Source organism: Mobula hypostoma, unplaced genomic scaffold, assembly GCF_963921235.1.
Source record: "Mobula hypostoma unplaced genomic scaffold, sMobHyp1.1 scaffold_64, whole genome shotgun sequence".
In the NCBI taxonomy this organism is placed as follows: domain Eukaryota; kingdom Metazoa; phylum Chordata; class Chondrichthyes; order Myliobatiformes; family Myliobatidae; genus Mobula; species Mobula hypostoma.
The window spans coordinates 379,823-494,897 of NW_026948239.1; the positions used below are offsets into that span (position 1 = coordinate 379,823).

Here is a 115,075-nt window from a genome sequence, read left to right on the forward strand (position 1 = left end):
GACAGAGTGTCTGTGTACACAGCGGGTATGTTTTATATCTGATGGAGAACCGGACAGAGTGTCTGTGTACACAGCGGGTATGTTTTATATCTGATGGAGAACCGGACAGAGTGTCTGTGTACACAGCGGGTATGTTTTATATCTGATGGAGAACCGGACAGAGTGTCTGTGTACACAGCGGGTATGTTTTATATCTGATGGAGAACCGGACAGAGTGTCTGTGTACACAGCGGGTATGTTTTATATCTGATGGAGAACCGGACAGAGTGTCTGTGTACACAGCGGGTATGTTTTATATCTGATGGAGAACCGGACAGAGTGTCTTATATCTGATGGGGAACCAGGACAGAGTGTCTGTGTACACAGCGGGTATGTTTTATATCTGATGGAGATCCGGACAGAGTGTCTGTGTACACAGCGGGTATGTTTTATATCTGATGGAGAACCGGACAGAGTGTCTGTGTACACAGCGGGTATGTTTTATATCTGATGGAGAACCGCACAGAGTGTCTGTGTACACAGCGGGTATGTTTTATATCTAATGGAGAACCGGACAGAGTGTCTGTGTACACAGCGGGTATGTTTTATATCTGATGGAGAACCGGACAGAGTGTCTGTGTACACAGCGGGTATGTTTTATATCTGATGGAGAACCGGACAGAGTGTCTGTGTACACAGCGGGTATGTTTTATATCTGATGGAGAACCGGACAGAGTGTCTGTGTACACAGCGGGTATGTTTTATATCTGATGGAGAACCGGACAGAGTGTCTGTGTACACAGCGGGTATGTTTTATATCTGATGGAGAACCGGACAGAGTGTCTGTGTACACAGCGGGTATGTTTTATATCTGATGGAGAACCGGACAGAGTGTCTGTGTACACAGCGGGTATGTTTTATATCTGATGGAGAACCGGACAGAGTGTCTGTGTACACAGCGGGTATGTTTTATATCTGATGGGGAACCGGACAGAGTGTCTGTGTACACAGCGGGTATGTTTTATATCTGATGGAGAACCGGACAGAGTGTCTGTGTACACAGCGGGTATGTTTTATATCTGATGGAGAACCGGACAGAGTGTCTGTGTACACAGCGGGTATGTTTTATATCTGATGGAGAACCGGACAGAGTGTCTGTGTACACAGCGGGTATGTTTTATATCTGATGGAGAACCGGACAGAGTGTCTGTGTACACAGCGGGTATGTTTTATATCTGATGGAGAACCGGACAGAGTGTCTGTGTACACAGCGGGTATGTTTTATATCTGATGGAGAACCGGACAGAGTGTCTGTGTACACAGCGGGTATGTTTTATATCTGATGGAGAACCGGACAGAGTGTCTGTGTACACAGCGGGTATGTTTTATATCTGATGGAGAACCGGACAGAGTGTCTGTGTACACAGCGGGTATGTTTTATATCTGATGGAGAACCGGACAGAGTGTCTGTGTACACAGCGGGTATGTTTTATATCTGATGGAGAACCGGACAGAGTGTCTGTGTACACAGCGGGTATGTTTTATATCTGATGGAGAACCGGACAGAGTGTCTGTGTACACAGCGGGTATGTTTTATATCTGATGGAGAACCGGACAGAGTGTCTGTGTACACAGCGGGTATGTTTTATATCTGATGGAGAACCGGACAGAGTGTCTGTGTACACAGCGGGTATGTTTTATATCTGATGGAGAACCGGACAGAGTGTCTGTGTACACAGCGGGTATGTTTTATATCTGATGGAGAACCGGACAGAGTGTCTGTGTACACAGCGGGTATGTTTTATATCTGATGGGGAACCGGACAGAGTGTCTGTGTACACAGCGGGTATGTTTTATATCTGATGGAGAACCGGACAGAGTGTCTGTGTACACAGCGGGTATGTTTTATATCTGATGGAGACCGGACAGAGTGTCTGTGTACACAGCGGGTATGTTTTATATCTGATGGAGAACCGGACAGAGTGTCTGTGTACACAGCGGGTATGTTTTATATCTGATGGAGAACCGGACAGAGTGTCTGTGTACACAGCGGGTATGTTTTATATCTGATGGAGAACCGGACAGAGTGTCTGTGTACACAGCGGGTATGTTTTATATCTGATGGAGAACCGTACAGAGTGTCTGTGTACACAGCGGGTATGTTTTATATCTGATGGAGAAACGGACAGAGTGTCTGTGTACACAGCGGGTATGTTTTATATCTGATGGAGAACTCGGACAGAGTGTCCGTGTACACAGCGGGTATGTTTTATATCTGATGGAGAACCGGACAGAGTGTCTGTGTACACAGCGGGTATGTTTTATATCTGATGGAGAACCGGACAGAGTGTCTGTGTACACAGCGGGTATGTTTTATATCTGATGGAGAACCGGACAGAGTGTCTGTGTACACAGCGGGTATGTTTTATATCTGATGGAGAACCGGACAGAGTGTCTGTGTACACAGCGGGTATGTTTTATATCTGATGGAGAACCGGACAGAGTGTCTGTGTACACAGCGGGTATGTTTTATATCTGATGGAGAACCGGACAGAGTGTCTGTGTACACAGCGGGTATGTTTTATATCTGATGGAGAACCGGACAGAGTGTCTGTGTACACAGCGGGTATGTTTTATATCTGATGGAGAACCGGACAGAGTGTCTGTGTACACAGCGGGTATGTTTTATATCTGATGGGGAACCAGACAGAGTGTCTGTGTACACAGCGGGTATGTTTTATATCTGATGGAGAACCGGACAGAGTGTCTGTGTACACAGCGGGTATGTTTTATATCTGATGGAGAAACGGACAGAGTGTCTGTGTACACAGCGGGTATGTTTTATATCTGATGGAGAACCGGACAGAGTGTCTGTGTACACAGCGGGTATGTTTTATATCTGATGGAGAACCGGACAGAGTGTCTGTGTACACAGCGGGTATGTTTTATATCTGATGGAGAACCGGACAGAGTGTCTGTGTACACAGCGGGTATGTTTTATATCTGATGGAGAACCGGACAGAGTGTTTGTGTACACAGCGGGTATGTTTTATATCTGATGGAGAACTGGACAGAGTGTCTGTGTACACAGCGGGTATGTTTTATATCTGATGGAGAACCGGACAGAGTGTCTGTGTACACAGCGGGTATGTTTTATATCTGATGGTGAACCGGACAGAGTGTCTGTGTACACAGCGGGTATGTTTTATATCTGATGGAGAACCGGACAGAGTGTCTGTGTACACAGCGGGTATGTTTTATATCTGATGGAGAACCGGACAGAGTGTCTGTGTCACAGCGGGTATGTTTTATATCTGATGGAGAACCGTACAGAGTGTCTGTGTACACAGCGGGTATGTTTTATATCTGATGGTGAACCGGACAGAGTGTCTGTGTACACAGCGGGTATGTTTTATATCTGATGGAGAACCGGACAGAGTGTCTGTGTACACAGCGGGTATGTTTTATATCTGATGGAGAACCGGACAGAGTGTCTGTGTACACAGCGGGTATGTTTTATATCTGATGGAGAACCGGACAGAGTGTCTGTGTACACAGCGGGTATGTTTTATATCTGATGGGGAACCGGACAGAGTGTCTGTGTACACAGCGGGTATGTTTTATATCTGATGGAGAACCGGACAGAGTGTCTGTGTACACAGCGGGTATGTTTTATATCTGATGGAGAACCGGACAGAGTGTCTGTGTACACAGCGGGTATGTTTTATATCTGATGGAGAACTCGGACAGAGTGTCCGTGTACACAGCGGGTATGTTTTATATCTAATGGAGAACCGGACAGAGTGTCTGTGTACACAGCGGGTATGTTTTATATCTGATGGAGAACCGGACAGAGTGTCTGTGTACACAGCGGGTATGTTTTATATCTGATGGAGAACCGGACAGAGTGTCTGTGTTCACAGCGGGTATGTTTTATATCTGATGGAGAACTGGACAGAGTGTCTGTGTACACAGCGGGTATGTTTTATATCTGATGGAGAACCGGACAGAGTGTCTGTGTACACAGCGGGTATGTTTTATATCTGATGGAGAACCGGACAGAGTGTCTGTGTACACAGCGGGTATGTTTTATATCTGATGGAGAACCGGACAGAGTGTCTGTGTACACAGCGGGTATGTTTTATATCTGATGGAGAACTGGACAGAGTGTCTGTGTACACAGCGGGTATGTTTTATATCTGATGGAGAACCGTACAGAGTGTCTGTGTACACAGCGGGTATGTTTTATATCTGATGGAGAACCGGACAGAGTGTCTGTGTACACAGCGGGTATGTTTTATATCTGATGGAGAACCGGACAGAGTGTCTGTGTACACAGCGGGTATGTTTTATATCTGATGGAGAACCGGACAGAGTGTCTGTGTACACAGCGGGTATGTTTTATATCTGATGGATAACCGGACAGAGTGTCTGTGTACACAGCGGGTATGTTTTATATCTGATGGAGAACCGGACAGAGTGTCCGTGTACACAGCGGGCATGTTTTATATCTGATGGGGAACCGGACAGAGTGTCTGTGAACACAGCGGGTATGTTTTATATCTGATGGAGAACTGGACAGAGTGTCTGTGTACACAGCGGGTATGTTTTATATCTGATGGAGAACCGGACAGAGTGTCTGTGAACACAGCGGGTATGTTTTATATCTGATGGAGATCCGGACAGAGTGTCTGTGTACACAGCGGGTATGTTTTATATCTGATATAGAACTGGACAGAGTGTCTGTGTACACAGCGGGTATGTTTTATATCTGATGGAGAACCGGACAGAGTGTCTGTGTACACAGGGGGTATGTTTTATATCTGATGGAGAACCGGACAGAGTGTCTGTGTACAGAGCGGGTATGTTTTATATCTGATAATGAACTGGACAGAGTGTCTGTGTACACAGCGGGTATGTTTTATATCTGATGGAGAACCGCACAGAGTGTCTGTGTACACAGAGGGTATATTTTATATCTGATGGAGAACCGGACAGAGTGTCTGTGTACACAGCGGGTATGTTTTATATCTGATGGAGACCGGACAGAGTGTCTGTGTACACAGCGGGTATGTTTTATATCTGATGGAGAACCGGACAGAGTGTCTGTGTACACAGCGGGTATGTTTTATATCTGATGGCGACCGGACAGAGTGTCTGTGTACACAGCGGGTATGTTTTATATCTGATGGAGAACCGGACAGAGTGTCTGTGTACACAGCGGGTATGTTTTATATCTGATGGAGAACCGGACAGAGTGTCTGTGTACACAGCGGGTATGTTTTATATCTGATGGAGAACCGGACAGAGTGTCTGTGTACACAGCGGGTATGTTTTATATCTGATGGTGATCCGGACAGAGTGTCTGTGTACACAGCGGGTATGTTTTATATCTGATGGAGAACCGGACAGAGTGTCTGTGTACACAGCGGGTATGTTTTATATCTGATGGAGAACCGGACAGAGTGTCTGTGTACACAGCGGGTATGTTTTATATCTGATGGGGAACCGGACAGAGTGTCTGTGTACACAGCGGGTATGTTTTATATCTGATGGAGAACCGGACAGAGTGTCTGTGTACACAGCGGGTATGTTTTATATCTGATGGAGAACCGGACAGAGTGTCTGTGTACACAGCGGGTATGTTTTATATCTGATGGAGAACCGCACAGAGTGTCTGTGTACACAGCGGGTATATTTTATATCTGATGGAGAACCGGACAGAGTGTCTGTGTACACAGCGGGTATGTTTTATATCTGATGGAGAACCGGACAGAGTGTCTGTGTACACAGCGGGTATGTTTTATATCTGATGGGGAACCGGACAGAGTGTCTGTGTACACAGCGGGTATGTTTTATATCTGATGGAGAACCGGACAGAGTGTCTGTGTACACAGCGGGTATGTTTTATATCTGATGGAGAACCGGACAGAGTGTCTGTGTACACAGCGGGTATGTTTTATATCTGATGGAGAACCGGACAGAGTGTCTGTGTACACAGCGGGTATGTTTTATATCTGATGGAGAACTGGACAGAGTGTCTGTGTACACAGCGGGTATGTTTTATATCTGATGGGGAACCGGACAGAGTGTCTGTGTACACAGCGGGTATGTTTTATATCTGATGATGGAGAACCGCACAGAGTGTCTGTGTACACAGCGGGTATGTTTTATATCTGATGGAGAAACGGACAGAGTGTCTGTGTACACAGCGGTTATGTTTTATACCTGATGGAAAACTCGACAGAGTGTCCGTGTACACAGCGGGTATGTTTTATATCTAATGGAGAACCGGACAGAGTGTCTGTGTACACAGCGGGTACGTTTTATATCTGATGGAGAACCGGACAGAGTGTCTGTGTACACAGCGGGTATGTTTTATATCTGATGGAGAACCGGACAGTGTGTTTGTGTTCACAGCGGGTATGTTTTATATCTGATGGAGAACTGGACAGAGAGTCCTGTGTACACAGCGGGTATGTTTTATATCTGATGGAGAACCGGACAGAGTGTCTGTGTACACAGCGGGTATGTTTTATATCTGATGGTGAACCGGACAGAGTGTCTGTGTACACAGCGGGTATGTTTTATATCTGATGGAGAACCGGACAGAGTGTCTGTGTACACAGCGGGTATGTTTTATATCTGATGGAGAACCGGACGGAGTGTCTGTGTACACAGCGGTTATGTTTTATATCTGATGGGGAACCGGACAGAGTGTCTGTGTACACAGCGGGTATGTTTTATATCTGATGGGGAACCGGACAGAGTGTCTGTGTACACAGCGGGTATGTTTTATATCTGATGGAGAACCGGACAGAGTGTCTGTGTACACAGCGGGTATGTTTTATATCTAATGGAGAACCGGACAGAGTGTCTGTGTACACAGCGGGTATGTATTATATCTGATGGAGAACCGGACAGAGTGTCTGTGTACGGAGCGGGTATGTTTTATATCTGATGGAGAACCGCACAGAGTGTCTGTGTACACAGCGGGTATGTTTTATATCTGATGGAGACCCGGACAGAGTGTCTGTGTACGGAGCGGGTATGTTTTATCTCTGATGGAGAACCGCACAGAGTGTCTCTGTACACAGCGGGTATGTTTTATATCTGATGGGGAACCAGACAGAGTGTCTGTGTACACAGCGGGTATGTTTTATATCTGATGGAGAACCGCACAGAGTGTCTGTGTACACAGCGGGTATGTTTTATATCTGATGGAGAAACGGACAGAGTGTCTGTGTACACAGCGGTTATGTTTTATACCTGATGGAAAACTCGACAGAGTGTCCGTGTACACAGCGGGTATGTTTTATATCTAATGGAGAACCGGACAGAGTGTCTGTGTACACAGCGGGTACGTTTTATATCTGATGGAGAACCGGACAGAGTGTCTGTGTACACAGCGGGTATGTTTTATATCTGATGGAGAACCGGACAGAGTGTCTGTGTACACAGCGGGTATGTTTTATATCTGATGGAGAACCGGACAGAGTGTCTGTGTACACAGCGGGTATGTTTTATATCTGATGGAGAACCGGACAGAGTGTCTGTGTACACAGCGGGTATGTTTTATATCTGATGGAGAACCGGACAGAGTCTCTGTGTACACAGCGGGTATGTTTTATATCTGATGGAGAACCGGACAGAGTGTCTGTGTACACAGCGGGTATGTTTTATATCTGATGGAGAACCGGACGGAGTGTCTGTGTACACAGCGGTTATGTTTTATATCTGATGGGGAACCGGACAGAGTGTCTGTGTACACAGCGGGTATGTTTTATATCTGATGGGGAACCGGACAGAGTGTCTGTGTACACAGCGGGTATGTTTTATATCTGATGGAGAACCGGACAGAGTGTCTGTGTACACAGCGGGTATGTTTTATATCTAATGGAGAACCGGACAGAGTGTCTGTGTACACAGCGGGTATGTATTATATCTGATGGAGAACCGGACAGAGTGTCTGTGTACGGAGCGGGTATGTTTTATATCTGATGGAGAACCGCACAGAGTGTCTGTGTACACAGCGGGTATGTTTTATATCTGATGGAGACCCGGACAGAGTGTCTGTGTACACAGCGGGTATGTTTTATATCTGATGGAGAACCGGACAGAGTGTCTGTGTACACAGCGGGTATGTTTTATATCTGATGGAGAACCGGACAGAGTGTCTGTGTACACAGCGGGTATGTTTTATATCTGATGGAGAACCGGACAGAGTGTCTGTGTACACAGCGGGTATGTTTTATATCTGATGGAGAACCGGACAGAGTGTCTGTGTACACAGCGGGTATGTTTTATATCTGATGGAGAACCGGACAGAGTGTCTGTGTACACAGCGGGTATGTTTTATATCTGATGGGGAACCGGACAGAGTGTCTGTGTACACAGCGGGTATGTTTTATATCTGATGGAGAACTGGACAGAGTGTCTGTGTACACAGCGGGTATGTTTTATATCTGATGGAGAACCGGACAGAGTGTCTGTGTACACAGCGGGTATGTTTTATATCTGATGGAGAACCGGACAGAGTGTCTGTGTACACAGCGGGTATGTTTTATATCTGATGGGGAACCGGACAGAGTGTCTGTGTACACAGCGGGTATGTTTTATATCTGATGGAGAACTGGACAGAGTGTCTGTGTACACAGCGGGTATGTTTTATATCTGATGGAGAACCGGACAGAGTGTCTGTGTACACAGCGGGTATGTTTTATATCTGATGGCGAACCGGACAGAGTGTCTGTGTACACAGCGGGTATGTTTTATATCTGATATAGAACTGGACAGAGTGTCTGTGTACACAGCGGGTATGTTTTATATCTGATGGAGAACCGGACAGAGTGTCTGTGTACACAGGGGGTATGTTTTATATCTGATGGAGAACCGGACAGAGTGTCTGTGTACAGAGCGGGTATGTTTTATATCTGATGGTGAACCGGACAGAGTGTCTGTGTACACAGCGGGTATGTTTTATATCTGATGGAGAACCGCACAGAGTGTCTGTGTACACAGCGGGTATATTTTATATCTGATGGAGAACCGGACAGAGTGTCTGTGTACACAGCGGGTATGTTTTATATCTGATGGAGACCGGACAGAGTGTCTGTGTACACAGCGGGTATGTTTTATATCTGATGGAGAACCGGACAGAGTGTCTGTGTACACAGCGGGTATGTTTTATATCTGATGGCGACCGGACAGAGTGTCTGTGTACACAGCGGGTATGTTTTATATCTGATGGAGAACCGGACAGAGTGTCTGTGTACACAGCGGGTATGTTTTATATCTGATGGAGAACCGGACAGAGTGTCTGTGTACACAGCGGGTATGTTTTATATCTGATGGAGAACCGGACAGAGTGTCTGTGTACACAGCGGGTATGTTTTATATCTGATGGAGAACCGGACAGAGTGTCTGTGTACACAGCGGGTATGTTTTATATCTGATGGAGAACCGGACAGAGTGTCTGTGTACACAGCGGGTATGTTTTATATCTGATGGAGAACCGGACAGAGTGTCTGTGTACACAGCGGGTATGTTTTATATCTGATGGAGAACCGGACAGAGTGTCTGTGTACACAGCGGGTATGTTTTATATCTGATGGAGAACCGGACAGAGTGTCTGTGTACACAGCGGGTATGTTTTATATCTGATGGAGAACCGGACAGAGTGTCTGTGTACACAGCGGGTATGTTTTATATCTGATGGGGAACCGGACAGAGTGTCTGTGTACACAGCGGGTATGTTTTATATCTGATGGAGAACCGGACAGAGTGTCTGTGAACACAGCGGGTATGTTTTATATCTGATGGAGAACCGGACAGAGTGTCTGTGTACACAGCGGGTATGTTTTATATCTGATGGTGATCCGGACAGAGTGTCTGTGTACACAGCGGGTATGTTTTATATCTGATGGAGAACCGGACAGAGTGTCTGTGTACACAGCGGGTATGTTTTATATCTGATGGAGAACCGGACAGAGTGTCTGTGTACACAGCGGGTATGTTTTATATCTGATGGAGAACCGGACAGAGTGTCTGTGTACACAGCGGGTATGTTTTATATCTGATGGAGAACCGGACAGAGTGTCCGTGTACACAGCGGGCATGTTTTATATCTGATGGGGAACCGGACAGAGTGTCTGTGAACACAGCGGGTATGTTTTATATCTGATGGAGATCCGGCCAGAGTGTCTGTGTACACAGCGGGTATGTTTTATATCTGATGGAGAACCGGACAGAGTGTCTGTGTACACAGCGGGTATGTTTTAAATCTGATGGAGAACCGCACAGAGTGTCTGCGTACACAGCGGGTATATTTTATATCTCATGGAGAACCGGACAGAGTGTCTGTGTACACAGCGGGTATGTTTTATATCTGATGGATAACCGGACAGAGTGTCTGTGTACACAGGGGGTATGTTTTATATCTGATGGAGAACGGGACAGAGTGTCTGTGTACACAGCGGGTATGTTTTATATCTAATGGGGAACCGGACAGAGTGTCTGTGTACACAGCGGGTATGTTTTATAGCTGATGGAGAACCGGACAGAGTGTCTGTGTACACAGCGGGTATGTGTTATATCTGATGGAGACCGGACAGAGTGTCTGTGTACACAGCGGGTATGTTTTATATCTGTAGGAGAACCGGACAGAGTGTCTGTGTACACAGCGGGTATGTTTTATATCTGATGGAGAACTGGACAGAGTGTCTGTGTACACAGCGGGTATGTTTTATATCTGATGGAGAACCGGACAGAGTGTCTGTGTACACAGCGGGTATGTTTTATATCTGATGGAGAACACACAGAGTGTCTGTGTACACACCGCGTATGTTTTATATCTGATGGAGAACCGGACAGAGTGTCTGTGTACACAGCGGTTATGTTTTATACCTGATGGAGAACTCGACAGAGTGTCCGTGTACACAGCGGGTATGTTTTATATCTAATGGAGAACCGGACACAGTGTCTGTGTACACAGCGGGTGCGTTTTATATCTGATGGAAAACCGGACAGAGTGTCTGTGTACACAGCGGGTATGTTTTATATCTGATGGAGAACCGGACAGAGTGTCTGTGTTCACAGCGGGTATGTTTTATATCTGATGGAGAACTGGACAGAGTGTCTGTGTACACAGCGGGTATGTTTTATATCTGATGGAGAACCGGACAGAGTGTCTGTGTACACAGCGGGTATGTTTTATATCTGATGGTGAACCGGACAGAGTCTCTGTGTACACAGCGGGTATGTTTTATATCTGATGGAGAACCGGACAGAGTGTCCGTGTACACAGCGGACATGTTTTATATCTGATGGAGAACCGGACGGAGTGTCTGTGTACACAGCGGGTATGTTTTATATCTGATGGGGAACCGGACAGAGTGTCTGTGTACACAGCGGGTATGTTTTATATCTGATGGGGAACCGGACAGAGTGTCTGTGTACACAGCGGGTATGTTTTATATCTGATGGAGAACCGGACAGAGTGTCTGTGTACACAGCGGGTATGTTTTATATCTAATGGAGAACCGGACAGAGTGTCTGTGTACACAGCGGGTATGTATTATATCTGATGGAGAACCGGACAGAGTGTCTGTGTACGGAGCGGGTATGTTTTATATCTGATGGAGAACCGCACAGAGTGTCTGTGTACACAGCGGGTATGTTTTATATCTGATGGAGACCCGGAAAGAGTGTCTGTGTACGGAGCGGGTATGTTTTATCTCTGATGGAGAACCGCACAGAGTGTCTGTGTACACAGCGGGTATGTTTTATATCTGATGGAGAACCGGACAGAGTGTCTGTGTACACAGCGGGTATGTTTTATATCTGATGGGGAACCGGACAGAGTGTCTGTGTACACAGCGGGTATGTTTTATATCTGATGGAGAACCGGACAGAGTGTCTGTGTACACAGCGGGTATGTTTTATATCTGATGGAGAACCGGACAGAGTGTCTGTGTACACAGCGGGTATGTTTTATATCTGATGGAGAACCGGACAGAGTGTCTGTGTACACAGCGGGTATGTTTTATATATAACGGAGAACTGGACAGAGTGTCTGTGTACACAGCGGGTATGTTTTATATCTGATGGAGAACCGGACAGAGTGTCTGTGTACACAGCGGGTATGTTTTATATCTGATGGAGAACCGGACAGAGTGTCTGTGTACACAGCGGGTATGTTTTATATCTAACGGAGAACTGGACAGAGTGTCTGTGTACACAGCGGGTATGTTTTATATCTGATAGGGAACTGGACAGTGTGTCTGTGTACACAGCGGGTAAGTTTATTTCTGATGGAGAACCGGACAGAGTGTCTGTGTACACAGCGGGTATGTTTTATCTCTGATGGAGTACCGGACAGAGTGTCTGTGTACACAGCGGGTATGTTTTATATCTGATGAAGAACCGGACAGAGTGTCTGTGTACACAGCGGGTATGTTTTATATCTGATGGAGAACCGGACAGGGTGTCTGTGTACACAGCGGGTACGTTTTATATCTGATGGTGAACCGGACAGAGTGTCTGTGTACACAGCGGGTATGTTTTATATCTGATGGAGAACCGGACAGAGTGTCTGAGTACACAGCGGGTATGTTTTATATCTGATGGAGAACCGGACAGAGTGTCTGTGTACACAGCGGGTATGTTTTATATCTGATGGGGAACTGGACGCAGTGTCTGTGTACAGAGCGGGTATGTTTTATATCTGATGGGGAACCGCACAGAGTGTCTGTGTACACAGCGGGTATATTTTATATCTGATGGAGAACCGGACAGAGTGTCTGTGTACACAGCGGGTATGTTTTATATCTGATGGAGACCGGACAGAGTGTCTGTGTACACAGCGGGTATGTTTTATATCTGATGGAGAACCGGACAGAGTGTCTGTGTACACAGCGGGTATGTTTTATATCTGATGGCGACCGGACAGAGTGTCTGTGTACACAGCGGGTATGTTTTATATCTGATGGAGAACCGGACAGAGTGTCTGTGTACACAGCGGGTATGTTTTATATCTGATGGAGAACCGGACAGAGTGTCTGTGAACACAGCGGGTATGTTTTATATCTGATGGAGAACCGTACAGAGTGTCTGTGTACACAGCGGGTATGTTTTATATCTGATGGTGATCCGGACAGAGTGTCTGTGTACACAGCGGGTATGTTTTATATCTGATGGAGAACCGGACTAAGTGTCTGTGTACACAGCGGGTATGTTTTATATCTGATGGAGAACCGGACAGAGTGTCTGTGTACACAGCGGGCATGTTTTATATCTGATGGGGAACCGGACAGAGTGTCTGTGAACACAGCGGGTATGTTTTATATCTGATGGAGATCCGGACAGAGTGTCTGTGTACACAGCGGGTATGTTTTATATCTGATGGAGAACCGGACAGAGTGTCTGTGTACACAGCGGGTATGTTTTAAATCTGATGGAGAACCGCACAGAGTGTCTGCGTACACAGCGGGTATATTTTATATCTGATGGAGAACCGGACAGAGTGTCTGTGTACACAGCGGGTATGTTTTATATCTGATGGAGAACCGGACAGAGTGTCTCTGTACACAGCGGGTATGTTTTATATCTGATGGGGAACCGGACAGAGTGTCTGTGTACACAGCGGGTATGTTTTATATCTGATGGAGAACCGGACAGAGTGTCTGTGTACAGAGCGGGTATGTGTTATATCTGATGGAGACCGGACAGAGTGTCTGTGTACACAGCGGGTATGTTTTATATCTGATGGAGAACCGGACAGAGTGCCTGTGTACACAGCGGGTATGTTTTATATCTTATGGAGAACTGGACAGAGTGTCTGTGTACACAGCGGGTATGTTTTATATCTGATGGGGAACCAGACAGAGTGTCTGTGTACACAGCGGGTATGTTTTATATCTGATGGAGAACCGCACAGAGTGTCTGTGTACACAGCGGGTATGTTTTATATCTGATGGAGAAACCGGACAGAGTGTCTGTGTACACAGCGGTTATGTTTTATACCTGATGGAAAACTCGACAGAGTGTCCGTGTACACAGCGGGTATGTTTTATATCTAATGGAGAACCGGACAGAGTGTCTGTGTACACAGCGGGTACGTTTTATATCTGATGGAGAACCGGACACAGTGTCTGTGTACACAGCGGGTATGTTTTATATCTGATGGAGAACCGGACAGAGTGTTTGTGTTCACAGCGGGTATGTTTTATATCTGATGGAGAACTGGACAGAGAGTCTGTGTACACAGCGGGTATGTTTTATATCTGATGGAGAACCGGACAGAGTGTCTGTGTACACAGCGGGTATGTTTTATATCTGATGGTGAACCGGACAGAGTCTCTGTGTACACAGCGGGTATGTTTTATATCTGATGGAGAACCGGACAGAGTGTCTCTGTACACAGCGGGTATGTTTTATATCTGATGGAGAACCGGACGGAGTGTCTGTGTACACAGCGGGTATGTTTTATATCTGATGGGGAACCGGACAGAGTGTCTGTGTACACAGCGGGTATGTTTTATATCTGATGGGGAACCGGACAGAGTGTCTGTGTACACAGCGGGTATGTTTTATATCTGATGGAGAACCGGACAGAGTGTCTGTGTACACAGCGGGTATGTTTTATATCTAATGGAGAACCGGACAGAGTGTCTGTGTACACAGCGGGTATGTATTATATCTGATGGAGAACCGGACAGAGTGTCTGTGTACGGAGCGGGTATGTTTTATATCTGATGGAGAACCGCACAGAGTGTCTGTGTACACAGCGGGTATGTTTTATATCTGATGGAGACCCGGACAGAGTGTCTGTGTACGGAGCGGGTATGTTTTATCTCTGATGGAGAACCGCACAGAGTGTCTGTGTACACAGCGGGTATGTTTTATATCTGATGGAGAACGGGACAGAGTGTCTGTGAACACAGCGGGTATGTTTTATATCTGATGAGGAACCGGACAGAGTGTCTGTGTACACAGCGGGTATGTTTTATATCTGATGGAGAACCGGACAGAGTGTCTGTGTACACAGCGGGTATGTTTTATATCTGATGGAGAACCGGACAGAGTGTCTGTGTACACAGCGGGTATGTTTTATATCTGATGGAGAACCGGACAGAGTGTCTGTGTACACAGCGGGTATGTTTTATATCTGATGGAGAACCGGACAGAGTGTCTGTGTACACAGCGGGTATGTTTTATATCTGATGGAGAACCGGACAGAGTGTCTGTGTACACAGCGGGTATGTTTTATATCTGATGGCGAACCGGACAGAGTGTCTGTGTACACAGCGAGTATGTTTTATATCTGATATAGAACTGGACAGAGTGTCTGTGTACACAGCGGGTATGTTTTATATCTGATGGAGAACCGGACAGAGTGTCTGTGTACACAGCGGGTATGTTTTATATCTGATGGAGAACCGGACAGAGTGTCTGTGTACACAGCGGGTATGTTTTATATCTGATGGAGAACCGGACAGAGTGTCTGTGTACACAGCGGGTATGTTTTATATCTGATGGAGAACCGGACAGAGTGTCTGTGTACACAGCGGGTATGTTTTATATCTCATGGAGAACCGGACAGAGTGTCTGTGTACACAGCGGGTATGTTTTATATCTGATGGAGACCGGACAGAGTGTCTGTGTACACAGCGGGTATGTTTTATATCTGATGGAGAACAGGACAGAGTGTCTGTGTACACAGCGGGTATGTTTTATATCTGATGGTCGACCGGACAGAGTGTCTGTGTACACAGCGGGTATGTTTTATATCTGATGGAGAACCGGACAGAGTGTCTGTGTACACAGCGGGTATGTTTTATATCTGATGGAGAACCGGACAGAGTGTCTGTGTACACAGCGGGTATGTTTTATATCTGATGGAGACCGGACAGAGTGTCTGTGTACACAGCGGGTATGTTTTATATCTGATGGAGAACCGGACAGAGTGTCTGTGTACACAGCGGGTATGTTTTATATCTGATGGCGAACCGGACAGAGTGTCTGTGTACACAGCGGGTATGTTTTATATCTGATGGAGAACCGGACAGAGTGTCTGTGTACACAGCGGGTATGTTTTATATCTGATGGAGAACCGGACAGAGTGTCTGTGTACACAGCGGGTATGTTTTATATCTGATGGAGAACCGGACAGAGTGTCTGTGTACACAGCGGGTATGTTTTATATCTGATGGGGAACCGGACAGAGTGTCTGTGTACACAGCGGGTATGTTTTATATCTGATGGAGAACCGGACAGAGTGTCTGTGTACACAGCGGGTATGTTTTATATCTGATGGAGAACCGGACAGAGTGTCTGTGTACACAGCGGGTATGTTTTATATCTGATGGAGAACCGGACAGAGTGTCTGTGTACACAGCGGGTATGTTTTATATCTGATGGAGAACCGGACAGAGTGTCTGTGTACACAGCGGGTATGTTTTATATCTGATGGAGAACCGGACAGAGTGTCTGTGTACACAGCGGGTATGTTTTATATCTGATGGAGAACCGGACAGAGTGTCTGTGTACACAGCGGGTATGTTTTATATCTGATGGAGAACCGGACAGAGTGTCTGTGTACACAGCGGGTATGTTTTATATCTGATGGAGAACCGGACAGAGTGTCTGTGTACACAGCGGGTATGTTTTATATCTGATGGAGAACCGGACAGAGTGTCTGTGTACACAGCGGGTATGTTTTATATCTGATGGAGAACCGGACAGAGTGTCTGTGTACACAGCGGGTATGTTTTATATCTGATGGAGAACCGGACAGAGTGTCTGTGTACACAGCGGGTATGTTTTATATCTGATGGAGAACTGGACAGAGTGTCTGTGTACACAGCGGGTATGTTTTATATCTGATGGAGAACCGGACAGAGTGTCTGTGTACACAGCGGGTATGTTTTATATCTGATGGAGAACCGGACAGAGTGTCTGTGTACACAGCGGGTATGTTTTATATCTGATGGAGAACCGGACAGAGTGTCTGTGTACACAGCGGGTATGTTTTATATCTGATGGAGAACCGGACAGAGTGTCTGTGTACACAGCGGGTATGTTTTATATCTGATGGAGAACCGGACAGAGTGTCTGTGTACACAGCGGGTATGTTTTATATCTGATGGAGAACCGGACAGAGTGTCTGTGTACACAGCGGGTATGTTTTATATCTGATGGAGAACCGGACAGAGTGTCTGTGTACACAGCGGGTATGTTTTATATCTGATGGAGAACCGGACAGAGTGTCTGTGTACACAGCGGGTATGTTTTATATCTGATGGAGAACCGGACAGAGTGTCTGTGTACACAGCGGGTATGTTTTATATCTGATGGAGAACCGGACAGAGTGTCTGTGTACACAGCGGGTATGTTTTATATCTGATGGAGAACCGGACAGAGTGTCTGTGTACACAGCGGGTATGTTTTATATCTGATGGAGAACCGGACAGAGTGTCTGTGTACACAGCGGGTATGTTTTATATCTGATGGAGAACCGGACAGAGTGTCTGTGTACACAGCGGGTATGTTTTATATCTGATGGAGAACCGGACAGAGTGTCTGTGTACACAGCGGGTATGTTTTATATCTGATGGAGAACCGGACAGAGTGTCTGTGTACACAGCGGGTATGTTTTATATCTGATGGAGAACCGGACAGAGTGTCTGTGTACACAGCGGGTATGTTTTATATCTGATGGAGAACCGGACAGAGTGTCTGTGTACACAGCGGGTATGTTTTATATCTGATGGAGAACCGGACAGAGTGTCTGTGTACACAGCGGGTATGTTTTATATCTGATGGGGAACCGGACAGAGTGTCTGTGTACACAGCGGGTATGTTTTATATCTGATGGAGAACCGGACAGAGTGTCTGTGTACACAGCGGGTATGTTTTATATCTGATGGAGAACCGGACAGAGTGTCTGTGTACACAGCGGGTATGTTTTATATCTGATGGAGAACCGGACAGAGTGTCTGTGTACACAGCGGGTATGTTTTATATCTGATGGAGAACCGGACAGAGTGTCTGTGTACACAGCGGGTATGTTTTATATCTGATGGAGAACCGGACAGAGTGTCTGTGTACACAGCGGGTATGTTTTATATCTGATGGAGAACCGGACAGAGTGTCTGTGTACACAGCGGGTATGTTTTATATCTGATGGAGAACCGGACAGAGTGTCTGTGTACACAGCGGGTATGTTTTATATCTGATGGAGAACCGGACAGAGTGTCTGTGTACACAGCGGGTATGTTTTATATCTGATGGAGAACCGGACAGAGTGTCTGTGTACACAGCGGGTATGTTTTATATCTGATGGAGAACCGGACAGAGTGTCTGTGTACACAGCGGGTATGTTTTATATCTGATGGAGAACCGGACAGAGTGTCTGTGTACACAGCGGGTATGTTTTATATCTGATGGAGAACCGGACAGAGTGTCTGTGTACACAGCGGGTATGTTTTATATCTGATGGGAACCGGACAGAGTGTCTGTGTACACAGCGGGTATGTTTTATATCTGATGGAGAACCGGACAGAGTGTCTGTGTACACAGCGGGTATGTTTTATATCTGATGGAGAACCGGACAGAGTGTCTGTGTACACAGCGGGTATGTTTTATATCTGATGGAGAACCGGACAGAGTGTCTGTGTACACAGCGGGTATGTTTTATATCTGATGGAGAACCGGACAGAGTGTCTGTGTACACAGCGGGTATGTTTTATATCTGATGGGGAACCGGACAGAGTGTCTGTGTACACAGCGGGTATGTTTTATATCTGATGGGGAACCGGACAGAGTGTCTGTGTACACAGCGGGTATGTTTTATATCTGATGGAGAACCGGACAGAGTGTCTGTGTACACAGCGGGTATGTTTTATATCTGATGGAGAACCGGACAGAGTGTCTGTGTACACAGCGGGTATGTTTTATATCTGATGGAGAACCGGACAGAGTGTCTGTGTACACAGCGGGTATGTTTTATATCTGATGGAGAACCGGACAGAGTGTCTGTGTACACAGCGGGTATGTTTTATATCTGATGGAGAACCGGACAGAGTGTCTGTGTACACAGCGGGTATGTTTTATATCTGATGGAGAACCGGACAGAGTGTCTGTGTACACAGCGGGTATGTTTTATATCTGATGGAGAACCGGACAGAGTGTCTGTGTACACAGCGGGTATGTTTTATATCTGATGGAGAACCGGACAGAGTGTCTGTGTACACAGCGGGTATGTTTTATATCTGATGGAGAACCGGACAGAGTGTCTGTGTACACAGCGGGTATGTTTTATATCTGATGGAGAACCGGACAGAGTGTCTGTGTACACAGCGGGTATGTTTTATATCTGATGGAGAACCGGACAGAGTGTCTGTGTACACAGCGGGTATGTTTTATATCTGATGGAGAACCGGACAGAGTGTCTGTGTACACAGCGGGTATGTTTTATATCTGATGGGAACCGGACAGAGTGTCTGTGTACACAGCGGGTATGTTTTATATCTGATGGAGAACCGGACAGAGTGTCTGTGTACACAGCGGGTATGTTTTATATCTGATGGAGAACCGGACAGAGTGTCTGTGTACACAGCGGGTATGTTTTATATCTGATAGGAGAACCGGACAGAGTGTCTGTGTACACAGCGGGTATGTTTTATATCTGATGGAGAACCGGACAGAGTGTCTGTGTACACAGCGGGTATGTTTTATATCTGATGGAGAACCGGACAGAGTGTCTGTGTACACAGCGGGTATGTTTTATATCTGATGGAGAACCGGACAGAGTGTCTGTGTACACAGCGGGTATGTTTTATATCTGATGGAGAACCGGACAGAGTGTCTGTGTACACAGCGGGTATGTTTTATATCTGATGGAGAACCGGACAGAGTGTCTGTGTACACAGCGGGTATGTTTTATATCTGATGGAGAACCGGACAGAGTGTCTGTGTACACAGCGGGTATGTTTTATATCTGATGGAAACCGGACAGAGTGTCTGTGTACACAGCGGGTATGTTTTATATCTGATGGAGAACCGGACAGAGTGTCTGTGTTGTGTCACAGCGGGTATGTTTTATATCTGATGGAGAACTGGACAGAGTGTCTGTGTACACAGCGGGTATGTTTTATATCTGATGGAGAACCGGACAGAGTGTCTGTGTACACAGCGGGTATGTTTTATATCTGATGGTGAACCGGACAGAGTGTCTGTGTACACAGCGGGTATGTTTTATATCTGATGGAGAACCGGACAGAGTGTCCGTGTACACACCGGGCATGTTTTATATCTGATGGAGAACCGGACGGAGTGTCTGTGTACACAGCGGGTATGTTTTATATCTGATGGGGAACCGGACAGAGTGTCTGTGTACACAGCGGGTATGTTTTATATCTGATGGGGAACCGGACAGAGTGTCTGTGTACACAGCGGGTATGTTTTATATCTGATGGAGAACCGGACAGAGTGTCTGTGTACACAGCGGGTATGTTTTATATCTAATGGAGAACCGGACAGAGTGTCTGTGTACACAGCGGGTATGTATTATATCTGATGGAGAACCGGACAGAGTGTCTGTGTACGGAGCGGGTATGTTTTATATCTGATGGAGAACCGCACAGAGTGTCTGTGTACACAGCGGGTATGTTTTATATCTGATGGAGACCCGGAAAGAGTGTCTGTGTACGGAGCGGGTATGTTTTATCTCTGATGGAGAACCGCACAGAGTGTCTGTGTACACAGCGGGTATGTTTTATATCTGATGGAGAACCGGACAGAGTGTCTGTGTACACAGCGGTTATGTTTTATATCTGATGGGGAACCGGGCAGAGTGTCTGTGTACACAGCGGGTATGTTTTATATCTGATGGTGAACCGGACAGAGTGTCTTTGTACACAGCGGGTATGTTTTATATCTGATGGAGAACCGGACAGAGTGTCTGTGTACACAGCGGGTATGTTTTATATCTGATCGGGAACCGGACAGAGTGTCTGTGTACACAGCGGGTATGTTTTATATATAACGGAGAACCGGACAGAGTGTCTGTGTACATAGCGGGTATGTTTTATATCTGATAGGGAACTGTACAGAGTGTCTGTGAACACAGCGGGTATGTTTTATATCTGATGGAGAACCGGACAGAGTGTCTGTGTACACAGCGGGTATGTTTTATATCTGATGGTGAACCGGACAGAGTGTCTGTGTACACAGCGGGTATGTTTTATATCTGATGGAGAACCGGACAGAGTGTCTGTGTACACAGCGGGTATGTTTTATATCTGATGGAGAACCGGACAGAGTGTCTGTGTACACAGCGGGTATGTTTTATATCTGATGGGGAACCGGACAGAGTGTCTGTGTACACAGCGGGTATGTTTTATATCTGATGGGGAACCGGACAGAGTGTCTGTGTACACAGCGGGTATGTTTTATATCTGATGGAGAACCGGACAGAGTGTCTGTGTACACAGCGGGTATGTTTTATATCTGATGGAGAACCGGACAGAGTGTCTGTGTACACAGCGGGTATGTTTTATATCTGATGGAGAACCGGACAGAGTGTCTGTGTACACAGCGGGTATGTTTTATATCTGATGGAGAACCGGACAGAGTGTCTGTGTACACAGCGGGTATGTTTTATATCTGATGGAGAACCGGACAGAGTGTCTGTGTACACAGCGGGTATGTTTTATATCTGATGGAGAACCGGACAGAGTGTCTGTGTACACAGCGGGTATGTTTTATATCTGATGGAGAACCGGACAGAGTGTCTGTGTACACAGCGGGTATGTTTTATATCTGATGGGGAACCGGACAGAGTGTCTGTGTACACAGCGGGTATGTTTTATATCTGATGGAGAACCGGACAGAGTGTCTGTGTACACAGCGGGTATGTTTTATATCTGATGGAGAACCGGACAGAGTGTCTGTGTACACAGCGGGTATGTTTTATATCTGATGGGAACCGGACAGAGTGTCTGTGTACACAGCGGGTATGTTTTATATCTGATGGAGAACTGGACAGAGTGTCTGTGTACACAGCGGGTATGTTTTATATCTGATGGGAACCGGACAGAGTGTCTGTGTACACAGCGGGTATGTTTTATATCTGATGGAGAACCGGACAGAGTGTCTGTGTACACAGCGGGTATGTTTTATATCTGATGGAGAACCGGACAGAGTGTCTGTGTACACAGCGGGTATGTTTTATATCTGATGGGAACCGGACAGAGTGTCTGTGTACACAGCGGGTATGTTTTATATCTGATGGAGAACCGGACAGAGTGTCTGTGTACACAGCGGGTATGTTTTATATCTGATGGAGAACCGGACAGAGTGTCTGTGTACACAGCGGGTATGTTTTATATCTGATGGAGAACCGGACAGAGTGTCTGTGTACACAGCGGGTATGTTTTATATCTGATGGAGAACCGGACAGAGTGTCTGTGTACACAGCGGGTATGTTTTATATCTGATGGAGAACCGGACAGAGTGTCTGTGTACACAGCGGGTATGTTTTATATCTGATGGAGAACCGGACAGAGTGTCTGTGTACACAGCGGGTATGTTTTATATCTGATGGAAACCGGACAGAGTGTCTGTGTACACAGCGGGTATGTTTTATATCTGATGGAGAACCGGACAGAGTGTCTGTGTACACAGCGGGTATGTTTTATATCTGATGGAGAACCGGACAGAGTGTCTGTGTACACAGCGGGTATGTTTTATATCTGATGGAGAACCGGACAGAGTGTCTGTGTACACAGCGGGTATGTTTTATATCTGATGGAGAACCGGACAGAGTGTCTGTGTACACAGCGGGTATGTTTTATATCTGATGGAGAACCGGACAGAGTGTCTGTGTACACAGCGGGTATGTTTTATATCTGATGGAGAACCGGACAGAGTGTCTGTGTACACAGCGGGTATGTTTTATATCTGATGGAGAACCGGACAGAGTGTCTGTGTACACAGCGGGTATGTTTTATATCTGATGGAGGAACCGGACAGAGTGTCTGTGTACACAGCGGGTATGTTTTATATCTGATGGAGAACCGGACAGAGTGTCTGTGTACACAGCGGGTATGTTTTATATCTGATGGAGAACCGGACAGAGTGTCTGTGTACACAGCGGGTATGTTTTATATCTGATGGAGAACCGGACAGAGTGTCTGTGTACACAGCGGGTATGTTTTATATCTGATGGGGACCGGACAGAGTGTCTGTGTACACAGCGGGTATGTTTTATATCTGATGGAGAACCGGACAGAGTGTCTGTGTACACAGCGGGTATGTTTTATATCTGATGGAGAACCGGACAGAGTGTCTGTGTACACAGCGGGTATGTTTTATATCTGATGGAGAACCGGACAGAGTGTCTGTGTACACAGCGGGTATGTTTTATATCTGATGGAGAACCGGACAGAGTGTCTGTGTACACAGCGGGTATGTTTTATATCTGATGGAGAACCGGACAGAGTGTCTGTGTACACAGCGGGTATGTTTTATATCTGATGGAGAACCGGACAGAGTGTCTGTGTACACAGCGGGTATGTTTTATATCTGATGGAGAACCGGACAGAGTGTCTGTGTACACAGCGGGTATGTTTTATATCTGATGGAGAACCGGACAGAGTGTCTGTGTACACAGCGGGTATGTTTTATATCTGATGGATGAACCGGACAGAGTGTCTGTGTACACAGCGGGTATGTTTTATATCTGATGGAGAACCGGACAGAGTGTCTGTGTACACAGCGGGTATGTTTTATATCTGATGGAGAACCGGACAGAGTGTCTGTGTACACAGCGGGTATGTTTTATATCTGATGGAGAACCGGACAGAGTGTCTGTGTACACAGCGGGTATGTTTTATATCTGATGGAGAACCGGACAGAGTGTCTGTGTACACAGCGGGTATGTTTTATATCTGATGGAGAACCGGACAGAGTGTCTGTGTACACAGCGGGTATGTTTTATATCTGATGGAGAACCGGACAGAGTGTCTGTGTACACAGCGGGTATGTTTTATATCTGATGGAGAACCGGACAGAGTGTCTGTGTACACAGCGGGTATGTTTTATATCTGATGGAGAACCGGACAGAGTGTCTGTGTACACAGCGGGTATGTTTTATATCTGATGGAGAACCGGACAGAGTGTCTGTGTACACAGCGGGTATGTTTTATATCTGATGGAGAACCGGACAGAGTGTCTGTGTACACAGCGGGTATGTTTTATATCTGATGGTGAACCGGACAGAGTGTCTGTGTACACAGCGGGTATGTTTTATATCTGATGGAGAACCGGACAGAGTGTCTGTGTACACAGCGGGTATGTTTTATATCTGATGGAGAACCGGACAGAGTGTCTGTGTACACAGCGGGTATGTTTTATATCTGATGGAGAACCGGACAGAGTGTCTGTGTACACAGCGGGTATGTTTTATATCTGATGGGGAACCGGACAGAGTGTCTGTGTACACAGCGGGTATGTTTTATATCTGATGGAGAACCGGACAGAGTGTCTGTGTACACAGCGGGTATGTTTTATATCTGATGGAGAACCGGACAGAGTGTCTGTGTACACAGCGGGTATGTTTTATATCTGATGGAGAACCGGACAGAGTGTCTGTGTACACAGCGGGTATGTTTTATATCTGATGGAGAACCGGACAGAGTGTCTGTGTACACAGCGGGTATGTTTTATATCTGATGGAGAACCGGACAGAGTGTCTGTGTACACAGCGGGTATGTTTTATATCTGATGGAGAACCGGACAGAGTGTCTGTGTACACAGCGGGTATGTTTTATATCTGATGGAGAACCGGACAGAGTGTCTGTGTACACAGCGGGTATGTTTTATATCTGATGGAGAACCGGACAGAGTGTCTGTGTACACAGCGGGTATGTTTTATATCTGATGGAGAACCGGACAGAGTGTCTGTGTACACAGCGGGTATGTTTTATATCTGATGGGAACCGGACAGAGTGTCTGTGTACACAGCGGGTATGTTTTATATCTGATGGAGAACCGGACAGAGTGTCTGTGTACACAGCGGGTATGTTTTATATCTGATGGAGAACCGGACAGAGTGTCTGTGTACACAGCGGGTATGTTTTATATCTGATGGAGAACCGGACAGAGTGTCTGTGTACACAGCGGGTATGTTTTATATCTGATGGAGAACCGGACAGAGTGTCTGTGTACACAGCGGGTATGTTTTATATCTGATGGGGAACCGGACAGAGTGTCTGTGTACACAGCGGGTATGTTTTATATCTGATGGAGAACCGGACAGAGTGTCTGTGTACACAGCGGGTATGTTTTATATCTGATGGAGAACCGGACAGAGTGTCTGTGTACACAGCGGGTATGTTTTATATCTGATGGAGAACCGGACAGAGTGTCTGTGTACACAGCGGGTATGTTTTATATCTGATGGAGAACCGGACAGAGTGTCTGTGTACACAGCGGGTATGTTTTATATCTGATGGAGAACCGGACAGAGTGTCTGTGTACACAGCGGGTATGTTTTATATCTGATGGGGAACCGGACAGAGTGTCTGTGTACACAGCGGGTATGTTTTATATCTGATGGAGAACCGGACAGAGTGTCTGTGTACACAGCGGGTATGTTTTATATCTGATGGAGAACCGGACAGAGTGTCTGTGTACACAGCGGGTATGTTTTATATCTGATGGAGAACCGGACAGAGTGTCTGTGTACACAGCGGGTATGTTTTATATCTGATGGAGAACCGGACAGAGTGTCTGTGTACACAGCGGGTATATGTTTTATATCTGATGGAGAACCGGACAGAGTGTCTGTGTACACAGCGGGTATGTTTTATATCTGATGGAGAACCGGACAGAGTGTCTGTGTACACAGCGGGTATGTTTTATATCTGATGGAGAACCGGACAGAGTGTCTGTGTACACAGCGGGTATGTTTTATATCTGATGGAGAACCGGACAGAGTGTCTGTGTACACAGCGGGTATGTTTTATATCTGATGGAGAACCGGACAGAGTGTCTGTGTACACAGCGGGTATGTTTTATATCTGATGGAGAACCGGACAGAGTGTCTGTGTACACAGCGGGTATGTTTTATATCTGATGGAGAACCGGACAGAGTGTCTGTGTACACAGCGGGTATGTTTTATATCTGATGGAGAACCGGACAGAGTGTCTGTGTACACAGCGGGTATGTTTTATATCTGATGGAGAACCGGACAGAGTGTCTGTGTACACAGCGGGTATGTTTTATATCTGATGGAGAACCGGACAGAGTGTCTGTGTACACAGCGGGTATGTTTTATATCTGATGGGGAACCGGACAGAGTGTCTGTGTACACAGCGGGTATGTTTTATATCTGATGGAGAACCGGACAGAGTGTCTGTGTACACAGCGGGTATGTTTTATATCTGATGGAGAACCGGACAGAGTGTCTGTGTACACAGCGGGTATGTTTTATATCTGATGGAGAACCGGACAGAGTGTCTGTGTACACAGCGGGTATGTTTTATATCTGATGGAGAACCGGACAGAGTGTCTGTGTACACAGCGGGTATGTTTTATATCTGATGGAGAACCGGACAGAGTGTCTGTGTACACAGCGGGTATGTTTTATATCTGATGGGGAACCGGACAGAGTGTCTGTGTACACAGCGGGTATGTTTTATATCTGATGGGGAACCGGACAGAGTGTCTGTGTACACAGCGGGTATGTTTTATATCTGATGGAGAACCGGACAGAGTGTCTGTGAACACAGCGGGTATGTTTTATATCTGATGGAGAACCGGACAGAGTGTCTGTGTACACAGCGGGTATGTTTTATATCTGATGGTGAACCGGACAGAGTGTCTGTGTGCAGAGCGGGTATGTTTTATATCTGATGGAGAACCGGACAGAGTGTCTGTGTACACAGCGGGTATGTTTTATATCTGATGGAGGACCGGACAGAGTGTCTGTGTACACAGCGGGTATGTTTTATATCTGATGGAGAACCGGACAGAGTGTCTGTGTACACAGCGGGTATGTTTTATATCTGATGGAGAACCGGACAGAGTGTCTGTGTACACAGCGGGTATGTTTTATATCTGATGGAGAACCGGACAGAGTGTCTGTGTACACAGCGGGTATGTTTTATATCTGATGGAGAACTGGACAGAGTGTCTGTGTACACAGCGGGTATGTTTTATATCTGATGGAGAACCGGACAGAGTGTCTGTGTACACAGCGGGTATGTTTTATATCTGATGGAGAACCGGACAGAGTGTCTGTGTACACAGCGGGTATGTTTTATATCTGATGGGGAACCGGACAGAGTGTCTGTGTACACAGCGGGTATGTTTTATATCTGATGGAGAACCGGACAGAGTGTCTGTGTACACAGCGGGTATGTTTTATATCTGATGGGGAACCGGACACAGTGTCTGTGTACACAGCGGGTATGTTTTATATCTGATGGAGATCCGGACAGAGTGTCTGTGTACACAGCGGGTATGTTTTATATCTGATGGAGAACTGGACAGAGTGTCTGTGTATACAGCGGGTATGTTTTATATCTGATGGAGAACCGGACAGAGTGTCTGTGTACACAGCGGGTATGTTTTATATCTGATGGAGAACCGGACAGAGTGTCTGTGTACACAGCGGGTATGTTTTATATCTGATGGTGAACCGGACAGAGTGTCTCTGTACACAGCGGGTATGTTTTATATCTGATGGAGAACCGCACAGAGTGTCTGTGTACACAGCGGGTATATTTTATATCTGATGAAAACCGGACAGAGTGTCTGTGTACACAGCGGGTATGTTTTATATCTGATGGAGACCAGACAGAGTGTCTGTGTACACAGCGGGTATGTTTTATATCTGATGGAGAACCGGACAGAGTGTCTGTGTACACAGCGGGTATGTTTTATATCTGATGGCGAACCGGACAGAGTGTCTGTGTACACAGCGGGTATGTTTTATATCTGATGGAGAACCGGACAGAGTGTCTGTGTACACAGCGGGTATGTTTTATATCTGATGGAGAACCGGACAGAGTGTCTGTGTACACAGCGGGTATGTTTTATATCTGATGGAGAACCGGACAGAGTGTCTGTGTACACAGCGGGTATGTTTTATATCTGATGGGGAACCGGACAGAGTGTCTGTGTACACAGCGGGTATGTTTTATATCTGATGGAGAACCGGACAGAGTGTCTGTGTACACAGCGGGTATGTTTTATATCTGATGGAGAACCGGACAGAGTGTCTGTGTACACAGCGGGTATGTTTTATATCTGATGGAGAACCGGACAGAGTGTCTGTGTACACAGCGGGTATGTTTTATATCTGATGGTGAACCGGACAGAGTGTCTGTGTACACAGCGGGTATGTTTTATATCTGATGGAGAACCGGACAGAGTGTCTGTGTACACAGCGGGTATGTTTTATATCTGATGGAGAACCGGACAGAGTGTCTGTGTACACAGCGGGTATGTTTTATATCTGATGGAGAACCGGACAGAGTGTCTGTGTACACAGCGGGTATGTTTTATATCTGATGGAGAACCGGACAGAGTGTCTGTGTACACAGCGGGTATGTTTTATATCTGATGGAGAACCGGACAGAGTGTCTGTGTACACAGCGGGTATGTTTTATATCTGATGGGGAACCGGACAGAGTGTCTGTGTACACAGCGGGTATGTTTTATATCTGATGGAGAACCGGACAGAGTGTCTGTGTACACAGCGGGTATGTTTTATATCTGCTGGAGATCCGGACAGAGTGTCTGTGTACACAGCGGGTATGTTTTATATCTGATGGAGAACCGGACAGAGTGTCTGTGTACACAGCGGGTATGTTTTAAATCTGATGGAGAACCGCACAGAGTGTCTGTGTACACAGCGGGTATATTTTATATCTGATGGAGAACCGGACAGAGTGTCTGTGTACACAGCGGGTATGTTTTATATCTGATGGAGAACCGGACAGAGTGTCTGTGTACACAGCGGGAATGTTTTATATCTGATGGAGAAGTGGACAGAGTGTCTGTGTACACAGCGGGTATGTTTTATATCTGATGGGGAACCGGACAGAGTGTCTGTGTACACAGCGTGTATGTTTTATAGCTGATGGAGAACCGGACAGAGTGTCTGTGTACACAGCGGGTATGTTTTATATCTGATGGAGAACCGGACAGAGTGTCTGTGTACACAGCGGGTATGTTTTATATCTGATGGAGAACCGGACAGAGTGTCTGTGTACACAGCGGGTATGTTTTATATCTGATGGAGAACTGGACAGAGTGTCTGTGTACACAGCGGGTATGTTTTATATCTGATGGGGAACCAGACAGAGTGTCTGTGTACACAGCGGGTATGTTTTATATCTGATGGAGAACCGCACAGAGTGTCTGTGTACACAGCGGGTATGTTTTATATCTGATGGAGAACCGGACAGAGTGTCTGTGTACACAGCGGTTATGTTTTATACCTGATGGAGAACTCGACAGAGTGTCCGTGTACACAGCGGGTATGTTTTATATCTGATGGAGAACCGGACAGAGTGTCTGTGTACACAGCGGGTATGTTTTATATCTGATGGAGAACCGGACAGAGTGTCTGTGAACACAACGGGTATGTTTTATATCTGATGGGGAACCGGACAGAGTGTCTGTGTACACAGCGGGTATGTTTTATATCTGATGGAGAACCGGACAGAGTGTCTGTGTACACAGCGGGTATGTTTTATATCTGATGGAGAACCGGACAGAGTGTCTGTGTACACAGCGGGTATGTTTTATATCTGATGGAGAACCGGACAGAGTGTCTGTGTACACAGCGGGTATGTTTTATATCTGATGGAGAACCGGACAGAGTGTCTGTGTACACAGCGGGTATGTTTTATATCTGATGGAGAACCGGACAGAGTGTCTGTGTACACAGCGGGTATGTTTTATATCTGATGGAGAACCGGACAGAGTGTCTGTGTACACAGCGGGTATGTTTTATATCTGATGGTGAACCGGACAGAGTGTCTGTGTACACAGCGGGTATGTTTTATATCTGATGGAGAACCGGACAGAGTGTCTGTGTACACAGCGGGTATGTTTTATATCTGATGGAGAACCGGACAGAGTGTCTGTGTACACAGCGGGTATGTTTTATATCTGATGGGGAACCGGACAGAGTGTCTGTGTACACAGCGGGTATGTTTTATATCTGATGGGGAACCGGACAGAGTGTCTGTGTACACAGCGGGTATGTTTTATATCTGATGGAGAACCGGACAGAGTGTCTGTGTACACAGCGGGTATGTTTTATATCTGATGGAGAACCGGACAGAGTGTCTGTGTACACAGCGGGTATGTTTTATATCTGATGGCGAACCGGACAGAGTGTCTGTGTACACAGCGGGTATGTTTTATATCTGATGGAGAACCGGACAGAGTGTCTGTGTACACAGCGGGTATGTTTTATATCTGATGGAGAACCGGACAGAGTGTCTGTGTACACAGCGGGTATGTTTTATATCTGATGGAGAACCGGACAGAGTGTCTGTGTACACAGCGGGTATGTTTTATATCTGATGGTGAACCGGACAGAGTGTCTGTGTACACAGCGGGTATGTTTTATATCTGATGGAGAACCGGACAGAGTGTCTGTGTACACAGCGGGTATGTTTTATATCTGATGGAGAACCGGACAGAGTGTCTGTGTACACAGCGGGTATGTTTTATATCTGATGGGGAACCGGACAGAGTGTCTGTGTACACAGCGGGTATGTTTTATATCTGATGGAGAACCGGACAGAGTGTCTGTGTACACAGCGGGTATGTTTTATATCTGATGGAGAACCGGACAGAGTGTCTGTGTACACAGCGGGTATGTATTATATCTGATGGAGAACCGGACAGAGTGTCTGTGTACGGAGCGGGTATGTTTTATATCTGATGGAGAACCGCACAGAGTGTCTGTGTACACAGCGGGTATGTTTTATATCTGATGGAGACCCGGACAGAGTGTCTGTGTACGGAGCGGGTATGTTTTATCTCTGATGGAGAACCGCACAGAGTGTCTGTGTACACAGCGGGTATGTTTTATATCTGATGGAGAACCGGACAGAGTGTCTGTGTACACAGCGGTTATGTTTTATATCTGATGGGGAACCGGGCAGAGTGTCTGTGTACACAGCGGGTATGTTTTATATCTGATGGTGAACCGGACAGAGTGTCTGTGTACACAGCGGGTATGTTTTATATCTGATGGAGAACCGGACAGAGTGTCTGTGTACACAGCGGGTATGTTTTATATCTGATCGGGAACCGGACAGAGTGTCTGGGTACACAGCGGGTATGTTTTATATATAACGGAGAACTGGACAGAGTGTCTGTGTACATAGCGGGTATGTTTTATATCTGATAGGGAACTGTACAGAGTGTCTGTGAACACAGCGGGTATGTTTTATATCTGATGGAGAACCGGACAGAGTGTCTGTGTACACTGCGGGTATGTTTTATATCTAACGGAGAACTGGACAGAGTGTCTGTGTACACAGCGGGTATGTTTTATATCTGATAGGGAACTGGACAGAGTGTCTGTGTACACAGCGGGTAAGTTTATATCTGATGGAGAACCGGACAGAGTGTCTGTGTACACAGCGGGTATGTTTTATATCTGATGGAGAACCGGACAGAGTGTCTGTGTACACAGCGGGTATGTTTTATATCTGATGGAGAACCGGACAGAGTGTCTGTGTACACAGCGGGTATGTTTTATATCTGACGGAGAACCGGACAGAGTGTCTGTGTACAGAGCGGGTATGTTTTTTTTCTGATGGGGAACCGGACAGTGTGTCTGTGTACACAGCGGGTATGTTTTATATCTGATGGGGATCCGGAAAGAGTGTCTGTGTACACAGCGGGTATGTTTTATATCTAATGGAGAACCGGACAGATTGTCTGTGTACACAGCGGGTATGTTTTATATCTGATGGAGAACCGGACAGAGTGTCTGTGTACACAGCGGGTATGTTATATATCTGATGGGGAACCGGACAGAGTGTCTGTGTACACAGCGGGTATGTTTTATATCTGATGGAGAACTGGACAGAGTGTCTGTGTACACAGCGGGTGTGTTTCATATCTGATGGCACATAGTGGGACTGGGTGGGGTGGGTTCAATAGCTGAGCGGCCAAAGTGGAGCTTCTGAATGAAAAAATAAAGTGAATGACATTAACCTGAATTCAGCAGGCGGAGACTGAGAGGGGTTTTCGTGTGTCCCCGGATCCAGAGCACACTGAGGGGAAACGGATCTATTTGTAGATGAAACAGCAGGCGAGACAGTGAAATGTGCCGACAATGCTGGAAACATCGATTCCGGAATGCTTCTGGATAGAGAATTAAAGTAAAAGTTTCTGGTTGGAAAATAGGAGTAGTCGTGACCGCTGCCAATACAACTGTGTAAAATTTGTAAATGAAGCCACTTATTGTTCACTTGCTGGTCTCATTGCGCATTGGGTGGAATGACACAGAGGGATCTGACTGAGGTAATGTTAATGGTATTGATGTGCCCGTCTTTCATGCCCACATCATTTGTACCTGAGACACTGCAGGTGATGTAATTTGTTTGTTCAGTAACAATTGTCTGATGTGGGACCTTGTCACTGGAGATTGATCCCCGGTATAAATCAGAGCCTGTTGCAGTACGTCAGCCCAGAGTTTCTTGCCGAGCTGTGTAATTCAGAGCAATAGCGTTCACTGCGCCGCTCAAATGGGATATCCAGTAATCTGGCGGATTGAAGACATTTACCACCCCGTTATTTCAGCCGTTGGAATTCCCGGTAAGCCACTGTCACACCTGTAAACGGCAGGAACTGAGAGTTAATTCTGATGGTCTGAAGTGTTTCTCTCGCTACTTGTTTCCACAGCCACCTGTCCAGTCCCCGCATTTCAGTCATGGGCGGAAGGCGCTCACTATATTAATCCCATTGCTTTTGTAGCCGACATCGTTGCATATTGAAGCCAAGGTGCCTCCTTATGCTGCCTGGATGTCATGGAATAACTGTGAATTGAAATGTCTGCACACGAGGACAGCGGACTGCACTACATGTGTGGGAACCAGCCGTCCCTCTGTAGTTCTGTCGGTAGGAACTGCCTGTGAATTGTGTCACTGGGTGATGGAACAACGCGAAAGGTACATTTATTTTAGAGATGTGAGCAGAGGGAAGTGCAGATGTGGATTTCATTTCATTCCTGTGCTGCTCAGAGGCAGTGATGCTGATATTTAATGTCAATCCCTTACTGCGGCCGAGGAAGCTTTTAACCCGCTATCCTGTCGTCGCTTTTGGAAATTCCCCCAGACTTAACCCATTTACAAAACTCGCGGCAAGTTCTGTGTCGCGCCAGTAATGCGCACTGTCAGCGGCTTCATATGTTTTGGGTTCGGTTTCCACCCTTGGAAGAAAAATAACATAAGGTCTCATTAGATTCTGACAAACTGCTGCTCTATTTCCCTGACTAGTCAGTAATTTCTCTGCTTCCTCCCCTCCCTCTTGCAGTGAACGTAGTGGCGATCGTCATCCTGTCCCGAGGAAAGTGCGGTCTCTCCAAATGTATCACTTGCTACCTGCTGGGAATGGCAGCGGCCGATCTCCTGGTCGTTATCTCTGACCCTCTGCTGAAGTGGACTGTTTACATATACTTTAGGACTTCCTTCCTCTCCTGGACTCCCGTTTCCAGAGTCGTTCATTGCCTGCTTTTAGCAAGCACCGGGGTCTCTGTCTGGCTGACAGTCGCGTTTACCTGTGACAGATTTGTGGCCATTTGTTGTGAACAGTTGAAAACAAAATATTGCACCGAAAGAACAGCGGCGGTGGTTATCGGGACAGTGAGTGTTCTGGGGTGTTTAGAAAGTATCCCTTTCTACTTTACATTAGGGCCTTCGTTGATAATTAATGGAGTTTCCTATGGCTGTTTCACCAAAGAGAGCTTCTATACGTCCCCCTCGTGGGCTGCACTTCAGATGATTCATCGCATTTTAATGCCTTGTCTGCCGTTTATTCTGATTTTATTGTTCAATGCTCTGACAATTAGACGGATTGTTTCCGCCAGTAAAGTCCGGAGGGGGCTCCGGGGCCGCAGCAACGGAAAGAAAGACAAGGACCCGGAGATGGAGAACCGGAGGAAATCGGTCGTTTTACTATTCAGTATAACCGGTAGTTTTATATTTCTGTGGTTAACACGGCTGATTTTTGATATCTACGTACAGATTGCAAACGTTCATCGTTACACGGACACGAGTTCGTTTTATATCGCAGACTCCGCGGCGGCGATGCTGCAGATCCTCAGCTCCTGCACCAACACGTGTATTTACGCCGTGACTCAGAGCAAGTTCAGAGAGCAGCTGAAGAACGCGGTGAAATACCCGCTGAAACTGTTACCCAAATTCCTTAAATCATAGAGAGACCTTTGGTTTCTGCAATGGAATTAAATCAATCGTCATGTTTCCTCTGTAAGCTATCCACTTGCCGATAGGTAGAACCACGGCTAACAACTGAGCGCTCTGAAATACGCGTGTATTTAGTGGTGATATATTTCACTCGCTGTCGATACTGTAGAAATGACAATTGCCCCTCATCACGTTCATGTCAAATGTGTAAGGATAATCTCAGCTGTAATTGACCCCGATGGACGCTCTATAGAACTCGGAAATCGTCCGGGACGGTCCAGTCAGGTCCCTCCCGTTTTACATTCATTCTCTCTGTTATTCTCGTTCTTCGTTCAGGCGATGGTCACAAAATTTTGCTCCTGGTCTGTCCAGTCAGGATGGATCCGGTCTGTTCTCTCCATCCTCTCCGCTGTTTCTGATTCTCTCTGTTAGTGACGCTCCCAGTATGTTATTCCTCTCAGGATGCACGTGATCCCACCATAAATCTCTCTCTCTCCCCCTCTCTCTCCCCCTCTCTCTCCCTCTCCCTCTCTCTGAACTAACTGAACTATCTGCAAGTGTAATCAATTTTGGGGGAGAAAGAATGATACCGGAAATCCGAATTCAAACATAAATTACTGGAGACGCTCAGCTTGTAAGATACGGTCGGTTAAAATACTCATTAATGTTTCAGTCATCTATGTTTACCGTTCATCACAAGGGTAAATAAAAATGTCAGATACCTCGTGTCTGAGGATTCGAACAGTGTATCTTTTACATTGATTATCTGATGCGGCAAGCCGCAGATAGAAATGTCGCAGAATTACTTTACAAGATACTGTACCGCTTTCTGACGGAACATGATTCACTCTGTTGCATTTCCAGTTCCGTCTCGCTGATGTCTGTCCTGCAGCAGTTCAGCTGTGATTATTCTCGCTCAGGGTCAGATGGTCTGCATCCTAGAGTGCTTAAGGAAGTAGCCCAAGAAATAGTGGATGCATTAGTAATAATTTTTCAAAACTCGTTAGATTCTGGACTAGTTCCTGAGGATTGGAGGGTGGCTAATGTAACCCCACTTTTTAAAAAAGGAGAGAGAGAAACCGGGGAATTATAGACCGGTTAGCCTAACGTCGGTGGTGGGGAAACTGCTGGAGTCAGTTATCAAAGATGTGATAACAGCACATTTGGAAAGCGGTGAAATCATCGGACAAAGTCAGCACGGATTTGTGAAAGGAAAATCATGTATGACGAATCTCATAGAATTTTTTGAGGATGTAACTAGTAGAGTGGATGTGGTATATTTGGATTTTCAAAAGGCTTTTGACAGGGTCCCACACAGGAGATTAGTGTGCAAACTTAAAGCACACGGTATTGGGGGGTAAGGTATTGATGTGGATGGAGAATTGGTTAGCAGACAGGAAGCAAAGAGTGGGAATAAACGGGACCTTTTCAGAATGGCAGGCGGTGACTAGTGGGGTACCGCAAGGCTCAGTGCTGGGACCCCAGTTGTTTACAATATATATTAGTGACTTGGATGAGGGAATTAAATGCAGCATCTCCAAGTTTGCGGATGACACGAAGCTGGACGGCAGTGTCAGCTGTGAGGAGGATGCTAAGAGGATGCAGAGTGACTTGGATAGGTTGGGTGAGTGGGTAAGTTCATGGCAGATGCAATTTAATGTGGATAAATGTGAAGTTATCGACTTTGGTGGCAAAAATAGGAAAACAGATTATTATCTGAATGGTGGCCGATTAGGAAAAGGGGAGGTGCAACGAGACCTGGGTGTCATTATACACCAGTCATTGAAAGTGGGCATGCAGGTACAGCACGTGGTGAAAGAGGCGAATGGTATGCTGGCATTTATAGCAAGAGGATTTGAGTACAGGAGCAGGGAGGTACTACTGCAGTTGTACAAGGCCTTGGTGAGACCACACCTGGAGTATTGTGTGCAGTTTTGGTCCCCTAATCTGAGGAAAGACATCCTTGCCATAGAGGGAGTACAAAGAAGGTTCACCAGATTGATACCTGGGATGGCAGGACTTTCATATGAAGAAAGACTGGATGAACTGGGCTTGTACTCGTTGGAATTTAGAAGATTGAGGGGGGATCTGATTGAAACGTATAAAATCCTAAAGGGATTGGACAGGCTAGACGCAGGAAGATTGTTCCCGATGTTGGGGACGTCCAGAACAAGGGGTCACAGTTTGAGGATAAAGGGGAAGCCTTTTAGGACCGAGATTAGGAAAAACTTCTTCACACAGAGAGTGGTGAATCTGTGGAATTCTCTGCCACAGGAAACAGTTGAGGCCAGTTCATTAGCTATATTTAAGAGGGAGTTAGATATGGCCCTTGTGGCTACGGGGGTCAGGTGGTATGTAGGGAAGGCTAGGGCGGGGTTCTGAGTTGGATGATCAGCCATGATCATAATAAATGGCGGTGCAGGCTTGAAGGGCCGAATGGCCTACTCCCGCACCTATTTTCTATGTTTCTATGTTTCTATGACCCGACGGGTAACTTTTCGAGCGCAGAATAGATTTACGCACCATGAGCAAGTTATTAGTAACTCAACAATTTCTCATAAATAATATTTGCAATGATATGGAATTATTATATCCCATCTCCGACCGCGACATGAACACAATAACAGTCTCAATTCCAAGGGACTCAGAAACATGGAAACAGAGAGAACCTACTCCACAAAACGTGTATTTACTTTCCAAGTGATCTCGGTTTACCCATCGCCCTATGGTTTTCTAATCTCCATGTACCTATCCAGGAGTCTCTTAAAAGACTCTACCGTATTTGCCTCCACCATCGTCGCGGGAAGCCCATCCCACGCACTCACCACTCACTGTGTAACAAACTTACCGCTGATATCTCCTCTGCACCTACTTCCAAGCACCTTAAAACTGTGCTCCCTCATGTTACCTATTTCAGCCCTTGGATAAACCCCTCTGACAACGAATGTCCCTCGCACCTTATACACCTCTATCAGGTCACCAATCAACTTCAGTCACTCCAAAGAGAAAAGGCCAAATTCACTCGACCTATTCTCATATGGCATTTTCCCCAATCGAGGCAACATCCTTGTAAATCTCCTCTGCACCTTTTTTACAGTTCCCACATCATTCCTGTAGTGTGGTGACCAGAACTGAGCACAGTTTTCCAGGTGGAGTCTGAACAATGTCCTGTATAGCTGTAACATTACTTCTCGGATCCTAAACTCAGTCCCACGGTTGATGAAGGCCAATGCACTGTATGCCTTCTTAACCACACAGCCAACCAACGCAGCAGCTTTGAGTGGCCTATGGACTCGGACCTCAAGATCCCTTTGATCAGGTACAGCAGGCAGTGAAGATAGCTAATGGCATGCTGGCCTTCATAACAAGGGGAATTGAGTATAGGAGCAAAGAGGTCCTTCTGCAGCTGTACAGGGCCCTGGTGAGACCACACCTAGGGTATTGTGTTCAGTTTTGGTCTCCAAATTTGAGGAAGGACATTCTTGCTATTGAAGGAGTGCAGCGTAGGTTCACAAGGTTAATTCCCGGGATGGCGGGACTGTAATATGTTGAAAGATTGGAGCGACTGAGCTCGTATACACTGGAATTTAGAAGGCTGAGGGGGATATTATTGAAACATATAAGATTATTAAGGGATCGGACACGCTGGAGGCAGGAAGCATGCCCCTCTGATGGGTGAGTCCAGAACCAGAGGCCACAGTTTAAGAATAAGGGGTAGGCCATTTAGAGTTGAGGAAAGACTTTTTCACACAGGGAGTAGCGGAATCAAAGGGTTATGGGGATAAGGCAGGAACTGGATACTGATTGTGGATGGTCAGCCATGATCACAGTGAATGGCGGTGCTGGCTCAAAGAGCCGAATAGCCTACTCCTGCACCTATTGTCTATTGATCCTCCACACTGCCAAAAGTTCATTCCAGTTTTGGCTCATTGAAACCCAATCAGATTGAGTGGCTGACTGACTACAACATAACTACCTGGTAAGATTAAATGACTAGTCCACCGCATTCCACAGATGGAAATAACCTGAGGTTGACTTTGTTGTCTGTATGCAGCTCATGTCCTTCTTTCCTTAATTGCCGTCTGTCTCATCACAAACGAGAGAAAATATGCAGAGCCGGAAATCAAAGTAATACATAAAAAAATGTGAAAGAACTCAGCAGGTCAGGTCCTAGATCCTTCATCAGTAAGTCATAGCAGGCATACACTCATCCATACAAGATTTAATGAAATCCTTGCTGTTTATTTACAATTAATTGGAAAGGAGCTGGATAGTCAGATATGCCCAAAGTAGGGGCGGTTGACAAAGCGGTGTTAAGAGCTTGAAAGGCTGTGTTCATTTCCTGACTCCACGGTATTTCGGCAGACATGCTCGGTAATGAGGCTTGTCGAAGAGGAGTCTCCATCATTCGGTATTCAGGAATCCAATGTCTACAATAATTGGCCATTCCCAAAACGGGAGCATTTCACTTCCGGTGCAGGGAGGCGGTGCTTTAACGAAAGCTGCAATTCGTTCTGTGGTAAGTTGCTCATTTCCTTGAGAAAGCGTGTGTCCCAAATACTGTAGAGTGGGCTGACAAAGCTGCAGTTTACTGAGGGAGACCTCGTGTCCTTTTTCAGACAGCTTCGTCAATAATGCAACAATACCTTTTTCACAATTAGCGGGGACGGAGGAGAGAATAAACAGATAATCGGCACTTTGTAAAATTCTACTTTCCCCTGGCAACCGGAGGGAGCTTAAATCTCCTATAACTGCTGCAGCATAAACCCAGGGGCTCTCAGTATACCCATCATGCTATCTGTTCTGAGTTCACTGTCTACTACTGTAAGTGAAAGCAAACAAATACCGACTATCCTTGTGTAATGGGATGGAGAAAAAGGCAGAACAGGGTCTATAACAGGAAAAATAAAACATACAGATTCGGCAGGAATCTGGAGATGACGTTAGTATTGGCTACGACGGGAGGAAGAGGTATACAACTATCTTGTTAATAGCCCTTAGTTCTTGTACAACTCGTCACTCATTATCACGATCTGGTGTTGCAACTGGTAAAATAGGAGAATTACAGGGACTACAGGTTGGTACCAGCACTTCCCGATCCAATGACAGACTTGATAACTTCTCCTGCCTCCGGTGACAAATTATATTGCCGTACAGAGGATCGTATAGCACTGGTCTTCGTGTGGTGGGGCGGAATGAACAAGTTCCACACGATCTTTGTTTATCGCCCACAGGGAGGGAGGTATCTTCAATAACAACAAATGTACGATATGCTCAGGCAAAGCAGGGGGAACAATCAGGTCAAACTTAGTTTTATCGATGAAAGGGGTAAATATTATTCAACCAGCCTGAGCGGAATGAAGTTGTCCAGTAGCATTAGTATTAAGCGGAGTGCGGTTTAACTCCTGTAAAGTCTGAAGCACGGGTCCGAGATGTTCAGGAGTTGCAGGGAGTTTGATGACTATAGTGACTTGAGGTGTTCAGTTTGGCAATTTAAATCGCTCATTCTGTTCTTCACTCAAAAACACTTCTGCCACTACGCCCTCTGGACAATAATAGATGGGTCCGGTTAAGGAAAGAGTTTCTGCTCCGTTAAGCACGGAAAGGAGCTTTTGGTGATTGCTCAGCTGAGATGCTTCAGTGTATCGGACGAAGAAATAGAAATGTATCAGAGACTGGCATGTCAGAATAAGCTGTCGTTGATAACAAACATCGTTAGGCAGTTTCAGTGTATCGGGCGGTGCAATGGAAATGCATCAGAGGCCGGCATGTCAGAATAAGATGCCTTAGATGATAAGCGTCGTTAGGCAGTTTGTGTCTGTACTGCTAGCGCTGAGTTGATCTGCAAGTCTATTCCAGTGGATAATTCCCATGTGTCAAAGAAACGGAAAATAAAGTTCTATTTTCTCCTGGTTTATTTATTTATCTATCTATCTATCTATCTATCTATCTATTTATTTATTTATTTATTTATTTATTTATTTATTTTGCCTGGGTTAGCATAGTGATTTTGGAGAGTAACCTCTCCAAAAATCAGTATGCTAGCGGGATGCCCCACAATGGCAGCCTTACACTGTCCCCTTTAACTTCTTTCTATTGGTAATGTTGTCTCTGTCATTATCGCTTCTCCCTGTATTCCTCTGGGGAATCGAAAATTGTCTGTGTACTGCAGGTCAAGTGGGCTCTTTTTCTTTTTTGGGGGGGCGGGTGAGGTCAGAGGTTGATGTCTATTAGCTTCCTCCAGCACTTGTACAAGTCAAGTCAATTTTATTGTAATTTAAATACACACATGCACACCGACAAACAAGACAACATTTCGCCGACCCAGGGTGTAAAGCATAGCAGCGTACACAACACCCACAACACACAAACACTCGTGAAAGGAAGGACAAGATCTTCCGATCGGCCCGAACAAAGTAAAATGCATAAATCAAAACAGGTATTTGTATCTTCATAATCCCACGTATCTTGTTTAAAACATTTAATTTGCTTTAAACCAAGTCCCCCATAAAGCCACCGTCATTTGTCCAACCACACAAGCCACTAGTAAAAGGAATCACATGTCTAGTATATCCACTTTCCTAACAGAGCTTATCAGCAGCGGAGATTGGCGGCACCAGCGGTTCTCCCGGCGATTTCTTTACTCGTTCAACCTTCTGGTGTTTCTTTCTCGTTTTCTTCTTTACCTTTACAGAGAAAACTTTTCCCCGCATTTCTCTCATCAACTTCACTATCATTTGTTACCATCTTCCTTCAATCTGTTGTCCTGGTTTCCATCTTTATCTTTACAGGGAACTCTCTCCCCCGCATTCCTGATCAGCTTTACTGTTACTACTTCCCATCCTACTTCAATCCACTTACCTGCTCCTGCAAAGGAAAGACAGTCAGTCGCAAGCACAAGCGCGAACGAAATTTCGTCCCGTTTGCCTTTGTAGGTCTATTGGTTTTATTTACTAATCGGAGAACATCTTGGGTGGGACGAGGATCCGGAGCCTGATCCCCTTACTTCCCACAGTCCTTCACATAATACTGTAGTCTTTCCTACTAGACCTTGCCGATCCCATCCTTTCTACCCGGTCATGGACCAGAATCGGGGAGGCTCAAAGCGGATCACGCAACGGGTGGCGAACTCGAAGTTGCCTTTGCGACCCTCACTTACTCCATCGTTCGAGCATATTTTTTGGGATCCTGCTCGACGACGCCTATTTACCAGGGATTGTTTCACAGTGAAGTTCGGTACCAGACTTCAACTGGCGAATCTTTTATTTTAGCATGGAGAGTTCGCATGTTTGACACTCTGAGTACAATACAAGTAAAAAGCCTGTCTTGGTATGTCGTAGCATAGAAGTGTATGAAACCTTAGCAGAAGAACAGAATTAGTTCACGATGTTTATTTTTTTTTGAATTGCGGCTCATTCGTTTACACCCGTCCCATTTGCTGCTGTGTTATCGTTTTAAGGAGTAGCAGTGCCAAGCATGATATTCTTAAGTGGAAAACGCAGAAGTCCGCAATGTTACGAAGCTAAAGCAAAATACAGCCCTGTAAACTTCATATTCGGAAATTTCATCCACAAGGAGGGAGGTTGCAGGTCGGGGTGGCGGTGGGGGGTGGGGAGGGGTGATGGTGGTGAAGAATGTTTGGAGCGAGGGAGGTCGTGAATGCAGGTTGGAAGGAATATGGTCAAGTGAAGGAGTCAATGAGACGGGAAGGGCTGGAAGTTTCCAGAATGCTTAGCGTGACGGAAAGTCCTCTGGACCCTCACGGTACATTTTTCTGAATTTTGACACACACTTCCCCACACACCCTCATCTCTGACTTACCCCGCTCCCACAGTCTTTCTCTCCCCCGTCTCTATGCCCAACCAGGGTCTTTCTCGCCCCAGTCTCTCTCCGTACACCACCGTCTCGCTCTCCCCCTCGGGCTCTTTCTCCACCACCCCGCCGCTCACTAAATGCCCTGTTTCTCTTCACAGTGTCTTTTCCCCACCTGTCTCTCTCCTCATCTTTATACGGTTTCAGTCTCTCGCCTCCACCACCGATCTCTCCCCAGTCCTATCTTAGTGTCTCAGCAGTTCCGATCTCTCTACCCATCCGAAATCTGGCTCATCACCCTGGTCTCTCTGTCCACCCAAGGTCTCCCTCTCCCGATCTCTCCTTCTCTCTCCATTGATCTCTCGTACCTCGCCGGCCTATCTCTCGTCTCTCTTCTTCACTCTCCCCTCCAGTCCCGCTCTCCCAGGTTCTTTCTTCTATCCCCAGTCTTTCTACCCCAATCCCCTCTCTCTCTCTCTCGTCCCTCTACCCTCCTCTCTCTCTCTCTCTCTCTCTCTCTCGCTCTTTTCCACAAACCGCCTCTCGCCTCCGTCTCTCACCGTCTTCTCTTGCGTTCCCTCTTTCCCCTCATCTACCACCCGTCTCGCTCCCTCCCCAATCTCCCTTTTGTCTCTTTCTGCCCTTGTCACTCTCTCCCCGTTTTCCCTAGCCCATTCTCTATTTGCACCATCTGCCTCTTACCCGTCAATCCCTCTCTTTCACTGCCTGTCTTTATATCCTCCAGTTTCTCCCCGAGTCTCTCTCACCCTGTCTCTCTCCCCGTGTTTCCCTCTCCCTCCAGTGTCACTAACTCCCTAGCGTTCCCTACCTAGTCCTTTTCCCCGTCTTTCACTCCTCCTGTCTTTCTCTCTTCCAGTCTCTGTCACCCTCTCTCTCTCTCTTCCGCGACCATTACTACGCCGTCTTTCTCCCCAATCACAATATGACAAAGCTAAAGCAACATTCAGCCCTGTAAACTTTATATTCGGTAAATTTCATCCACAGGGAGGAAGGTTGGAGGTCAGAGGGCGGGTCATAGTTGTGAAGAATGTTTGGAGCGAATGTTATCGTCGATGCGGGTTGGAAGGAGTGGGGTCAAGGGAAGGAGTCATTGAAACGGGAAGGGTTGGATATTTCGGCATCTCTTTACAATGGTGGCATTGGAATCCCAGAATGCTATATGTGACGGAAAGCCCTCGAGCGCTTACACTACGTTTTTTCTGGATTTTGTCTCCATACACGTTCATCTCAGACTTACCCCGCCCCCACAGATTTTCTCCCCCACATCTCTCTGCAAAACAGCGGTCACTTTCTCTCCTCAGTGTCTCACCGTACTCCACCGTTTCGCTCTCCCCCATGCTCTTTCTCCAGCATCCGGCCTCACACTAAGTGTCCTGTCTCTTCACAGAGTCTCCTTCGCATCTCTCCTCTCCGCCTCTATAACGATGCAGTCCACCCACCGATCTCTCCCCAGCTCTATCTTAGGCCTCCACCTCCGCCCACCCGCACTCCGATCTCTCCACACATCCGAAATCTCTCTCATCACCCCGGCCTCTCTCTCCAACAAAGTGACTTCCCTTCAGATCTCTCTCTCCCATTCCTGGCTGTTATCCTGCTCAATGCTTTCACCATCACGAGTATTTTACTGGCCAGTCGATCCCGCGGCAGACTCCGGGCTCCCAGTAGTGGTCAGAGTTCAAGCGGCCCCGAGATGCAGAACCTCACAAAATCCTTGGTTGTACTGCTGGTCGCCTCGGGAGATTTCACCCTGCCTGGGCACTGTATTGGGTGACGGCTATCTAGAACAGGATGGTTCATGCAGCGGACGTCCCACATTGTTTGAAGATAACTTCATGTTTCAATGAACTGTGCTACTTGCTGAGTATCTGAGCTCGTTACCTCGTCAGTCAGAATAAGCTCAGGGTGCAGCTGAAGGAGGCGCTGAATTCTCCTCTGACACTCGTTTTGAAAAGGATCCGACACTGTTTGTCTGTGTGACTAGCGTCCTTCACTTCTGCTTCCAAAAAGGAGGTCGGAATGTTATCCATTGATTATCCGTGTCACTCCAAATTCTCCCTGGATGGATGGACACAACTCTGTAGTTTCAACAGGTCATGTCCCTCACTCTTCCCTGAGGATCCCTACCAACCTCCTCCATTGTCATCTGCAACCATATTCATTCCGTTAAGGGGCTGAAACACTTGATAACCTCTCGAATGCATCACACGGAGTAGAATAGAACCACATACATGCTGTGACATAATCCCAAATTTTAGTCCTAGGAACGTACGGGGGTTACGCTAGGCAGACAAAGTAAGTACAGAACCCATTGAATATCAGGCAATGTTGCTGTTCAAACACACTGAAAGTTTCAATGTTATAACGCACCGCAACTTAATAAACTTACGCATAACATACAACTCGTCAATGGGACAGTCACAAATCGGATCCATTAAACTGATAAATAAATTCCACTCTGTGGGCCTAGAAATGTACTAATGTATCATTAGATAAATGACCAAGTCATAATCACATCGTGAGAGCCTAATGTTTATGAGATTAGTTCGTTCCACAAGTTTGCAGCTGCAACGATGGAAAGCTCCTGGCCTTTAAAATACTTTATCTGAGTACAGCTTTTCAGAGTCATTGATAACCTGGACATTATAGGACACCCGATTATTGTAGTTGGAAGGGAACATTCCTGATCGGTTAGAGCGTCGAAGGATATGGCAAGGAGGCAGTTGAATGGGTTTGAGTGGGATCTGGGATCAGCCATGATGGAATGGCAGAGTACGGCTGAACAAATTGATTTTCTTCTATTTCTTATGGTCCCGTCGTCTAACAGGGTTTGTTAGAGGTACGTTCGCTGTGCAGAGGATGGTGGGCGCATGGAACGATCTACTAGACATGTTTGTAGAGGCCGATACATTGGGGTATTTAAAAACTCTCAGTTAGGCACATTGGTTATGCAAATAGTACGTTGTGTTGTACTCAGAGTAGATTATAAGAGCGGTACAACGTCGTCAGCCGATGGTCCTGTAATGTGTTGTAATGTTCTGTGTCTTATCCTCCCCGTAATGGTCATTGATTACAAAACTGTAACTGAAGTCCTACCAAAGGATTATATGAATTCCTGACTATTCTACTCACCAGCCGTCCCGCTGAAGGCAAACATGCCACTTGCGCTTTTAACATCCTGCCACCTTGCGTACACACTGTCAGTGAGCCCTATATTTTAGCGGACAGATTACTCTGTAAAGCAATAGTGTACAATTTTGTTAACAGTCTGTGATTAATTGCATACTTTCACTTATATTAGAACTCCAAGTGCAGTGCTCCGCACTTGTTTGGATTAAACTCCATCAGCAATGTCCATATCTGATCTTTATTTTCCAAACAGTAGATGTTTCTGATCGAGCCCTTCTGTAGGATTCGTTTGGGCTTTTTATCGCTGGAATACTTTGTTCGGATATGGAAGGACACTTTGCCTTCAGGTACTGCGACACAATACCTGCACCGTGGGAAGAAGAAAGAAACCTGGAAAATACGCGTAATGTTTTCTCCTGGTACTCAGTTATCCGACCATATGTGACAAAGCTACAACGATCAAACGGGCCATGAAATTATGCTTCCGTCCCCTGCTCACGAAAACATGAAAAAAATATAAACATACTCCGCTTTCAAATCTGGTAAATATAATGCAAGTTTCAACAAAAATATTTTCTGTTACATCACAGGTTTCCATTCTGGGGTCCACGGACCCCTCGGATAATGATGGGAGTCCATGCTATAAAAACATTTTGAAACTCCTGGACTACAACATAGTTAAATCTGATTTAATGGAAGGAAACTAAATTACACAGGACTATATCCCTCATGAGTTTGTATAAACGCGGTAAAAGGACGTAATGCAGCTCACAATTAACGAGAAGCACTGTGTAGCGATCCTGCAGGTACCTGAACCCCAGACATGGTCATGAATTCCTGCCATCCTTATGACGTGTTAGTGACGGGAATGGGATGTCCCCAGTCACACCCCGCTCCCCCAACATGAATAGGTGTTGACGTCACAATACAGAAGATTAGCACGTGACAAAGACGTCATTGACATCTGCACATGCGTAAGAGACCCTGACAGACAGCACACATTTTGGATTCAGCCGAGATTTTTACACCCAGCAGAAAGCTAAGCAAGTCATGCAGCATCTATGGAGGGGAATTTACAGTTGTGACTCCCGATCTCATTAGGAATGGAAAGGAACTGGGCAGAGGTCTGTGTAAAGGAATGTAGTTGGATTCGAGAACACATATCGCAAGTGCCAAAACAAAGAAGGTAAAACAGCGGCTCTGCCTTCATAAAAGTTTCCCCAGAATCCGCATTTAAACTTTTACAAACTTCTACAGACTCACAGAACATGTTATCTTCTTTTGCGTGTTCATTGTCGTATCTCTTGTCAGCGGAGTACTTATTTTATTAATTTACTTTAAAATTTGAACTTCGACATTCTTAGTCCTGAGTTTCAGTTCTTCATCTACCACAGAGGATTTTAATCTAACGTTGTACGTGTGAACAGTCACGTGGTGCGCAAAGAAAATAATCACATTGTTGCTGCTTAATGCGCTGCTCACGGTTTCATGTAAACCACAATGAGTTATAGACTGAGAGCTGAAATCAGAGCGCCACTGAGACGCGATACAAAAGTAAAATGTTCCACATATTTATGGCAAAACACAATCAGGGATAATTGAATTTACATTTACATTTTATTTACAGAGCTTCCCATTTAGTGTAAATATATATTTTGCCCCATTCTTCAGCTCCTCCCTGAATTTCCTCTGTGTCAGTCCATAGATACACGTGTTGGTGCAGGAACTGAGCAACATTAACATATACCCAAACTCTTGTAGGATAAATGTAGGCGTGTTGTAATATTTATCAGCGAAAAACACGTTTACCGCTGCCCAGGTCATGGACTGTACAATATAGGTTATCCACAATAATATGAAATTGGCAGAGAGAGCGAACAACAAAACCATTGACTTTCTCCGGGTCTGAATCTCTGGATCACTTTTGTTGTCAGTGTGGCTCCGAAGTCCACGGCGAACCATATTCGCTGCTATAATAGATCTGGCGGTTAAAACATTGAACAGCAGAATTAAACCAACTGGTAATAACGGGTTCATGATGGTGTCAAATAACTCGTAACCTCTCCACAGGGATGATGTATAGTACTCGGGTTTGGGTTTCCCTGACTCTCCTGCAAAGTAAAATGGAAATGACTGAACACAGCTCCCTATGACCACTACCACGATCACCACGGTCGCTGTTCTCTCCGTACAATATCGCGTCCGCAGCTTTTGAAGGCAGATCGCGACGTAGCGATCGAAAGTGAAAGCGACTGTCAGCCAAACGGAACAATCCATGGCTGCGATCGTCAGAATAGGTCCCAGAGCACGCAGCCGAGATTTCATCACGAAGTCAGCATACAAATAGAGAACATTGATTCTATCCAATACAATACCAGAGACAACGACCATCAGATCAGCTGCCGCCATGGCCACGAGGTAGCGAGTGATACATTTGGAGAGCCCACAATTTCCGGGAGACAGGATCACAATCGCCGTTAAATTAACTGAAACAAAAGAGAAAGATGTATTTCTTAATGGGTCTCGAGTGCTCAGCGTGAATTTGCTTACATGGTAAGGCTTACAGTCCAGATCGCGCCGCTGCCCAATGTGGCCCGCCAGCGCGCTGGTCGCCTGCGCTGACTGAGATGGGTGTTGGTGATCGATCACCCTGACACGCCGTCAGCGACAGGCAACTGAGCTCTCGCCAGTTTCACGCCGTGATGACAATGGGAAAGAAGGAAAGCGGCTCGACCTCCGATAGTTTTATAAAGTAGAGAACAGACAGCAGGGTATATTTGGATCAGACCAGTGGAGGGCATCCCTCATTAACTCTTCTGGCCCCATGTTCTTCTCGCTGGTCAATACCGATGGAGGCATTCATTTAAGCTGGTCTCGTGTTCTTTCTCCGCGTTTAGAGGGGGCTGGCTGTGCACTATTGCACAAAAGACACAGTCAGATAAAGGGACGGAGCACTTGGCAATGAAAGTAGGGAGCTAGGGAAGAAGTTAAAATCAGGCCGCGTAAGTGCTAATGCAATCCTTTTAATAAATCTGGATCAATGCGAGTGTCTTCTGCGAGTGATATTAAGAATTGGAAGGTAATTCAATTGAATTCGTGGCCGAAGTTTATATGGAAAGCGCAAAGACTCAGATTTTTGGAATATTGGAACATTGGCATCTCTTCTTTCAAGAAGTGATCTGACAAGAAGAACAGTTTGCACCTGAACGTTAGGGGGGCAATAACCATGAGTTTGCTATATTATGATTAAATTGACAGGGGATGATTTCATCAGCGCCAGGGAGTCATATGATATTTTCGCCTAAGTTTTGTTCTAATTGGATGTATTTCTGTGCTGACGCTGTGACTCCTGGCCCTAGACTCCCCCACCATAGAACCCATCCTCCCCACATCCACAGTATGCAGGCCTTTCAAGATTGATATATTTCAATGAGATCCCACTTCTGAATCGCAAGGTGTACATTCCCTGAGGCATCGAACATTCCTCATATGTTAGCACTTCCTCGCGAACCTCGTCTGGACGCTCACACATGCCAGCACATCTGTTCTTGGATAAGGAGCCCACAACTGCTCACAATACTCCGTGCGCCTTCTGATCAATGCATTATAAACCTTCTGCATTACATTCTTGTGCTTGTGTTCCAGTTCTCATGAAATGAACGCTGACATTGCATATGCAATCCTCAGCACCGACTCAACCTGCAAGTTAAGCTTCAGGACAGCCTGAACTAGGACTCTCAAGTCCCTTTGCAGCTCTGATTTTTCTATGTCCTCCCCATGTAGGCAATTTACTCCTTTATTCTTTCTATGAAGTGCATGATGATGTTTTTCGCTACATTAACCTGCACCTGCCACTTCGTTGCCTATGGTCCCAATCTGTCCAATTCCTTCTGCATACATCCTGCTTCCTCAGCGCTACCTGCCCCAACACCTATCTTCGTAACTTCTGCAAACATATCCACAAAATTTGCATGTAATATGAAAAGGATCGGTCCCAGCACCGCCTCCACGTAACTCCTGGTTACTAGCAGTCAACTAGAAAATGTCCCTTTTATTCCCAAACTTCGTCTCCAGCCAATTGACCGATCTTTTATCACTGTTAGTATAATTCTTCTGATAAGCTGGAATCTTGCCGATCAGACAAAATTTATAGACCTCTCTTTCCTCTTGATTTATGTTGCTTTTCTCCTATATTCTGTATAAATGTTCAGAGACACTTCCGATTAGAATTCCCAATGCCCTGACAAACAGGAGAGCAGACAGCATTAGGCGGGATACACAATACAGCCAGCATAAATATTCCTGGTAGAGGGCACAATGAATCAAACACATTCACTTTGTATTAGAATCTCAACCAGAATCAGGTTTAGTATCAGCAGCAAATGTGAAATTCATTACATACGACACATAAATGTGTACAAATTATGATAAAGTTCATTTTAACAATTAGAAACAATAAAGGCGTCGCAATCACGTAAATCGTATTAAAATGAATGAAGCGTGCTTCTTCTTTTCAATATTTCCTGAGTGAGTTGACACAAAGGACTTCGACAGCAAAACACAACAACTCTAAGTTACAGCGCATAATCTAAAGACTACAGTGTGTCATACACCTATCCACTAACTTACCTGGAATAGCAACGGCGGCCAGTACGGGATAGTAAATAGAGACAAAGTAATAAATTGCTGGATATCCCATTTTCGGCAAAAAGCTGAGATTAGCTGTACGAAAAGTACCAACTGCCCAGATGTGCTGGTTCAATGAGCTCTTATATACCAGGAGGAATGTCCCTTAGGCCAATTAATGCCCCCTTAGTTACATTAGCTACAGGACAGTGAACAAACAATCCGTGTTTGTTTCGGTCTATTTTAACTCATTGTGACGTTGTGTAGCACGCTTAACTGTTCCCGGGGCATCACATATAATTTATGCTATGTTTGTTCAATATATTTTAGAGCAGTGAGAGAGATAGTGTACTACAGCAATGAAAACAGGACCCATCCAGTTAGTGTCTAATTCTTCCTGGACTTTAATACCGTTACATTCACATACTTACCCAAATTTGTCTTAAATGTTACATCAAACCCGCGTCCACCACTGTCGCAGGCAGCTAGTTACATCCTCGCCCCAGCCTCTGAATAAAGTTTCCCATCAGGTTTCCCTTAAATATTTCACTTTTCACTCTTAACCTATAAAAGATAGTTCTAGTCTCACACGAAGAGTGACACAAGCCTCTTTCTATTTACTCCTCATAATTTAGTATGCCTGTACGAAATCTCCACACATTTGGCTGCGCTCAAGGGAAGAAAAAGTCCTCTTCAAACATTCCCTATGAATCAGATCTTCAAGTCTCGACAAAGTCCTTGCAAATTTTCTCTGTACTCTTTCAATCTCATTGATTTCTTTGATCAGAACTCCACAGTTTACTCGAAATTGAGCCCCACCAACGTAGAATGCAACTTCGGAATAACATCCTGGACTGAATAGTCTGATTTATCAATGCCAATATGTCCAAAACCCGCTTTACGACCCGATCTAACTATGGCGCCGCTATCAGTAAATAATGGATCTGTAATCACAGACCCCATTGTTCCACTGCACTATCCAGTTCCATACTATTCGACGTGTACATGCTACCCTGGTCAGTCCTCTTAGTATACAATTTTGCCACACGTCCGCAATAACAACTGAGCGAGCGGTGATCACTGTGGCACTCCATTATTTTCAGGCCTCCATTCAGAGTGGCGACTATTCAATTGCACTGTCTGGCCTCTACCTCAAAGTCATGGTGAATGTGGTTTGCTACTTCCCACTGAATGAAAGCGACTGAACCTTCTGGACGAACCTCCCACGTGGGTTTTGTCAAAAGCCTTGTTAATAACCATGTCGACAAGATCCACTGACACGTCTTCATCAGCTTTCCAGTTAACTCCTAAAAAAAAAGTTTGCAAGATTGCTTAGATACGACGTACCACTCACACAATCACGTTGACTTTCTACAATAATGCTATGTCTATCCAAATACCAACCAGATGCGTCCTGTCCCTTCGAGTACCTTGAAATGATTCACCCACTACTGGCGTCAGGCTCAATGGCCTGTTAATTCCTGACATAATTCTAGCCTCTCCTGAGCAGAAACATGACAATACATATTATCCAGTCACTTGGAACCTTAACCTTGATTAAGGACCTTTTAAATATCTCTGCCAGGACCCCCTCAATTAATTAACTTGCCTCCCACAAGGCCCGCCTGGGCAGCTTTTCAAGGAGCTCGAACTTATCTACCCTAATTTGTCTCAAGGCAAACTTATCTATCTACCTATCCATCTCTCTATCTCTTTATATATCTGTCCATTTATCCATCTGTCTATCTATCCATCCATCCATCCATCTATCTATCTATCTATCTGTCTGTCTATCTATTTCTCGTTCACGTTTCCTGTCAGAGCAACATCATGACTTCGTTTAAACCGGCTGATTGCCCTCTTGTGTTCTCCTGAATGTTGTATTCTGCTCACGCTCCTCGTTCGTTCCTTATACTTGCCGTGCAGCCCCGTCTGCTGAACAGAAGTGTATTTACCCCTTGAAAACCCAGGTTCTGTAAAATTGATGACATGTATTTTGTTCTAACAGGAACATCAGAGCACTGTACTCGCAGTTGCTGTTCTGAAGGCATCTGTCCATTTGAACGGATTTCGCAAAGTTTATTCCATCTAATCCTTCACAGTGTCAGAATCCATTTAGAAAGTTAAAATTAACAACGAGCACAAACTTAATTTTCTGCAATAATTTGAGATTTCTGCAAATTTGCTTCTCTTAACTCACGACCTCGAGCTGCTCCCTCCCAGCCTCGGTGGGGGAAAAAAACTGTTTGCATTTGCTCTATCTGTCCCCCTCACAATTTTGTTTACCTCTATCAAATCTCCTCTCCATCTTTGATGTTCTTAAGAATACAGTACTTACAATTCAGGTCCTCCACTCCTGGCAAAATCCATGTGAATTTGTTTGTACCTTCCCTGTGGTAGGTGACCAAAACGGCACACAATGCATCAAACTAGACCTCACCAAAGTCTCATACAGTTTCAGCATAACGTCCCAACTCCTGAACTCAATGCATTCAATTATGAAAGTCAATGTCCTAAACGCTTTCTTTACGACCCGATCTACCTGTGACGCCACTTTCAACGAAATACGAACCCACAGTCCCAGATCCCTTTGTTCTACCACAGTCCTCCGCAAGCCATGATAGCCTTCCTCATTGTCCACTGCACCCCTAATCATGGTGCCATCAGCGAATTGATGAACTAGTTAACCACATTATCATCCAGGTGCTTGACATAGATGAAAAAGATATATACAAAGCCCCGGCACCGATCCCTGCGGCATATCAAATGTCACGACCCTCCTCAACAACACTTTAATTTCTCCCACAAAGTCAATGTCTGTCCAATTTACAGGCTCATCCTGACTGCCGGGCACCTGCCACTTTTTGACTACCACAGTATGCGGGATCTCGGTAAGTACTTTGCTGAAGTCCATGTAGGCAATATCCACTGCCTCGCCGTCATAGACTTTGCTGGTAATTGCTTCGAAACGCTCTACAGGATTGGTTAGACATGACCTGCCATGCACAGCGATGTATAGCATTTTCCGTTATATGTTCAAACATAAGCTAAATAATGACTATCTTTTTTTATTGTTCCGTTATTTTGCACGACGTTAAGCGTTTCCAATCTGGTCGTTCGGCATCAGCAATCACGGACACACTGCACACTGTTACTGTGAGACAATGTTTGTTTTTCTCTCTCGTCCCATCAATTCTTGCAGGGAATACCACTGCTGGTTTCAATATTCATTGCCTCTGAGTTACCCATGTATAAATCTATGTCTGTATACTGTATCTATCTAATCAATCTGCCTGTCTGTCGACCTATCTATCTCACTCCCGATCCATTTGCCGGTCTGTCTGTCTGTCTACCTATCTACACAGTGGCATGCAAAAATTTGGGCACCCCTGGTCCAAATTTCTGTTATTGTGAATAGCTAAGCGAGTAAACGATGACCTGATTTCCAAAAGGCATAAAGTTAAAGATGACTCATTTCTTTAATAATTAAAGCAAGTTTACTTTTTTACCTTCAAATGTCTGAGGCAGAACGCTGTGTCCTCAGTAAGAGCCTCACCTTTGTCCCCCTTCGTCCACAACTCAGTGAGTTCCGCGTACGCCATGACGGGGAAATCTTCTTCCGCCGTTTCCGACTCTGAGCCTACTTCTTCGTCAAGGATTCTTCCCACCCCCACCGATGACCCCTTCTCCCGTCTTCAACCCTCTTCTTCTTGGACATCCCGCTCTGGATCTCTTTATCGCTAACTGCCGACGGGACATCAACCGTCTCGACTTCACCGCACCTTGTCCCCATTCCAACCTCACTCCTTCGGAACGCTCTGCTCTCCACTCCCTCCGCACTAATCCTAACCTTACTATAAAACCCGCCGATAAGGGGGGGTGCTGTTGTAGTCTGGCGTACTGACCTCTACCTTGCCGAGGCACAGCGGCAACTCGCGGATACCTCCTCTTATTTACCCCTTGATCGTGACCCCACTAAGTAGAACCAGGCCATTGTCTCCCACACCATCACCGACTTTATCCGTTCAGGGGATCTCCCATCCACTGCTACCAACCTTATAGTTCCCACATCTCGCACTTCCCGTTTCTACCTCCTACCCAAGATCCACAAACCTGCCTGTCCTGGCAGACCTATTGTCTCAGCTTGCTCCTGCCCCACCGAACTCGTTTCTGCATACCTCGACACTGTTTTATCACCCCTTGTTCAAACCCTTCCTACCTATGTTCGTGACACTTCTCACGCTCTTAAACTTTTCGATGATTTTAAGTTCCCTGGCCCCCACCGCTTTATTTTTACCATGGATGTCCAGTCCCTATATACTTCCATCCCCCATCAGGAATGTCTCAAAGCTCTACGCTTCTTTTTGGATTCCAGACCTAATCAGTTCCCCTCTACCACCACTCTGCTCCGTCTAGCGGAATTAGATCTTACTCTTAATAATTTTTCCTTTGGCTCATCCCACTTCCTCCAAACTAAAGGTGTAGCTATGGGCACCCGTATGGGTCCTAGCTATGCCTGCCTTTTTGTTGGCTTTGTGGAACAATCTATGTTCCGTGCCTATTCTGGTATCTGTCCCCCACTTTTCCTTCGCTACATCGACGACTGCATTGGCGCTGCTTCCTGCACGCATGCAGAACTCGTTGACTTTATTAACTTTGCCTCCAACTTTCACCCTGCCCTCAAGTTTACCTGGTCCATTTCCGACACCTCCCTCCCCTTTCTAGATCTTTCTGTCTCTGTCTCTGGAGACAGCTTATCCACTGATGTCTACTATAAGCCTACTGACTCTCACAACTATCTGGACTATTCCTCTTCTCACCCTGTCTCTTGCAAAAACGCCATCCCCTTCTCGCAATTCCTCCGTATCCGCTGCATCTGCTGTCAGGATGTGGCTTTTCATTCTAAGATGAGGGAGATGTCCTCCTTTTTTAAAGAAAGGGGCTTCCCTTCCTCCACTATCAACCATACTCTCAAACGCATCTCCCCCATTTCACGCACATCTGTTCTCACTCCATCCTCCCGCCACCCCACTAGGAAGAGGGTTCCCCTGGTCCTCACCTACCACCCCACCAGCCTCCGGGTCCAACATATTATTCTCCGTAACTTTCGCCACGTCCAACGGGATCCCACCACTAAGCACATCTTTCCCTCCCCCCGTCTCTCTGCTTTCCGCAGGGATCGCTCCCTACGCGACTCCCTTGTCCATTCGTCCCCCCCGCCCATCCCTCCCCACTGACCTCCCTCCTGGCACTCATCCTTGTAAGCGGAACAAGTGCTACACATGCCCTTACACTTCCTCCCTTACCACCATTCGGGGCCCCAGACAGTTCTTCCAGGTAAGTCGACACTTGACCTGTGAGTCGACTGGGGTGATATACTGCGTCCGGTGCTCCCGATGTGGCCTTTTATATATTGGCGAGACCCGACGCAGACTGGGAGACCGCTTTACTGAACACCTACGCTCTGTCTGAAAGAGAAAGCAGGATCTTACAGTGGCCACACATTTTAATTCCACATCCCATTCCCATTCTGACATGTCTATCCACGGCCTCCTCTACTGTAGAGATGATGTCACACTCAGGTTGGAGGAACAACACCTTATATTCCGTCTGGGTAGCCTCCAACCTGATGGCATGAACATTGACTTCTCTAACTTCCACTAATGCCCCACCTCCCCCTCGTACCCCATCCGTTATTTTTTTTATACACACATTCTTTCTCTCACTCTCCTTTTTCTAACTCTGTCTCTCTGACTATACCCCTTGCCCATCCTTTGGGTCCTCTTTCTCCCTGGGCCTCCAGTCCCATGATCCTCTCATATCCCCTTTGCCAATCACCTGTCCAGCTCTTGGCTCCATCCCTCCCCCTCCTGTCTTCTCCTGTCATTTTGGATCTCCCCCTCCCCCTCCCACTCTCAAATCTCTTACTAACTCTTCCTTCAGTTAGTCCTGACGAAGGGTCTCGGCCTGAAACGTCGACTGTACGTCTTCCTACAGATGCTGCCTGGCCTGCTTCATTCACCAGCAACTTTGATGTGTGTTGCTTGATTTTCCAGCATCTGCCGAATTCCTGTTGTTTTTGTTTTAATGTCACATCCCCTCTATATAGGAATGGGAAGTAGAGTGGAAGTGGGTGGCTACTGGGAGATCCCGTCTGTTGTGCCGGATGGCAACACTTCACTTGTGACCACCAGTCAGGGCCCAAACAGTCCTTCCAGGTGAGGCAACACTTCACTTTTGAGTCTGTTGGGGTCATCTATTGTATCCGGTGCTCCCGGTGCGGCCTCTTCTACATCGGTGAAACCCGACGCAGATTGGGGGACCGCTTCGTCCGCCACAACAGACAGGATCTCCCGGGAGTCACCCACTTCAACTCTGCTTCCCATTCCCATTCAGATATGTCCATACGTGGCCTCTTCTACTGCCATGATGAGGCTAATCTCAGGTTGGAGGAGCAACACCTCATCTACCGTCAAGGTAGTCTCCAGCCCCTTGGTATGAGCATAGAATTCTCTGACTTCCAGTAATTCCCTCCCCCTGTCTTCCTCTATCCCTATTTAACTCTGCCCCTCTCCCAGCTGCCTATCACCTCCCTCATGGTTCCGCCTCCTTCCACTACCCATTGTTTTCCTGCCCATCACCTCCCTGCTTCCCCTCCCCCACCCTTTTGTCTTTCAAATTACTGGTTTTTCAACTGAACCTACCAGCCTTCAACTTCCAACCCTCCCTCACCTTCTTTATAGGGCTTCTGCCCCTTCCCTCTTCAGACCTGATGAAGGGTTCCGGTCCGAAACGTCGACACATCGTTCCCACGGATGCTGCCCGACCTGCTGTGTTCCTGCAGCGTGTTGTGAGTGTCAGTAGGATCTTTATTCTTTTTAAGAATTAAAGAAATAGAAGCTTCATAAAACGATTGTGGTAATTTACCTAATTTGACTGCTTCTTTGAATATTCTAGACAACCAAGGAGAGAGAATAGAGGGAATTTTTAATTTTATTATTTAAAATTTTAATTTTAATTTTAGTCCGATATTTACATCCTGGATTAGATTGTTATATTATACCCCTGTAGGTTTTATTTGTACTAATAATCAAAGTTCTCCCATTCATCGTCTATCTCGGGGTACTAGGCAAGGATTCCCTCTTAGTCCATTATTATTTAATATTGCCCTTGAACCTTTAGCAATTGCTATCCGAGACTCGCCCAACATTTTTGGTATTACCCGCGGAAATGAAATACATAAACTATCATTATATGCAGATGAGTTGTTATTATATATCTCTAATCCGGCGAAATCAATTCCTGTTATTTTATCTTTGTTGGCTCAATTTAGTAACTTTTCTGCTTATAAATTGAACCTTAATAAAAGTGAACTATTTCCCCTAAATAAGCAGGTTCCTATTTATGGATGTTTACCATTGAAATTGGTTATTGACTCTTTTATATATTATGGGGTCAAAATCATGAAAAAGCATGAAGATTTATTTAAAGTTTTTTTTTACCTTTAATTAATCAGATTAAACTTTTGTTTACTAACTTGTCACCAATGTCTTTGTTACTGATCAGTCGGATCAATGCTATCAAGATGATTATTTTGCCTAAATTTTTATATATATTTCAATCGGTACCAATTTTTTATTCCAAACTATTTCTTTGATAATGTTGATTCAAAAATTTCCTCATATATATGGCCGAAGGAAAACCCTAGGTTAGGTAAAAGGCCTTTACAGAAATCGAAAAAAAAAACTGTTGCGTGGGGGGGGGGTAGTGTTAGCGCTCCCGATTATTAGATTTTACTATTGGGCAATTAAAATTCGATATTTTAAATTGTGGTCCACATTGGGTAAATCTTGAATGTAATTCTTTACAGGGTTTTCATTGGGTTCTATTTTAGGGACTTCGCTTCCTTTTATTCTTTCTAAATTTTATAAACAAATGAATAACCCAATGGTTAAATATACTTTACGTATATGGTTTCAATTTCGAAAATTTTTTGAGTTGAACCAATTTATTTTAGCAAGTCCTATTATATCTAATTTATTTTTTCAACCTTCCATAAATCTTTTTCAGAAAGGTGTTGTAACTATTATTTATAATAAAATTATGATTTTATGTCCTGATGTATCTGATAAAATTAAAACTGATTGGGAAAAAGAACTTAAGATCGTTTGAAAGATGGGAAAAAAAATCTTCAGTCAACTCGACCTCTGTATGTGCTAAACATGCATTGATACCTTTTAAAGTAGTGCACAGGTCTCATAGGTCCAAAAATAAATTACTCGTTATTACTCTTATACAAATCCTATATGTGATAGATGTCATTCCGAGATAGCTGCTTTAGCTCACATGTTTTGGTCATGTCCTTTGTAGAAAAAATATTGGAAAGATATTTTTGATATTATTTCAACGGTTTTGAATATAGACTTACAACCTCACCCAATTACTGCTATTTGAGGGTTACCAATGATAGAATCCAATCACTTAACCTCTTCAGCTCGTCCGATGATTGCATTTCTTATTTTAATGGCTAGAAGATCCATATTGCTGAATTGGAAATAAATTAATGGTCCTACCACATTTCATTGGTTTTCTCAAACTATCCTGTGTTTAAATTTGGAAAAAAAATAGAAGTGTTGTTTATGACCGCTCAATTAGAAAAGACTTGGAGGCCATTTATTCAACATTTCCATATGATGTAAGTTGACCATTTCCAAACTTATTTTATTTCTTTGTAATATTGGTTGAGAGGAACGGAGTCGTCGACACTAAGGTTTTCTCTTTTCTCCTTTATTTTAGGATGTTACAGAACAGCCCCTTTTTTATATACCCTCGGCCCGAAATGTCGACTGTACCTCTTTCTAGTGATGCTGCCTGGCCTGCTGCGTTCACCAGCAACTTTGATGCGTGTTGTTTGAATTTCCAGCATCTGCAGATTTCCTCGTGTGTGCATTTTTTTAGTTTAGTTGATTAATTCTGTTTAGATTAGTTTTTTTTGGGGGGGGGTTATTATTTTTTTTTCCTTTTTTATGTTTTTAGATATTTTTCTTTGTTTTATATTATTCATTTGTATCCTATATGATTGGGAGTTTCATTATTTAAGTGTTATCTGGCTTTATAATCACTTATTCTAATTATAACAATGTATTCCCAATAACTTTTACTACTACTATGTTATGTTTATTTTTATGAAACTAATAAAAAGATTGAAAAAGAAAGAAAGGAAATAGAACCGGTGCTTGCAGAAACCATTCATGGCAGCGTAATTACCCATAACCCCCTGCGTCCTAAACTTCGCCGTCGCCGAAGCACCGATCAAATGCGCAGGCGTCAGCGTAGTCACGTTGCCAAATATCACGCATGCGCGCAGTGCACAGTAGGCTTCAACAGCCCGTTGCAGATAAGAGCGAGTCTCCGGGGGTAAGGGAGAGGGCAGGAGAGGGGAGGAGAGGGGAGGAGAGGGGAGGAGAGGGGAGGAGGGGGGAGGAGAGGGGAGGAGGGGGGAGGAGAGGGGAGGAGAGGGGAGGAGGGGGGAGGAGAGGGGAGGAGGGGGGAGGAGAGGGGAGGGGGGGGAGACATGAAAAGGGGAGAGACAATTGCTGTGACTCCGGACTCCATGGCCTAACAATTGAGGGACAGTCCTGCTCTCTTCCCTCTCTCACAGCCCCACCATCCGTACACGGGCCCCGGGGAGCTTCCAGCTGATGAGGGAATGGGAACCGATGGATCTCTCAGACAGAGCTGAGCTCCAGCTGTCTAAATGTGGTATATTTGGATTTTCAAAAGGCTTTTGACAAGGTCCCACACAGGAGATTAGTGTGCAAACTTAAAGCACACGGTATTGGGGGTAAGGTATTGGTGTGGGTGGAGAATTGGTTAGCAGACAGGAAGCAAAGAGTGGGAATAAACGGGACCTTTTCAGAATGGCAGGCGGTGACTAGTGGGGTACCGCAAGGCTCAGTGCTGGGACCCCAGTTGTTTACAATATATATTAATGACTTGGATGAGGGAATTAAATGCAGCATCTCCAAGTTTGCGGATGACACGAAGCTGGGTGGCAGTGTTAGCAGTGAGGAGGATGCTAAGAGGATGCAGGGTGACTTGGATAGGTTGGGTGAGTGGGCAAACTCATGGCAGATGCAATTTAATGTGGATAAATGTGAAGTTATCCACTTTCGTGGCAAAAATAGGAAAACAGATTATTATCTGAATGGTGGCCGATTAGGAAAAGGGGAGGTGCAACGAGACCTGGGTGTCATTATACACCAGTCATTGAAAGTGGGCATGCAGGTACAGCAGGCGGTGAAAAAGGCGAACGGTATGCTGGCATTTATAGCGAGAGGATTCGAGTACAGGAGCAGGGAGGTACTACTGCAGTTGTACAAGGCCTTGGTGAGACCACACCTGGAGTATTGTGTGCAGTTTTGGTCCCCTAATCTGAGGAAAGACATCTTTGCCATAGAGGGAGTACAAAGAAGGTTCACCAGATTGATTCCTGGGATGGCAGGTCTTTCATATGAAGAAAGACTGGATGAACTGGGCTTGTACTCGTTGGAATTTAGAAGATTGAGGGGGGATCTGATTGAAACGTATAAGATCCTAAAGGGATTGGACAGGCTAGATGCGGGAAGATTGTTCCCGATGTTGGGGAGGTCTAGAACGAGGGGTCACAGTTTGAGGATAGAGGGGAAGCCTTTTAGGACCGAGGTTAGGAAAAACTTCTTCACACAGAGAGTGGTGAATCTGTGGAATTCTCTGCCACAGCAAACTGTTGAGGCCAGTTCATTAGCTATGTTTAAAAGGAAGTTAGATATGGCCCTTGTGGCTACAGGGGTCAGGGGGTATGGAGGGAAGGCTGGGTTCTGAGTTGGATGATCAGCCATGATCATAATAAATGGCGGTGCAGGCTCGAAGGGCCGAATGGCCTACTCCTGCACCTATTTTCTATGTTTCTATGTTTCTAAATGCAAGGATTGGAAACTCGGAGAAAGGGAACAAAATATTTTACATCAGCTGTTGTGAAAAATCACCTTTGTTCTGCCTCCAATCACAAACAAGAGAAAATCTGCAGAGAGGGCACAGTTTTAAGGTGCTTGGAAGCAGGTACGAAGGAGATGTCAGGGTGCTGTGTTCTTTATACGTACCGTGCGTTACTAATAACAAACTATATTCTGGCAGAATTGAACTTTAATTTAACACCAACAAAACCACGTTTTACACTGCCATGCTTCTCGATCATTCTTCATTTCTGCGCATGCTCAGTACTGTCCAGTCACAACACGCTGGAGGAGCTCAGCATCGGGCAGCATCTGTGGAAAAGATCAGTCGACGTTTCGGGCCGGAACCCTTCGTCAGGACTGTAGGGGGAATGGGCAGAGGCCCTATAAAGAAGGTGGGGGGAGGGTGGGAAGGAGAAGGCTGGTAGGTTCCAGGAGAAAAACCAGTAAGGGGAAAAATAAAGGGGTGGGGGAAGGGAGGCAGGGAGGTGATAGGCAGGAAAGGTGAAGAAAAAATAGGGGAAAACACAATGGGTAGTGGATGGAACCAAGAGGGAGGTGGTAGGCAGTTGGGGGAGGGGGCAGAGAGACATAGGGATAGAGGAAGGGAGGGGGAGGGAATTACCGGAAGTTGGAGAATTCTATGTTCATACCAAGGGGCTGGAGACTACTTAGACGGTATATGAGGTGTTGCTCCTCCAACCTGAGTTTAGCCTCATCATGGCAGTAGAGGAGGCCATGTATGGACATATCTGAATGGGAGTAGGAAGCAGAGTTGAAGTGGGTGGCTACTGGGAGATCCTGTCTGTTTTGGCGGATGGAGCGGAGGTGCTCGACGAAGCGGTCCCCCAATCTGCGTCGGGTTTCACGGATGCAGAGGAGGCGACACCGGGAGCACCGGATGCAATAGATGACCCCAACAGACTCACAGGTGAAGTGTTGCCTCACTTGGAAGTACTGTTTGGGGCCCTGAATGGTGGCAAGAGAGGAGGTGTAGGGACAGGTGTAGCACTTGCGCTTACAGGGATAAGTGCCTGGTGGGAGATCCGTGGGGATGGACATGTGGACCAGGGAGTCGCGGAGGGATCGATCCCTGCGGAAGGCGGAGAGGGGTGGAGAGGGAAAGATGTGCTTAGTGGTGGGGTCCTGTTGAAGGTGGCGGAAGTTGCGGAGGATAATGTGTTGGATCCGGAGGCTGGTGGGGTGGTAGGTGAGGAAAAGGGGAACTCTGTCCCTGTTGTGGTGGCGGGAGGATGGGGTGAGAGCCGAAGTGTGGGAAATGGAGGAGATGCGGGTGGGGGCATCACTGATGACAGCAGAAGGGAAACCACGATCCTTAAAGAAAGAGGATATTTGAGGTGCCCTGGAACGGAAAAGCTCATCCTCGGAGCAGATGCGGCGGAGACGGGGGAACTGGGAATAGGGAATGGCATTTTTGCATGTGGCGGGCTGGGAAGAGGTATAGTTGAGGTAGTTATGAGAGTCAGTGGGCTTGTAGAAGATGTCAGTGGACAGTCTATCCCCAGATATGGAGACCGAGAGATCGAGAAAGGGGAGAGAAGTGTCCGAGATAGACCAAGTGAATTTGAGGGCTGGGTGGAAGTTAAAAGTAAAGTCGATGAACTTGACCAGCTCAGCTTGGCCGCAGGAAGCTACACCAATGTAGTCGTCAATGTACCGAAGGAAAAGTTGGGGAGCAGTACCAGAATAGATTTGGAGCACAAACTGTTCCGCATAACCAACTAGGAGGCGGCATAGCTAGGGCCCATGCGAGTTCCCATAGCTACACCCTTAGTCTGAAGAAAGTGGGGAGAGCCAAAAGAGAAGTTATTGAGTGTGAGAACGACCCATTGTGCTTTCCCCCATTCTTGTTGAGAGCCCCCATTTAAAAACAGCGCGTCCCTCCCCCTCTTGTGCTCACTTCTACCAAAGCCGTCACTCCCTGCCCAGCAGATATTTCCAGTGACGCGTCGGCCATTTGAAGTCAACGTGTCCTTCGTTCCTTCTCTGCCGCTCACTTTAACCAAGGCGTCGCTCCCTCCTTGGTCCCGTTTCAATCCGGCCGAACGGGGTCTCCTTCACTCACCACATCTCCCCCTTTTTCTCAACAACATTAACGATGGTGACGGCCGTTTTCAATCGGCGTCTCACCCCCTCCCTTCCCGGCGCTCACTTTAAACAAGGTATCACTGACCCTAAACTGCCCCGTCAGACAGTTTAAGCGAAGCAGCGACCATTTTATGTCAGATCGTCACTCCCTCCCACTAGATCATTTAACATAATGATATATGTTATGACCCATAACCATAACCATAACCCCGTCCCTCTTCTCAATGTGCCTCTGTCTCCATTTCGGCCATTTTACCCGGTGCGTCTCTCCCTCCCTGTTGGCCATTTGAATTCTGTCCATCGCCCTCTACCTGCCGGCCATGAGAAACAAGGTGACCACGGACATCTTAATTCCACCAATCGTCCCCTCTCTGGCGCCCATTGTCACTCAGCCCATCACTTTCTCCCCGGAGACCATTTTCAGTCAACCACTCACTCACTCCCGAGCGACCATGTGTGTGTGGGGGGTGGGGGGGGGGGAGGAATGTGTGTGCGTGTCCTCTATAATCCGTTTCAACCCGAGTATTTAGTTGATACATCTCACTCTACAGAGCCACTTTCTCCGTGTCTGAGCATGAGAGGGCGAGATTGGAAGCGCAGAGGGAGCTTCACTCCGTGTCTGACCCCGGGAGTGTGTGATGGGACGGTGTGGAGGGAGATTCACTCCGTGTCTGACCCCGGGAGTCTGTGATGGGACGGTGTGGAGGGAGATTCACTCTCTGTCTGACCCCGGGAGTCTGTGATGGGACGGTGTGGAGGGAGATTCACTCTGTGTCTGACCCCGGGAGTGTGTGAATGGACGGTGTGGAGGGAGATTCACTCCGTGTTTAACCCCGGTATTCCACCCCCATCCCTCCCGTACTTGGGACCTCAGTGGACTGATATTAACCGTTTGCGGTGTGGAATCACGTCGATTTTAACTATCTGCGGGGGCCAGGATAGGGTCAATTAGCCAGGAAGGGGGTTGGGTGGAGATGAGATCCTGGGCACCCAGACTCTGCCAGTCCGACCTCCCTCAGCCTGGAGCTGAGACGCTACTGTGTCAGTGTGAGGAGCTCCGACCCACTGTTGCAGTGCACAGGGTGCGGGGGGCAGCAGAAACCTCAAATAAAACTCAAATCCGACACCAAGACAGGAAGTTACAGCGGTTTATTGATTTCATCATGACAAATGTAAATTAAACAATGTGTGAGCTGCTGACGTGCGGGAATAAATATATTGCTCCCGATTCACTCACAGTCACACACAATTAACTGACCGGCGACAACGAGTAACATTTGAATAATCAGTCTCGTTTCCCACCGTCACTCTGCATCGGGGAACCGATGATTATAAAATCACACTTCAGGGCCGTGTCCGAGATCGCTGCAGATCCAGGGACACTGTCGAGGTATTGGTCAATTTAACATCATTATATCGGCCAGACTGCCGAATGGACCGTCCTCAGCAAAAGGAGCAAAAGGATTCTCTCCCGGGATAATCCCAGCCCGGGACACCGGTGTCCCAGACTGAGCCCCGGACCCCGTCTCTTCCTGTCTGTGTAATTCCCCGGGGTCTCACGTGGGGGAGTCTCGAACCCGCACATCCGGCGGAAGCAGTGCCGCTGGACAGGAGACGGAAATACGTCACTACGGGAGAACAACGAACGACACACTGCAGGAGACAAGAGCCACTTCCGTTAACACCTGGCAAGCGGCCATTAAAGGTGAGGGCGGGAGTTAAAGGGGAGGGCGGGCAGTTAAAGGGGAAGGCGGGAGTAAAAGGGGAGGGCAGGGAATCGGCCAAAATGTTCCCATCCCGCGGGGATGTTCACACATTCAGATATTCACAGCACCACTGTCAGTCCGGGTTTATGTTCCTGCAGAGATCTCAGTTCCTTCTCCCCGGTCTCACTGAACTGATTCCCCGCCAGCCTGAAACAGACGGGAGAATAAAGATGAAATAAACAGATTACACAACAGTGTCAGTAACAGGGGACTGGGGTTAATGTTTCAACAACACTCACAGACAAATATCACCCGAAAACCCGCGGATCTGCTGATAATTTATCACATTGAACATTAACATAAACACTCACCAGGTCCAGTCCAGACTCGGGAGGGTCAGTATGAGGCGGCGGAGAGCGGGGACAGATCGGTCTGTCAGCGAGTTAAATCCCAGGTTCAGCTCCGTCAGTGATGGGTTTGTACTGAGAGCGGAGACGAGATCCTCGGCACCAGAGTCTTTGAGACCGACACTGTTCAGCCTGGAGATGACAGAGAGTGAGGGTGAAGACAACAGAGAGACAGGAGACGGTACAAATCCGCAGTGTATATCAGTAACACAATTAATGATCACATTAATGTTCAGTGTCAGACACCCAGTGAATGTAAACACAATCTCCCACAGTCTGGTACCTACCGCAGTTTCTGTATTTTACACTCTGGGTTCCTCAGAGCCGCAGACACCAGTTTCACTCCTGAATCTCCCAATTTATTATGACTCAGGTCCAGCTCCGTCAGTGATGGGTTTGTACTGAGAGCGGATACGAGATCCTCGGCACCAGAATCTGTGAGACCGACATCCTTCAGCCTGGAGATGAGAGAGAGTGAGGGTGAAGGACACAGAGAGACAGGAGACGGTACAAATCCCCAGTGTTTATCAGTAACACAATTACTGATTTATTTTTCTTCAGCACGACTGCGCATGTCGGCCAGTGAGAACGGCGAGAAGAGTTTAAAAGGAACACAGATTTACAGAGCGGGTGACGGAGTAGTGAGAGACAGAGTAGGAAGGCTTTGGCTCAACGGGGCTCTGGCGATAAAGGGTCGAGGCGAGGTAGGTTATCTCTATGGAATAGATAGAGTCTGGTTTTCTGTGCTCGGTGTCAGATGTGGGAGATCCTGGAGTCTCCCAGCCTCCCGGACGGCAACAGCTGCGCCAGGTGTGGGACCGAGTTTGGGAACTGGAGATGCAGCTCGCTGACCTTCGTCTGGTCAGGGACAGCGAGGAGGTGACAGAGATGAGTTATAGGCAGGTGGTCACACCGGGGCCACAGGAGACGGACAAGTGGGTCACAGTCATGAGAGGGAAGGGGAAAAGTCTGGTACTAGGGAATACCACTGTGGCTGTATCACTTGACAACAAGTACTCCTGTTTGAGTACGACTGGAGGTGGGGGGGGGGCAGCCTACCTGTGGCTCAGAAGGGTAGGGAAAGGATGAGAAAGGCAGTAGTGATAGGGGACTCTATAGTTAGGGATCTGATAGGCGATTCTGTGGACGCAGGAAAGGAAGTTTGCCTCCCAGGTGCCAGGGTCCGGGATGTTTCAGATCGCGTCCAAGATATCCTGCAGTGAGATGGAGAACAGCCTGAGGTCATAGTACGTATTGGTACCAATAACATAGGTAGAAAAAAGGAAGAGGTCCTCAAAAATGACTTCATGGCGTTAGGAAGTAATTGAGAAGCAGGACCAAAAAAGGTAGTAATCTCGGGATTACTGCCTATGCCACGCGACAGTGAGAATAGGAATAGAATGAGGTGGAGGATAAATGCCTGGCTGAGGGATTGGAGCAGGAGGCAGGGATTCAGATTTCTGGATCATTGGAACCTTTCTTGGAGTAGGTGTGACCTGTACAAAAAGGATGGGTTGCACATGAATGCCAGGGGGTCCAATATCCTGGCAAGAAGGTTTGCTAAGGCTACTAGGGATAGTTTAAACCAGAATTGCGGAGGGGTGGGAATCAAACTGAAGAGATGGAGGAAAGGGAGGTTGGCTCACAAATAGAGGAAATTTGGAGACAGTGAGAAAGGGAGGATAGGCAGGTGATGGAGAAGGGACGCACTCAGTCCGATGGTTTGACATGTGTCTATTTTAATGCGAGGAGTATCATGAATAAAGCGGATGAGCTCAAAGCACGGATCAGCACTTGGAGCTATGATGTTCTGGCCATTACAGAGACTTGGATGGCTCAGGGGCAGGAATGGTTACTTCCAGTGCCAGGCTTTAATTGTTTCAGAAAGGGCAAGGAGGGGAGGTAAGAGAGTTGGGGCGTGGCACTGTTGATCAGACATAGTGTCACGGCTGCAGAAAAGGAGGACATCATGGAGGGGTTGTCTATGGAGTCAGTGCGCGTGGAAGTTAGGAATAAGAAGGGGTCAATAATCCTACTGGGTGTTTTGTATAGACCACCCAACAGTAACAGGGACATTCAGGAGCAGATAGGGAGACAGATTCTGGAAAGGAGTTTTAATAACAGAGTTGTTGAGGTGTGAGATTTTAATTTCCCAAATATTGATTGGTATCTCCCTAGATTGAGGGGTTCAGATGGGGTGGAGTCTGTTATGTGTGTTCAGGAAGGTTTCTTGACACAATATGTAGATAAGCCTATTAGGGGAGAAGCTGTACTTGATCTGGTATTGGGAAATGAACTTGGTCAGGTGTCAGGTCTCTCAGTGGGAGAGCATCTTGGAGATAGTGATCACAATTCTATCTCTTTTAGCATAGCACTGGAGAGGGATAGGAACAGGCAAGTTAGGGAAACCTTTAATTGGAGTAAGGGGAACTATGGGGCTATCAGGCAGGAACTTGTAAGCAGGACACGACCCACCCAGCTAACACGGGGAGAAGGCTTAGGAGCTTGAAGACTAGTACGGTCAGATTTGGGAACAGCTTCTTTCCAACTGTGATAAGACGGCTGAACGGATCCTGACCCGGATCTGGCCGTACCCTCCAAATATCCGGACCGGCCTCTCGGTTTTTTTTTTTTTTTTTTTTTGCACGACCTTACTTTCCCTTTTCTATGTTCTATTTATGATTTATAATTTACATTTTTTATATTTATTATCGATCTGTAATCCCGGGAGCGCGAAGTGCAGAATTAAATATCGCTGTGATGATTGTACGCTCTAGTATCAATTGTTTGGTGAGAATAAAGTAAAGTAAATTGGACACAGATGTTCTCAGGGAAACGTACTGAAGAAATATAGAAAATGTTCAGGGGATATTTGCGTGAGGTTCTCAGTAGGTACGTTCCAATGAGACATGGAAAGGATGGTATGGTACAAGATCCGTGGTGCACAAAGGTTGTAGTTAATCTAGTCAAGAAGAAAAGAAGACCTTACGAAAGGTTCCAAAAATAGGTAATGATATGAATCTGGAAGATTATAATGCTGGCAGGAAGGAGCTGAGGAATGAAATTAGGAGAGCTAGAAGGGGCCATGAGAAGGCCTTGGCGGACAGGATTAAGGAAAACTCCAAGGCATTCTGCAAGTATGTGAGGAGCAAGAGGATAAGACGTGAGAGAATAGGACTTATAGATTAAGTGTGACAATGGAAATGTGCGTATGGAACCGGAGGAAATAGCAGAGGTACTTAATGAATCATTTGTTTCAGAATTCATGATGGAACAGGATTTTGGCGATTGTAGGGATGACTTGCAGTGGACTGAAAAGCTTGAGAATGCAGATATTAAGAAAAAGGATTTGCTGGAGCTTTTGCAAAGCATCAAGTTGGATAAGTCACGGGGACATGACGGGATGTACCCCAGGCTACTGTGGGAAGCGAGGGAGGAGGTTGCTGAGCCTCTGAAAATGATCTTTGCATCATCTATGAGGACGGAAGAGGTTGCGGAGGATTGGAGGGTTGAGGATGTTGTTCCCTTATTCAAGAAAGGGAGTAGAGATAGCCCAGGAGATTATAGGCTAGTGAGCCTTACTTCAGTGGTTGGTAAGTTGATGGCGAAGATCCTGAGAGGTAGGATTTATTAACATCTGGAGAGGCAAAATATGATTAGGAATACTCAACATGGCTTTCTCAAAGGCAGGTCGTGCCTTAGGAGCCTGATTGAATTTTTTAAGGATGTGACTAAGCACATTGATGAAGGTGGAGCAGTAGCTGTAGTGTATATGGATTTCAACAAGGCATTCGATAAGGTACCCCATGCAAGGATTATTGAGAAAGTAAGGAGGCATGGGATCTAGGGGGACATTGCTTTGTGGATCCAGAACTGGCTTGCCAACAGAAGGCAAAGAGTGGTTGTGGACGGGTCACATTCTGCATGGAGAAAGTGACCAGTGGTGTGCCTCAGGGATCTGTTCAGAGACCCCTAGTCTTTGTGATTTTTATAAATGACCTGGATGAGGAAGTGGAGTACATTTGCTGATGACACAATATTTGGAGGTGTTGTGGATAGTATGGAGGGCTGTCAGAGGTTACAATGGGACATTGATAGAAGGCAAAACGGGTCTGAGAAGTGGCAGATGGAGTTCAACCCAGATAAGTGTGAGGTGGTTCATTTTGGTAGGTCAAATATGATGGCAGATTATAGTATTATTGGTAAGACTCTTGGCAGTGTGGAGGACCAGAGGGATCTTAGGGTCCGAGTCCAAAGTACACGCAAAGCTGCTATGCAGGTTGACTCTGTGGTTAAGAAGGCATACGGTGTATTGGCCTTTATCAATCGTGGGATTGAGTTTAAGAGCTGAGAGGTAATGTTGCAGCTATAGAGGACTTTGCTCGGACCCCACTTGGAGTACTGTGCTCAATTCTGGTCGCCTCACCACAGGAAGGATGTGGAAACTACAGAAAGGGTGCAGAGGAGATTTACAATGATGTTGCCTGGATTGGGGAGCATGCCTTATGAGAATAGATTGAGTGAACTCGTCCTTTTCTCCTAGGAGCGACGGAGGATGAGAAGTGGTATGACAGAGGTGTGTAAGATGATGAGAGGCATTGAGTACGAGGCTTTTTCCCAGGGTTGAAATGGCTAGCACGAGAGGACATATTTTAACGTGTTTGTAAGTAGGTACAGAGGAGATGTCAGGGGTAAGTTTTTTTACGCAGAGAGTGGTGAGTGCGTGGAATGGCCTGTTGGCGGCGGCGGTGGAGGTGGAAACTATAGGGTATTTAAAAGACTCCTGAATGGCTATGGGTAAAGCCTAGGTAGTGCTAAGGTAGGGGCATGTTCGGCACAGCTTTATGGGCTGAAATGGCCTGTATTGTGCTGTATGTTTCCTATGTTTCTTTCTTTCTACTGATCACAATAATGTTCACTATCAGATAGCCAGTGACTGTAAACAACATCTCCCACAGTCTGGTACTTACCCCAGTTTCTGTATTTTACCCTCCGGGTTCTTCAGAGCCGCAGACACCAGTTTCACTCCTGAATCTCCAAGTTTATTATCGCTCATGTTCAGCTCCGTCAGTGACGTGTTTGCACTGAGAGCGGAGGCGAGATCCTCGGCACCAGAATCTAAGAGACCAACATTCTCCAGCCTGGAGATGAGAGAGAGTGAGGGTAAAGGACACAGAGAGACAGGAGACGGTACAAATGCCCAGTGTTTATCAGAAACACAATTACTGATCACATTAATGTTCAGTATCAGACATCCACTGACTGTAAACACAATCTCCCACAGTCTGGTACTTACCGGAGTTTCTGTATTATACACTCCGGGTTCCTCAGAGCCGCAGACACCCGTTTCATTCCTGAATCTCCCAGTTTATTCCCCCCGAGTCTGAACACAAACAGACAAATTGATGAACAAAGTGATTCAAACCATGGGTCTGAGGGAATTTCTCTCACTCAGATATTTCAGGAAACATTAAACCCTTCAGTAAATCACTGATCAGAGTTCCCATCACTGTCAATGTCCCTCACTGCCCAGCTCCAGGGTATTCACCGAATGTCAGTAATTTAGTCTGTCGGTGTGACCCTGTAAACTCCACATATTCTGTCTCATTCCCCGATGGTTAGAAAAAATGTTCCTGATGTGAGAGGGTCGGGAGGGGCAGGGATGAAGGACCGGATGAAAATCCCACAGTGAGGAAGATTAGTGAATGGGAAAGTGTTGATGGGAGACGGTGGAAGAGACCCCACCTGAGGAAATGGTATAGGAGGACAGAAACTGCTGGAGGAAGGGTGATGGGGATTCGAGGTCCCAAAGGAGGAAGGGGGATGAGGAAGAGAGCTCCTTCAGGACACAGGGGAATGGGAATGAGAAGTCCCACAGCAGTATACCGATGAGAAAAGGTAATCCGATAAGATGAGATGATCCAGAAATAGATTGTACGGGAGGACTGGGTCTGAACTGAGGCCCGCAATCGGGAGAGGAGGTGCGCCCATGGGTCTGGGTATCTGGTAGTCAGCACAGTCACACAGGTGGACTGATGGTGATAGTCACACACGGGGAAGGGCAGGGAGGAAATCTCACAATGGTATTTCTTTCCTTCTCACTGGGACAGTCTGCTGACGGTCCCTTGTCCCTCACCGGGAAGGGGGTGTGAATCTCTGACCCACTTGCTGCAGTCAGTGTCGGTCTGTGTGTCAGTAACAGTGAGAGGAAACATTGTCAATGGACGTGTAACAGGCAGCGGAAACACGGCCATTCCTGTGATTTACAATTAAATCAATGGCCGTTGTTCACTGATCTGATGAAGTCGCCAGCATCCCTTCAGAAGGAACCACAGAACCCTCCCGACCTTGGGGGTTTACTGACCGATCCCCCGGGCATTTGTCAGAATGCTTCACAGTTTGATATTACCACAGATTTACCCAAATCCCTTTACATTGAAAGAAGACAATGGAACAGTTTCACAGTTCAGAGTGAGAGATAAGTTTGGGCACCCCGGTCAAAATTTCTGTTATTGATACATCTAAGATGGCGGTGTGCATGGACGCAGCGGCCTCTCTGGGAGTGATAAGTGTATCTAGTGTTTGTTCTGTTTGTCCTGGACGCATAACATACAGTCGGAATATGCTCGTTAACATCAGGGCATACTATGTCGGAAAAACTGACGAGTTCTGGTGTGACATGGACAGTTTACGCCGCCACGGACGACTATCCGCTACCAAGCCGGCTGCTTCCTGAGGGAGGAGGAAGCGAAAGCGCTGTGAGAGAAGACAGAGGAGGGGTAAGAGGGCCGGCACCCATGCTAGGCTGAAAGCTAACCCCACCAGGCCAGCGGTACCGTCCCTCCTGCTCTCAAATGTCCGCTCCATCGAGGACAAGCTGGATGAGCTGCGTCTGCTGAGAGAAACACGCAAGGAATTTAAAGACTGCTGTGTGAATGTCTTAATAGAATCCTGGCTACATGACGCGGCGATGCAGCTCGAGGGAATGACATCGTTTCGTGCGAACAGAGAGACAGCTAGCTCCGGTAAGAGCCGAGGAGGAGGTCTGTGCGTTTATATAAACAAAGACTGTTGTGTGAACGCTACAGTAGCTGCTAAACACTGCTCACCGCCAGCTGAATTTCTCATTGTGAAATGCCGGCCGTTCTATCTGCCGAGGGAATTCACCATCATGCTTGTGGCAGCTGTTTACGTAGCTCCAGTGCCAATGCGAAGGCTAATGCTAACGAAGCACTGGGAGGCCTTCATGAAGCCATCAGTGAGCTACTGACTACACATCCTGACAGCTTTGTGGTGATTGCTGGGGACTTTAACCACACCAGCTTAAAGACCATGTTCCCCAAATTCCAGCAATATGTGGATTTCAAAACCAGGGGAGACAACACACTGGACTTGGTTTATACCAACACACCACAGGCATACAAAGCAGCCCCCCGCCCCCATCTTGGCCACTCTGACCACATATCTGTCATGTTAACACCAGCATATAAACCACTGCTTAAACGTGTGCGAGCAGAGAAAAGAGAGATAAGGGTCTGGCCAAAAGGAGCAGCCTCAGCACTACAAGACTGTTTTTTGCGCACAGACTGGGACATATTCAAAACAGCAGCCTCCTATGACGAACATACAGACATTGAGGAGTATGTGGAGGCAGTAATCAGCTACATAGCCAAATGCACGGAGGATGTCACTGTGATGAAAACCTTCACCGCATGTGGTCATAAAAAGCCATGGATGACAACAGAGGTGCGTTCACTACTGTCGGTCCGTGACACAGCCTACAGATCGGGGGACAGGAGTGTGCTTCGCTCAGCCAGGTCTGCACTTCCACTAGGGATCAGGAAAGCGATAAGGGCCTACGCGGGCAAAATACCTGGACACTTCTGTGACACAGGTGACACCAGACGGATGTGGCAGGGAATTAAAGCTCTGACAGACTACAAGATCAGGCAGAAAACTGATGACAGCGACACCTCTCTACCAGACAGGCTTAACAATTTCCTTGCCCACTTCGAAGCATCAAACACTACAGCAAGCGGGAGAGCCAGTCCCTTTTTACCATCTGACCAGCCGGCTCCAATCATTGATCCAGAGCCAACACGGAGGACCCTTGCTAGGGTCAACCTACGACAAGCGGGGGGTCCCGACAACATCCCTGGACGTGTGCTCAAGGAATGTGCTGATGTATTAGCAGATGTCCTGACAGACATTTTCAACATCTCCCTTAGTCAAGTTATTGTCCCAAGATGCTTCAAAACCTCCATAATCATCCCTGTAGCAAATAAATCAGTTGTAGCCTATCTGAATGATTACCGTCCCGTTGCCCTGACCCCCATAGTGATGAAATGTTTTGAACGGCTTGTCAAGCCTCATATCACAGCCAGCCTCCCCTCATCGCTGGATCCTCTACAGTTTGCTTATCGTCCAAATCGCTCTACGGAGGACGCAATATCCACCACACTGCACACAGTTCTCTCACACTTGGACAACAAAGACACTTATGCCAGAATCCTGTACATCGATTTCAGTTCAGCGTTCAATACCATCATCCCGCAGAGACTAGTGGAGAAACTGTCGCTGCTTGACCTTAGCACTGCCATGTGTCGCTGGATTTTGGATTTCCTGACAGAGAGACCACAGTCAGTCCGTGTTGACAGGAACATCTGTGACTCCATCACACTGAGCACTGGATCCCCACAAGGCTGTGTGCTTAGCCCATTGATGTTTACACTGCTAACACATGACTGTGCAGCCAGATTCAAGGAGAACCTGATCATTAAATTTGCAGATGATACCACAGTGGTGGGGCTCATCAGCAAAAATGATGAAACTATGTACAGGGAGGAGGTCAAACATCTAGAGAGCTGCTGCAGTGATAACAACTTGATGCCTAATGTCATCAAAACCAAGGAGATGATCGTCGATTTCAGACGGTCTCAGCCTGAGCACACACCCCTCAGCATCAGCGGCTCCACAGTGGAGAGAGTGGAAAACATCAAGTTTCTTGGGGTGCAGATCTCGGACATCCTCACCTGGTCCAGGAACACTACTGGGATTGTGAAACGGGCCCAGCAGAGATGCACTTTCTGAGGAAGCTTAAACAAGCATCACTCCCCACTAACATCTTAACTACATTCTACAGAGGCGTGATTGAGAGTGTGCTGACCTTTAGCATCACAACCTAGTACTCCATTTGCAGTGCTGTCGACAAAAAAGCCTTGCAGAGGGTGGTTAGGGGAGCAGAGAAGGTTATTGGTGTCTCCCTACCTTCTGTCCAAGACCTCTTTCAGAGTTGATGCCTCCAGAAGACACGGTACATCATTAAAGACCCCTCACACCCTCTCCATGAACTGTTTGTTCTTCTGCCATCAGGCAAACGTTACAGAAGCATCAAAACTAAAACCACAAGGCGACTACACAGCTTCCTCCCACAGGCAGTCAGACTGCTAAATAGCTGCTCCACCTGACTCTGCTTTGGACAATTTTAACTTGCACTGGACACTTATAGCTTGACTTTAACTGACAAGTGGCTGTTGTGTTTTATTATTTATTGTTATGTTTATTATTTAGTGTTGCGTTTGTTATGTTATGATTGCACTGCCCCTGAGAAACGCTGTCTCAATCTGCCCTGCAGAGCTGATGTATGGTTAGAATGACAATAAAGTTTTTTTTGAATCTTTGAATCTTGTGATTAGTTAAGAGAGTAAAAGATGAACTGATTTCCAAAAGGCATAAAGTTAAAGATGACACATTTCTTTAAAGTTTTAAGCAAGAAAGCATTTTTATTTCAATCTTTTACATTTTCAAAATAACAGAAACGGAAAAGGGACGGCCTGAAGCCAAAGTCTGGGCACCCTGCATGGTCAGTACTTAGAAACACCCCCTTTGGCAAGTAACACAGCTTGTAAACACTTCGTGTAGCCAGCTAAGAGTCTTTCAATTCTTGTGTGAGGGATTTTCGCAAATTCTTCCTTGCAAAAGGCTTCTAGTTCTGTGAGATTCTTGTGCCGTCTTGAATTTACTGCTCTTTTGAGGTCTATCCACAGATTCTCGATGATACTTAGGTCGGGGGACTGTGAGGGCCACGGCAAAACCTTCGGCTTGCGCCTCTCGAGGTAGTCCACTGTGGATTTTGAGGTGTGTTTAGGATCATTATCCTGTTGTAGAAGCCATCCTCTTTTCATCTTCGGGTTTTTTACAGACGGTGTGATGTTTGCTTCCAAAATGTGCTGTTATTTAATTGAATTCATTCTTCCCTCTACCAGCGAAATGTTCCCTGTGCCACTGACTGCAACACAAGCCCAAAGCATGATCGATCCACCCCCGTGCTTAACAGTTGGAGAGGTGTTCTTTTCATGAAATTCTGCACCCTTTTTTTCTCTAAACATACCTTTGCTCATTGCGGCCAAATATTAACATCATCAGTCCACAGCACTTGTTTCCAAAATGCATTAGGCTTGTTGAGATGTTCCTTTGAACCTTTTGAATAGAACTTTATGGCCGCAATAAGCAAATGTATGTTTGGTGAAAAAAGGATACAGAATTTCTTGAAAAGATCCCCTCTCCATCTGTTAAGCACGGAGGTGGATCAATCATGTTTTGGGCTTGTGTTGTAGCCAATGGCACGGGGAACATTTATTGGTAGAGAGGAGAATGAAATCAATTAAATACCAGCAAATTCTGGAAGCGAACATCACACCATCTGTAAAAAACCCGAAGATGAAAAGAGGGTGGCTTCTACAACAAGATAATGAACCAAAACACCCCAAAATCCACAATGGACTACTTCAAGAGGCGCAAGCTGAAGGTTTTGCCATGGCCCTCACAGTCCCCCGACCTAAACATCATCGAAAATCTGTGGATAGACCTCAAAAGAGCAGTGCATGCAAGACAGTCCAAGAATCTCACAGCACTAGAAGCCTTTTGCAAGGAAGAATTGGCAAAAATCCCCAAAACAAGAATTGAAAGACTCTTAGCTGGCTACAAAAAGCCTTTACAAGCTGTAATACTTGCCAAAGGGGCTGTTACTAAGTACTGGCCATACAGGCTGCCCAAACTTTTGCTTCCGGCCCCTTTCCTCCTTTGCTATTTTCAAACTGTAAAAGATGGAAATAAAAATGTAATCTTTCTTCAAATATTAAAGGAATGTGTCATCTTTAACTATATGCCTTTTGGAAATAAGTTGATCTTTAATTCACAGGAACAAAAAAAATTGACCAGGGTGCTCAAACTTTTGCATGCTACTTGTAAACCAAATTACCTCAACTCCTGGCACTTGTGCAGCCCGGGTCCCAGCCGCTGGATTCCTTCACACTGAATGTGGCAGTCCTCCAGGTCGAGGTGTTTTATTGTATCACAGAGTCCGATGACACGAGACAGGACCGCGCAGTCAATCGGGGTCAGTGTCATTCCACCGAATGAAAGTTTTTCCACAGATCCCAGTGCGGCCTGAGCCAGTCCTCGATTCTGAGACTCAAACAGGTAGTGCAATGTGTTCAGGAGGCTCCTTTTATTGGCTGAACACCTTGTGTTTCCACTCTGGCGTTTAACCTCCTCCCCCACCCAGTCAATCACCCGGCACGTTGTTTGATGAGGAAATGGACCCAGAAACTCCTCCAGGCCCCGAGCTGTCATTGGGTTGGAGAGACCAGCAACAAAACGGAGAAATACCTCAAATCGACCATCTGTCGTGTTGTGGGCTTCAGTGAGGAATTTCAGGATTTTCCTGGGATGTAGAGTCAGGAATTGTGCGACTGCAGCAACAAACTCTTGGATGGTGAGGTGTGGGAATGTGTACACCACGCTCTGGGCAGAATCCTCTCTCACCAAAAGCTCCATCAGGAACCCGGACAGGAACTGGGAAGGCTGCAGTTCGTAGTTGATCAAATCCCCATCAGTAAACACAATCTTCCTCTCGGACACTCCTCTGAAGGCCATCTGACCAACCCTGAGTAACACATCACGGGGGTTCTCAATCTCACGGCCGTGGTTTTTCAGGATGTTGTAAATATAGTAGCAATATAGCTGGGTGATGGTCTTGGGAACTCGCTGCGGGTCCCTGACTCTTTGTGTGAAGAAGGGGCCCAGTGCCAGAGCGAGGATCCAGCAGTAGGAGGGGTTGTAGCTCATGGTGTACAGGATTTCGTTCTCCTTCACGTGTTTGAAAACAGCTTCCGCCACCGTCTGATCATCAAAATGCCTGATGAAATATTCTTTCCGTTCTTCACCATCAAATCCCAGGATTTCAGCCCAGACATTGATCTCCGCCTTTTCCAATAAATGTAACGCAGTGGGACGGGTGGTCACCAGCACTGAACACCCTGGGAGCAGCTTGCCATGGATTAAACTGTACACAATGTCAGACACTTCACACCACCACTCGGGATCTGGGCACTGGTGCTTGGGTTCTGTGTCTCTCCGACTGTCAGCAAAATCGATTCTGTGTTTGAATTCATCTAAACCATCGAATATAAACAGCAATCCCTCTGGGTTCTTCCAGACATGTCTTAGGATATTCCCAAAGTAAGGATACTGATCTAGAATCAGTTCCCTCAGGTTTATTCTGCAGTTAATGGAGTTTAAATCCCGGAATTTGAAACTGAAGACAAACTGGAATTGTTGGTATATTTTCCCTGTAGCCCAGTCATAAACAATCTTTTGTACCATTGTTGTTTTCCCAATCCCCGGGACTCCGGCCACTGCTGCCGAAGTCCCAGATTTGGATTTACTTCGGGAAAAGCTGCTCTGGAACAACTGATCGGTCCGTATTTTTTCCAGCTCTCTGCGCAGATGTTCCTCTCTCCACTCCTCGTGGTCTCTGCCTCTTGCCAGCAGCTCATGTTCCACCAGTCTCCGATCTCGAACAGTAGAAATGACCGTGAGCTCAGCGTATCGATCAACCAGCTGGAAAACCTTCACCTTCTCCCTCATCAGGATCGTGTTCACTCTCACTGTGTCAGTTTGTACCCGCAGAGTCTCCTTGTGTTTCTGTTGAACATCTTTCATGGGAACAGACAGTGGACAAACTGTTAGATGCCTCAACTCAGTATTTAAGTACACAAGAGTTAGCTCAAAGCTATTCCATTAATTGGATTCATCAATGGATGCTCGAACAGTAAAGTAAATTTGATTAACATACTCCTGACTGGACAGAGAGGCCTGGTCTAGATACACACCGGATCATCACATTTCACAATTAACTATGCTGTAAAGGTGAGTATTTCCCTGGTAGTTCACTGACCCCCGACTGTCCCGTACTGGACAACTTCCCTCTACTGTCACAGCTGTCATTTTTTCCTGTGGAAGAAACTTTTAGTCCCCAGTGTTGATGTGGCATATGGAGATGGAGAAAAGGGTAGTGCGCATTCTGTGAAAGGAACAGGTCAGGGAATCACAGCTCCCCCTCCCCTCTCACCGTCATCCTGTCAAGGGAGAGTAGGGTATCACAGTGTGTCAGGACCCTGTCTGGTGTGTGTGGGATCTCACAGTCTGTCAGGACCCTGCCAGGGGCGTGTGGGGTCTCAGAGTTTGTCAGGACACTCTCAGGTGTATATGGGGTCTCACAGTGTGTCAGGAACCTGTTAGGGGTGTGTGGGGTATCACAGTGTGTCAGGATCCTGCCATTGGTGTGTGGGGTATCACCGTATGTCATGAACCTGTCGGGGGTGTGTGGGGTATCACAGTGTGTCAGGACCCTGTTAGGGGTGTGTGGGGTCTCACCGTGTGTCAGGACCATCTCAGGGGTGTGTTGGATCTCATAGTGTTTCAGGACACTGTCAGGGGTATGTGGGGTCTCACAGTGTGTCAGGACCCTGTCAGGGATGTGTGGGGTCTCAGTTTGTCAGGTCCCTGTCAGGGGTGCCTGAGGACTCCCAGAGTGTCAGGTCCCTGTCAGGGATTTCTGGGGTCTCAGTTTGTCAGGTCCCTGTCAGGGGTGCCTGGGGACTCACAGAGTGTCAGGTCCCCGTCAGGGGTGTGTGGGGTCTCACAGTGTGTCAGGACCCTGTCAGGGATGTGTGGGGTCTCAGTTTGTCAGGTCCCTGTCAGGGGTGCCTGAGGACTCCCAGAGTGTCAGGTCCCTGTCAGGGGCTTGTGGGGTCTCAGTTTTTCAGGTCCCTGTCAGGGGTGCCTGGGGACTCACAGAGTGTCAGGTCCCTGTCAGGGGTGTGTGGGGTCTCACAGTGTGTCAGGACCCTGTCAGGGATGTGTGGGGTCTCACAGTGTGTCAGGTCTCTGTCAGGGGTGTCTGGGGTCTCACAGTGTGTCAGGACCCTGTCAGGGGTGTGTGGGGACTCACAGTGTGTCAGGACCCTGGCAGCGGTGTGTCGGGTCTCTCTGTTTGACAGGACATTGTCACGGGTCTGTGGGGTCTCACAGTGTGTCAAAAACTTGTCAGGGGTGTGTGGTGTCTCAGTGTATCAGGACCCTTTTTGGGTGTTATGGGTCTCACAGTGTGATAGGACCCTGTGAAGGGTGTGTGGGGTGTCTCGTTTCTCGATCGTAATATGACCCGGATTGCATCGTCTGTTGTTAACCAGAACAGTAAGCACCAAACTCCTTGTATGGGCTATCACAGTGTGTCAGGACCCTGTCAGGGGAGTGTGGTGTCTCAGTATGTCAGGATCCTATCAGGGGTGTGTACGGTCTCAAAGTGTGTCAGGAACCTGTCAGGAGTGGGTGCGTCCTCAGTGTGACCGACCCTTTCCGGGACGTGTGGGTCCTCACAGTGTGTCAGGACCATGTCTGCTGTGTATTAGGTCACACAGTGTGACAGAGGTGTGTTGGGTCTCACAGTATGTCAGGACCCTGTCAGGGGTGTGTGGCGTCTCACGGTGTGTCACATCCCTGTGAGGGGTGTGTGGGGTCACACAGTCTGTCAGGATCTTGTCAGGGTTTGTGGGGCTTTTCAGTGTGTCAGGACCCTACCAGGGATGTATGGGCTCACAAAGAGTGTCAGGACCCTGTCAGGGGTGTGTGGGGTCTCACAATCTGTCAGGAACCTGTCAGGGGCTTGTGGGGTATCACAGTTTGTCAGGGGTGTGTGGCGTCTCACAATGTGTCAGGTCCCTGTCAAGGGTGTGTGGGCTCTCACCAGGGGCGGCGCTAAGGTGGTGCTAGCTGGGGCTATAGCCCCAGCAGAAATTGCAATAGCACCACCAAGAAATTATCTGCAGTTGCTTTGCTTTCTCTGTATAGTTTTGAATACAGCTTGTTTCTCCAGTTGATCTAGTGAAACAGCGCCCCCAATTACCATAGCACCACCCACGTGGCGATAAAGTTATAAACTCTGTCAGATCCACTCTACACTTCTGCTTATTCGTTTCTTGTCAATGTCTTGCCGTTGCTGTCCTAAGGTGGTGATGTCACTCACTCTCACTCACACGAGAGATTGATAGTATACATCCAGGCGCAGATCCGTGGTCTCGCGAGACTAACCGATGCCACGCGCACACATTGTGCTTTTGCAAGCGAGCGAGGGCCCAGCACGTGCATTATTTTGGCAGCGTGAAAAATGGATTGATTTTTAGTCAGAAAACAACCTCATCCAGGGGAATCAGTGGTGTCTCAGCCTGAGCCTGTCTTAATTGAAAGTGACATGCAGAAAGAACTAAGTGGGGATCAGGACGATAGCAGTTCATCGAAGGAACTTGAGGGCGAGTGGGAATACTGTTAGCAATGTTAGCCAGCAGCCTGAGGAAGGACCCTGTCGGCCAGCATTGAAAAAGTACCCTTCGCAACAGTTTGGCAATCAGCAAAGGAGTATTTGTGGCTGGTTTGACCTGTACTCCTGGCTGGAATATTCACTCATAAAAGATGCTACATTCTGCTTCGCATGCAGGGGTTTCCTGTGTGGAGGATATGGGTTCCATTCTGAGTCTACCTTCACTGTCATCGGTTAGCGCAACTGGCGGAAAGCTACAACAGCTCTCAAAACCCACCATGTAAGTTTGCTATGGAGGCATGGGCCAAATTCAGATTGAGAAAACAAGACGGTTCAAGATTGGGAAATATGCTTGATAAAGGACATGCAAAGATTGTCCAAGAAAATCGTGAGTATATGAGAGCAGTGATTGAGTCTCTACTCTATACTGCGTGCCAAGGCGTTGCCCAGCAAGGACACCGGGAGGATGATGGATCTGGCAATACGGGAAACATTGTTCAGTTGCTCAGTGTAATTGGGAAGTTTGATAAGACTGTAGCTAAAAAAAAAAGAGGGGAATCCTGGGAATGCAAAAAACACCCATCACGATATCCAAAATGAAATTATGGGTATTATGGCAGATATGGTCAGACGTCAAATAAGTGCAGAAATCAAGGAGGCTAGACATTTTACCATCATGGTGGATGAAAGTAAAGACCTGAGTAAAAAGGAGCAAATATCAGTGGTGATACGGTATTTGAATAACGAAACAGTGCTTGAAGAATTCTTGCACTCCACTCCAGCAGAAGGGTTGGGCACAGAGTTGCTTCTTAAAAACATTGAACAGACACTTGCCCAGTGTGTTATTGATAAGAACGCGTGTTTCGGTCAGTGTTATGACGGGGCGGCAGTGATGTCCGGGTGCAATAACGGGATACAAGAGAGGTTCAGGAAAGAGGTCCCGCAGGCATTATATATACACTGCCATGCTCACAGACTTAACCTTTGTTCAGTGGATGTTGTGAGCACTGCACAACAAGCGGGTGAGTTCTTTGAAATTGTTCAGGTGCTTTACAACTTCTTTTCAAACTCTGTTGCCCGTGGAGTTGAAGAAATTGTCAGATACATGCTGGGCATGGCAGTATACAGCTTTGTGGGCTATAAGGAAATCACTCCCTGCCATTCTAGCTACACTACAGGATATTATGGGTCAACCAAATGCACGGAGGAAAACGGAGGCCAGAGCTGTAAATGGACTGATTGATGAGCAGTTTGCTTTACTTCTCACTCTGTTTGAGGATTTATTCCGAGTCACCAAGTTCATGTCAGACCAGCTACAATCTCCCAGTTTGGAGCTTTCATCTGCTGTGGATTTGGCTCAGCCTGTTATCGATGCACTCTCAGCAAAATGGGGACAGGAATCATGGAGTGAAATTCAGACAAGAGCTAGGGACCTGTGCGTCAAGGCCGGTATACAGAGCAGACCACGTGAAAGGAGACAGGCCCAGCCACCCCACCGCCTACATGATTTTGTTGTTGAGGCCCAAACTGAACGCACACCTGTCACATCCTCTGATGACCTTCGCAATCACTGTTTCTATTCAGTTATAGACAGACTTCTGACTGAAATGAAAAGATGGTTCTCAATTGAGACTAGGGCTGTTTTGACTGGAGTCTCAGCATTGAGTCCCAAACACAAGTTCTTCCTGGACAAGAATTGTCTTTGGTCAATGACCCAATACTATGGAGTGACTGAAGTGAACCTGACTGCAGAGCTACATCAGGTTTGGCGTCCACTGGAAATAAAACAAAAGCAAGGACAGACAGTGGGAATGAAACAGTGGAATTCCTAGCTCTAATGACATCCTACCGCGATGCATTTATAGATTTATACAAACTAATCTTACATCGGCCTCATGCGAACGGAGTTTCCCTTGCCTCAGACGCGTCAAAAACTACTTAAGGAATAGCAGCGGCGATGCTCGGAACAGCAACTTGTCTCTGTTGGCCATAAACAGCCGGAGGACCAAAGCACTTGACATCCAGAAAATCAGTGATGCTTTCGCCAACAATCACAACAACAGACGGATTGTGCTTCTCTGAAAACAATAATGGTGAGTGCAGTTGATTTTTTAAAAAAATTGTGCAAAGACTAATGCTGATTATTATTATTATTATTATTATTATTATTATTTTGTGGTGGATACCCCACAGTCCTTATGTTTCCTGCAAATGCTAAACTATTATATTTACTGCTATTAAGCCTACTGGTTTTGCTTAGACTTCCAAGCGGTGATTCTGTTGATTCTTGTTTTACATTCAGTAGCCGAATTAATTCAGGTATTGCATAGTCAGAGTACGATTTGTCCAACTCCTGGTAAAGCCTTGCATCTGTTGTTTGCCTTATTTGACTTTAATAACGGTGTATCTTTTGGCATTGCTGTCTATGTAATGCGAATAGCAGTTGGTTTGTGTTGTGTTTTTCAGTTGAAAAGCACGCATTTGACGCTGGTTGCAGGATTGGTGCGTGATTCACGTTGTACGCTGTTGCTCGGATGCTCTGTTTGTTTTTTTGTTGATGCTCCGTGTAGCCCAGGTTGTCTCCGATGCCGTTGACACTGTAACAGTTCATTTCTATATTAGATCTATCAATTGCTGTTGCTTGTGAATCGACAGAGGCATTTATAGCAGGCACATAATGCTTGAAATTGACTTTTTAGCAGCATGCGTCTGGACTTGCGAATATATGTTACCATATAGTGCATTCCTCAGCACCATCACTGAATCATTCAGCCCTTCCGTAGCACCAGCAAGAAAAAATCTCTGGTGCTGCCACTGGGTCTCACAGTGCGACAGGACCCTGTCAGGCGCGTGTGGGGTGTCACAGTGTGTCAGGACTCTGCCAGGGGTGTGTGAGGTATCACAGTGTGTCAGGACCCTGCCAGGGGTGTGTGAGGTCTCACAGTGTGTCAGGACCCTATCAGGGGTGTGTGGTGTCTCACAGTCTGTCAGGACCCTGTCAGGGGTGTGTGGAGCTTCACAGTGGGTCAGCACCCTGCCAGGGGCGTGCGTGGTCTCACAGTGTGTCAGGAGTCTCTCGGGCGTGCGTGGGGTCTCACAGTTTGTCAGGACCCTGCTAGGGCTGTGTGGGGTATCACGGTGTGTCAGGACCCTGTTAGGTGTATATGGGGTCTCACAGAGTGTCAGGACCTTGTCAGGGGTGTATGGGCTCTCACGGTGTATTAGGGCCCTGTTAGGGGCATGTGGGTTCTCACAGTGTGTCAGGACCCTGTCAGGGGTGTGTAGGGTCTCACAGTGTGTCAGGACCCTGTCATGGGTGTGTGGGGTCTTACAGTGTGTCAGGAACCAGTCAGGGGTGTGTGTCGTCTCACAATGTCTCCGGACCCTGTCAGGGGTGTGTGGAGTCTCACAGTGTGTCACGACCCTGTCTGGGGAGTGTGGTGTCTCACAGTCTGACAGAACCCTGCCAGCGGTGTGCGGGGTCTCACAGCGTATCAGGAACCTTTCAGGTGTGTGTGGGGTCTCACAGTGTGTCAGGTCCCTGTCAGAGATGTCTGGGGTCTCACAGTGTGTCAGGTCCCTGTCAGGGGTGTGTGGGGTCTCACAGTGTGACAGGACATTGTCAGCATGTGTGGGGTCTCACAGTGTGATGGGTCCCTGTCATGGGTGTGTGGGATCTCACAGCGTGTCAGGTCCCTGTCAGGGGTGTGTGGAGTCTCACAGTGTGACAGGACATGGTCAGAGGTCTGTTTGGTCTCACAGTGTGTCAGGACCTTCTCAGGGGTGTTTGGGGTCTCACAGTGTGTCAGGACCCTGTCAGCAGTGTATGGGGTCTCACAGTGTGTCAGGACCCTGTCAGACCTGTGTGGGGTCTCAGAGTGTGAAAGGTCCCTCTCAGGGGTGTGTGGGGTCCTACAGTGTGTCAGGAACCTGTCAGGTGTGTGTGGTTTCTGGCTGTGTGTCAGGGCCCTGCCCTGGTGTGTGGGTTCTCACGGTGTTTCAGGACCCTCTCAGGGGTGTTTGATGTATCACTGTGTATCAGGCCCCTCTCAGTTTTGTGTCAGGTCTCACAGTGTGTCAGGACACTCTCATGTGTGTTTGAGGTATCACAGTGTGTCAGGACCCTGTCGGGTGTGTGTGCGCTGTCACATAGTATCAGGACCCAGTCCGTGGTGTGTGCTGTATCACAGTGTGTCAGGACCCTATCAGGTGTGTGTGGGATCTCACAGTGTGTCCGGTCCCTGTCAGGGGTGTATGGGCTCTCACAGTGTGTCAAGAACCTGTTAGGAGTGTGTGGTGTCTCACAATGCGTCAGGACCCTGTGAGGGGTGTTTGAGGAGTCACTGTGTGTCAGGACCCTGTTGGGAGTGTGTTTGGTCTCACAGTGTGTCAGGACCCTGTCAGGGGTGTGTGGGGTCTCACAGTGTGTCAGGACCATCTGAGGGGTGTGTGGTGTCTCACAGTGTGTCAGGACCATCTGAGGGGTGTGTGGTGTCTCAGAGTTTGTCAGGATCCCGCCGGGGTGTGTGGGGTCTCACAGTGTGTCAGGGCCCTGTCAGTAGTGTATAGGGTCTCACAATTTGTCAGGTCCCCGTCAGGGGTGTTTTAGGTGTCACTGTGTGTCAGGACCCTGTTGGAAGTGTGTAGGGTCTCACAGTGTGTCAGGACCCTGTCAGGAGTGTACGGGATCTCACAGTATGTCAGGTCCCCGTCAGGGCCGTGTGGGGTCTCACAGTGTGTCAGGACCATGTCAGGGGTGTGTGGGGTTTCACAGTGTGTCAGGACCCTATGAGGAATGTGTGGGGTCTCGCAGTGTGTCAGGACCCTGTCAGCGTTGTGTGGGGTCTCACACTGTGTCAGGACCCTGTCAGGGGTGTGTGATGTCTCACAGTCTGTCAGGACACTGTCAGGGGTGTGTGGGGTCTCATAGTGTGTCCGGTCGCTGTCAGGGGTGTGTGGGATCTCAGTGTGTCAGGACCCTCTCAGGGGTGTGTCTGGTCGCACAGTGTGTCAGGAGCTTGTCAAGTGTGGGAGGGGTCCCACAGAGTGTCAAAAACCTGTCTGGTGTGTGTGGGGTCTCACAGTGCGTCAGGACCCTGTCAGGGGTGTGTTGGGTCTCACAGTGTGTCCCGACTGTGTCCGGGGTACGTGAGGTCTCACAGTGTGTTAGGGCCCTGTCAGGAGTGTATGGGGTCTCGCAGTGTGTCCCATCAGGGGTGTGTGGGGTCTCACAGTATGTCAGGACTCTGTCAGGGGTGTGTGGAGTCTCACAGTGTGTCAGGACCCTGTCAGGGTTGTGTGGGGTCCCACAGTCTATCACAACCCTGTCAGGGATGTGTGGGGTCTAACCTGTGCGTCCGGAACCAGTCAGGTGTGTGGGGTCTCACAGGTTGTGATAACCCTATCAAGAATGTATTGGTTTTCAAAGTGTGTCAGACCCTGTCAGTTGAGTGTGAGGTCTTACAGTGTGTGAGGACCCTGTCAGGCGTGTGTGGTGTCTGACAGGGTATCAGGACCCTGTCAAGGGTGTGTGGTGTCCCACAATGTGTCAGGACCCTGTCACGTGTGTGTGTGTCTCACAGTGCGTCAGGACACTATCAGGGGTCCGTGCGGTCTCACAGTGTGTCAAGATCTTGGCCATCTGGAAGACCATGTAAGGAATCTGGAGCAGCTGGATGACCTTCGACTCATAAGGGAGAATGAGGCAGTCATAGATGAGAGCTACAGGGAGGTAGTCACACCTAGGCTGTCGGAAGCAGGTCGTTGGGTGATAGTCAGAGGGGCAAAGCGAAGGTGTGTAGACAGGTAGTGCAGAGCACCCCTGTGGCCATTTCCCTGAATAATAAGTCTCCCATCCTTGGTACTGTTGTTGGGGACGACCGACCAGGTGTGAGCCACGGAGGATGGACCTCTGGCACTGACTCTGACCCTGTGGTGCACAGTGGTGGGATGGAGAAGTGGAGAACTGTCGTCATTGGAGGTTTGTTGCCTCCCGGGTGCCAGGGTCTGGGATGTCTCTGACTGGGTGCACGACATCCTGGTACAAGAGGGAAAGCAACCAGAAGTCATGATACATGTTGGTAACAACAACATAGGCAGGAAGAGTGTTGTGGTCCTGAAGTGTGAGTTTCGGAAACTAGGCAGAAGGCTGAAGAACAGGACCTCAAGGGTGGCGTTTTCAGGATTGCTGCCAGTGCTATGTGACAGTGATGGTAAGAATTGGAGGAGATGGCAGTTGAATGCGTGCTGAGGAGTTGGTGCAGGGAGTAGCTTTTTAGATTTTTGGATCATTGGGATCTCTTCTGGGGAAGGTGGGACCTGTACAGATTGGATGGGTTGCACCTGAACTCGACGGGGAGTAATATCCTTGCAGGTAGGTTTGCAAGCATGGTTCAGGAGGGTTTAAACAAATTTGCAAGGGGGATGGGACCCGGAGCGATAGAGCAGTGAAAGAAGTGCATGGAGTAAAGCCAGATCTAACGAACAGAGAGGCTTTGAGGAAAGAGAAGCAGAATAAAGGGTGTAAAGGTAGTAAGGTAGAAGGGCTAAAGTGTGTGTACCTCAATGCAAGAAGCATCAGGAACAAAGGTGATGAACTGAGAGCTTGGTTACATACATAGAATTATGATGTAGTGGCCATTACAGAGACTTTGCTGGCACCAGGGCAGGAATGGATTCTCAATATTTCTGGATTTCAGTGCTTTAAAAGGGAGAGAGGTGGGGGGGGGGCAGGGAGGAGGGGTGGCATTACTGGTCAGGGATACTATTATAACTACAGAAAGGGTGAGTAATGTAGAAGGATCCTCTTTTGTGTCGGTATGGGTGGAAGTCAGGAACAGGAAGGGAGCAGTTACTCTATTGGGCGTATTCAATGGGTCCCCTGGTAGCAGCAGAGATACCAAGGAGTAGATTGGGAGGCAGATTTTGGAAAGGTACAAAAATAACAGGGTTGTTATCATGGTTGACTTTAACTTCCCATATTTGATTGGCACCTGATTAGTTCCAAGGGTTTAGATGGGGCAGAGTTTGTTAAGTGTGTCCAGGACGGATTCCTGTCACAGTATGTGGACAGGCGGACCAGGGGCAATGCCGTACTAGATCTAGTATTAGGTAACAAACCGGGTCAGGTCACAATGGGTGAGCATTTGGGTGACAGTGACCACCGCTTCCTGGCCTTTAGAATTATCATGGAAAAGGATATCATAAGAGAGGACAGAGAAATCTTTAATTGGGGAAGGGCAATTTGTGAGGCTATAAGGCTAGAACTTGCGGATGTAAATTGGGATGATGTTTTTGCAGGGAAATGTACTATGGATATGTGGTTGATGCTTAGAGATCTCTTGCAGGATGTTAGGGATAAATTTGTCCCGGCGAGGAAGATAAAGAATGGTAGTATGAAGGAACCATGGGTGACAATTGAGGTGGAAAATCTAGTCAGCAGGAAGAAGGCAGCATACATGAGGTTTAGGAAGCAAGGATCAGATGGGTCTATTGAGGAAAATAGGGAATAAAGAAAGGAGCTTAAGAAGGGGCTGAGAAGAGCAAGAAGGGGCATGAGAAGGCCTTGGCGAGTAGGGTAAAGGAAAACCCCAAGGCATTCTTCAATTATGTGAAGAACAAAAGGATGATAGGAGTGAAGGTAGGACCAATTAGAGATAAAGGTGGGAAGATGTGCCTGGAGGTTGTGGAAATGAGCGAGGTCCTCAATGAATACTTCTCTTTGGTATTCACCAATGAGAGGGAACTTGATAACGGTGAGGACAATATGAGTGAGGTTGATGTTCTGGAGCATGTTGATATTAAGGGAGAGGAGGTGTTACAGTCGTTAAAATACATTAGGACGGATAAGTCCCCGGGGACTGACGGAATATTCCCCAGGCTGCTCCACGAGGGGAGGGAAGAGATTGCCGCGCCTCTAGCTAGGATCTTTATGTCCTCGTTGTCCACGGGAATGGTACCAGAGGATTGGAGGGAGGTAAATGTTCTCCCTTTGTTCAAAAAAGATAGTAGGGATAGTCCGGGTAATTATAGACCAGTGAGCCTTACGTCTGTGATGGGAAACCTGTTAGAAAAGATTCTTAGAGATAGGATCTTTGGGCATTTAGAGAATCATGGTCTGATCAGCGACAGTCAGCATGGGTTTGTGAAGGGCAGATCATGTCTAACAAGCCTGATAGAGTTCTTTGAGGAGGTGACCAGGCATATAGATGAGGGTAGTGCAGTGGATGTGATCTACGTGGATTTTAGTAAGGCATTTGACAAGGTTCCACAAGCTAGGCTTATTCAGAATGTCAGAAGGCATGGGATCCAGGGAAGTTTGGCCAGGTGGATTCAGAATTGGCTTGCCTGCAGGAGGCAGAGGGTTGTGGTGGAGAGAGTACATTCAGATTGGAGGATTGTGACTAGTCGTGTCCCACAAGGATCTGTTCTGGGACCTCTACTTTTCGTGATTTTTATTAACGAGCTTGATGTGAGGGTAGAAGTGTGGGTTGGCAAGTTTACGGACAACACAAATGTTGGTGGTGTTGTAGATAGTGTAGCGGATTGTCGAAGATTTCAGAGAGTCATTGATAGGATGCAAAAGTGGGCTGAGAAGTGGCAGATGGAGTTCAACCCGGAGAAGTGTCAGGTGGTACACTTTGGAAGGACAAACTCCAAGGCAGAGTACAAAGTAAATGGCAGGATACTTGGTAGTGTGGAGGAGCAAAGGGATCTGGGGGTACATGTCCAGAGATCCCTGAAAGTTGCCTCACAGGCAGATAGTGTAGTTAAGAAAGCTTATGTGGTGTTAGCTTTCATAAGTCAAGGGATACAATTTAAGAGTTGCGATGTAATGATGCAGCTCTGTAAAACTCTGGTTAGGCCACACTTGGAGTACTGTGTTCAGTTCTGGTCACCTCACTATAGGAAGGATGTGGAAGCATTGGAAAGGGTACAGAGGAGATTTACCAGGATGCTGCCTGGTTTAGAGAGTATGGATTATGATCAGAGATTAAGGGAGCTGGGGCTTTACTCTTTGGAGAAAACGAGGATGAGAGGAGACACGAAAGAGGTATACAAGATATTAAGAGGAATAGATAGAGTGGGCAGCCAGCGCCTCTTCCCCAGGGCACCACTGCTCAATACAAGAGGACATGGCTTTAAGGTAAGGGGTGGGAAGTTCAAAGGGGTTATTAGAGGAGGGTTTTTTACTCAGAGAGTGGTTGGTGCATGGAATGCACTGCCTGAGTCAGTGGTGGAGGCAGATACACTAGTGAAATTTAAGAGTCTCTTAGACAAGTATATGGAGGGAATTTAAGTTGGGAGATTTTACGGAAGGCCGGGTTTGAGGGTCGGTACAAGTTCCTCCAGGAGGTGACAAAGGTGATGGGTGAAGTTACAGATGGATAGTCTACTTGGATATTGGTAGTGTCTTTGACAAGGTCCCACATGGGAGGCTCCAACAGAAAATTAACATGCTTGGGAACTGTGGTGAATTGTCCTGGCTGGCGGGGAACCACACTGCGAGAAATTGCTTTCTCTGGTGGTTGGTGAATGTATGAAATTATTCTCATAGACGGCTAAGGAAGACAAGTCATTGAGTATATTTAAAATGCAGGTCGATATCATCCTGATTATGAAGAGCATCAACATTTACAGAACGCAGGATACTGTGGTCGGGCATGGCAGGGAGAGCTTTCTTCCTTCTCCCGTTTGCGTGGATTCGGTGTCATGTGCTACAAGTAGAGGTTTGATAAACTAAGTTTGTTTACTCTGGAGTTAGAATAGAGATCTGACAGAAGTTTATAAGATAGAGAGATAAGAATTTGGGTAGAGAGCCTGTATTTTGCTTTAAACTTAGGATTGGTGGCTCATATCAGAGGACATTTGATTGAGGTGAGATGGGGTAAATTTAGAGCACATGTGGGTAGCTTTTTCACAGGGTGGTGGGTGCCTGGAATTTACAGCTTAGGTCATGTTGGAGGAAACTATGTTATAGATGCTCCTAGAGATACATGAATGTGCACAAAATGCGAGGGTATGGTCAATAACATAAGAGTGGATACCAAAGATTTTTTTCCCTTTTCCAGATATATAAAGAGCAAACAAAAAGAGAGGGTTGACATCTGACCACTGCTAAATGATGTTGTAGATTTAGTAATGGGTGTAAAAGAAATGGCAGACAAACTCTGTGGAAGTCACTAACAGAATTCCAAAATGTAAGGAGCATCCACGGACAGAATTGAGTGTAGCTGCTATTACAAAGGAGAAGTTGCTTCGGAATCTGAAAGGTCTGAGGATAGAAAAGTCACTGGACTGAATGATACAGTGTATCAGGAGCCTGCCTGGGGTGCATGGGGATTTTCAGAGCATTAGGGCCTGCAGTGAAGGCTTCAGCAGAACCAACAGCTGGATTAGTAGAAAAATTAAAGGTAGGATATTCAGGCTGCAACGAGAGATTCTCCGAATTCTAACTTGAATCCAGAGATCACCAAATGATTAATGGTGAATTTTCATTCCCAGCTTCTGCCAAGCCACAGCCTAATGTTTGAGTTGTGGTTTGAACTGAGCATTTCATCACTCACCTATCAGTTGAGTGGGTAATTCAGATAACCCTTGGGCGATATTCATGTATTCCTGTGGATTAGGACCTGTTTAAATTTAAAAAAAAATGTCCATGAAAACAGAGCTAAAATAATTAAAACTGTTTATTTCAAAGTGCCTTTGTGTTCAGTGCGTGACTTTCACATACCAAGCTCTTGTATTTCCTTCAGTATTTTGTCCAACTTCGGCAGCTCAGTCCTCCATGTCACAAAGGATTCCCACATCGCCCTCCGGGCCCGGGAGCCTTTCCCCATCACCAAACTGAGGAAGAGTCTGGAACTCTCTGTCCGGTTTCCCTTCTCTGTCAGTTCAGTGACTTTCTAGAAAAGGAAACAATGAATTTACTGTGGAGCAGACAGACAGACATGGAGAATGTGCAGGAAAATATCTGTTCACGGTCCCAGTAGCTTCAGAATTGATGCAGTCACTGGGCTGCTGCCTGATCCTCCCTGGGTTCAGTCATTAACAGAGAAACAGTAACTGAAGGAAATTCTAAATCAATAGTGTGTAAGAATAAGGATTTACCAATACCCTGCAGTAGATGCCATGTGATTAATTTACTTGTCCATCAATGTGTAACATTACATCAAAAAGATGTGACAACAGGAACGGAAGAGAGGGGACAGTGAAAGAGCAAAAATGGATGGTGGGCATCACTGAATCGTGGCTGAAAGAAGATCATATTTGGGTGCTCACGTCCAAGGATAAATATTTAATCAAAAGGAGAGGCAGGTGGGTGAAAGGGTTGGGTTGACTGTTGTCATAAAAAAATAAAAGTCCTTATAAAGAGGTGGTATGTGATCGGACGATGTAGATGTTAAGAAACTGCATAGGAAAAATGACCCTGATGGAACAGTAACCAGGATGTGGGATACAAATTCCAGTGGGAGAGAGAAGAGGCATGTAAAGAGGTCAATGTTAAAATAGTCATGGGGAATTTCAATATGCAGGTAGCTTTGGAAAATCAGGTCAGTACTGAATCCCAAGTGAGGGAATTTATAGAATGCCTATGAGATGGCTTTTGAGAGAAGCCTGTGGTTGAGCCCACTATAGGAAAGACGTATCTGGATTCTGTGTTGTGTATTACACCCGATTTGATTGGGGAGCTTAAGGTAAATAAGCCCTTAAGAGGCAGTGATCATAAAATAGCAGAGCTCACATTGCAGTTTGAGAGGGGGAAGGTAAAGTTAGATGTGTCAGTATGACAGTTGGATAAAGGAATTACAGAGGCATAGGAGAGGAGCCGGGCAAAAATAAACTCGAATGTGACACGAACAGGGACAATGGCAGAGCAGGAATGGCTGGAGTTTCTCGGAGCAATTCAGAAGAAGTAGGACGAATGATCATGAAGATGGAGAATTACTGTAAAGGGAAGATGATCAACAGTGGCTGACGATGTAGTCAAAGCAGCACAAAAACAAAGGAGAGGGCACAGAATATTACAAAAAATAGTAGAAAGCTGGAGGAGTGGGATGTTTTTACAATTAAAAAGCCGTAAGTAGAGAAAATATGAAATATGAAGGTAGGCTGGCGAATAATGTGAAATAGCTTACCAAAAGGTCTGTCTGATATATGAAGAGTGAAAGAGGGGAAAGTGGATATTGGGCCGCTGGAAAATGACAGTGGAGAGGTACTGTCAGGGGACAAGGCAATGGCGGAAGGTGTTAGTAACTATTTTGCGTCAGTCTTCACTGTAAAGACACTAGAATGTGACAGATATTTGAGAATGTCAGGTGGCAGTAGTGAGTGTATTTGCAATTATTGAGGAAAAGGCGCTCGGGAAGCTGAAAGTTCTGAAGATAGATGAGTCCAGATCAATTGCACCCGATGGCTTCTGAAAGAGAAGGCTGAAGAGATTGTGGAGACATTAGTAATGACCGCTCAAGAATCACTAGATTTTGGAGTGGTTCCGGAGGACCGACCATTTTAAATTATTGGCCAGTTAGTCTGATCAGCGTTTGGGAAGATGTCAGCAGTCGATAGTTGAGGATGAGGTTTCGGAGTATTTGGAGGCACATGATAAAAAAGGCCAAAATCCATGGAAGGGAATCTTGCCTGACAGATCTGTTGGGATATTTTGAGAAAATAGCTTGCTGGGTCGACAACGGAGAGTCAGTGCAAGTTGTTTACTTAGACTTCAAGAGGACCTTTGACTTGATGCCCCACATGACACCGTTTAACAGGACAAGGGCCGACAGTAGGACAAGAGAGACACTGACATGGATAGAGGATTTTTCTTATCGGATGTTGGCGACCAGTGGTGTTCTGCAGTCGTTGGTTTTGGGACAGTTTCTTTGTCCGTTATGTTAATGATTTGAAGGTTTTATAGCCAAAATTGCACGCATTATGAAGATATGGGGAAGGACAGGAAGCTTTGAGGAAGCAGGGATTTCATGGGAGGACATAGACAGATGAAAAAATGGACCGATCAGTGGCAATTGGAATGTAGTGTAGGGAGCTACATGGCCATAAACTTTGGCAGAAATAATGAAGAGGTAGACTATTTCTGAATCGAGGAGAAAATTTAGAAATCAGAGTTGTAAAGAGTCTCAGGAGACCTAGTGCAGGATTCCTTGCAGGTTGAATCGGTGTTAGGAAAGGCAAAAACAATGTTAGCATTCATTTCGAGAGGGTTGGAACATAAAAACAAGCACTGGCTGGACCGCACTTGCATATTGTGAATGGTTTTAGTCCCCTGACCACAGAAAATATGAGATGGCATTGTGTAAAGTCCAGAGAGGAATCAAAACTAACAGAACCAGTGATATTAAACCTGATTTTGATGAGATGATTCCTGGATGCGCCTGTACTGGCTGGAGTGTGGAAGGATGAGCGGGAATCTAACTGGAACCTGTGGAATATCGAAAGGCATTGAGAGGATGTGGAGATGATGTTTCAAAGCGGATGAGTCTAGAAACAGATGGAACAGCCTCAGAATAGAGGGACGTCCATCTGGAACAGAGATGAGGAGATTCTTTAGCCGAAGAGTAGTGAATCTGTAGAATTCATTGGAAGTGACAGCTGCGGAGACCACGTCACTGGGTATATTTAAAACAAACGTTGGTACCTTCTTGATTAGTCAGGTCACCGGGGGAAGGCATCAGAATGGGGTTGAGAGGGATAGTAAATCACCTATGATGTAATGGCGACGCAGAATCGATGGGCCTAATGGCTTATTTGTGTTCCAATGTCTTATGGTCTTATGATGTGTAAAGGCAACAGAACATTTTAACTCAAGGAGTGTTGTGAACAAATCGGATGCGCTTAGAGCATGGGTCAGTACCTGGAGATATGATGTGGTGGCCATTACAGAGACTTGGATGGCTCAGGGACAGGAATGGCTACTTCAAGTGCCGGGTTTTAGACGTTTCAGAAAGGACAGGGAGGGAGGCAAAAGAGGTGGGGGTGTGGCACTGTTGATCAGAGATAGTGTCACGGCTGCAGAAAAGGTGGACGCCATGGAGGGATTGTCTACTGAGTCTCTGTAGGTGGAGGTTAGGAACAGGAAGGGGTCAATGACTGCACTGGGTGTTTTTTATAGGTCGCCCAATAGGATATCGAGGAGCAGATAGGGAAACAGATCCTGAAAAGGTGTAACAATAATAGAGTTGCCGTGATAGGAGATTTTAATTTCCCAAGTATCGATTGGCATCTGCCTAGAGCAAGGGGTTTAGATGGGGTGGAGTTTGTTAGGTGTGTTCAAGAAGGTTTCTTGACACAATATGTAGATAACCCAAGAAGAGGAGAGACAGTTCTTGATTTAGTATTGAGAAATGAACCTGGTCAGGTGTCAGATCTCTCAGTGGGAGAGCATTTTGGAGATAGTGATCATAATTCTATCTCTTTTACAATAGCATTGGAGACAGAGAGGACACGTTAGAAAAGTGTTTAATTGGAGTAAGGAGAATTATAAAGCTATAAGCAGGAAATTGGAGGTTTAAATTGGAAACAGATGTTCGCAGGGAAATATACAGAAGAAATGTGGCAAATATTCAGGGGATATTTGTGTGGAGTTCTGCATAGGTACGTTCCAATGAGACAGGGAAGTTAAGGGACGGTACAGAGATCTAGAAGATTATAAGGCTAATAGGAGCTTAAGAAAGAAATTAGGAGAGCCAGAAGGGGCCATGAGAAGGTCTTGGTGGGCAGGATTAAGGAAAACACCAAGGCATTGTACAAGTATGTGAAGAGCAAGAGGATAAGACGTGAAAGAACAGGACCTATCAATTGTGACAGTGGGAAAGTATGTATGGAACCGGAGGAAATAGCAGAAGTACTTAATGAACACTTCAGTATTTACTATGGAAAAGGATCTTGGTGATTGTCATGATGACTTCCAGCGGACTGAAAAGCTTGAGCATGTAGATATTAAGAAAGGGGAAGTGCTGGAGCTTTGGAAAGCATCAAGTTGTATAAGTCACCGGGACTGGATGAGATGTACCCTAGGCTACTGTGGGAGGTGAGGGAGGAGATTGCTGAGCCGCTGGCGATGATCTTTGAATCATCAGTGGGGACAGGAGAGGTTCCGGAGGATTGGAGGGTTGTGGATATTGTTCCTTTAATTCAAGAAGGGGAGTAGAGATAGCCCAGGAAATTATGGTGGTTGGTAAGTTGTTGGATAAGATCCTGAGAGGCAGGATGTATGAACATTTGGAGAGGTATAATATGATTAGGAGTAGTCAGCATGGGTTTGTCAAGGGCAGGTCATGCCTTACGAGCCTGATTGAATTTTTTGAGGATGTGACTAAACACATTGATGAAGAAAGAGTAGTAGATATAGTGTATATGGATTTCAGCAAGGCATTTGATAAGGTACCCCGTGCAAGGTTTATTGAGAAAGTAAGGAGGCATGGGATCCAAGGGGACATTGCTTTGTAGATCCAGAACTGGCATGCCCACAGAAGGCAAAGAGTGGTTGTAGACGGGTCATATTCTGTATGGACGTCGGTCACCTGTGGAGTGCCTCAGGGATCTGTTCTGGGACCCTTACTCTTCGTGATGTTTATAAATGACCTGGATGAGGAAGTGGAGGGATGGATTAGTAAGTTTGCTGATGACACAAAGGTTGGAGGTGTTGTGGATAGTGTGGAGGGCTGTCAGAAATTACAGCGGGACATTGATAGGATGCAAAACTGGTCTGAGAAGTGGCAGATGGAGTTCAACCCAGATAAGTGTGAAGTGGTTCATTTTGGTAGGTCAAATATGATGGCAGAATATAGTATTAATGGTAAGACTCTTGGCAATGTGAAGGATCAGAGGGATCTTGGGGTCCGAGTCCACAGGACACACAAAGCAGTTGCTCAGGTTGACTCTGTGGTCAAGAAGGCGTACGGTGTATCGGCCTTCTTCAATTGTGACTTTGAATTTAGGAGCCGAGAGGTAATCTTACAGTTATATAGGACCCTGGTCAGACCCCAGTTGGAGTACTGTGCTCATTTCTGGTCGCCTCACTACAGGAAGAATGTGAAAGTCATAGAAAGGGTGCAGAGGAGATTTACAAGGATGTTGCCTGGCTTGGGGAGCATGTATTATGAGAATAGGTTGGGTGAACTCGGCCTTTTCTCCTCGGAGCGACGGAGGATGAGAGGTGACCTGACAGAGGTGTATAAGATGATGAGAGGCATTGATCTTGTGGATAGTCAGAGGCTTTTTACCAGGGCTGAAATGGTTGCCACAAGAGAACACAGGTTTAAGGTGCCGGGGAATAGGTACAGAGGAGATGTCAGGGGTAAGTTTTTTACTCAGAGAGTGGTGAGTGCCGACAACAGTGGTGGAGGTGGATACAATAGGGTCTTTCAAGAGACTTTTAGATAGGTACATGGAGCTTAATGAAATAGAGGGCTATAGGTAAACCTAGTAATTTCTAAGGTAGGGACATTCTCGGCACAACTTTGTGGGCCGAAGGGCCTGTATTGTGCTGTAGGTTTTATATGTTTCTGTATTTCTACGTAACATTAAGGAATGTCAGTGCAACTGTCTCATGATGGAGATGGTTACTGCCTGGCACTCATGCTGTAAAATGGTAATCACTTCCTGAATGCAGGCTTAGGCTCCCTGATTAAGTGAGTAATTATAAATCAAACATTGAATTGTCTTCAGGCAACATACACCTATGATAGAATTAAGGTAATCGAGGATGCAACTGAAGATGGATGTGTTTAGGACATCACTCTGAGAAACAAGAGCAATGATGTCCTGGGTTAGAATGATTGCTCTCCTAGAACAGTTACCAGTAGGGAATTGGAAAGGTTTTCCATAACACCAATAATGGACAATAATTATGGAATAAATTGGCATAATTTCCTAATGGTCCACTGCACTGTAAAATAAATCCTCAGTTTCACTGCTACCAGGTCTGAGGAGCTGCAGTTGTGAAAGGGATTTAAAGGTTTACCAGTAAAGCATACATCTTCAGATGATGAATTTATAGATGAGCATACATATTTACAGATTACTCTTCTTGCCTTTGGATAATGCTTGTTTGATTAATTACATTTAGCGCCAATGAATCCCAACTAGAACAGAGCCACTCACGGGTGTAACACACTTGATTTTCTAATACAGCTCATGGCTGAATAGGTCAGATCTAGGACAAGACAACCACTGTTTGTGAGCTACAATGAGAGCGACATGAAATACTGTGTCCCTGTCTCTCATTAGTTAGATATTCAGCAAGTTAGCAGATTTCATTTTTCGCTTTGACCCTTCCCTTTCAGGATAACCTGTTGACCTTCTCCCTTTTTAGGACAACCTGTTGATTTTTGGGATCATGAGATATCAGCTGGTCAGCAGATTTGTTTTATGTTCTGTGCTTTCTTCTTCCCTTTTAGGTCAAACTATTGATTTTTGTGGTCATGAGATATCAGCTTTGAGCGCGATCTTTCACGTCCAACCAATCTTAGAGATTTTCGATGAAGTTACCAGGAAAGTTGATGAAGGCAAGGTTGTGGATATTGTCTACATGAACTTCAGCACGGTATTTGACAAGGTCCCGCATAGGAGGTCGTTCAAGAAGATTCAGTTGCTCAGCATTCAAGATAAGGTAGTAAACTGGATTAGACACGAGCTGTTTGGAAGAATCCGGAGTGCCACTATAGACTGTTGCATTTCTGATTGGCGCCTGTAACTCGTGTAGTGTCACAGGGACTGGTGCTGTGTCTGTTGTTGTTTGTCATTTATAACAATGATCTGAATGAATTTATGGTTAACTGGGTCAGCAAATTTGCGGATGACACAAACATTGGGAAGGTGCGCTGAACAAAGAGGAAGACTTCGAGAGCTTGCAGTGAGATCTGCACCAACTGGAGAATGGGCTTAAAAGGGGCCGATGCAATTTAATGCAGACAAGTGCATTTTGGAAGGACCAAGCAGGGTTGATCTCACACAATGACCGGTAGGGCACTGAAAAGTGTGGTAGAACAAAGTGATCTGGGAATACAGGTCCATAGTTGGCGGGAGGAGAGAGAGCAGGGCAGACCTTCGGTGAAAAATGATATCGTATCCGTTAAATAGGGGCCATGAACAATTCTGATTCGATAGAGACGGACGTGAAAGCACAGAAGAACATCTGGAAAATTTTCAGAAACGCTCGTTCGCTGCTGTCGTTACTGCGCGGTCGGGAGTCTTTCGGAGGGAAGGCCTCAAAATCCCCGGCTTTGCCTGCTGTTGGCGACCGAGTTGGAGGTCGAATCCTTCGGATAGAGATGGTGCTCAGTACTCGGTGTCGACAGCTGATCAGATCTCGAAGTTTTCGGGTGACTCAGAGTCGGACCGTGGTCGGGCATGGCAGGGAGAGTTTTTCTTCCTTCTCCCGTCTGCGTGAGATGTGGAACATTTGAGAGAATTTGAACTTTTACTCTGCTCATGGACTTCTTCATCAAGTTATGGTATTGTTGCACTGTTGTAACTATATGTTATAATTAAGTGGTTTTGTTAGGTTTTTTTTTCAGTCTTGGTCTGCCCTATGTTTTGTGATATCACACCAGAGGAAATATTGTATCATTTCTTAATACATGCATTACTAAATGACAATAAAAGAGGACTGTGTGTCTTCATAATCTAATCTAATAGGTCATTGAAAGTGACGGCAAATGTGCACAAATTGCGGATCTGAAAGAAATTTTCTTAGCGTATTAACCTTCATAAATAAAAATATCATGTACAGTAGATGGGATATGATGTTGTATAAGACGTTGGTGAGGCCTAATTTGGATATTAGGTGCAGTTCTGCTCACCTACCTACAGGACAGATGGAAGTAAGCTTGAAGGAGTACACAAAAAATTACGTAGACCTCCTAACCCTGTATTCGACTTCCAGGTCCCTCGGGTCGGCTGACTTGGGGCTCCCGGCTGTCCCACGATCTAAATTTAAGCTCAGGGGTGACCGTGCCTTTGCTGTTGTAGCCCCTAGACTGTGGAACAGCATTCCCCTCCCTATCAGATCTTCCTCCTCCATTGACTCTTTTAAGTCCAGGCTCAAAACTTACCTTTATTCACTAGCGTTTGGATCTTCCTGATGTGGCTGATTCTTGGCTCGAGCTTAGGCTCATGTGCTGTTTATTTTGTGCCTATAGGCTGTGTGCATTTTTGTTTATATCTGTGTTTCTTGTATTAGTGATTTTAGCTACATGTTATGGTTTGTACAGCACTTTGGTCAACATGGTTTGTTTTTAAATGTGCTTTATAAATAAATTTGACTTGACTTGACTTGACAAGGATGTTGCTGGGACTGGAAGACCTAAGTTATAAGAAAAGAGTGAACGGGTTAGGACTTTATTCATTGGAACGTGGGAGACTGAGGGGAGATTTGATAAAAGTGTACAAAATTACATGGGGTATAGATAGGATAAATGCAAGCAGGCATTTTGTACTGAGGTAAAGAGGTACTACAACAAGAAGTTATCAGTAAAGGGTGAAAGGTGAAAAGTTCAAGGGGTACGAAGGTGAAACTTGTTGACTCAGAGGGTGCTAAGAGTGTCAAACTAGCTAGCAGCGCAAGCAGTACAAACGGTTAAGAGAAGTCTGCATAGACGCATGAGTAATGAGGGATAGAGCAGCATGGCCTGTGAAGGTCAATGGGAATAAGCAGATTAAGTAGTCCGGCATGGAATAGATGGGCCAAAAAGCCTGTTTCTGTGCTGTACTTATCTAAGACTCTGTCAAATCAGCCACACATTGGGAACTCACGAAGCCAAGACCAGCTGTGGTTAGTAGCTTTCCCTCCCTAAGTACCGCAGTGAAGACGGTTGGCCCAATTTACAGTCTGACAGTTTAATATTCATCCTGGATTAATGAGCTGAGGTGAATCTGCCCGACGGTTCAGACAAGATTTGAAATTAGCTTCAGACTGAATGCCTGTTCAAAGTCCAGATATGCAGCCACTGCTCTTATTTCACACTGATAAATACAGCAGGTGGGAGAGGAAAATGTGACGCTGAACCTGTAGTTCTCAATGCTCCCCACCTTAACAGCTGAGACCAGATCTGCTGGAGACAATCAGAGATCAAAGTCTCCATTCCCATGTAGAACTCCTAGAACGTGAAGGAGATTAATTTTGGTCAATATACCAGCAGTTCTGCGACAATACACAAACTACACCCACCTCATTTTCTTCTCTACTGAAATGTCCCTCCTCTGTCAACCACAAACCGAGTCTCTCAACCTTTTCTTCAATCGCTTGTTTGAGTCTGTCCCTGTAGAACTTCGTCAGTTGGTACAGTCGATATTCCTCCCCCTTTGCCAGGAGGTCAGAGATTGTAAACTCTGGCTCTGCGAATATAAAAAGGAAAATGTAGACTTGAACTCAGATATCCCTCGTCTCCGCCATTCTCACTCAATGTGTCTCGTACCTGCCTACAGACAGAAAAATGGATTAATTCCCCATCACCAACACTGGCCTTAAAAACTGAACTAACAATGTTCTGGGCATTACGTTAATAGGAGGACCACATTTAATGCAAACCAGTCCATCCCCCATCCCACCCACTCACCTATTTCAATTCTGGGTAGGCAATAAATGTTGGGACTGTCGGTAATACTCGCTTCCCAGAGGTGCTCTCTCTATCCTGGCAATATATTTCCCTTGTTTCACATCCCGGAAATCTAGACAGCTGCAATTCCTCCAATACACATCCTAGAAATCCTCAGAGCAGGTAGTGCATTTCCTGTAGTGGGGTAACGGCTGCCCACTACACCACATCTATCACACCCACACATTCCTCCTCTCCTCTGACCAACCCTCCAGCAAGGCCTCATATTCACCCTCCTCCCTGCCAAATTCTGCGAACGCATCACCCTCGTATTTCACTCACCAGCTCCTTGTTGGTGACTTGACAATTCCATGTTCAATGAACTTCCGAGCTGACAGACAGTCGCCTCACTTGTACCAGTTCCAGGGTCCTGATCAGTGTCTCTGACGTCACTGTCTCTGGGCTGACAGACAGTCACCTCACTTGTACCGGTTCCAGGGTCCTGCTCAGTGTCTCTGACGTCACTGTCTCTGGGCTGAATTTGCTCCACTTCCGCTGCGGCCGGACCGCATTCCATTGGGACATCGCTCTCAATCTGACCCTGCTTTGGTACCTTGTTTCCCGTGTCCCGATCATCTTCCCTCGATGATCCGCCTGTTAAAAACCTCTTCAGTCTTTTCGCTACTTGTTTCGATTTCCTACCTGAAATAAGTGATGAATCAGAGGTTATACGAGTATGATTTAGATCTGAGCAGAACTGATTCAGACTGCAATGGAGCCGAGACTCTGGCTGACCAGAAATGGAGTGGAACTGTGCTGGTGAATGTGAACCATACATCCTGCCAGGTGACCATCCCAATAAGCCGGTGACTGGACACATTCACTCCCAGTTAAATAACAGGAGAGACACAGTAATACTGATCACTGAATTCACAGCAGTTGGACACACGGATGACCACGGGATCTTAATGCAGTGGTGTCCGGTGATACTGGGAAATATCACTGCGATTATCTTCCAGAAGCTAAAATCTCCCAGGGTCACTTCCTGTCCAGTAGTCAGTCTCACACACAGACCAGCAACGGGATTACTCATGGTCCAGTCTGCTGGATCACACATTCTCCAATCGCTTTGTCACACGATGTCCAGTCCCCTTGGTCACAGACTGACCATTCCCCTGATACGCACATTGTCCAGTACCCTGGGTTACAGACTGACCATTACCTTAGAATCTATGCTGATTGCTCCCCGGTTCCCTTCTTATCTCCCGTCTGATGATCGTCATGTAAAAGCTATGCAGGTCATTATCAAAGTCTGGCTTGGAGAGCTTTGCGTGTAGTTGCAGTTGCTAATCTAAAGGATGGAGGTGATTAAGCTGGAAAGTGTGTAGTGGAGAATGACCACTACGGTACTGGGCGAGGGTGTTGTTTTTGGTGTTATATGGTTCGGCTGGGACAGTTTGCCACAGATCTTGAAGGGTGACCTTACACACGGATATGAACATAAACTAATCAGAGGTGTAGATAGGGTAGATGGTCACAGTCTTTTCCCAGGGTAGGGGAGTCTAAGACTTCAGCGCAGACATTTAAAAGTGACCAAAGTGGCATTTTGGCGCGTGGTGGGTGATGGGTATAAATTACGTGCACCCAGAGAAGACTGCAAACACAAATAAAATTACAAAGTTGAGAGCAGGTGGGCAGGAAAAGGGATAGAAGAAGTTTAGAAGGGAAATTTGGTTTAAAAAACTGCAGGAAAACGGGGCAAGCTCAGACATTTAGATCAGCATGAATTAGATGGGCTGAACGGCCTGTGTCGCGGCTGTAATCTCTGTTTTATTCCACCTGCAATCATAAATTTAAGCACAATGACAATGCCTACAGGTGATAGAGACATTTGGTCATTGTTTATACTGGGTTTCCCAGTAGAGATCCTGGGAATTTAAATTCAGGTAGAAGATCATCTCAGGAGGGAAATGCTTAGAAACTCACGCTCACCATTTCTCCACAGCCCGGACATTCACTGAGGTATTAAAACTCCGAAGCAGACCACAATTGTATCTTGAATAAGCTGCCTCCTGATCCTCAGCCATTCCCAACACTAGCAATGTTCTCCTCTCTGCCACAGAAAGCAGATTTCGGAAACACCCCTCATCTCCTTTGCGCAGCGGCCAAGGAAAGCCAGTGGGGAGTTGATAGCTTTCCTCCCAAAACCTGAAATGCTGTGTTATCACGGAATCTCTGAAATCCCGGAAATGCTTCTATTACCTGGTTCTGAATTTTATAAATGGAAGTTCGAGATGTCTTACACATCAGTGCTTGTCTGGAGGTGAAACGGACCCTGACCCTGAACATTTACATAACCACAAGACCGCTGTCGCATTCCTGTCTGTGTTTCACTCACAACAACCTGATTCAGGAGTCCCTGTTCCTTTCACTCAGGTGAAGCTTTGCATGGTGAGTGGAGTGATTCGACCATTACTGTTGTCAGGCCCCTACGCTGGAACTGTTAGGTTGATCAATTACTCAAGGCCGCTTTACCAGTGGGATAAATGACACTGCTTGATGAAACTTTTCTATGCCCTGTTAACTTCTGTGTAAGTTTCTTCATCTGCACTACGGTGTGCAAACGCAACAGAAGTTTAAAGATCCCTGTGATCATACCTTTGGCCATTCTGATTGTGCCTGACGATTGTTGGTTGTCGTCGTCTTGTCGTCGTCTGGAGCCGGAAAGCTCCACCTGCTGGTGATGCCCTGAATTACACAACAAACAGACAGTGAGTCAGAGAGAGTAGGATTACTTTCCAAACATGACAGTATTTCCATCCCCTGTATCAGAGCAGCAGTTGGCTTGGGGACTAAACATTTCCCGTTAACGACAACTTCCACATCATGACTGTATGTCTGTCCAGTGATACCAGGCGCATCTACTGACAAGAGTCACAGAACAATAGAGCACAAATACAGACCGTTCAGACCAATGAGACAATGCCAACCACAGTGCCCACCGAGATGGTCACGGTTTCCTGTGATGGGCCCATTTCCCTTCTGCCCTTTTCACTCCAACTACACATCCCAACTGCTTTTTGAATTATGCGACTGTGCCTGCCTCATCCACCTCTCCCTGGCTGTTACCTCCACGTAATCCCCAACATCTGCATGAATCCGTTGCTGCTCTGGTTGGTTTTGCAATCTCTTTACCACCCCGTGTCCATTTAGATCCCTTATATGCTAGGCGATAACCTCTGTGAACAGCAACTACTAATGTTGTGCATTCTGCCAACTTAACAGTCAAGTAAGCCTTGTGCAATCGCATCCAAATCATTGCTATAAAATAACGAATATTAAAGGTCCCAACTCGTAGCCTCGCGGCACACCACTAATTATTCACCTCCATTGCAAGTAGAAACTTTCAACTGCCACTCTTTGCTTGCTCCCTTGAAGCTAATTTTGAATACATTCAACTTGCTCCCTCCGGACTGCATGGGACCTAATCATCAAGACCAAGCTGCCATGTGACACCTTGTCAAAGGCTTTGCTGAAGTCCAACGTACAATATCCATGAGAAAATTACTTTGAATTTCCACCTCTGCTTAATGTCACGTTCACAGGTCCTGACAATGTAATTAGTAGAAAAGTACTTGATGAGGCCAAGGTATGTAAATGTAAATTATTGGTTGCCATTTGGTAGAGAGGACTGAATAAAATGCAGTGTTGGGACATTTTGCTTTAAAACAGGTCTGTTCTCAGCAGAGGCCTAAACGACGATATATTTGAGGGCAAGTATATCATTGCAGATTGCAATAGTCAGAGGAATCAATGGCATGTTGCTGCCGTTCATGGTAATTCCACATTTCTACAATCACTACAGCACGACGCAATTGGGGCTTCTTATAAAGGGAGGGAACTGTCAACGCATTTTGAGATGATTATAATGTAACAAGGAAAGGAAACATCAGAACAGACCAAAAGATACTTCAGATGATGCAAGACCTTCAAATGAGCGAAGACTGAGAGAATGTGAGTGACTTTAAAGAGATGGGCTTCTGAAAGCACATTACCAGACCTGGACACATTCAGTTCCTTCCACCTATTTCGTACCTTCCTTTGTACAGATATGTGATGTCTAAACTAAAGGACCAGTGTTCGGGTAAATGAGACTCACCAAACTTTCTCCTGACTGAATCAATGGAAACTCTGATTCAGAAGGGTTCTCTCCAGTTGATACTCTCAGTTCTCGGGCTGGTTCACTTGTTGCTGTTCCCTCGTTTTCAGTGGTAGTTTGCTTCCAGTTGTGGGCTTTTCTTCCAATAAATCTCTCACCGCAGGTCTAACTTTAACATGAAAGATAATGAAGCACATTAACAATGCAAAGGGGAATTAAATATTTCTGCTCAATGTTTAAAAAGCAAATCTTACTGAAATTTAAACGCTGAAGACAAATAAAATGATCTCAGTGAACAAGTCTGTAATAGTCCCTCACACGTCACAAATCCTGATACGGGATACGAAGGACTCATCATTCAGTCATGGTAAGACATAAGATAACTGAGCAGAACGAAGTGATTCGATCCATCGAGTCTGCTCCATCATTCAATCATGTCTGATTTTATTTTTTTCGCCCCAATGCCATATTCCTGCCTTCCTCACATAAAGTGCTGGAAACTCGGTACATCAGATTGGATATGTGTAAAGAGAAGCTGTGGAAGACCCAGTAACAGATCTGGGATTGTCCAAGATGCTGCCCGATCTGCTGAACGCTTAATTGCGCAATTTGGCCCAGATCTCATCCTTGCTCATACCTAAAATGGGGGAGGTACTACATCCACTGTTCTGAAAAGGTAGTAAAAGTGATTATCGGGGCATTAATAGTGATCTTTCGAGAAATGAAAACGAAAAGCTCTTGAATTTATAGTAAATTGACCTAGTTATTCACTGCTCAACATTAGTTCTGTATTGTTAAGCACTTGAGCCTCATTTCCTCACAGTCCGCTCCCTCGAACAGGGCGAAATTATTATTCATTTCTCTTGCGTTATTCACTACTATTTCCTGAATACCAGAGAGGCTCCCGGTGAAACAGTTTTGTCCACTCTATTGACATTAAACATCTCGTCTGTAACTGGAAGCACGATAATGTACCCTATTCAATCATGATTACTATGCATAGAATCTAACCTGGTTCGGTCTCCAATGTTCCCACTAATTACTATTTTTACAGCTGCCTGGGTCAACCATTGCTCTGAGCCCGAAAGTTTCACACGGACTGAAAAAAGCGCAACATCGTAGATATATCCTTCCTTATAATGTGCATCTATGAATATTTAGAATGAAGACTGATAAGAAAAAAATATTCTTTTGATTTTAATTATTAATTAAAGGATGTGATAAAAATGCAGTACAACAAAGAAAAAATTCAGGTTCCGTAAACGTTTATCAGGCTGCAACAAAGGCTCCGTTCGCTCCAATTGCAGACGTGCAGTTTAGAGGGAACAGTGACGGGCCTCTCTCTCCAGGTTACCCCCACCTCATAACACTGCCTTGCCAGCGACAATCTGTTGTTGCAAACATGTAAATCGTCAATCATCAGGCCCAGATCTCATCTCTTTCGAGATGGGTGAGGATTTGTCTAAATGGGAAATGCACTAAATGGCCTCTTTGTTAGGTACAACTGTATACCAGCTCGTTTATGCCAATCTGTTAATCATGTGGCAGCAACTCAAAGCGGAAGCACATGCAGATATGTTCAACGGGTTCAGATGTGATTTAGGCCAAACATCGGAACAGGAAATAAATGTGATGTAAGTGACGTTGACCGTGGAATTATCGCTGGTACCAGACCGGGTGGTATGAGTGTTACGGAAAATGATCTATTACTTGGATTTTCACGTATAAACCTCCCGGTTTACAGAGAATGGTTCGGAAACAAACCAAAGGAAAATCCGGTGAGCGGCAGTTCTAAAAGCTTCGTTAATGAGAGAGGTCAGTGAGATTGGCCAGACTGATTCAAACCGATAGGAAGGAGGCAAAAACTCAAATAACCATGCGCTTCTACAGCGGCGTGCAAGAGAGCTTCACTGAACGCATGACCTTGGATTTGGACGGGGTAGAGCCGCAGTAAATCCCGAACATACATTCAGTCCCATATCGTTAGGTGCAGGGGTATATAAAAACGTGCCCACTGAGTGTAGCCTTCCATACTTTTATCAACTGCCAGTGAGATTTATTACAAGAATATTTAGCTAAATATCACTGCCAGATATACAATGTCTTTGCTGAAAGAAATACTCAAACAGAATAAAACACCCATATTTGTTATTCCACGCAATCCGAAGGACAATATTGAATTGATAGAAACATTAGCAATACCAGCGTGACCAGTGGGCGTAATAAAACATTTCCTCTATGGCCCTGTCCTTGCCTGATGCTGGACTTCTGAGTCAGTTTCCAGCAAATCCGAGCTTCTGCATTTTATTGGCCCTAACGGTAAGTAAACACACCCTGAGCAATGTTCAGTTGAGAACCCGCTCATAAACCTGAAATTCAGTCTATTCAGCATGTAACGCCACACCTTGTTCCCCGACACTTGTGTTAAACCACATAAAAGCTTAATTTCCATGACAGAGAAACTCTTAAAGGGGGTCTGAACCAGAAGTAATACTACAGTGCAAGCGGTGCAGTAATTTCCTCTCTCTAGAATAGTTGACCTGCTCTAGAAAAGAATCACAACCCGCATTCTGGTTCGGTTCCATTGGTGTCGTCGCTTTAATTTATTGTTCACCTTGGGACCAGTTTATTGTCAGATTATAAACCCCAGCGACAGCTCAGGGCAAAGATCGCTGTGGGTTTATTGCACAGAGACAGCAGAAGGAAGGGCGCTCTCAACTCTGATGGAATATGATATACTCAATAATGTTCTCTTTTGAACAGGAAGCATTCCCTTTCTCCGGATTTTACTGTGCCCCCTCTGCCTGGAGCTGACTTCACGGTCACCCTGTTTATAAAGAGCCATTTTTATCAGTTCTCCGCAGTTGGACATTTGCAGTAATGGGCCGACTGGAGAGCAACTATGCCGAGATAAGCTTCTCCCAGAGATAACAAATGGTCAAAGTCGACGGCAAGATAAGGACGCCCTTCCCCTTCAGTTTGTTGCTCACTGACTGGAAACAGGTCACCATGTCACAGCAGCAATCAGATGAAATTATGGTAATTTCCCGCTGGTGAATTTGCCTGGCATCCCATTTAGTTCACACATACATCAACCGGCATCGCAGTTATTTTACAAATACTTGTACCATTCCTCATCAGAGAACGATGGGAAAAAGAACATTAAATTCACTGCGTGTCTTATTTGTTAGAGTGCGTTGCTGGTATGTTGAATTAGTAACAAGACATTCGCCCCTTCACTCCTGTTCCGCCATTCTCTATGGTCACAGCTGGACTGTGATGTCAGTTCGCATCCCTGCGACCGTCTGCAACAAATCACTCCCTTGTCCGTCCAAATTCTGCGCCCCGCGGAATTAAACACATTGGAGAAAAAACTCTGCTTCTCATTTCCTTTGAAAACAGTTCCACCTCATAAAAATAACCTCACCTATCTCCATCTATTTCAGGTTGCCCCGGAACAGCAACTGATAGTATTGATATGGCAGAAACACTAGAAATATTTGCCGTGACGAGTGGGCTTATTAAAACACCATAACATAGCCCAGTACAGTCCCCGTTTTTACCTGGTGTTGGGCTCCCGAGTCTGTTTTCAGTGAATCCGAGCATCTGAATTTTATGTCCCTAACAGTAAGTGATCACACCCTGAGCAATGTTCAGTTGATAACTCGCTCATAAACCTGAGCTTCAGTCTACTCAGCACGTAACGCCACACCTTGTTCCTCAACCCTTGCAGTGAAAAACGCAAAGACTCATTTTGCTTGAATGAGCCTGTCCAACATGTGGTTCGAGCCAAAAGTACGACTTCAGTGCGCCATGCAATGATTACCTTTGTCTCGAAAATTTGATCCGCTCCAGACAGGAATCACAACCCACATCCTGGTTCGGTTCTGTTGGTGCTGTCGCTTTGAGTTGTTGTTCACCTTGGGACCAGTTTATTGTCAGATTATAAACCTCAGCGACTGCTCAGGGCAAAGATCGCTGTGGGTTTATTGCACAGAGAGAAGGAAATGCTCTGTCAACTCTTGTAAAATATTATGCATTTGGAGTTTTTTTGTTTTTTTTAAACACTGGGCATTCTGTAAGTGTGCCTCAGCTGCCTGAAGGAGGCACTTCAATGTCAGCTTGTTTAGAAAGACACATTTTTAACAGAATTCCACAGTTGTACCATTGCAGTAATGGGCCGATTGGGGAGCAACTGTGCCGAGATAACTAGCTCCCAGAGATAACAACCGGTGAAATTCAACAGCGACATAAGAACGCCCTTCTCCTTCAGTTCATTACCCACTTACTGGAAACAAGTTACCATGTCTCAGCAGAATCATATGAAATTATGATGATTTCCCGCTGGCCAATTTGCCTGGAATCGCACTTACTTTACAAATACTTCAACCGTTCCTCGTCTCAGATCGATGGAGAAACAGCAAACATTAAATTAATTTGGTCTCTGATCTCTCAGAGTGCGCTACTGGCATGTTGAAATAGTAACAGGACATTTGTCCCCTCATTCCTGTTCCGTCATTCTCTATGATCAAACAGGACTGTGATCTCAGTGACACATCTCTGCGACCGCCTGCAACAATTCACTCCCTTGCCTGTAGAGAATCTGTGTTCAGTGGAATTAAACACATTGAAAGAAAGCAACACACATCAAAGTTGCTGGTGAACGCAGCAGGCCAGGCAGCATCTATAGGAAGAGGTACGGTCGACGTTTTAGGCCGAGACCCTTCGTCGGGACTAACTGAAGGAAGTCCTCTTTCTAGAGATGCTGCCTGGCCTGCTGCGTTCACCAGCAACTTTGATGTGTGTTGCTTGAATTTCCAGCATCTGCAGAATTCCTGTTGTTACATTGAAAGAAAGCTCTGCTTCTCTTTCCCTTTGCGGAAGAGAATTCCAAAGACACACTGGTTCCAACTCAGTAAAATAACCTCATCTCTCTTCACCTGTTTCAGCTCCTCCTACAGAACCAAACATATTCTCCACATTCCTGTCTGGACTCCGCGTGATGTTCGGTGTCCCCAGCAAGGGCTCAATTCAAAGGATCTAACCACCAGCGGTTAAAACCTCACCTCCTAAATAACAGCGAATTCAATCAACTCCCCGTCTTCATCGAATACCAGCGAATACAGCGCAGTGGTCAGTATTGAAGCGGACGGTAGCGCAGTGGTCAGTGTTGAAGCGGACGGTAGCGTAGTGGTCAGCATTAAAGCGGACGGGCAACAGCACCTGAAGCCCCCGGACATGCTCTCAGTGGCCACATTATTAGGTACAGGAGGTACATAGGAAAGTGCCCAACGAGGGTAGAATTTCGTATTTTTATCTACGGTCATTGAGAATTACCACAATATTTGTTATTATAAATATCACTGCCAGGTCTACCTCGTCTTCGCTAAAAAAAAAATACGCATACAGAATAGTAAAGCACACAGATCCGTAAAGACGTGCAGGTTCAATGATAATATTGATATGATAGAAATATTAGTAATACTGCCTTTACAAGTGTGCTTACTAAAACACCATAACACTGCCGAATACAGTCCATCTTCCTACCTGATGCAGAACTGCAGGGTCTGGTTTCTGGAAAACCGAGTATCTGAATTTTATGTCCCTACCAGTAAATGAACACACCCTGCGCAATGTTCAGTTGATAACACGCTCATAAACCTGAACTTCAGCCTATTCAGCATGAAACACCACATCCTGTTCCACAACGCTTGAGTTAATCCACACAAACACTCACCTTGCTTGAGTAAGTCTTTCTAACTTGTGGTCCGAAACAGAATTAATACTACCGTGTGCAAAATTTTACCACCTCCAGAGAGGAATCACAGCCCGCATCCCGGTTCCGTTCGGTTGGTGCTGTCGCTTTGATTTATTGTTCACCTCGGGACAAATTTATTGTCAGATTATAAACTCCAGCGACAGCTCAGGGCAAAGATCTCTGTGAGCTTATAGCACAGAGATAGCAGAAGGAAAGGAGCCGTGAAGTCTGATGAAATATTATGCATTTGGTGTATTTTTTTTTCTTTTGAGCACTGAATATTCTCTTTCTCCAGATTTAACTGTGCCCCTGGCATCAGGAACTGACTTGGAGGTCAGTCCATTTGTAAAGAGCAATTTTTAACAGATGTTGGCAGTTAGATCATTCCAGTAATGGGCCGATTGAGGAGAAACTGTACCGAGATAACGCCCCCCCCCCACCCAGAGATAACAACCAGTCAAAGTCGACAGCAAGATGACGTCAGATCCCGGTGAGGGGGGCACTTGCGTTTTAAAATAACTGAATGGACATTTGATTTGATTTCCGAAGGAAAACAAAATCAATCATGCGATTCGCCCGGCTGCGCCGTGTTACTGGTGGAATGGGTAGCGGGCTGTTTGTTTCCAGTTGTGTCACAAAATCTCAATTTTTTGGGGGAGGACTTTCTAAGTTGATCCTGTTTCCTATAGCTTTAATCGGTGCAGCGTCTCGTTGTTCAGTATTTTGGAAAACATCTGATTTACTAATGTAAACCAGAATTGCCTGCGGGGTCTACACACAGTGTATTTGACAACAGAAGACCTCTCATTCCTGCAGTCTTTAAATCCTTGTAAACTGACTGCTCTGACAATGTGTACCATAGGGACCCCTTTCTCTAAAAGCCAGGGGATCATTCAGACAGCTGATCGCTGAGAGGAATTATGCTGTTGATTGTTAAAATTTTCCCAGAGTCGGATGAACGGAATTGATGTGGAGGTCGGGAGTGTCACAGAGAACAGGCCGGACAGCCGAGCCCTCTCCGTTGTCCTTCCAGCTTCCGACCAGTGGCGGCGATGTGGGGACCTGCGGCCACGGGGGGCTCTGCGGGGATCCCTTCTTAATTCCCCAGGAATATTCTGACAGTGTGGATATGATTTCAATATCCATGGATGTATCAATATCCAGCAAATTGTTCCTTTCAACTAACCCCGCCCACTTCCCCATACGCGAGCTCTCGCTGATCTTTCGTAGCCAGGGCAATGCATAAATTGCGGGAAGAACTCAGCAGTCCTGGCAGCACCCGTAGAGGGAAATAAACAGTTGACATGTCGGGCCGAAACACTTCACCAGGACTGGAAAGGAAGCAGGAAGGGCCAGGAGATTGATTGATTGATTCGGGACGTGCGGATTGTGGCGCTGTGAGACTCGGTCAGTGTCTTAGCAGCTGCCTTTCCACGCTCATTCTTCACACAGGGTGCGGCCTTTCTGCTGAAATTTATTCCAATTTATCCCACAATTCACTCTCATTAGGGACTGAACAAAGTCGCTTTAACTCCTTCTCCTGCAGGGAAACCGATAAAACCTATACCCTGCTATAGAAGACACCATTTACATCTGATGCTGTAACCAAGCAGCGTTCAGTGCGGTGCCGGGTAACCACAGTCTGACCTCCCGGATGTGCGACAATGGACCTGGATCAGTGTGTTCAACCTGCACGGATGAGGCATAAATTGACATTTTCCGAGACAAATGGAGCTAAATAATTTACACGTCACCTGACGACAGTTGTCCGGCTGATTTCCCAAATAAAATATTTTTAAAAATAAAAAGTAAGTTTCCTTAAATGGTCTCAGTGTGAGCCCGGGAGCGCGAGGCTAACGAGCTCCGCGAGAGCGCGCGTGTCGGGCAGTGGGCGGGGCGGGGCGGTGACCTGGAGCACGAGATCCCCAGGGTGTCTGCGCCGGGTTTAACAGGGAACGGGGAGCGTGTCTCTCGGTCCGATACCGTGTTGTTCAGCACTCCGAGTTAGTCAAAAGTTCGACCCCCGAATGCAGCTGAGGCACATAAATAACGCGCAATGCTTGACATAAATAATTAACGTCTGATTTCAGTTCAAATACAAAATAAAATCATGCCCCCTTAGCATGCAGTCATTATACCAATTTACGCTAAATAAATTGTCAGAGCTCTTCCAGTCAACATAGCAACTGGACCACACGGGCCCCTCGTAATTACTGCAGCAGATCATGAAATCATGGCTGATCAGATGTAAAATTTCATTACGTATTCCCTCATGTCCATCCCTGTAATACTTCAGACCCACTGTTTATCAAGAATCTCGGCCTTAAACAGTCTTTAATTCCACTGACCATTGAGAGGTTTAGTTCAAATTGCTCACAATCGACACAGGAACAATAAATGTATGCGTCTGAAATAAGAAACTGTGAAAACGGAACAGTTGTTTGCTGTACAGCTCCCGCACCGTTGCTTTGAAACAGGAGGCCATTGTTCTGGAGCTGATCTTAATCTTTACCTAACCTGGGGAAAATGTAAATCCTGCAACCAGCCAACAGTTGGAACACAAAAGGCACCACAGCCAGAAGTAGCTTAAAAACAAATATCTCCATGACCGCTGATCCAACGCAGAGACAACTGTTTGTTTGGAAATAAAGTTCCGAAATAAATATCAGAAGCTGAATTATTCTCACCATAATTCCCCAGAATATTCTGACAGTGTTGATGCTGTGGGTCTTTTCTTACAAATAACCCCGTCCACTGCCCCACACGGATCTCTCGTAACCATGACAACACACACAACATTGGAGGAACGCAGCAGGTCAGGCAGCTCTATGGATGGGTGTAAACAGTCAACGTTACGGACCGAGTCGCTTCATCGGCAGTGCACTGGAAAGGGGAAAGGGGCAGACTGACTGACCTAATTGGAAGGTGCGGCTTGTTGTTGTGTGAGACTCGGTGCTCAGGGTCTGTGTGTAAGCAGCTGCCTGTCCGTGCGCATTCCTCAGAGCAGGGCGCAGCCGTGTAGCAGTTTGTGCGTTGCTCGGATTTCCAGCATTCGCTGATTTTCTCTTGTTTGAGAGAGATCAGTGACGGGTCACTGTCCCGTGGGATGTTTCATATGTCACTACCGGGGTGAAAGATGCCTCTGCTCGCACTCAGTAGAAACCACCCTGGAGAGTATTTCTGGTTGAAGGCAACGATGTTGTTTCTCTTAATCCATTTGGACAGTAATTGACTCGTTAACATGAACATGTCAGGACTCCCTTCTCCCAATAAATTCACTCCCGATCCCGACCAAAGCCGAGCCTCGCTGCAAACACTGAATAATTTCATAAAATCAGAGTCAACACTTACCTCTGATGTTGTAACCGGACGGCGTTCAGTGTGGTCCCGGGAAATCACAGTCTGACTACCGGGTGACCGACAACGTTCCTGCACCGGTGTTCTCACCCTGTACGGAGAGTTGAGTCTGATCTGCTGCTCCCGAGGCCACTCGGTGTGATGTGTCCGTCGCTCATTACAGATGGACAGGGCCGGGTGAGCCGGGGTAGAGCGGGACTGCCGCAGTCCGGGTCACACTGACTCTCACCGGCTCAGGACGGGTCTGACAGCGGGAGGAGGCGGGAGTGGGATCAATGTAGCAACCCTAAAGAGGAAAACAAACGGGCTGCGTTAACCTTTCTGTCCGGATTTCCGTG

At 46.2% G+C, this 115,075-nt stretch overlaps 1 protein-coding gene across 1 annotated transcript; it reads right to left on the reverse strand.

Moving 5' to 3' along the window:
* Positions 1 to 64,246: 64,246 nt before the first annotated feature.
* Positions 64,247 to 111,223, reverse strand: LOC134342134 (NACHT, LRR and PYD domains-containing protein 3-like). The gene is made up of 13 exons (XM_063040092.1): positions 111,170 to 111,223; positions 105,623 to 105,791; positions 104,122 to 104,211; positions 101,806 to 102,165; positions 101,097 to 101,263; positions 91,644 to 91,815; positions 91,477 to 91,542; positions 76,511 to 78,248; positions 70,547 to 70,633; positions 70,221 to 70,391; positions 65,538 to 65,708; positions 65,215 to 65,382; positions 64,247 to 65,050 (listed from the first exon to the last, which is right to left on the reverse strand). The coding sequence occupies exons 3-13, from the start codon at positions 104,129 to 104,131 to the stop codon at positions 64,963 to 64,965; spliced, it is 3,198 nt and encodes a 1,065-aa protein (XP_062896162.1). The 5' UTR covers positions 104,132 to 104,211; positions 105,623 to 105,791; positions 111,170 to 111,223; the 3' UTR covers positions 64,247 to 64,962.
* Positions 111,224 to 115,075: the final 3,852 nt, after the last annotated feature.

Coding starts and splice junctions, on each gene's coding strand:
- LOC134342134 (XM_063040092.1), bottom strand. Junction 78,249..91,476: donor ATTACCCACTCAACTGATAG/GTGAGTGATGAA, acceptor TTCCCATGAAAG/ATGTTCAACAGAAACACAAG. Junction 65,383..65,537: donor TGTAAAATACAGAAACTGCG/GTAGGTACCAGA, acceptor TGTCATCTCCAG/GCTGAACAGTGTCGGTCTCA.